The sequence below is a fragment of the Saccopteryx leptura genome, chromosome 6, assembly GCF_036850995.1.
Source record: "Saccopteryx leptura isolate mSacLep1 chromosome 6, mSacLep1_pri_phased_curated, whole genome shotgun sequence".
Taxonomy (NCBI): Eukaryota; Metazoa; Chordata; class Mammalia; order Chiroptera; family Emballonuridae; genus Saccopteryx; species Saccopteryx leptura.
The window spans coordinates 123940715-124084893 of NC_089508.1; the positions used below are offsets into that span (position 1 = coordinate 123940715).

A 144179-nucleotide genomic window follows, 5' to 3' on the forward strand; every position below is an offset into this window, starting at 1 on the left:
AAAAAAAATATTCACACACACACACACACACACAACACTGGGGAAGCAGCCCTCACAGGCCTTGGCTCTTTCTCATCTGCACATGACATTTTTGTGACCTTCCTTCTTCGCTTGGCTTCATTCATCACCGATGTTTGTCCATGCAGGCACACAGGATAGAAATGCCCTCGACTGCCTACGAGATGCCACAGGCTCAGTTATGCTAAATACAAGTACTCTCTCTGCCCTGGGAGTCATACTGGAAAGCTACCTCTGCTGCAGCCTCACCTTTTAGAAAAAATACTTCTGCATTCACGACTCTTGTCAGCCAAAGACTGCTCTCTGCGGTAAGATACAGAAGCCATGCTATGAGGCAGACTAGCATTTACCTGGACAGGCTGGTCTAGACAGCCTTGTTTCAAATAGCCAAGGCCCAAAGCATGGGAGAGCTTTTCCAACAATGAAGTGTCAGATCCCGCCAAGTTGGAGACGTCGAAACATGAGCAGAACTGCCTATTTTCCATTTTGTATTTTGTGCATGATGTATCTGGGTATGATATTATGTTATGGTGTCATTCATGTTTTTCTCTCTAAAAATTATTCACAACACTTGGCAGCTAGACGGAAGGCCTAGGTCCTTCTTCTCTGCCAGGTGTGTGCAAAGACATTCTACATGGTAATCACTTCAGTGCCAAAGGTAGTGCCGTTACTCCGATACACAGAACATGCAAGAGGAGGAAAGATCACCACGTGGCTAAAGAGTCTAGTAATGAAGACAATAAAGAGGCAATAAGAAGTCATCGTCCTCCACCGCTGTGGAGCATGAGTCAAGAGATGCTTGTCAGCACTGCTGGCTGATGATTGGCATCAGTGTAAACGGTCAGACAGGTCCTTGTTAGAGGACAGCTGGTGACACTGGGGAAACAAGTGCTTGCGTTCTAAAGCTGCAAGCCTTTATTTATTTATTTTTATTGATTGATTTTAGACAGAAGAGAAAGAAACATGATTTTTTTTTAAATTAAGTGAGGTGAGGAGGCAGAGAGACAGACTCCTGCATGCGCCCCGATCAGGATCCATCTGTCAAGCCCCCTACAACTGGTGATGCTCTGCCCAACTGGGGCCGTTACTCCACTGCTCTACCTGAGACGAGGCGTTGGAGCCATCTTCATGCCCGGGGCCAACTTGCTCGAACCAACTGAGCCATGCCTGTGGGAGGAGAAGAAGGAGGGGGAAGGGTGGAAAAGCAGATGGTCGCTTTTCCTGTGTGCCCTGACTGGGAATCAAACCTGAGACATCCACAAGCTGGGCTGATGTTCTACCACTGAGCCAACTGGCCAAGGCTAAGAAACATTGATTTCTCGTTCCACTCATTTATGTATCCCTTGGTTGACTCTTGTATGTGCCCAGACTGCGGATCGAACTTGCAACCTTGGAGTATTGGGACAACACTCTAACCCAGGGGTCTCAAACTCAACTCAGCATGTGGGCTGCAGAGCAAGATCACAGCCATTTGGCGGGCCGTACTAGGTCTACAAAAGGCAACTGTTACGCAACACTTTTCAGTGTCACAAAACGACCAGAAACTGTAGTTCGCGGGCCGCACAAAATTGTTCGGCGGGCCGCGAGTTTGAGACCTCTGCACCTGAGCTACTCAGCCAGGGCTAAAGCTGCAAGACTTTTTAAGCAGTAATAACTCCATGCATTTCAAATAACAAAACATTTTAAAGTGTATAACATTTGACTGGGATCAAGAAAAAAGGTTAAAACAAAAAAAAGCCATAAGAAATTCAGCTAATTTATTCTGGAGTTCTACAACAGCACAGGTGTAGCGAGTGATCAGTCATTGCAATGCGAAAATTTAAGATGTTCATAGGATGAATATTTGGTTTTATGCTAATAATTCTTTATAACAGTGGTCCCCAACTCCTGGGCCACGGACCGGTACCGATCCGTGGGCCATTTGGTACCGGTTCGCAGAGAAAGAAAAAATAACTTACATTATTTCCGTCTTATTTATATTTAAGTCTGAACGATGTTTTATTTTTAAAAATGACCAGATTCCCTCTATTACATCGGTCTAAGACTCACTCTTGATGCTTGTCTCGTAAGTTCAACAATTATATTTAAAAATACCACAGTTTTTATGCCAGTCGCATAATTTTATTTTGTGCATTTATCCGTCCCACCCGAAAGGCCGGTCCGTGAAAATATTTTCTGACATTAAACCAGTCCGTGGCCCAAAAAAGGTTGGGGACCACTGCTTTATAACATCGATCCTCTGTCAAAAGGAATGAGCTTTTTTGATGAATCAGTAGTGATAAGAAAATGGCTAAACAATGGAATAGGAATAAAGTTTTCAACAAAGGACTGTACTCCCACGGGTTCTGAGAGCACTCACATCTTAGACAACCAGTCTTCCTTCCTCTTGGCCAGAAGTTCCGACCTCAAGGTCTTTCTGAACCAGGACAGTGCAGAGAACAGCACCCTCATTATCTATGTTCCACTTGTTTATGGTCTAAATAGCTTTAGCCTTAGGTGTTGTAAATGTCATTTTGGGCTCTGATATCAAAAGGTAAGGGAATGAGAGGCTGGGATGAATTCAAGGCCACTTGATACTTCCTTCATTCAACATAGTAACTGAAAATGGCTATCATCATCTGCACCTTGGACCCCACAGGTCTCTGCACCAAACTCTCCAAAGAGCAAATGGACTTGCTTCCTTACAAGGATGCTCAAGACAATATTCCACAGAAAATATTTTATTGATGGTTGAAGACAAAATAAAATCGACATAAGGTTCCCGCCCAATCTTAATATGGAAAATAATGGCACTGGGTTGTGAGTGTCCAGTTAAGAACTTTCTCCGCACCAGAGCTTGGTGGGTGACCTAACACTCATAAAACAGAGCTCATGCTGTTGAACATTCCAGACGCATATCACAGAATCCACATGTTGTTGATGTAAACTGCATATATCTACCTAAAGAATTAAGTATAAATCTAATTCTGATTTTTCACTGTTGTTTCTACACTGAAGAAATACATGGCTTCTTCCTGGGTGGGAAAAGCTATGTTGATGCTCCTATGTCATTATACAAAAATGGATCAGAAGTCTGGTTCAGGGTGCTCAAGAATTACTGCTAAGGCACATTTTGCGATTAAAAAAAAAAACTTGGTGAAAATAATTCATTTGCAGTCAAATTAGTAATTTCCAATCTGAATGGTAAAGAAATAAAAATAACAAAACATAAATGTTCTTTAATGAGATGTAGTTAATAAAAATGGTTGGTTACAAGAGAGTATTCACTATAAATATGTCCAATTTTATTGTTTTTCTCACTTTCTATAGTCTTAAACTTTATTATATTATTGCACTTTTGTCTAAAATCTTTAAGATGTTTTCTAAAACCAATTCTCTCATGTTAATTTTGCAAGAAAGCTAAATTTCACATTATTAATCTCATTAGTACAATCCTCCTCTTAATAAGTACAAACCCTTGGAGGACACATGTATAATGAGTGCTTGGTTACAATAGTAGCAAATGTCAAAGTAATTGCTAAAAAAATCTAAAAATTTTGACACTGAATAATTGACCACATCATTTATACTTCTCTAAATATTGTGGCAAGAAAAGTCACCACAAGTGAAAACTAATATACTATTGTGGAGATTACAAGACAATTTTATTATAATTTCCTGATATAGTCCACACTGGCCTGTTCTTAGCCTTAATGTAATTTAGCACTGCAAACCATTATTAAAAAGGAATTTATTTTAAAAGGCATAAAAGTTACTAGTGTATGAAGAAAAAAATTTGTACTTCTAAAAGAAGTCAAAGGCACACATTAAGTTACTTCAATAGAAATGCGACTTGGCCAGCCAAGTTACCATGCATTTTGTGAGGGCGCCTTTAGTCTCATGGCTCAGACAGAAGATCTAAAAGATCTTTTGATCCACTTAAAAGTGGCGACCAACCAAATTAATGTCTCTGAGAGAAATCTTTAAGCAATTTTTTCAGCCCAACCCCTCTTCAACCCCACTCAGATGGCTCGTTTTATCGGGGACTCAGGGTTTAAAAGCATGAGGCCAGCCCAGGACAAAGAGTTCTTCTGTTTGCCTGACCATAAAATGAACACATATGGAACATAAGATTTGGACTAATATTGAAAGACTCAGTAACATATTCATCTAGCTTTTAAAAACCTACTGATGGGACCAAATACATTTTATTTCAATTATACGAGCACAGGAAGGCCCAGAAGGGCTGCACGGTCGCCACAGCCCGCTGGGGACCGGCAGGGGACAAGACACTGCGGGTGGGCAGTGCAGACGACTAGCACACGAGCCCCTGGCGCATCTGTATGATCTGGAGCAGAGCCGCCTGCACGTCTTCGTCCATGTGACCCTTGAGACAAAGAAATGGGAGACCGAACTCATGTCATCTTCATTTACACGAGAATCCTAACGAAAGGCAGAGAGGCCCTATAACAGGGTCTGGTTGGTTGTGGTTTACCAAATGCCAAATCCTCACCACGTTGGTTATAGCCTACTGGATTTACTGGAAAATGAAATAGAGCTCTATCGTGTAAATAAACAAAACTTAAAAGCAGTACACTCCAGTTGCTCTTAATGTCTATTATCAGAAAAGATGGACACACTTCTCTCTTATAACAGCTCGGAAGATTAAAGGACAGCATGAGTTATATAAATAGGCAAAGTAACTACAAGGACATGTTTATTCTTGCTCCTGCTCATTTTTTTAAATCAGAAAAGTAATTAATAAAAAAGTCCCCATATTTATCTACTTTACATAAATAGAATCAGACATATATAATTTTGCAATTTTCATTTTTACCTGGTGTCATAGAAATCTATCTCAAGTTATTTGCCTAATTATTTGAAAATATTGTATAACATCCCATTGTATGACTATATTATAATTTCTTTACCCATTCCTCAATGACGGGCATTTTAAAGTATTTCCAATCTTTCTGAGCAATTCCTAGAAAACAAATTGATAGGTCAAAAAGCAAGCTCAATTTTAAAGTTTGCTGCTAAGTACTACAAATTTTTTTTCCATGGAGGTAACCAGTTACACTGCCCCCAGCAGTGTATGAGTGCCAATATGCACAACACCTTGGCTGATGCACGGCCACTGTCCTGTTTAATATTTGCCAACCTTGTAAGTGAGAAATGGCACCTCCTTTTTTACTTGCATTTCCCCCATTATGGGTGAGGTTGAGGTCTTTCTACATAAATGCCAGCCATTTATATTTAGAAAAAAACATGTTATACTTAAAAAGATGGCAAGAGGGCTAATTAAATGCAAGTCAATATGGTGGGCTTATTACAGCTCCCCCTTCTTTGCTGGAGCACTCGAATAGGTTTCAGCACATTTCCTATTAATATAAAAAGTTTTGCCTCCAAAATCTGTTTTTATAACAGCAGGACGTTTAAATTTCAAACATTAGCCACAGTTGACTAAACTGAATTTCTTAGTTAACATTACAATGTTAACTAAGGCAGAAGGCAAGGCTGTTTCAGATGCCAATAGCTTTTGTTCTGTTTCAGCAGGAGTCAGTGGTAAATCCTTTCAGAAGCAAGCAGACAGAGCAGAAAGGCTTGTGAGTTTGCAGCAACTTTCGGGAGAGCACATGTGTCCTCCCTTGGCCAGTATCAGAACTGAGTGGGTGCCTCACCTTCCCTAATACAGACCTGTACTTCCGACCATCTCCCCTCCCAAACTTCCCATTCTGTGGTTCCTCAACAGTCTTCACCAGTAATTGAAATATTCTTTCCAACTCTACCTACCAAAAACAGATTCAGTATTTTCTCTATCATACTATTCATTCCTGTCTACTGGATTCCTACCCATCTTCTACAGAACAGGCCGGCTTTTTGATTTTAAAAATTTGACATCATAGCTTCTTCCTCTGTATTATTTTACCCAGTTCTTTTTTTAAAATTACCTTTCTTTGAAATCTTCTCTCAACCCATATGTTTTTTATTTGAGCCATGTGGCCTGACACACTTTAAATCCTAAGCAATCCTCTTTTCTCTCACCTGTCCTCTGACACAGTCTCTTTTAGTACCTGTCCCTGAAAAACCTCATCTGAGAATTTTGGAGATGCTGATCACAGGGCTTCTGCAGAGCATCACTATAGTACCCTTCTTGTGTGAACATTTTCTTGGTGACTTCTTTTTTTATAAAAGAAGCTTTTTCATTACATACCCAAAGTAGGGATTTCTTAATCTTATGCTCCGCTGAGTTTTAAGGCTTACTAAATAAATACAATTGATAATCTCCTAACAGAACCAAATTTTTCCTTCTATTACTACATTTCTGTGCATAACTTTTTGTCATTTTTGTACTTTTATAGCATTCCCTACATTTCAAAGAAATAGTCCTGTGCTACCAAGAAACAACGGAATCTCCTCCACACCCTCTTCATTGTCAGCCACGTGTGCTGTGCAGACGTCATCCCCAGCCAGCAACGCCATCACCTTTCTGTATGTCGCCATGCTGTCTGTATAGTGAGTGACAAGCAGATGAAACTAACACTAAATTTAAGATGTTGTGCTGCCATATAGCTTTGTAAATTTCTCTGGGAGATATGCAAGCCATGATGAAAAGAAACATAATTATTTTTAAATGACCATATGGAATATAACTACTTCAAACATTAGTTTCACGGAAATCTATTTGAACATGAAAAATTATTTTCTCTAAAATAGTATCCTTTCCAAAGGAAAAACAGCTCACCTGTGCGGCGCTGAGAAGGTGTGTCCGGTAAATTGCAATCACTTCCTGGTGCTGTCTGTCGGCATCCTGGAAATGGGGGAGGACAGACAGGTCAGAATATCAGCACACATGGTTTCAAATGTGCAGAAGCTTGTGACACTGCTGTCCTCAGGCTCAAGGCCACAAAACAGCAGTATTATTAAAGAGCTCCTGCTGCTTCTGGTAACAAACCACCCCGGACAGATCACCTCCAAAATTCCACAGCATAACAGTGGTATGAACCTTCTTCACAAATGTGCGCGGACATTCATAGTGAAAGTGATTCTGTTCAGCCCAGGTCACATGACATGGTTGCCTAGTTCACATCTAATGCCACGAAACCATCTGGGCACATATCAATTTATGCTTGAGATTATTGCTAAGCTACTGGCCTCATCCCCATCTCTAGACTTTAGTCCCTATCATGTCTGGAGATGGAGGCAGCTCCTCCCTCATAGCACTTTTGGCTTTAAAACGTTGGGGGATACCTCATTACATATGAGAGAAAATCCAAACTCATGAGCTTGGTTCTCAACAGCCCCCATGCTGTGGCTGAAACACAGTTCCATTACCAGCTAGGAAGCTGAGCTTCCTGCCCCAGGAAGGCCCGCTGCTCTCACTGTCGCCTTTGCTGGTAGACTGGTATGCCTTTGACCTACCAAAACATCATCTACCTTACAAGGTGCCTCTTTGAAACCAGTTCCTAACACACCAGTAACCTTTCCTTCCCAGGACTTCATTATCATTTTGAATCTGGGACCATATACACAATTCTATATTTGGGATTTTCTGTCCTGTCATTTTACTTTTGTTGCACCTGTATTTTGCCTCCATAACTGCCCAGCACTCCTTGGGGACAAGAACTGTCTTTGTCCTGATAGGGCTTACTTAGCACAGTGTCATGAACATAAGAAATAATAAATAAATACTTCCAGTTGCTGAAGAGACCACCATATCCCTTTGATAAGATCCAAATAAGCATTTCTGATAAACTGCTATAGGCCAGCAGTATTATAAAATGAATACTTTTTTTTTTATAAAATGAATACTTTTAAAAAATAACTATTTCTATTCAAAATAAATTCATAACCAATTCCTATAGAATAGGAAAATACTAGCAACGATTTACATTTAATCAGGCTACGTTTTACTTAGTGTTTCCATGTATATTATATTAGCTCTTTCAATTAAAAAGCAAACAAACATGTAATCAGTTCTTATTACCCTATTATATGTACGAGGAAACCAAGTGTTAAGGGAAGTGTTCCATATCACTAGCTTTCAAGTGGCTGGGCTTGAGATGAAGCTCCTGTCATCAGCCTCTACATCCAGATGTTTCCACTAATAGATAAAGGAGATATAGGTCCATATAGGCATTTATAAGGCTATCAGTACCTATATGGATATCTACATCCAGAAGTTTTCTTTTGATATACATATAACAATACCAGGTATAATAAAGCCATAGGAATGCCTATCTTTACTCGTAAAGATAAAAGATTATAAAAAGAACTCCCTTTAGTTTAGTGGTACAATACTTTAGAGCAGTGGTCCCCGGGCCGCGGACCAGTACCGGTCCGTGGGCCATTTGGTACCGGTCCGCAGAGAAAGAATAAATAACTTACATTATTTCCGTTTTATTTATATTTAAGTCTGATGTTTTATTTTTAAAAAATGACCAGATTCCCTCTGTTACATCCGTCTAAGACTCACTCTTGACACTTGTCTCGGTCACGTGATACATTTATGCGTCCCACCCTAAAGGATGGTCCGTGAAAATATTTTCTGACATTAAACCGGTCCATGGCCCAAAAATGGTTGGGGTTCACTGCTTTTGAGGGCACTGCAGTCAGAAAGGCACCAGGTTTGGGGTCAGTACCTACCAGGGTTCCATACTAGGTGTAGGACCTCAGGCACCAAGTATTGTCATCCTTGTTTCCTTAACACTGACTGTTACATCGGGCAGTGACACCTTGTCTGACTATGACGAAGCTCAAGTCTGAAGTGTGTATTAACTGCAAGGTAGTGCCCGGCAGATCGCAGATACTCAATAAAGTACACTGTACCACTAGTGCGGGTCACTTTTAGCAGAAATGACTCCACATCCTTGGATCTGAATACAGCCACGCATCAATCTTATTTCCACATAAACTGTCGCAGACAGCAAGCTGAGCGGCCCTGCCCCCAGTGCAGAGCCTGGCTTGGTACTCACGGCCAGCTGCTGCTGCAGGGCCCGCACTTGCTGCTGCAGAGCGTCCATCAGCTGGCTCTGCCTCTTGCTGGGACTCCCGCTCGTGTAGGTGAGTTGCGAAAGGCCGTTCAGGGCCTGTTTTAGTCTTTCTACATCGTTAAGCAGCTCGGTTATCTTGTTAAAAAAAAAGAAAAAAGGTTGTGGGAGAAACATAATATTCAGTCATTTACAATGAACATCTTCACATAGCATATACAAATATACTGCTCACAAAAATTAGGGGATATTTCAAAATGAATATGAAGCTATAAAATACCCCCTAATTTTTGTGAGCAGTATATATTTAACTCCTTGAATTATATTCCTCTTGGGAATTCCTTACAAAAGCATTAGCAAATTAAGAATGAATATGGTATATATCCTAGGATTTGAGTGTGACCCAGTCCTCTTATTTTTAGATGATAAGTACCTATGAAGTCATACAGACTATCTTCCAGGTCGTCTAGAACACGGGAGGTGGGGGAGATTCTCTCCAACAAAGTATGAAAAGTAAGAAAGCGTGGCTCACTTACATCTAGCATTAGATGCCTTGTTCCTTTCAAGAATGCATGACTTTAGACTACTCTGTCTTAAAGAGGGAAAGAATAGGAAGGCGGTTTAGAAGTGTGGAAAGAGTAGAGACTTCAAGACTTTAATTGGACAGCTCTGATTTTTACCAGCTGTGTGAGCTTGGCTGATTCCCTTTCTTTTTCTAAGCCTTAATTCATTATTGGTGAGAGTAGAAATTTCTCATAGTTAAGAAAATCAAGTGCTATCAGAAAGCTATGCCTGGTACATAGTACATGTTCAATTAATGGCAGCAGTTAGAAGTGGAATTAAGAACTTGCTGTTACAATGATATGTGATTGTCACCATGAATACCTAGCAAACAGCAGGGAGCACTCAGACTCTGGGTCTGCGGAGCAGATGTGCAGGTCAGGACTGGCACCTCTGCCAAGGAGGGCTGGGCTATGTCTGCTCTGGGGCCTTGCTGTGTCCCAGCACTGAGCACTGCCCTGGTAGGTAGCAGGAATCTAACCATTGCTTGTCCAACTGATAAAACTGCACTAAGTCTCCCTGAATGCCCATCTGCATAGTCCACACTTTATGCAACTCCCCATTCTGAAAACACTGTTGAGCACTTAGTCTGAAAGTTATACCATGAGAATGAATGATAGGAAGAAAAGGTAAGTTATCATCCTTCTCTTAAAAACTGGTTGGGAAGCTCAGCCACATAATCCTGACACTGCAATATATGTTTTGAGTGGATGGCAAAGCCAGAACAAAACATGCATTTTGGAAGAAAAACACTGTACTATATAGACGAGATTGGGTTGTGGGGGCTTCAAGAAGGAGGACAGTGTTGACATGGGCAAAGATTTTGACCCCGTACAAAGGAGTGGCGGCACAGCCTGCATGAGGGAACCAGTCTCTAGAGAGACATGAGGGTTTGGTGTGCTGTATGAGTGAGCACCGGACTTGAGTGTGTGCACTCCCCGGGATCCTCGGTTTCCTAAACCAAAAGCCAGAAACACAGCTTCCCCTTCCCTGCTCCCCGGGCACCCCAAAGCCCAATGGATTCACAGTAAGGTACATGAACCTCGCATCTCCCTGTCTTTCCTCTATTCCTGGCTCTACCAGCTGAGGAAACAAAACACAGAAGCCCTGACTTTTGTGTGACTAGACCTTTTCTTCAATTTTTTTGCACACCAGTAGTCAAACAGAAAGGTGGCATTTAACCATCACTATGCTGACACTTCTACAGACCTACCTGCAGGACGCTAACAGCATGCCTGCCCTACCCTTGCTCTGGGGTTTCCAGTGCAGAGTTGCACAAGCTCTCAGACTTACCTTGTTATCCTTGGCTTCGATTTGCTTAGCAGACTCCTGTATCCTTCTCTGTAGTTCCGTGATTGTTGACAAGGACTTGTCGCATCGCTCCTGCTGGTCCTTGATTTCCTGCTCAATGCTGAGATGCAGGAACTCTTTCTCATCTTTCGCAGACAGTCCCTTCTTGGCACGCGAAACCTCCTCACACACTTCTTCGTATTTTCTATTCAGGTTGGCCAGTTTTTCGTTTAAGTTGCATATCTGTGCCTCCAAATCACTTTTTGTTGCTCTGTATTTAGACAAATCTACCACCTCTCTAGTCTCTAACTTTTTTAATGCCTGTTTACTACTCTGCACCTCCGACTGGAGTTTGGAGACTTCTTCGGCTTTGTGTTGGTTTTCCTCTTCCGTGGCTCTCAGGCTGGCTTTTATGAGCCCTAGTTCCTTCTCCAGCACCTCCTTTACCCGCAGGTGCTCTGCCAGGGGCACGGACGAGTTCTTCTGGTTCTCCAGCAACTGATGCAGCCTGGTCGCCGCCTGTTGCTCCTTCTCAAAACACTTCTGCTTGTTCTTCAGCTCTTCCGTCAGACTCTCAATGGTGCTGTTGAGAGACTTCTTCAGCGCCTCTACCTGTTCCGATGGAACATACTGCTTTTGCAGAAGTGTCTGTGCTGTCAGGATGTTCGAAGTCTGCTTGGCATTTTCTTCAATGAGCTTCTCCTTCTCGTTCTTCACCTCTGCATATTTCTGCAACAGGTCTTTCAACTGTCTGTCCAGCTCTTCGGTCTTTCTGCTTAACGCCCTCTCTGTTCCATGAGACGTCTGGATGAGAAGAACATCCTTGTCCTTTAAATCCTTCTGAAGAGTGCTCATCTCCTGCTTTAACTTGTCATTCTCTTGTCTGCACTTCTTGATCTCTTTGTCCCTGACGTTATACTTCTGGGTCTGCTCTGCCAACTGTTCTTTTAGCTCCTTCTCCATTGCCTTAAACTTTCTCTCACACTCTTCAAGGCTGACGATGGGTACGTACTTCAGTTTAATGCACTCCTGTATCGTGTCCAGTTCCTTTCTCTGGGCTTCGATCTCGGCGTGCAGAGTCACAATCTCCTCCTGGGCCGTCTGGTAGCTGGCCAGCACTTGGGCGCTGCTGTCCTGCGCTTGACGCAGGCTCCTGCTGACGGCGCCCACCTGCTCCTCGTGCTCGCGCAGGCTGATATACTCCGCTCGCATCTGGCTCTGCGCACTCTCCAGCTTTCTTCCTAGTGCATCATTCTCCTCTTTCATTTTCACACATTCTTGACTTACATGTTCAAATTTTTTCTTCACATCTGATAATTCCCTGTTGGCTTTATCTAAGGTGCTACTCAGTGCAGCTTTTATCTCCTCGTGGGTTTTGACGGGCACGTACTGCTTACTCATTGTCTTCTTCAAGTCACTGTTTTCAGACGTGAGTGCCCGCACCATCTCTTGGTCTTTGCCGCATTTCTTATGAAGTTCAGAAAGCTGTTTTTTAAGCTCAGCAATACTGGATTTCAGCGCCATTATCTCTTTGTCATGCTTCTCAGGAGGTATGAACACAGCTTCCAGGCGACTAACGTTTTTACTTAAACTGTCATTTTCCATCAGCAATTTCTCTATTTCCAACTTCTTTTCTGTGTATTTTTGCGTTACATCTGAAAGCTTTCTATTCAAGTCATCAACAACTGCTTCGTGTGACTTTTTCATTTCTTCGCCTACTTTTAAAGGCACATAATTTTTCATTTCAGCTGTTAAATTCTGCACTTGCTGGTTGAGGAGCTTGTTGTCCAGATGCGCCTTTTCGACATCCTTCTGTAAGGCCTGGTTCCTCGACGTTAACTCACCGACCCTCCTCCCGAGCTCGGCGGACTTCTGCTCCAGCCGGACCCGGAGTTGCTCGTGCTCCTCTGGCCTGACGTGCTGAGAGAGCTTGGCTTTCACCATCTCCAGTTCCCTCCTTAACTGTCTGCTTTCACTGAGCGACTTCTCATTTTCCCTTTCCATATCAACTAATTTATTCGCCTTCTCATTGACTTCATTAGATAATAAGCTCTTCATGTTCTCAAACTTCTCCGCTGGGACGGAGCGGGCCAGCCTGGCGCGCAGCTCTTCTAGCTGGCCAGCCGCGTCGGTGAGCTCCTGCCCTACACGCTCCTGCCCCGCCTCACTTGCTCGGAGCTCGCACTGCAGCCGCTGCTGCTCCTCCGCCAGCCTGCCCGCATCCCTCCGCAGCTCCTCCGCCAGTGCCTCCTGCTGGCTGAGCTGGCTCCTCAGCGTCCCCACTTCCGCCGATGCGACCTCATACTTCGCCTTCACATCCCTCAGCTGCTCCTTCAGCTCCACAGTCAGCCGCTGGTGCCCCGTGGTGGCCTCGCTGGTGAGATGCTCCTTCAGGGCGAGAAAGTGTGTCTGCATTTGCTTCACCTTCCCCTCCGACTCATACATCCTTTTCTGCACATCCTTTAGCGCGTCCTCTAGCTGCCTGATCTGCTCATCCGAGTCCTCCTTGACCCTCTCGCACTCCAAGGCCAGCGCCTTGCACTCTGCCACCTTGTGGGCCAGCTCGTTCTGGAGCTTCAGTCGGTCTTGTTTTGCTGACTCGCAGAAAGTTCTCATGGCTTCCAACTCTTTCTTTAATATGTCATTTTCAGAATATGAAGTTTGACTGGGTAAGGACAGCTCTAATGGTCTCAGCGTAGATCTGCTTTGCAAATGAGCTGGCAGACCTGTGGAAGTACACTGAAAAGAAAGGAGAAAAAAGATATCAACCATGAAATCGTAAAGAAGACTCTTACCTGCCAAACATAAAATACCCACATGACCAGTAGTAGTCCAAGGGTTTTTGGATTAGTGTTTTGGAAGAATCTCATACTGATCTGTGTGGTAAGAAGAACAGCTGTGGGGATGAGGGCCTTATTACACACTGAAGCGGTGCAGTTTGAAAATCAGTTCACTTACATGTGTTTCCAGCAGAAAAAAGAAAACGGTGGCCTCGGAGACTACTTCTTCCCTCCCCACTCATAATAACACCTACCCCGCACATGAATATCAATTCAATCAAAACCCATTCGTGACTTCTACGTTTTATGGCACATAATGTGCTTAGAACTTCAAATTCTGAAGCCACCAGAACGCTTGGGAAAAAGTCATATGCAGCATTATTTAATTTCTGATAAAATAGTATTGGCTTCTAAGTACAGTCATTGTTAACACCAATAGAATAATCTTAAGTTATAAATATACCACCAAAAGGAACCTAGCTAAAAAGGAAGTCAAGAGAATGTTGGTCAACCCACAAAAGACAAACAAGTTTTCTTCTCAAATACAAAGATAAATTAGAACTCTGCATACAATCTTGCTATAAAATTTGATTGACATTTTGTTCCCTCTATCAAATGCTAAAAAAAGTATAATTAAACTTCTCAGTGGAACAGTTAATAAACATCAGAACATACACCCCTGAAAGACTAAATTTAACTATTTTTCCCATACAGCCAGTGACAAGAAGGGCTCCTCACAGGCACTAACGCACTAGCAAAGCTGTGTGCCGTAAGCGCGCCCTGCCATCGCAGAGTTGTGTGGACTAGGCCCACTACCTTCCCAGGGTCAAGAAGAAGATTGACAACATGGAAAAGCTTCCCAGCCTCAGTTTACTTCCCATTATCTTTCAATTTAAGAATTATAATCAGACTACGATGAATACAATCTACTACCAAGTTACTTATATACCTGCACAATCTCCATACTCATTTAATTACAATAAAATATTTTCTGATTTTCTGAAATGTTACTCAGTTGAAGGATATCCATTCTCTCAACTTAGAATATTAGACGTCTCCAGCTTAAAGTGATTTGACATTGTGTACACTAATTCCCTCTACCTACAGATGGGGGCATGTAAAACAGCCCTTAAAGCCCCAATGTGTGTCAGTTCTGCAGCCCACAGGAGGTACTAGAAATGCAAACCATGTTTCCACTGGAAACTAAAACTGACAGATAAGTAAAAAAAAAGACAACACTTCCTTTTGGAAGCTTTATTTTTGAGGTAAATTTCTAAAGCACAGTATATTTGAAAGCAAGGAAAGAACGTATTTCAAAGCCAAAAAAAAAGACTTTTTAATTATTCATTTCATCTTCCCCTTTTTATGGGAAAACATGAAGAGTTAACCATCTGCTGTAACAGAGGCTTACTGTGAAGACCACGAAATGGTAATTCCAATCTCTTATTTAAACTACTGTCATCAAAAACACGCTAGGGGGCACCAGAAACAATAAGATCTGTTTTTATTAAACTAAAGAATTCAATACCAATTCTTTTATACTAAAACCATATACAGTGTATATATTCTTCATAAATATGCAAGTTGTTATTTTTCAAAAGGTAAAAATATTTTTAATAACATTTTTCATTAAAAAACAGTATTACCTGTGAGTCTGTCAGGTACATTTGACCTTGTTTAAGAAGCACATCTTCTTTTCCTAAATAAATCCAAGTAAATGATATCAGCTTCAATATCCTCACCAAAGTAGGCTAAGTATTCATTTGGTGTTATTAATATTCCTTTATTTTTCAAAAAAAAGAGAAGCATGAGTTACTGTATAAAATGATCCCTATTCTAAAATAGCCATAGTTTTGCTTTTTTCTTTGTACAAAAGGGAAGTATCTTGTTCTGAATAGACGATATGTTCACTTTCAGAAATACACAACACTGTTAGGCTTAATAATCTACATGATTATTATAAAACATGTATCTTATAATCGGTCAAAATAAATATGGTGTTTTACAATCTATAGGATATTAATATTCACTGGGAAGCAAAAAATATTCTAAAAAAACTGTTTAAAATTGGAAAATAATAAACAAAAGTGAAGATTAATTATGTAGTATTAAAATGAAAAGCTGTTGGCGCTGGGCAGTGCCTCAGTGGATAGAGCATTGGCCCAGCACATGGATATCCTGGGTTTGATTCCTGGTCAGGGCACACAGGAGAAGCAACCATCTGCTTTTTCCCCACTCCCTCTCCCCCTCTCTCTCTCTTTCCCTCCTACAGCCAGTGGCTAGATTGTTTCAAGTGCGGTCCTGGGTGCTGAGGATACCTCCATTGGAGTGCATCAGCCTCAGGCACTAAAAATAGCTCGGTACTCAGCATTGGCCCAAGATGGGGTTGCCAAGTGGATCCCAGTCAGTGCGCATACGGGAATCTATCTTTCCTCCTCTCACCTAAAAAAAAATTGTTTATCGAACTTCTAATTTAAAAATTATTACCTACATTGAGACTAGATCCAAAGATTTCCCCAGATCAGAAAACTATGTTTATTTCCATAGTAAAAAAAACAAGTGCCAAATATCACAAGATAAATGTTTTCTAACCAATAAGGCAAAATGGGTCATTCATATTATACAGTTTTAAAGCAGGTGTTAAGAAAAGTCAGCACATCATCAAGCAGATCTCACGTCAGAGGCTGCGCCAGGACGTGAACTGAGGCTCACATGCGAGGAGTTAGATGAGGTTCAGCAGTAGGTGTGGCATATACAGTCCGACAAAATAAAGAGGCACAAACATTCTTCTTTGCTTAAACTGGGTGAATGGTACTGATAATCGACATTTTTGTACTTACGGCTACTGAAATGACTTCCTGATCCTACGTGATCACTCTGAAATCAGAAGCATAAATGAAAACATTTTCGGTGAATACCACTTCATTTTTGTTGTATTTTATATGTATTTCAGCTTTAACTGAGCCAGTCATTAAAACCACATTTTCGTCATCCCTTTTTTTTTTTCTCCTGAGAGGTATTATTCTAACTAGAACCCACAAAGACAATAACAACAATTAGAGATCAGCTGGGAATAAACTAATTCACTAAACATTTTAATAAAAGCAGCCAAGTGTTTCACAGAAAAATTTTATTGGTCAAAAGTAAAAACAAAGTGAGCTCAGAATAAATTGAAATAACTTTCAATGCATATTCTTTGCTGCTGCTTTTCCTCTAAGGAAAGAGCACATTTGCGCCACATGAGGTTCCTACTGCTGGAAGTGGGAACCCTACTTCATTGACTATGAACAATTAGTGTGAAGCTCTTCTTTCACAATTTATAGACTCCCCATTACTTTTGAAGGCAAAAGCATACAGAGAGCAGGAAATGAAATTGAGGCGAAGACCCACAATCGATAATAAACCCATCAATACATCAAGAAAAGGAGAACAGAGAAACCTCAGGTACTCTGAATCAAAATATATTTGGATTGCTCCTTTCTCCAAGTAAGCCAAATGCAAAGAAACCTAACATATAATTTAAAACATTATACCTTCAAGAGTGAAGATATGCAGGTGTAGTTCATGTTTGTATATGTGTGATGACTACTAATAGCTGTGTGTCAAACTCTGATATAGGTGACCACAGCAAAAATGGGCCATGGTTCTATAAATTAATGCCACCTCCACTAATCCTCACTGCCCCAAAGGTATGGAAATATGTATGTAAACACTAGTTAAGCTTCTTGTCCTATGTAATATTTAATACTAGAGTTGGCAATAGCTAATAAATGGACTTATAAATGTGTGGTGGATGAGAGGCTGATGAGCCTAAGGGTTTCTAAAAACTTAATTTGGGTTTATTACCTTTTCTTGATTATGCGAATAAAAATGAATACTTTCAACATAACAAAATTAGCCTCATTCTAAAATATCCCTATTTCCCTGTATTTTTTTCTATAAGCATAAGGGAAATGCCTACACATTAAGTATTACACATAACAGCACTTCTGTTGGCAGTTTCGGAAGGGTTTAAGCATGTGAGATAATACAGCAGAGAAGATCCAATGTTGTAAAGGGTGAATTCTCAGTTTGTATGGCTGCTTTCATAAATACTGAGTCACACACAAAGTGGGCTCTGTACTTTTCTTTTTGAAAATGAAAAATCACTTCTAGTATAAGAATTTATCTTAACAATTATGTACTAACTGGACAGAATGTCTCCATTATATTGAGTGAAAAAAGTTACAAAACAGGGTATACAATATTTGCAATCGTTACATGTGCATGTAACAAGGTATGCACAAAGAAGAGGTCTGAAAGTATATCAGTCAGGTGCTAGGAGTGCTGGATTACAGAAATGCTCATTTTCTGCTTTTAGTTTAACTACATTTTCTAATTTTTCTAAAACATGTATGTATTGTTTTTATAAGAAAAAATGTTATTTTTCTATAGTTTATTATAACCTCACTGAAAGTTACTGAGCTGACTCTATAATTTTGTCTAAAGCTATAGCAAAATATTTTATTCTTAACAGATGAGTCAGGAGAAAAGTAATACATAAATAGTACCCAATTACTGGTGCCAAGTTGGAAGAACACTTCGGAGGGCACATATACATATGTGTATTTTCTCATCCAAGCGATTCTGAGCATGGAATTAGTGCAGTAGTGAAGAGCACAAAGAAGCCAGATTGACTAGGTTTGAGTTCTGGCTCTGCCACTTACTACTGTAAACCCCTCATGGGCAGATCATGCTGTGCCTCACTATAAGTACAACTGATTATAGAACACTCCACCTAAACAGCCATCTGAGGACTACCTGAACAGAACACCTATAACTAAGGATTTACAGAAGCCATATTGAGACTGGCAGGAGGGGCAGAGACATGAAATGGGCTGGCCCCATAGCCATGTAAGGTGGTTGTGAATTGGGAGGGATATCTCAGCTCAAAGGTCCACCCTAAGGAGCAAGTGCCCTCAGCCCCATGCTGGACTTCCCAGCCTGGAAGAGGAGCCCACAAAACATCTGGATGTGAAAATCAGCAGGTATTCTATCTACCTGGGTGACACGGAAGGCTGATGGAAGACCAGGCATCCTCTTAAAGGGCCAGCACAGAAACTAAGTCGCAAGCACTCACCCTAAATTCCAGCAGTCATACATGGGGAGACTGAGTAATGTCAACACAAGGGTCAGAGGGAAAGCACAAAGGTCAGAGGAGAAGTCCTCCTCCCACCTAGCCCAAGGCCGCTACCTTTCCTGGGTTGGGCCTTCCCCCAAATTGGCATTACATGGTGAGCTACACTAGCTGCACCCTGATGACTCCCTGAGGCCCCACCCCACCCCACTTGTACACCACCTAAGACCCTGTCTGCTGTAACAAACTTGGGTCTGCACTGCAGTCTGTCTTACAAAACTTTCAAGAAATTCTGATTGAGCTCTGAGGGTGCTGAGATAACACAGGGAAAAACTGAGTTGTACTGCTTCAAGGCAAGGACCATTTTCCTACTGGCTGACAGGTACCTTTGTTGAGCCCTCTCTTTATAAAGCCAAATCCTAATCTGTATTAGCCTGATGAATTCTACTAGCTCCAACCTGTCAACTCCCTAAGACCCCATCACAAAAGTCTGCAGGCCCCAGGGGTGATAGCTGCCCTTGATGTACCCTGAGACTTTCATTGAGTTGCCTCAGATCCAGCAAATCACTGAGTGTGAAGCTGTATCAATCTGATGAACATCACTCATATCTCCCTGGTGACTCACTGAGAATTGCCTTACCCAAGATGCGTACCACCTCAGGCTCTTTCACTTGCTGAGCCTTGCAGACAACCAACCGGTGGTAAAAGGTCTCAGGGTGCCTTGGGTATGGGTGGCAGCTGGCCTCAGTTCACAGCTTGGCACCTCCCACGCACACCTAGGCCCAGCACAAGTGGCTACCAATCATGCACTGCTTTGTGTCTCCTAACAGGTAGCTCTGGGCGTGGTCACAGGCAGCACCTGACATTAAGCTATACCAGTGTTCTTCTCCAAAGGTCTAAGAACCAACACACCATGTGATGGCTTCAGACCATAACAGAGCACTACACAACCAGCTCCGTAAGTGGCAAACCCGAAGGGCAGTCTCAGCAGGCACCAGATTCTGCTGGGACAGATTCTGTTCTATGGGGTCAGCCCCTGCCTAGCAGCTTGTACACTGTGGTCACGGCCAATCTTCATAGCCAGACAGCCTGAGCATCGACCCCATCCATGGATGTGTCAAAAGCAACCAATGCTTAACTACACAGGAGCAAACACATAACCCACATACTTGGAGCACCTAGATCAGGTGACCAGAAAGGTTGCCACTGGGTCACACAAGACACCTACTACATAAGGCCACCCTGACAACTAGGAGGCATAACAGATCTACCTAATAAATAGAAACAAACACAGAAGCAGAAGAAATAATAAACAAAATGGAGGCAAGCAATCTACCTGATACAGAGTTCAAACAATGGTTATAAGGATGGTCAAGGAACTCAGTGAAAACTTGATAGCAAGCATAAAAAAGGACACAGAAGCCATAAAAAATAACAAGTCAGACTGGAGAAAACAATAACAGAAATGAAGAATATACTAGAAGGAATCAACAGCAGAAAGCAGAGGATCAAATCAGTAATTTGAAAGACAAGGGTGCAGAAAACAATCAGAGAAGCAAAAAGGAAAAAAATTTGTTTCAATAAGAAAAATAAGGATAGATTGAGGGGCTCCTGGGACAACACTGAGCATACACACACCCACATTATAGGGGTACCAGAATAAGAAGAAAGAGAGCAAGAGGTTGAGAACCTATGTGAAGAAATAATGACTCAAAACTTCCCAAACGTGGTGAAGGGAAAGGATACAATAGTCCAGAAAGCACAGAGTCTCAAACAAGATGAACCCAAAAAGGCCCACACCAAGACACATCATAATTAAAATGGCAAAGGATAAAGACAAAGAGAATCTCAAAAGCAACAAGAGAAAGACAGTTAATCACCTACAAGGAAGCTCCCATAAGACTGTCAGCTGATTTCTCAAGAGAAGAACATCAAGCCAGAAGGGATGGGCATGAAATATTCAAAGTGATATAAAGTGATAAAAATCAAGGACCTACCCAGTAAAGCTAATATTTAAAATTGAAGATGAGATAAAGTGCTTCCCAGACAAGAAAAACTAAAGGAGTTCATAGTCACCAAACCAATGTTACAAGAAATGTTAAAGGGACTTAAGATAAAGGGAAAAAAAGAAATATAAATATGAATAATAAAGCATCAACAACTACATACCTATCAGTGATCACTTTAAGTGTAAATGGTTAAAAAACCCCAAATAACATAGGGCAGCTGAATAGATAAGAAAACTAGACCCATACATAAGGTGTCTAAAACAAATGCACTTCAAATTGAAAGACGATGTAGACTGAATATAAAGGGATGGAAAAAAGATAGTCCATGCAAATGGCAATGAAAAAATCACTTTATTTAAAGGCTATAATAACACTCGAAGAAGGACACTACATAATGATAAAGACAACAATTTAAATAGGAGGATAAACCATTGTAAACATTTATGCATGCAACATAGGAGCACCTACATATATTAATGGATATAAAGGGAGAGACTGCCAGTAATACAACTATAGCAGGGGGTTTAACCACCCCAATGACATCAATGGATAGATCTTCCAGACAAAAAAAATCAAAAGGGAAACAGCAGCCTTAAATGATACATTAGATCAGATGGATTTAATTGATATTTTCAGAGCATTTCATCCTAAAGTAGCAGAATATATACATTCTTTTTTAGTGTACATGGAATGTTTTTCAGGATAGATGAGAAATTAGGCCACAAAACAAGTCCAAATAAATTTAAGAAGACTGAAATCATATCAAGCATATTCTTTGACCACAATAGTATGAAACTGCCCTGGTCAGTTGGTTCAGCGGTAGAGTGTTGGCCCAGCATGTGGAAGTCCTGGGTTTGATTCTTGGTCAGGGCACACAGGAGAAGTGACCATCTGCTCCTTCACCCTCTCCCTTCATTCCTTCTCTCTCTCTCTTCCCCTCCTGCAGCAATGGGTTGAATGGTTTGAGTAACTTGGCCCCAGGTGCTGAGGAAAGCTCCATGGTCTCACCTCAGGCACTAAAATAGCTCCGTTCAGAGCAATGGAGCAGTGGTCACAGATGGGCAGAGCACTGCCCCCTAGTGGACTTGCTGCATAGATCCCAGTCCAGGCGCATGCAAGAGTCTATCTTCTCTGCCTCCCTGCCTCCCCTCCTCTTACTTAATAAAAGAAATAGTATGAAACTAGAAATCAATTAAAATAAGAAAACTGAAAAACACATAAATATATGGAAACTAAATAACATGTTACTCAGCAATGAGATCAAGAAATAAATCAAAAGATACCCTGAGACAAATGAAAATGAAAAGTACAACAACCCAAAATCTGTGAGACACAGTGAGAGCAGTCCTAACAGGAGAATTCATAGAATACAGTCCTACTTCATGACACATGAAAAATTTTAAATAAACAATCTAATCTTGTACCTAAAGAAACTAGAAACAGAACAAACAAAGCCCAAAGTACATAGATGGGAAAAAATAATAAACATCAGAGTGGAAATAAACAAAATAGAATCTGAAAAACCAACACAAAAAAATCAATGAAATCAAGAGCTGATTCTTTGAAAACATAAACAAGTTTGATAAACCTTTGATCAGACTCATCAAGAAAAAAAAGAGACTCCACAAATAAATAAAATCATAATTAAGAAGTTACAACTGACACCACAGAAATATAAAAGATTATAAGAAAATACTATAAACAACTGTATGCCAACAAACTGGATAGTCTGAAAAAAAATTAATAAATTCCAAGAAACATACAATCTTCCAAGACTGAATCAAGAAGAAACAGAAAATCTGAACAGACCATTTACAACCAACAAAATCAAATCAATAATCCATAAACTCCCAACAAACAAAGTACTGGACTGGGTGGGTTCACAAATTTACCAAAGAAGAATTAAAACCTACCCTTCTCAAATTATTCCAAAAAATTCAAGAAAAGGATAGGCTCTCAAGCTCATTTTATGAGGCCAGCATTATCTTGATTCTAAGGCCAGACAAGAACATTAGCAAAAAAATTATAAACCAATATCCCTGATGAACACAGATGCAAAAATCCTCAGCAATATATTAGCAAACTGAATCCAGGAATACATAAAAAAGATCATACACCATGGTAAGTGGAATTTATTTCCGGGATGCAGGGTTGGTTCAATAACTGCAAATCAATTAACATGACAAACCACTTAAACAAAATGAAGGATAAAAAGCATATGATCATATCAATAGATGCAGAAAAAGAATTTGACAAAATCTACCATCCACTTATGATAAAAGCTCTAAGCAAAGTGAAAAGAGAGGGAACATAACTCAACATAATGAAGGCCATATATGACAAACCCACAGATAACATCATATTCAATGGGGAAAAGCTAAAAGTGTTTTCCTTAAGATCAAGAATAACATCCTGGCCAGTTGGCTCAGTGGATTGAGAGTCGGCCCAGCATATGGATATCCTGGGTTCAATTCCCAGTCACAGCACACAAGAGAAGCAGCCATTTGCTTCTTGCCCTTTCCTTCCTTTCTTCTCTCTCCTCCTCCTCTCCCTCTTCCCTTCCATAGCCAGTGGCTCCATTGGTTCAAGAGTCAACCCTAGGCTCTGAGGATGGCTCACTTGGTCCAAGCGTCAGCCTCAGGTGCTGAGGACAGCTCGGTTGATTTGAGTATTGGCCCCAGATGAGGGTTGCCGGGTAGATCCCAGTCAGGGTGCATGCATGAGTCTTTCTCACTATCTCCCCTTCTCTCATTTAAAAAAGAAAGAAAAAGATCAAAAATAAAACAGAGATGTTGACTTTCACCACTTTTATTCAACATAATATTGGAAGTCCTAGCCACAGGAATCAGAGAAGGAAAAAAAAAAAAGAAAGGCACCCAAATTGGAAAGAAAAAAGTAAAACAGTAGTTATTTGCACATTACATGATAGATATAAAAACCCCTAAAGACTCTACCAAAAATTACTAACACTGATAATTGATTCAGTAAAGTAGCAAGAAACAAAATAAATATTTAGAAATTGGCTGCATTTTTATTCACTAAAAATGAAGTACTGTATCAGAAAGAGAAATTAAGAAAACAATTGCACTTACAATTGCATCAAAAAAATAAAATACCTAGGAATAAAGTTAAACAAAAAGTCAAAGATCTACACTCAAAATGTTATAAGACACTAAAGGAAGAAATTTAAGAAAATACAAATAAGCCCTGGCTGTTTGGCTCAGTGGTAGAGCATTGGATGTCCCGAGTTCTATTCCTAGCACAGGAGAAGCGACCATCTCCTTCTCTATCCCTCCCCTTTGTGCTTCTCTCTCTCTCTCTCTCTCTCTCTCTCCCTCCCTCCCTCCTGCAGTCATGGCTCGCTTGGAGTGCGTTGGCCCTGGGCACTGAGGATGGCTCCATGGCCTCTGCCTCAGGCGCTAATTAGAGCTCAGTTGCTGAGCAATGAGCAAGCCCCAGAGGGGGAGCATATCACCCCCTACTGGGCTTGCCAGGTGGATCTCAGTCAGGGCGCATGCAGGAGTTTGTCTTTCTGCCTCCTCTCCTCTTACAAAAATAAAAAAAAAATTTTAAAAAAAGAAAGAAGCTTGACCAGGTGGTGGCACAGTGGATAGAGTGTCAGACTGGGATGCGGAGGACCGAGGTTTGAGACCCTGAGGTCATCAGCTTGACTGTGGGCTCATATGGTTTGAGCAAAGCTCACCAGCTTGGACCCAACGTCGCTGGCTTGAGCAAGGGGTCACTCAGTCTGTTGAAGGCCCACGGTCAAGGCACATATGAGAAAGCAATCAATGAAGAACTAAGGTGTCACAACAAAAAACTAATGATTGATGCTTCTCATCTCCCTTCGTTCCTGTCTGTCTGTTCCTGTCTGTCCCTCTCTCTGACTCTCTCTCTGTTTCTGTAAAAAAAAAAAAAGAAAATACAAATAGATGATAGTATATGCCATGTTCATAAATAGGAAGAATTAATATCATTAAAATATCTATACTATCCAAAGCAATCTACAGATTCAATGCAATTCCTATCAAAATGCCAATGGCATTTTTCACAGAACTAGAAAAAATAATCCAAAAATTTATACGGAACCAGAGAAGATCCTGAAGAGCCACAGCAATCTTAAGAAAAACAAAATTGGAGGTGTCATGTTACCTGATATCAAACTATAATACAAGTCTATAGTAATCAAATCAGTATGGTACTGCTATAAAAACAGATACACAGATCAATGGAACAGAACAGAGAGCCCAGAAATAAGCCCACATCTGTATAGTCAATTAGTATATGACAAAGACGGCAAGAACATACATTGGGGTAAAGACAGTCTATTCAATAAATGTCATTGAGAAAATTGGACAGATACATACAAAAAAAATTAAAAAATGAAACCAGACTACGTTCTTACACGATTTACAAGAATAAACTCAAAATGGATTAAAGACTTAAATGTAAAGACTTGAAACCATAAAACTCCTAGAAGAAAACATGGGCAATAAAATCTCTGACATATCTCTTAGTAGTATATTTTCTGACATGTTTCCTTGGGGAAGGGGAAACAAAAGAAAAAATAAATAAGACTATATTAAACTAAGAGTTTTTTCCCAGCAAAGGAAACCATCAATAACATTAAAAAGCAAACAACCCTCTGGAAGAAGATATTTGCCAATGATACATCAGACAAGGGGTTAGGAGCCAAAACTTGTAACTTATACAACTCAACACCAAAAAAAAACCAATCTAATTTAAAAAAGGGTAGGGGACCTGCATTGGTACTTCTCCAAAGAAAACATACAGATGGCCAATAGAATGAAAAGATGCTCAATGTTATTAATCATCAGAGAAATACAAATTAAAACCACAATGAGATATCACCTCTCACCTGTCAGAATGGCTATCACCAATAAATCAACAAACAAATATTGGTGAGGATGTGGATAAGGGGGAGCCCTCATTGTGCACTGCTGGTGGGAAGGCAGACTGATGCAGCCACTATGGAAAACAGTGTGTAGATTCCTCAAAAAATTAAAAAAAAATAACTACCTTATGACCAGGGATTCCACTTCAGGGAATATATCTGAAGAAACGTGAAAGACTAATTAAAAAAAAAATGCACCTCTATGTTCACTGCAGCATTGTTTATGATAGCCAAGATCTGAGAATAGCCCCAGTGCCCATGAGTAGATGAGTGGATAACAATGATGTAGTACATATATACAATAGAATATGACTCAGCCATAAAAAAGAACGAAATGTTACCAATTATGACAACATGGATGGAACTGGGTACTGGGCTAAGTGAAATAAGTCAGACAGAAAAAGACAAAATACCATATGGTTGCATGTATATGTGAAGTCTAAAGAACAAAATTAAACAACAAACAAAACAGAAACAGTCATAAATACGGAGAACAGACTGATGATTCCAAAGAGCAAGGGGGATGGGAGGTTGGGTGAAAAAGTGAAAGGATTAAGAAGTATATACAAATTGGTAGCTACAAAACAGTTAATGGGATGCAAATCCCCAGCACAGGGAACACAGTCAATAATATTGTAAATACTATATATTGTGCCAGGTGGACACTTGAATCATCAGGGGGCCCAGTTCGAAAATTACAGAATTGTCTAACCACTATGCTATATACCTAAAACTAATATAAAGTCATACTGAATGCCAATTATAATTGAAAAATAAAATCAAAGAAAAATCAAAACAAAAAAAATTACTTTTATTATGTACTTTGGAGCTATCTTCTGCAGTAAAGATAAAGATTCATGCTGAACAAGCCACCCTTTTCAGTGATCCTAGTGATGAGTGGCATTTATAAAATACGTATCATGGCCTTGTAAAATGAATCCACGCAGTTAGAAGTGAGAAAAGGGGTCACCTGGCTGCAAAGAGAGTGGGTAGTGACAGGAGCAAGTGTGAGGAGGTTTTGGAGCATGCGTACTTTTTTAATATTTCAATAAGAAAGATTTTTTTTTATAAAAACATGGCCTTGGAGAAAAAGTTAGCTGGTCCAACCAGAGATGAGTATATCATCTGAGCGTTATTCTTCACAAAACAGTACATTCTATTTAATCCACATAATGTATGAAATTCTTTCTAAGACAATCCTGAAAATACCATTATTCACTGACACGATGCTTTGTTGTTATTGCCATCACACTCATTGCAAATGTACAGGTAAAAACACAAAGTTTAAAAGTGGTAAGGATGGACAATGAGGAAGGTTGGGGAGGAGAAACTAGACCTGAATTGGCTGGTCAGTTTCAATGACGGCATTTAATCTTTACAACTCTCAAAAAGGTGCAATTACTCCAATTTTGCCAAAAGGTAACAAGCTCAGGAATTTTAAATAAAAAAACTGACAAGTCTAATTTATTTAAACTACAAAAGAAAGCATAATAACAGATTCAAGTCCAACTCCAAGCCCTTTAACACTACGTGTTATGAGTTATGTGAAATAATTTATTTAAGCCTTCTATACCTCAAAATATTTATATCTATTTTTCAGAGCCTCAATAGTTCTTAAGCTTTCTTCATGTTGCTTTTCTTTAGCTGCCAAAAGGGACTTCAGCTTTTCCTTCTGAAATGGAAAAGGACAAACACAGGACAAAATTACACAGGGCTTGAAATTGCGTTAAAAATGTGTTTCAGGAAACACAAGTTAGAATTATTCTGAGGACTACAGTTAATGAGTTCTCTAACTTTTTTAACTATTAGTATAATTAGAAATTTCTATAAATATACTAATAAAATATATAATACATACAATAATATAAAATTGTCTTAGATATTTTCTTTAAAATATTTAGAATTTTACATTTCCTCATGAAAAGCTTCGCAGAAAATTAGATATTCAGGGGTCATAACAAAATGCCAACAATAATCCAGGTCACTATTCTCAAAACACACTTTTCCAGCCATGTGTAGGTTTTGCTTTTCCCTTGGAGCAATAGCCAGAAATAGGATCTTGGTGTCCAAATCAGTTCAGGACTTAATCCTCTCTCTACTGCAATATCATCTTCACTTTGCGTAACACTTCACAGCTTTAAAGTAGAGTTTATCAGCCTACCTCACTTTCCAGATCATCAGCAACCATGACTTCCTAAATAAAAAAAAATGTATTTTCATTCTTGAAAGTTTGTTAAAAGACTTGAGCTTGCAACTGTCTTTACAAAAACTGGCACGTGTCTTTAAGAGCGGAAACAAGGAAGGCCCTGCTCCTAATGTCTAAGTACCACAGCCGCCTCTGAGCTGTCACTCACTCTTCTCACTCTCCAGGGGCAGAAGCTCTTTTGATTCTTCTGAGAACTCATCAATTATCAACTTCCACCTGTTCTTCCTCTTCACATTTTCTGTCTACTCCTTCCTCTTCAATCCACAGTCCCAGCTATAGTTCAGTCCTGTGTAACTATCACATACCAACAGTATTCTCTGTTCTTATACTGAACAGAGAAGCTTTGGGCAAGCGTCCCAGTAAGAGAACTTTCTTTGGGCAATGATTCGATTTTAGCTCCTTTAGCACCGAGCACCCTGACTTGATCTGACAGGTGACTATTAGCAATTTATTATCAACAGTGATTACTGATAGCAAAATAATTTTGGCTTTTTTTTATTATGCAGATCATTTACCTCATTTAACTGTAGTTGTAAACCATTGACTTTATCCAGTAATATTCTCTGTTCTTGCTGAATTTTTCTCAACCTCTCTTTCAAATCTCCATTTTCAATCTCCAGATCCTTAAATAGTAAAGATAACAGGTACTAGACCAACCTTAAAAGAGCGATTCTTATGGAAGAAAATTTTTTTTTTATGGAAGAAATTTTAAAAAGCCATTTGCTACCATATACAAAAGGACTATGCATATATAAAAGGACTTTAACTATAATGACACAATAATTTCAATGACATTCAAATGATTTAAGGCCATAGATTAGAAACAATATAGAAAATTACAGTCTTATTATATCCAATGAATATAAGTATATACAAGACAGCAAACCATCATGATACTAATAAAAAAGTAAAAGCATCATTTGGAAATAGAAGGCAGCAGAATATGCCGTTTTAACTTTTGTTTAACCCTCTTGGGTTTACAAAACTATTCTAATGCTGTGTTAAACTGATAATCATTTCAATGCTCTGAAAAACACATTTAAGGCTTCAACTTAACACTGTATATTTTGCGTTTTCATTTTTTAATTTATTTTTATATATTGATTTTTAGAGAAAAAGAGGAAGGGAGAAAGGGAGAAAGAGAGAGAGAGAGAGAGAGAGAGACTGAAACATCAACTTGTTATTTCACTTATTTATGCACTCATTGGGTGACTCTTGTATGTGCCCTGACTGGGGATCAAACCTGCAACCTTGGTGTATCAGGACGATGCTCTAACCAACTGAGCTACCCAGCCAGGGCCTATTTCACCTTCTTATCACTACAAAGTAAACCATAAAACCCATATAAAATAATTTTGTTCTAGCATATGAAAAACAGCTATTCAACTTTTATTTCAGTTGTAAGATAAACCATTCAATTATGGTATCTTCTGTCAACATAATCCATGTACTAATTATTTTATGAACATTTTAACAAACTTAAAGGCAAAATGCTGTATAATTAAGAAAAATTTTTAAAGGTGTTTTTCTTTTAAGATTTTATTTATTCATTTTAGAGAGCAGAGAGAGAGAGAGAGAGAGAGAGAGAAGGGGGAGGAACAGGAAGCATCAACTCCCATATGTGCCTTGACTAGGCAAGCCCAGGGTTTCGAACCTCAGTGTTCCAGGTCAATACTTTATCCACTACACCACCACAGGTCAGGCCAAAATTATTTTTCTTAATCAAAATAAAAACACTTTCAGAAGTCCAGATTTTATTCTATTTACATTAACAACCATCATTTTATCACTATAATTAGTTACCTAAAATGAACAGCAATTTATCATTTATGGCCCAAAACAGATATATTTATATTTAAATGAACAAAAAGTTATATAAAGTTGTTAAATTATTTGCTTCCTAATATATATTAAAGCAATACTTCCTGTAAGATAATACCACCCCAAACATTCACATCAAAAGTCAATTCTTTCCGGAGGTCTAGACAAGAGAATGGAATCACAGAACAGAACAAGCCCTCGGCTCCCCCACTAACTCCTTCCCATTTTGCTCCCTCTTCCTCCCCGACCTCACTACAAAAAACACTGCAATTCTTCACAAAGAAAGGTACATATTTTTTCCCTTTTACCTGAATACTCTGATGCTTCCTCTGATTTGGCTTCATATTTACTTCCTCTAGCATGTGCGGCAAAGCTCGCTTTGGTAAAAGAGAACAAAGGTTGGCAAGTATGAGAATACAGAAATGCACATTTTCCTCAACAGGCAGCAGGCCCCATGAGTGACTCAGTTTATCCAACATTAAACTTTGGTGCACGTAACACCAGGCAGCAGTGTTTCCATTTGCAACTCCGAACTGAAAGCACCTTTGGTTTTAAATAAATCAAATATAATTTATTTTAAAATACTGAAAAAAATAACACAATTTAAAATCCTTATTGGTACTAAAGTCACCAAATTCTGAAAGAGAGGATTTGTACTAGACAGAAAACTAGAGTTGTATCATAAAGCATCATTAACCATTCCCAAAGGAAGGATTTAGTCTTTAAAACAAGGAGGGGGGGCCCTGGCCGGTTGGCTCAGCGGTAGAGCGTCGGCCTAGCGTGCGGAGGACCCGGGTTCGATTCCCGGCCAGGGCACATAGGAGAAGCGCCCATTTGCTTCTCCACCCCTCCGCCGCGCTTTCCTCTCTGTCTCTCTCTTCCCCTCCCGCAGCCAAGGCTCCATTGGAGCAAAGATGGCCCGGGCGCTGGGGATGGCTCTGTGTCCTCTGCCTCAGGCGCTAGAGTGGCTCTGGTCGCAACATGGCGACCCCCAGGATGGGCAGATTATCGCCCCCTGGTGGGCAGAGCGTAGCCCTTGGTGGGCGTGCCGGGTGGATCCCGGTCGGGCGCATGCGGGAGTCTGTCTGACTGTCTCTCCCCGTTTCCAGCTTCAGAGAAAAAAAAAAATGAAAAAAAAAAAAACAAAAAACAAGGAGGGGGGGAAGATACAGAATGTTGAAAGAGAATATGGAAATTATTTCTTTCTCTGAGGACTGATGAAATAAAACACCTAGGGGTGTGGTAAGGAAGAGGCAGCCGGCCCTCTGGCCTGAGCTACACAAAAGATCTCTAAAGACTTGCTTGGGTATGTGTTTTGTACACTTACTGCTTTGAAACTGTACTCTAGCTTAGAGATCTGCTTTAATAAAAACACAATTATTAAACAAGAGAACAAACTACCTCCTTTCCTTGCCCAAACTGACCTTTAAACTCACATAATAGTTTAGAAAGCTATTTCTTTCTTCCTATTTGAAAGTTAAAAAAAAAGCTAATGCTTTAATTTCCCAAGATAATTTTTTATGTTCTATATTATTTGTTGAGTTTTGTTTAATCAAGTGTTTAAACTATCATTCTAACAAAGAGTTTGGGTTTAGAATTAGAGGGACAGCTTCCCATTAAGAAGATCACCTGTATCTACAATTTGGCCCAAACTACATTTACAGCCTCTTTCTTTTTTTTTTTTTTTTTTTTTTTTAAATAAATTTTTATTAATGGTAATGGGATGACATTAATAAATCAGGGTACATATATTCAAAGAAAACATGTCTAGGTTATTTTGTCATTAAATTATGTTGCATACCCCTCGTCCAAAGTCAGATTGTCCTTCGCCACCCTCTATCTAGTTCTCTGTGCCCCTCCCCCTCCCCCTAACTCTCCCCCTGTCCTCCCTCCCCCCACCCCTGGTAACCACCACACTCTTGTCCATGTCTCTTAGTCTCATTTTTATGTCCACCAATGTATGGAATCATGTAGTTCTTGTTTTTTTCTGATTTACTTATTTCACTCCTTATAATGTTATCAAGATCCCACCATTTTGCTGTAAATGATCTGATGTCATCGTTTCTTATGTACAGCCTCTTTCCATCTACCACAGGGCTGTTCTTCCTGTGGACCTGGCCAGTCTACCAGCCCCGTCATCCACTGCCTTACTTACCTTCAGAGGGCCCCTGATGGCCTGCGCCTGGATACCTGCTCCGTGAAGTGCACACACTCCTGTCCCTGCAGTGCTCCCCCATCAGGGGCTTGGCTCGGTCCTGATCCCTCTCCTCTCTCCACAAGGCACCACCCACAGAGCCCGGCGGCCCCCTCATCTCCTTCAGATCTGTTCAAACTTCACTGTCACCTCGTAGGAGAGGCCTTTGCTGACCACTCAGTCTAAATTAGCTTCCCTCCCCTTTCTTCCTGATCTCATCCTGCTCCACTGTTCTTCAGAGCATCTGCTATGATCTCAAATGCTCCTCTGCCATCAGTCATCTCTTTCACTGGGCTAGAGCTAATTCCGTAGGTAGAAACTTTGAATGCTCTCATCTCCCGGCACTGAGAACAGTAATAGGTGTTCTACAGATACTTGTTAGGCAAACCAAATAACTGTATTTTTTAAATTGTATTGCCCTGGAGAGCATTGTGCTAAGTGAAATAAGCCAGTCAGAGAATTACAAGTACCATATGAGTTCACTCATATGTGGAATCTAATGAACTAACAAGCAAAACAGAGGCAGACTCATATACAGAGAGCAGGCTGACAGCTGTCAGGTGGGAGTGTTGGGTGAGGCAGGTGGAGGGATAGAGCAAAAAAGGACAAACAAAAGCAAAGAAAAAAATACATGGGCACAGAACAGTGTGGTTGGGTGATTGTGGGGAGGAGAGGAGGGGGAGGGTGTGGGGGTGGGTAAGTGGTGATGGCCAAAGATTTGACTGGGGGGGGGGTGAACACAATACAGTGTACAGAGATGTGTTATAGAACTGGGCACCTGAAACCTGTATAATTATGTTAACCAGTATCACCCCAATAAATCCAATTTAAAAATAAAAATTTAAAAAGTCTACTATAGTCCTCTTGATAACAGGGATCATATGCCCCTTAATACTGGAAGATACTTAAATTTACAGAATATATTTTTAATGTATTCAATAAAAATAGAAAAAGTGAGTTTTACAGTTCCCAGCAGAATATTATTAACTCCATGTATTCTTTTAGACTTTAATGAGCAGAGTACCATCCCCATATTAATATTCAAGAGTTCTTCAAACATCTGTATGTTTCAGACATCATCGTTCTCTGCTTCTATGTGTGATGGCTTGGACAGACAACACTGTATGTTTCACTTCCCCTACCCCTACTCAGGTCATCCAAGGAACAAGAGAGAAGGTCAGCACAGCTGCTCCAGATGGAAAAGAAAAGTGACAGCAGGCAGACCCATGCATGACTGTATTACCTAGTTCTGACTCGGGGAAGCAGGCTTTCCTACAGCTCTGACTCGGGTGAGAGGGAGAGAAATGATGCAGAACGATGATAAGAACTGCATAGAGGGTGCCCAAGGGTGCCTGATGGTGCTGTGTTCAGGCCGGGCACTGCCCAGGCCTCCCCCTAGAGAAAGGCTGAGAGCGGAAGGAAAGAGCGGCAGGAGGAGCGGCCTGCGCTGAGAGGGACCAGCGCCGGAAGCCCACCCCATTCTGACTGGGTGAAATGAGGAAAGAACGATAAGGCACTTATTAAGACGAGGCTCACAAAACTGGGGCTGAAGAGTGAATTGATAAGACTAGTGCAAGGCAGGAATTAGTTCATGCACTGCATTGTTTTAAAGGAAAAGCCCTCATTAAATTAAATACAGAAAAGAAAAAGGGAACCAAAATGTTAATAGCAGTATTGAAATCACAATATATAATAGATTTTGAGTTCTGTTTTCTTCATTTCTTATCATGTTGGGAGAATTTCCCATAACAGTAAATACATGATCCGTCATTAAGGAAGAATAGAAAAAACCCAGCCACGACCTGCCAGGCTGAAACACATCATTTAAGAACCTCACACGGTGCAGAGTCTCATACTCGGAGGGTGGATATTCCAGGTCGGCAATCAAGGGGCTGCCTATTTCCCACTGGATGCTCTCATTTAATTGAATCCAATGTCTCAAACTGAGCGAGATTATTTAGGCAAAACCTCAGCTATTAACACCCAGGTTCTATATGGGCAGGATTCACTGAGCAGAGAGAGGGGCACGCTTTTAAACTCAAAACAGTTATCCAAAATCACTAACCACTTTTACTAAGCACTTTACTTAAACTGCATTTTATATATACATAAAATTTTTTGAATTAAAATTAAGATCTACCTGTTGTAACGATGGTCCTTTCTTCCAAAATTCTCTCCCTGAAGAGTTAAAAAGATGAGGAAGAGGAAAGTGAGACAGCAGGTTAACTTGGGTAGATATGAGTTCCCTAACTACCCAACTGAGTCAATATGAGAAAACTAAATTTTAAAGTTTCCTTTAAAGCTTACAGTTAATAATAGTGAAATAACATTTTTACAACTCAAATTGGCAAAGTAGTCCTTTTTTTTTTTTTTTTTGCAATGACAATATCCAGGTAGATAATATTCAATGCTATGGAGGGGAGGCAGGTAGAAACTACCATATATAAAACACTCCCAATTGAAAGGCAATTTGTCAATATACAGTAAAAGCTTAAAAAAATGTGCAGACCCTGAGAACCCATGATTCAATTTCTAGGAATTGATCTTAAGGGTATAATAAGCCCTGGCTGACTGACTCAGCGGTAGAGCGTTGGCCCGGTGTGCGAGAGTCCCGGGTTCAATTCCCGGCCAGGGCACACAGGAGAAGTGCCCATCTGCTTCTCCACCCTTCCTCTTCTCCTTTCTCTCTATCTCTCTCTTCCCCTCCCACAGCCAAGGCTCCATTGGAGCAAAGTTGGCCTGGGTGCTGAGGATGGCTCCATGGCCTCCGCCTCAGGCACTAGAATGGCTCCAATCGCAGCAAAGCAATGCCCCAGAGGGGTCAAGCATCGTCCCCTAGTGGGTTTTCCGGGTGGATCCCAGTAGGGCGCATGCAGGAGTCTGTCTGCCTCCCCACCGCTTCTCACTTATGAAAAATATAAAAAAAAAAGGTATAATAAAAATATGCTAAAATAGTTATGCATAAGGACAGTCACTAAATTGTTATTTATAATATTAGTAAAAACTATAAACAACTTAAATGATACCTACAGAAAATTGCTTAAACTTAAAAATAGATGGAATTTTATGCAACCATAAAAATCATACTGTAGAAAAAATATTTATTTATGAGGGAAAAGTCTACAAAATATATTACACAGAAAGTAATCTACAGCTCACTCTACTCGCTCACTCTACTCAATCGCATGCACAGGGAGAAGGCTGAAAGGCATTCCTCAAAATGTTAACAGAGGCTCCTCAGCAGTAGGATGAGTGGCTAATTTTATTTGTCATTCTTTTCTGTATTTTCCAATTGCTTTCTAGTAAACATAGAAAAGCACTTGGCACAAGTATTCAGTAAGTATTATTGAATATATACTGCTCACAAAAATTAGGGGATATTTAAAAATGAATATGAAGTGATAAAGGATTTGATTTTTTTAAATTAAACAAGAACATCAGAAAAGCAAACAAGTCGAAGAAAGTTGTTCAATTATGCAGATGAGAAGCAAAACCAACTTTTATTTCATTGGTGAGAATGCATGATACACAAGGCTGAAAGTACTGGAGTATCTGCATGTTCCCCTGATCCCCTAATTTTTGTGAGCAGTGTTATATACTGGTTTGAAAAATGATCCTTTAAAACTGGAAGTATAAAAATTTAGAGCTTCACCCTACCCCATCTATATATCTATAGATATGTGTGTGTATATATATATATATATATATATATATATATATATATATATATATTACTAAAACACTTGATTTGATTCTTTCTACTCAGTTCTTAATTTATTCCACAGTAGAGTAGGGTTTACTGATAAACTATATTCGCAACACGCACTGCCTCCCAGCAGGTGACGAAGCACAGAGCCAGGGGACACAGGGAGATAAGCTGTTGATCGGTAATGAAGATTTTGCTTCTTATAAATTGTAGTTCTACCATCTAAATTTTTATAAGCTGCTCCTAATTAACCTAGACTTTTCTAGTTACAAAAAAATTGTTGGTACCTTTGTTGGTACTTTCCGATGCAGTTTTCAATAAGGTTAGAATGTCCAGATTGTCACCAATTCTTGCATAGTAAGAACAGTCATGGCCAAGGGCGTCCAACAAGCTTCCGTCAGCACCATTTTTAATTAAGACCTCTACGGCATCTTTGCAGCCATACTCACAGCCCAGCATGAGAGCAGTTCTAAGAGGGAAGACAGAAGAATAAAGAACCTTAAGAAAGACCCAAGCAAATACTTCAGAAATCTTCTAGAGCCACCTTTTTTAAAGAATAAATGTTACTTTAAAAAGTTATACTACGGGTTCGATTCCCAGCCGGGGCACACAGGAGAAGCGCCCATCTGCTTCTCCACCCCTCCCCCTCTCCTTCCTCTCTGTCTCTCTCTTCCCCTCCTGCAGTGAGGCTCCATTGGAGCAAAGTTGGCCCGGGCGCTGAGAATGGCTCTGTGGCCTCTGCCCCAGGTGCTAGAGTGGCTCTGGTTGCAACAGAGCGATGCCCCGGATGGGCAGAACATCGCCCCCTGGTGGGCATGCCGGGTGGATCCCGGTCGGGCGCATGCGGGAGTCTGTCTGACTGCCTCCCCGTTTCCAACTTCAGAAAAATAAAAAAAAAAAAAAAAAAAAAAAGCCATACTTACAACTCTAGGTTTTAATCTTATATTTTAACTTTCTAGCAATTATTTTGCCCAATTCTCTCTTTTTATGCTGAGGAAAGCAGCACCTCAGGAAGTAAAATGACTTATCTAACTCTGTCTTCGGTGGTGAACACTGGATCTCAGAAGGAAGCTGATTCTCGCTGCACACCACATATGTTCTAGTTCTCTCTTATCCTCCCTACCAGTTACTGCTACACAATTTTATACAAAACAAACGTTAACACAGTTTGTGTGACTGGGGAAGAAAATGCTATATGTAGATAGGACAGGGGAATAAAAAGAAACTTGAATACAGCGTCAGAACCTAAGGTTTTAATTGATTTTTAAAACCATCTGCTACCTACACTCATTGATGTTTTTGTGAAATTCCAATGAAAACTAAAACAGAGACAAACATGCTTGGAACAATTTATGATCTAAAAAATAAGGCATTATATATGGGCCAACCAGACCATGCCTCTCTGACACTAAAATTTATTTTAAATCAAATTTTCTTAGTCAGGCTTGGAACCAGATTATAGCATCCGCAAAAACAAATACATGGCCACTTTCTCAGTAACCATGTCAATAATTTAACTGCTTAAGAATTTCTTCCTTTGAGGTTCTGAAAAAGTAAAACAGAGCTATAAAATCTGACATCTAAAGACTTTTATTATATTTCTCTACTTGCAATGGACTACAAACAATAGGTACATGTTTAGAAAAATAAAATTACGTCAAAAGAAACCGACTTCACTCATAATCATCCATAAAATTCCAGAAACTCATTATAAATTACTGTAATGCTTCAACTAATAGAGGGCCTGCCTTTCAGCTACTTGGTTGTCAGAAACTTGATGACCATAAACACCAGAATGATAATATAGCAAGCACCATGACACACCAGGCCTAGAAATTCTAAGTGCACATCAACTCAAACAGCATCAAATACAGAAGCTCAAATAAACCAAGGGAATCTTGGGACAGAGTATGAACTCAGTTTCAGAGGTGGTCCTGTGCCTGGGCCAAGGAAAGAGGCACAATTTTTCTCAAGGAAAATCTGTACGGAAACATTTCAAGCTCCTTGAGAAACCGCTACACTCCGCTGTGTATGGATGGTCTAGGTCTCTTTCACATAGTCGTTACTGGTACACAACTGAGAATCTGTCCTGAAACAGGCCAAGCTCAGGGCACTCAACAGTCAAAGACTCATTAGTGGAGAAGTGAATTGTAGATGTAGTTTTCACTCTCAAAAGACAAACAAATAGCTGTCACGTTGATGTAATTTTTTATTCTTCTCCCTTACATCTTATTTGAACCCATTTCATTAGACATCCTCCTTCTTCCACCCTTTGACTCAGGCCCGGGCTCTAATCACTGCTTGTATTCTGCATTTACTTATCACCTTCCACATGTTACCCCACCCTAGGCAGGCTCTGAGGGAAAAGAAAAAGCAGTGTTAGTTCCAAGGAAGGGGATAACCAAAAGGGATGGAAAGGCTAAGTCCCGGCAGCATTTCAGAATCACTGTGCAGGCTGCTGGTGTGTGGGAGCTGTGATAGAAAAAATTACCTGTTTTGTTTGTCTCGGGAATTAACATCCGCTCCTCTGTCTATCAGTAGTTGACAGATCGCAGGCCTACACATCTGTGTGGCCAGAACAAGGGGCGTCCGCCCATCCTAAGTAACAGGAAAAATAAAACTGCTTTAAGGCAGCAAAATCCTCACAACATAAAAGTCAGAACACATGGGTTGAAATGAGAATAAATGTAAACTGACTTACCATGTCTTTGGCATTCACCGAAGCCCCGTGGTCGCAAAGCAGCTGTATGCTAGAAGGACAGTCTGCCATGGCTTTAAGAACAAAGGGACACAAGAGATGGTGAACATCTGTTGGTGAAACATGGTGTTCTGCTAAGACCATATAAGGGATAAATTCTTCATTTTCTAAACTACCACACTTCACAACATTCACTCTCAGTTCAGTATTATAAGCATCAGTTTCCTATCTGAAAATGGATTAGATAAGATCATTTGGTAAATTTTTATATAATTTATTGAAACCAACAAATATCATCCTTGTAGAAAACAAGAATATACTGTCATTCTAAAGGTAAACACGGATAATAAAAATTAAAGATAAGCTTTCTATTGATAGTATTTTTTAAACATGGGTATATCTGGCTTGACCCATGAAGTGTGAGCTGAGTTTTTATGAAAGAATCCTGTTCACTTTTTTAGAAAAGAGCCACAGTAGACAAAGTATGACTCATACAATTCACACTCTCTTTCAACATCTGCCCTTAACGATGCAAAGCAGGGTCAGTTTACTGAAAATTACAAAATTGCACGATGTTTCTTCTCTGACCAACACTAGAGTTCATATCTGTATTAGGAAAAACATTACCGTTAAATTTATAAAATAGGATTCTTTTTAAAGCCTATGCATTAATACTAGATTATTAGCACCAAAAGTACTGACAAGGTCAGTGTTCCTTTTTTTTGTGTGTAAAATTTAATAGTGCTAAACCAAATATACATTAAGAAAATCCAATAAATATTCATTTCTGGATGTCTTTATTCAGCAAGTTTTTTACAGAAAATATATAACCAAACTTAAAAAAAAAGATAAACCAAAACTGAATACATTAATTCAGAAATTACAAAATCAAGAACCATTCAGGCCCAATTAAAAATAAGAATGAAAAAAATGTAAAGCATAATAAATTCCAGTTATGATATATTGAACAAATAAAGCCACTAAGAAAGGTGCTATGATGAAGAATGCCAATTGTTCACCCAACTCTGACCACCCTTTCTTCCATGGCAGTCCAGTTATGCTGGGCACATGGATGGCTCACCTAGAGACCACAGTTCCCAGTGTCCCTGCATGCATGCAGAACCGCATGAGTTAGAGCATGCCTCTGTAACCTAACTGGAGTGATGGTGCTACCTTCTGAGCCTAGGGCTTAAAATAATGGTTATGCATTCCTGTACAATCTTTCCCCTTTCTGCTAGCAGGAAAACAGAGGTGCCTGCCATCTGCTTCAGTCTTAAAGATGAGGACAATGCCCTAGGCCCCTGGTTGGCAAACCGCGGCTCTTTGGCCCCTTGAGTGTGGCTCTTCCAAAAAATACCATGTGCGGGCACTACCTCAATAAGGAATGTACCTATCTATATAGTTTAAGTTAAAAAATTTGGCTCTCAAAAAAAACTTCAATCGTTATACTGTTGATATTTGGCTCTGTTGACTAATGAGTTTGCTGACCACTACAGGCGACTGTAGAACTGCAAAATGGAAGAACTCTAGATCCCTGAATGACCATGTGGAGCAGAGGCACAAGCTAATCTCAATGTCAGGATTGAAACATAAAAGAAATGTATTCTGCAGTACTGTCAACACCCTTGCAGAGAAGCTGAGGTCATCATTGGATTCGAAACATTTAAAGTGGATAGAAATCTATTTCAGCAATGCTGACAATTAAATGAGCTTGGGCAATAGTGCCGTTGGTAGAACATATCTCCCGTTATCCTACACAACAACTTCCATCTGAGCAGGCGTCACCTGTTTCTGATAACTACGTAGTCACAGTTATGATTGGTGGACAGCCATATACTGTTGGGACTTTTTAATACTACAGGGCAAGAGGATTATGATTACATCATGGAGTTATACCCAAACAGATATATTTCTAGCCTGTTTTTCAGGGGTCTCTCCATCTTCATTTGAAGATGTGAAGGAAAAGTGAGTGCCTGAAATAACTCACCACTGTCCAAAGACTCCTTTCTTGCTTGTTGGGACCCAAACTGATCTCAGATGACCCCTCTCCTAGTGAAAAACTTGCTAAGAAAGGCAGAAGCCTGTTACTCCAGAGACTGCTGAAAAGCTGGCCCATGTCCTGGAGGACAGCAAGTGTGCAAAGTGCTCTGCACTCACACAGGAAGGCCAACGCACGCTCTGGACAAAGCAATATTGGCTGCCCTGCGGCCTCCAGAACCCAAGAGCTGCAGCACACGCTCCTGCAAACATCTCTCCAGTGCCCTTTCTGCATGCCTGGTGACAGTATCACATTAAAAGCAATGTTCAAATCAAGCTAAAGATTCAAAATTAAAATTTGTTTTTGCAATAATGACACGCCCTGCACTTACGCGCAGGCACTCATGTGAGACAAGACCCATAGGTATGGCCCTTTCCCCTTCTCAGTATTAGTTAACTTGAGTAATTGTATATTGTCAGAAAAGTGATCAGTACTAGCTTTTGTTTCGTTGTTTCAAAATTTTATTTTGTTTAACAACAGGGCATGCTTGTGGTGACTTTGCAACAGTCTAATTCAGTTAAAGCTGCTCTCAGGTTGCACTCTGGAGAGTGATCTGAGACATCTAGTTCTTGTTGCTCTTTTTTCTTTTGGGTGGTGAGGGGTACAGGGGAAAATTAGTTTTCAATTAGTCATTTTTTAAAAGAGCATTAATGACTGGACTGGTCTTAAGGAGGATGGAGTTTTCCTACACTGCACCCACTGTCCAGACCTAGCTTAGGAAACACGCTCCCCACTGGGTACTCTCAGCAGAGTACAGTAATGCCTCATTTAGTAACGTCTTCCTCTTTGAAGTCGCCTTTCTCTCCACCCTGAAGTGGGCCCAGTATTGGATGAGTTTCATGAGAGTAGGGAGACCTGCCTTGTCCCTCCTCTTTTTTAGCCATTTACCCATCTTTTTGAATTTCTAACTTCTTTCACTGAAAAATGAGAAGTGTTACACCTTTTGAGCAGGCGTCGCCTGTTTCTGATAACTACGTAGTCACAGTTATGATTGGTGGACAGCCATATACTGTTGGGACTTTTTAATACTACAGGGCAAGAGGATTATGATTACATCATGGAGTTATACCCAAACAGATATATTTCTAGCCTGTTTTTCAGGGGTCCATTTTGAAATACTAAATGGACTGAGTACACAATTAAGAAAAAATAATAATTTTCCCTGTCAGTCATTGTCTTGCATGCTCAGCACAGATGTGCGGCTCCGCAGCCTCCAGTTCTGTGTTCCCGAGACACTGCTGACGACCCGGAACACGTGCCGGCTGGTGCTGGAAGACGGGCCAATGACTGTAAAATGATTAACATCCTCTTCAGGCCATGAGGATGGAGATCTGCTTCACTAAGAAGCCAGGGGAGACCTGGGGGTGGGGAGGACATTAACAATATGGGGCCAGGCAGGGGACTCCTGATTTCTGTTCTGCATGAGGAACCCTGGTGCAGCCAACTGAAGCTCTCTAGCTCACTATGCGTTAACTGGGATTGTCTCAGCTGGTTTTGGTCACAGTTTCCAATTTTTAAAAATGTCTAGGTTAAAAAAAAAAAAAAAAACAAGCCTGACCTGTGGTGGTGCAGTGGATAAAGCATCAACCTGGAATGCTGAGGTCGCCGGTTCAAAACCCTGGGCTTGCCTTGTCAAGGCACATATGGGAGGTGATGCTTCCTGCTCCTCCCCCTTCTCCCCCCCCCTCTAAAATGAATCAAGTTTTAAAAAGTTTAAATAAAAATAAAATGTTCAGGTCATTTCCACCTTTTCCAAATCCTAATCCTTGTAGATTCATTAGTGTTGAACCAATGCTTTATCATGTCTTAATTCCTTGCATATGCATACTTTACAGATGTATTAAACAAAGAACCCTTCCACAACCAATCATCATCATCATCATCATCATCATCATCCTATGGGGTTTTTTGTAAAGCGAATATCACTTTACAGTGTCTCTAACAACAGCCTATTCTCATTCCTAAAACAAAGGTGGTTGACAAGAATTAGGAATGCTAGAGCAGATTCCTAAATCCCCTGACACCGCTTTAAGCTTTAAGCAGTGGGGCAGTAAGTAAACATATTTCGGGCTGGGAACCTTGTGGCTTTTCTCATGGTCTGGCAAAGCATCTGACTGAGCTACCATCTACGACCATTTGGGAGGTGAACCATGTGACTATGGAGCCTTACTAGGGGAAGCAATAAAAAGTGCCAAAATCTGAGTGCATATTTGCAGCTGCTCAGTACTTTCAGTAATGATTGTAAGAAAGAGATGAGATCAGGCAAGAATCAGCCAAACTGTGAACACAGAGGGAAGGAAGTAGAAAATGTCTGGATATCTGGGACCTCACAGATGTGGAGAGGCCATTGTTTCTTTTATCACACAAGTTATAAAACTAGTATCAGTCACAACTTTTCTCAAAGACCTCCCAATAAGGAAGAACGGGGGGAAAAGGGATAAAAAGATTCAGTGCTGGACTAAACATCAGACTAAGAAGATTATATCCCCATTCAAGACTATTTTTCAGATGGCTCTGAGGTACTAGCCGTTAAAGGTAGAGAAGCACGAGCCTAGAAATACAGACAAGAAATAAAGAAGGGTTAAGAACTTTATGTGCAGAAAATAACTTTGGAGATGGATCCTGACATATGGAAGTGGCAGGCAACAAAGAGATCAGAAATGTGCCAAAGCTTGGAGGGAAATTTACTGCCTGAGACCCCAAAAGCTCAGCTGCCTAAAACTCATGATTATCCTGGCCCTTAAGCTGCCTCCACAGACGACATACTCTCCAACATCCAATTTATTTTGGGTCTTGAAGGACAATGGACAAGTAAGAACCTCCTAGAAGGCAGGGCTAGGGTCCACAGCGGACAAAGGATAAGGGATTTCTTCCAGAAAAGAGAACTAGGGGCATCCAGAGGAGCTAACCAAGAAATGCTCTCCAAGACGCCCGTAGGAAGTCTTTGCAAGTTTTGCTTGGCAGCGTTTGATACCTGCTATTGACCAGTGACTGCTGTGTGTTTCTGGGTTCTTCCTTTTCTGAAAACGACTCTTTGTTTCACTTACCCTGTTCTTGCTCCATCACTATATACTGTGAGGAGCAGATCTCTTCTTTTGAGTCTGCAGATTGCTTAGTGATGAAGAGCCACATCAGAACCAAAAACAAAAACCAAAAAACTGCAGTGCAGGAATCCTAGAGTTTGAGCAAGCTGCACTAATGGGGTGGCCTGAGCATCCTCTCCCTTGGGGAGGGGTAAAGGGATCTATGTGTGGAAAGTAGGGGCTGCAGCAATACCTGGAAGGCCAGAGGGTTGCAGAAAATGCAATCTGTTACCAAAATCTGTTCTTCCTTGTTCTATAGGACAGCAGCTCGGCCATAACTGTCACCTACACACTACATTTCTGAGCCTCTCCTGCAGACAGATACAGTCAACTCACTTTGCTTTAATTGACAGAATATGAATAGACAGCTATCTACCACTTCTTGATCTGGGCCACAGACTTTGGGCACATGCTCTCCTTCCCCCTTCTGGTCACCAGACATGGATAAGATTGCAACCCTGCTCTGACCACGCAGTTGAGGGAGATACTGAGGGGAGTGGAGCAACAAGATGGAAAGAACTCAGTTCATGAAGGGCCTTCAGTAACCTGCCAACCTCTACCACTCGACAGTGTTTTTAATAAGGAGCTGATATTGGAGTTTTATTTTTTAGTCACATCAACTTAGTCTTCATTCTAGCTTCACCCATACACCTACTGAACAAATATTAAGATTTCAATTCATAAGTTGTACCAGTGTTAAATACCGGGACAATAAAATCTATAGCATACCAAACACTGCACATGTATACATTCTGATGAGTTTGGATATATGCATAAATGGTGATACCATCACCACACAATTAATGTACTAAACACACTCATCACATACAAAAATTTCGTCGCACATACGCACACGTGTGTGTGTATGTGTGTGTGTTTTGTTTTCGGTGTTCTCTGTGTATGATAAAAAATTTTAACATGAGAGCTAACCTCATATCTTAAAATGCACATTAATTATGTATATGTACAAATTTATATACACAATTTTACCTCAAAAAAGCATAAAATAAAAATAATGGGAAAAATTGAATACTGACTAGATAACACTGAAAACATCTTCAAATGCATTAAGTGTAACAATGTACTTAGGTTACAAAACAGAATCATTATCTTTTAGACACACAAATGGAATTGCTTATGGATAAAATTATATGATGTCTTGTATTTCATATAAAATATGCCAGGGAGTGGGAGAATAGTGTGTGGTGGTCTAGACGAGCTCACATGGGCCCTATGTCATCAGAGCGGGAGAATAGTGTGTGGTGGTCTAGACGAGCTCACATGGGCCCTATGTCATCAGAGCGGGAGAATAGTGTGTGGTGGTCTAGACGAGCTCACATGGGCCGTATGTCATTAGAGCGGGAGAATAGTGTGTGGTGGTCTAGACGAGCTCACATGGGCCCTATGTCATCAGAGCGGGAGAATAGTGTGTGGTGGTCTAGACGAGCTCACATGGGCCCTATGTCATCAGAGCGGGAGAAGTGTGGTGGTCTAGACGCGCTCACATGGGCCCTATGTCATCAGAGCGGGAGAATAGTGTGTGGTGGTCTAGACGAGCTCACATGGGCCCTATGTCATCAGAGCGGGAGAATAGTGTGTGGTGGTCTAGACGAGCTCACATGGGCCCTATGTCATCAGAGCGGGAGAATAGTGTGTGGTGGTCTAGACGAGCTCACATGGGCCCTATGTCATTACTGTCTCAGCTGAGTGAAGAGTTTAAGTGTTTTACTATATAACATTCTAACTTGATGTATGTTTGAAATTTTCCACCATAGTTAAAAATAATTTTTAAAGTAGTTATTAATAATGTTGGATTAATTTTTTAAACTAGGATAAAGTGGTAAGAAAACATATGTATCACGTGTTATACAGTCAGTCATACTTCAAGCAGCAAAATCATTTTTAAAATTCCATCAAGTACAGCAAATTAGCATTATAAATATAAACTGCCCTTTTAATGGTTATAAATTTAATTTGTCTTGGTGATTTCATAACTATACAAGTTTCATAAGGATATCACTTATGAATCTAAGCTTATGTTTTTATTTAAGTAGCATTACAAAATTATAAAAAATAAAATCTATAGTAATTTATTATGAAGGTCATTTTGAGGCTCAAATGATAAAGTATATAAAAATGCCTTGCAAATAATACCATTCTATGCAAAAAGAAAAGAAAAAAATGCACTGTGTAAAACAATTAAACTATCATAAAAGCACCATAAAATGTAAAAAGAAAACACTGAAAGAAAATTTAGGTATAAAAGTTTGAAGAAAATTTGAAGTACAATGCATATTTAATGCAAACCACTTTAATATACTGGAGATGGTCCATATATGTGAAAAGAGAGGGTAAGTATTCTTTTTCCATTTTTTGGCTTTCTAATGAACTGTAGGAATGTCAGGCTTAGAAGAGTCGGGCCACAGGTCAGATACTATATTCCAAAAATACCTAATATCCATCTTTTTTCTAAGGTTTTTGTTTTTTTTTTTTTGTATTTTTCTGAAGTTGGAAATGGGGAGGCAGTCAGACAGACTCCCGCATGCGCCCGACCAGGATCCACCCGGCATGCCCACCGGGGGCGATGCTCTGCCCCTCTGGGGCGTCATTCTGTCGCAACCAGAGCCATTCTAGCACCTGAGGCAGAGGCCACAGAGCCATCCCCAGCGCCCGGGCCAACTTTGCTCCAATGGAGCCTTGGCTGCAGGAGGGGAAGAGAGAAACAGAGAGGAAAGAGAGGGGGAGGGGTGGAGAAGCAGATGGGCGCTTCTCCTGTGTGCCTTGGCTGGGAATCGAACCTGGGACTCCCACACGCCAGGCCGACGCTCTACCACTGAGCCAACTGGCCAGGGCCTCAACCTTTTTCTAAGTATTTTAAGACACCTAAAAAACAATATAGATAAGTTTAGATACACAAGTATGAGTAATAAAATCTGTGAAATTATTACTATAAATCTTTTTCTAAAATATAGTACACACAGTAGCATGAAATTCAGGATCAACACCTTTAAGCAAACAGCCACCACCACCTTAATTAAGAAATTACTACGTCAGGTGCTATTTATGACTTAATTATAACCACTTATTGTAGTAATATTAATTAGATAAATATAGTTTTCTTTTTTTTAAATTTTATTTATTGGTTTTTAGAGAAAGAGGAGAGAGAGAGAGAGAGAGAGAGAGAGAAGGGGGAGGAGCAGGAAGCATCAACTCCCATATGTGCCTTGACCAGGCAAGACCAAGGTTTTGAACCGGCAACCTCAGTGTTCCAGGTCGACGCTTTATCCCACTGCGCCACCACAGGTCAGGCAATAAATGTAGTTTTCAAGAAAGAGAAAACTTCCCAAACTAACTCACTAATTCTTATTCTCTCCCTCTTCCCCCTTCCCCCACCCCCTTCCTCCTTGGAGGGCCTTGGGAGCCAGTCATGGTTCATTCATCTTTGGACTTTTAGGATCTAGCAAACTGGCCAGTAAATATTGGCTGAATGAATCTTTTTAAAGCTACAGAATCTAAAAGAAAATTCAAACTTGAGTAAAAAATAAATTTGTGATACTCTGTTTCTCTTACAAACGTATGCATGTTAAAACTTTGAAATTAATATAAGCACCTAGACGTTTTAACAAATACTTGTTCCTGTCCAGTACAGCCTCAGCTTACCAGCATCATGAAGGGCGGTCCTTCCCTGCAGGTCTGCATGTTCGGTGGGGCAATTGTACTGTTAAATACAGAATCTTAATCAACTGGAAGAGTTTTATTTTAAAATTAAATATCTAAACTGCTATGAGCAACTGTTACCTCATCTATTTATCAAATACTACTAGACAAGCCACTAAATATTTTGACATAAAAGAAATATAATAATGTTGTACTGTAAATTTAAAAATTATTTCACCACACAGAAAAACATACGGCACATAACAATAGCCTGGGATATAGAAACTACACTATTGTTTTAGGGTTGTTTTTTTTTTTTCCAGCAGGGTTAAAACTTGAAAAAATGAATCAGAAAAACAAACAAGTTCTGCTGTTAAACTTAGTAGCAAAAAATGTTATGGAAATTCATGACCATACCCTTTAACTGAAAACCCAGCCCACTAGCTCACAGAATGTTGTGGTTGACTGATTACATGTTTAATGACTAATATTATGTAATATAAGTTACTGATGTTTATTAGAAATATACAGATCCTATGCTGGCTCATTTTGTCTCATGTTCTATACCAGACAACAGAAATTCCAATCTCTACCTACTGTCAACAGGCAGGTCAGGTCTTTGTTATTTATTTTTAATAGACTGAGTTATGCCATTGACTTCCCTCAGAGCTTTTGCTCTTTGTTTGCATTCTTTCAAGAACGATGGAAAAAATGTTATGTAAACTAACACTCAGAGTTAGCCTACTACTTTCTTTGATCTCAAATTCCTAAAACATAGTAGATACACATGTATTATTTGCAGTCAAAATAACACAGCCAACATGTCAACTGCTTCTTCTACCTGGAGAAGTTTCTGCAGGCACAACGCGTGTCCATACTTTGCAGCCAGATGGAGAGCATTTCTTCCTATAAAATAAATAATTTAAAATGTAGATGTAAATTTTCCATAGAAATGTGATTCATTTCTTTCAGAATTAGTTGACTGGATCTTTAATTTGTAAGCAGCTTTCAGTTTCTAAGATGTTTTAATAAGATATGATTGTACACACCAAGACATAACAGCTGGGTAGAAAAATTCAACATACACATGCATAACGAGTAAGCACTTTGTCTTATTTGCCCTGGACCTCCAGTACCTGCAGCCAGGCCAGAGACAAAGTAAATAATTATGTACTAGAATAGCGGAGAAGGGAAGGAGAGAGGGGGAAAAGAGAAAGAGAAAAGGAGAATGGGGAAAGCAGGAAAAGAAAGACACCCAGCTTCCTCATAACATTTCTGTATCAGCAGCATGGGTACTAAAATGGGGGAAGTTAAGAGACAGAAGTCAATGAAAGGCTGTTCTCTAACTAATTTCTATGCTTCAACTAAAATTCAAAGTCCAGGCCCTGGCCAAGTAGCTAGTTGGTTACAGCATCATTCCGATACACCAAGGTTGAGAGTTAGATCCCCGCACAGGGCACATACCTGTACAAGAATCAACCAATGAATGCATAAATAAGTGGAACAACAAATCAATGTTTTTCTCTCTTTCTTTGCCCCCCTTCTTATCTCTCTAAAATCAATTTTTTAAAAAGTTCATTAAGAGACTATGTCTCTTAAAATCAGTCTGTTCAATTGTGTGTGTCAAAACGTGCAATTTAAAGGAAATGACAAGGAGGGCAGGGAAGTGGTTGCTAGATAATCTGAAAGGTTAACTCTGAACACTGAAAATGGTAAATCTACAGAGAATGTTCTCCCTCCAAATGCCTTTTCCTAGTGCACTCCCTTACCCACACATCTCTCTGTGGTGGTGGAAGAGGACAGGGTTTCACCAGGCTAGTCCAGCTTCCAATCTCTAATGCTCTTTATTCCCTCTAACTTCAAACTTCTGAAAAGCTTTTTTTTATTTCACAAGTAGATCTTTCTGTTAGAAAAGAATTTACACTCTGTTCATCCTGAATGAATCAATTGACTTTCAACTCTGTTTTGTGTAAGTCTGGGTAAGAGGGTAAGCTGTCCTGGGCCTGCTCACTTCCATGCAGATGCTCAATCAGGCTGACGAGCAAAAGGCCAGGACTCCAGGGCTCCATGCAGGTCCAGATACAAAATGCTCACCATGCCAAAATTTCCCTAATGACAACTAAGCCAGAGTGATGACTTCAAATTTCAATTTGCTACTATGCATGGGCACATTTTCTAGAAACATTTTACATTGTGAAAAATGATTAGAACAACTGTCATTTGCACTGAAATAACAGAGTGTGAAGTGGAATGGTGGGAGCAGGCAAGGTGGTGACAGTCCCTGCTGTTCAACAAAATGCCACAGAAACTTGGTCACATAAAAATGTCAGGTCAGGTATTTTCTTAACCAAGTTCAAATCCAGCCACTTGAGACAGAGTGGTAAAAGGATCAAGAAAACATCAAATTTAAAGCTTACCACTATAAAGGTACACACTCGGTGAGACAGAGGTCACAAATAACCTCAAAACCACACTCACTTGAAATCCAGTTATCTTCCAGATACTCTCATATTGCTTGCAAATAAAGAAATTAAGATAAAATTCTTTTAATCAAATTTTATCAAGTATCCACATCTGGATTAAAACAAATGGTACAAGTGAGAGAAGGTCCTTGTCCTCAGAAAAGGACAACTCTGTCTAAAGACAAACATGATAAGCCAAGCAAATAAAAGCATGACTGAAGAACAGCAGAAACAAGACAAAGTGAGGTGGCCTGCGCCAGGACGGAGAATGTGAAACGTGAAATGCTGTCAGCTGAGCTGGGGAAGCGTCTGAGCCCGGCCAGGCCAGGAGGAGGGAAGGCAGGAGTTACTGGGCTGTGCACCACGCGAAGTGTCCAGAGCAGAAAGAACACAGAAAAAAAAACAAAAAAAAAAAAATACTTGAATCAGCACAATAAATTTAAAGAGATGTGGTTAGTCCAAATTTCTAAAAACACATATTCCTCTCCATCAGTGGAATGCGTATATAAGTCAGAGACTGCACTTCTGTTCCTTCACAGGTGGTAGGTACAGTATATGGTGTGGCCTTCAGTTTAGAATTTGATATATATTTGATATATGTAAATAAAGATGATCCTCCTTAATTCAATTGTGATTTCTCTTTCCTGCTCCCTCCCTCCCATTTCTAAACAGCAACGGGACTGTGTGTACTGCTCAAGAAACAGCCTCCTAGAAAAAGTATTAAAGTTGTTAAGGAGATTCTCTGCTGTAGGCCGCCTCCCATTTAACTGACTAACAAAACACAAACACAGAGAAAAAAGCTGTCAGGTGTCCCAGAGAACTGAGAATGGTTACCCTGAGGAATGGAAAACCAACACACTCACTGAAGAAAGCAACAGCTGTGAGGTAATACTTAAAGGTCTACCTTGTGATGTGTAAAGACTTCACACAGACTTATGCTAAAAGATTTTAAAAGACAGACATAGGTATGGCTAAGTTTATGCAAAAAACATGGTAAGGGATAATTTTTTTAATAAATGTAGCTAACCAAACACAGAACAGTTTCCTCGTGAGACATAATAATTAAGAACACATACCCACTGCAGGACCCAGAGCCCACAGACTCACTGGGATGATGATGTGAGGATAAAAGGAGCCGGCATGTGTAATGCACTTACATGTTATGTCAGCATCAGATACTCTTGTCATGATCATTACTGGCAATGTTGTTGTAAGGCAGTGAGCTCCCCCCCCCAAGATACATCCAACCAAATGCCAAATGATCCCACAACACAGAGAATTCATAAACTGAATAGAATATGAGTAGAAACTAAATGGCCTTAACGGTTCTTTAAAGTCTGAGATTTTGGGATCCTTTAACACTCCTAAGACCAGCAGCTAACTTTAGGTCTTCAGCTGCTCACCAGTCCGTAACCCTCTCTGCTCCATTTCCTGGTGCTTGCCCTCTCCCCCACAATACCTCAGAAGTAACCTCTTCTCAACGACTTAGAAAATTAAGGACTGCTCTTTTCAAATTACGTTGAGGTCTGAATAAAAACATTAGCAGTGGACAATGGCTGTGACCCCTTCCTGCTTTATGACAGAAGACGGAGACAAACGCACCTGCAGTGTCACTGGCTGCGACATCCACTCCCTGGACAAGGATGGCATTCAGACACTCCAGGTTCCCCTTGGAGGCTACCACATGGAAGCTAGACAAAAGGAAGTATCTGTGATGACATGGAAACCACCAAAAGTCAACTGTAATGTTACACTAAGGTCACCCTTAATTCAACACACACATTTTAAAGACTGGAGTGCATATATAGTTAACACAGGAAAAGAAATCTATCCCATATACTAAAAAAACTCATTTTAACCCAAATATACATATGGGACCAATACTTTGCAGAAATACCTCCTTAGAACTAATGGAATATTTCAATACTGTACTCAATAGTCTTAATAACAGAAAATTTATGCTACACATCATTAATTCCATGGTTTATTGTTTCAATAGAAGGCACTGTTGCTTGAAACTTAATAATGTACCAAAAAATTTCTATCAGCAGTGATATAAATAAAATAAATTTAAATATCTAGTTTGCTTTGTTTTAAATATACTGAAAGTACAAAAACAAATGAGGTTACAGCCAAATGTGAATGCCATAAACTGATCAAAACACTAGCCCTTCTTTTTAGAATTATCCAGTTAAACAGAATAGAAAAGTCTTCAAAAGGACAAACTAAACTATACTTGAAAGTCATTAAAGAATTGGCATCGGCCCTGGCCACACAGGTCACTTGGTTAGAGTACTGTCTCAACAAGGTTGTGGGTGTGATCCCCAGTCAGGGCATATACAGGAATCATCCAATGATGGCATGTATGAGTGGAACAAAATTGATGTTTCTCTCTCTCCTTCTCTCCCTCTCTCTCTCCCTGCCTCTCTAAAAATCAATTAAAAAAAAAACAACTGGGATTGTCATCTTCTCCAAAAGTCACAAGACTACCACCTAATTCTTCGTTTAGCTCAGGAACCTGTATGACTGGTTGAAGTTTCATATAAACAGACATAATTGAACAATTTCCCTAATGAGGCAAGTAAAGCCTACTTAAAAATTAACTTTAGGCCCTGGCCAGCTAACTCAGTGGTAGAGCATCGGCCTGGTGTGTGGAAGTCCTGGGTTTGATTCCCAGCCAGGGCACAGAGGCAAAGCGCCCATCTGCTTCTCCACCTTTCCCTCTTCTCTTTTCTCTCTCTCTCTCTCTTCCCCTTCTGCAGCCGAGGCTCCATTGGAGCAAAGTTGGCCTGGGTGCTGCGGATGGCTCCATGGCCTCTGCCTCAGGAGCTAGAATGACTTCGGTTACAACGGAGCAATGCCCCAGATGGGTAGAGCATCGCCCCCTAATGGGCTAGCCGGGTGGATCCTGGTCAGGCATATGCGGGAGTCTGTCTCTCTGTCTTCCTGCTTTTCACTTCAGAAAAATACAAAAAAAAAAAAATTAACTTTAAGCCATGATGTATTCCAGACATAAGATAAAGTACTCCATTGTTTCTTTGATCAACTAATATTTACAGAAATATTTTGCGTGCATTAAGAATTGACACTGTGCTCCACCAAATCCAAACTGGGAAATAAATACATCAGGACTTGTTGGCAAAGGACAGAGGCCTCAGGCTGAAATAGAACTGAGGCCCTCAGCAGCACAATAACTGCCATGAAGAAGGCAGAAGATGAAGGGTATAGAGTACCCAGCAAGGTGCCCGGGACAGACACACTGTAGCACACTGTCCACAGGGGTCTTTCCTGACCACACCACTCAAATATTTTACAGTTCCCTATGCCCTGAAAACTCAGTTCCTCATCCCTATTATATATCTATACAATAGAATTACTCATTTTCTAATATAATACATAAATTGAAGATTTATTTTCTTATAGTCTATCAATCCTTTCCTACTCAACTATAAACTCCATAAAAGCAAGGATTTTTGCCTCTTTTGTTTCCTATTACATTCCCAGAACCAATCTAAGTACCAGTAAGATGCTAGGCCCTCAAATATTTGAATAACTGAATGCTTAGAGACAACATCTGGAGATAAATTACAAGTTCACTTTCAGATATTACAACATTCAGTCACGCGTCTGTATGATGGTTATAAATGCAAACCAGAGACCAAACTACTAATTAAAGTTAAACATACCTAGTACAATTTGAATTAGAGAGAAGGAGATGTTTCTTACAAAAGGAATGTACTATTCTTAAGAGCTGGATAAGCCCTCCTATAGCAGAATTAAAATGCTGGAAGGCTGAGGGTATCAATCTCTCTGCAACACTGAGATGGGAAATTATACCATGCAATGCACATCAGAACTTTTGAGGACAGTAATTTCCTTCAAGGAAACAGGGTTTCACGCACATGTTTTTATTCTCCCAACAATCTTAGAGGTATTTTTTGTTTGTTTGTTTTCATTTCTTAGCTCACAAAATTAGAAAGACTTGTTTCTTCAAAATACAGCAACATGATACACTAATGATGTACTAAAGGGCAGAAATCAGAACAATCTACAATGCATTATAAATGCTGGTGTGTTATAATTAGATGTACTCCAGAAAGGAGATGGAGCAGTCACTAAGTTGTATGCAAAGAGTTGTGCAGGAAGTTTGAAACACTGCATTACAGAAATACTCTTTTGCAATTAAAAAAAAAGTCAGTACATTTTCTTTTTTAAACAAGACATGTACTTCTACTTCCATAATGGAAATGCAGATAATGACAGATATGCAGAGAATCTGGACAATCCCGACCTCTGAGGACAACTAGAAAAGCTACATAAAATATGAGATATATGTCTGAAGGCATCAGTGAGCTAAAAGATGGTGAAAAAGTCCCAAAATGCAGGGAAGGATAGAGGCACAGAGAGGTGAGCTTGGTGTGTGAGGCATTTTGTCTACGAGCAATTGCTGATTCCAGGGAACTGAACAACACTTCTGACAGTGAGGGGCTGAGGGGCTGGGAATGGAAACCCACAGCTCTCTGAGTGGTTGTGGGGGCCCCATTTGCACTGGCAAAGGCCTGCAATGGAGGAGGGAGTGAAACAGGAAGAGAACGAATACTCATGGAACTAAGGCTGGGCTTCAAATATTTTGTTTCTGAAACTGGATAGAGCTCAAGGAGCACTTATTACTTTTTTCTTTTGTCTTTTGTGGTCATCCAAAATAAAATTATTTTTATAATTATAGAATGTGTATTTGTATATAGAATATGAATTTGTAACAGGGTTTATATTGACTAAACAGAAAATGCTTTTTCATTAAGGAATAATAGTTTGTATTTTTATCCTATAAAACCCAGAAAGAATTCTACTTCCTATAGTGAAAACCCTTTCAAAGACTAATACTACTCAAATATTTCACAAAACGAAGTTCATAGTTCCTCAAATTATACCATATTTTTTAAAATTCTGACCATTAATACAAATAATTTCACTCAAAATTGAACCTTAGGTCAAAAAAATCAGAACAAAAACTCAAGCAATCATTCATTCAAAACATTCAAAGTGTGGACAGGCAAGACTGGAAAGAGAGTTCAGTGAAGAAGTTCAACCTAGAGAAGGTCCCCTTCATCTTCTAACATATTGGTGTTGGGAAAAAAAGAAAAATGAAAAACAGTTGCTTTTAGAAATTAAATTTTCACTATTTGTACTGTGAGCCCTATAAATAGCTTAAAATTTAGCTGAAATAGGAGCAGGACTAAAAATAACCAATGTTTCTGTAGGTGTCAAATTGCCTACTTGATAGAATTAAAACATTATAGAAAAACTGGAACTTTTCAAACTTTATTGCTCTTAAACACTATTTCATTTTTAAGTCATGCTTTGTTATTTTTACTATTCTTAAATATCTAAGTATTCTAAGGTAGTGGCCCACATCAAACATTACCTATTCATTTCTTGATATTAACTTCTATATTTAGTATCTGGTTTCCAGTTATGACAGTCTAAATAAACTCATGCAGTATAAGACTGAGAGGAATTTCAGGAAATGAGACTTTTCTCGTCTAACTCTGGAAAGTTTCCCAGGCTTGCTTTTAACTGCTGTAATTATAGATGATAGTAACAGAGCCTACATCTTACCCTTTAACTCAACTGACCCCCCCCCCCACAGGAAGGGAAAGGATGAGGACTAAGGGGAGGTGGGGGAAAAGATAAACATGTCAACAATCCAGCAGTCCTCAGTAACAGAAAAACAAAGGGAAGGATCACGACCTCTGTCTCCTTAAGCCACCCAGGTTATTTTGCCTCCCTTTCTGCTATAAACATTGTCATTTAAACTAAGTTTAATTCTCACCTACCCATATACAAATGAATTGGGAGTTGAGAGGAAAAGACAGTTGGCAATTTACAGAACTCTTTCAAGACAAAAGTTGGGTTCATATCCCAGCTCTAAGACTGTTCATGAATTAGACCCAGTTATTTAACCTCTGTACACTCTTCCTGCCTCTCTTAGGGGCCAGCTCAGGCCATAAAGGAAGTGCGGCAAATAAGGCAGGCTGCACTCTACCATAGGGCCTGAAGAACACACCACTGGTCGGACTGTGACATTCTCTCTCTAGCTCAGAATTGTTCAAATTGGGAACAAGTATTAGCCCAGAATGTTTAAAAGTGATGCTTGAAAGATTTTATAATGTGGGTTTTGATAAAGACTTTTTAATTTAAAAAGTTGATAACCACAATTCACAAGCTTCAGTATCCCAAGGTCCTTCCAAACTCCCTTTAGGACATTATCATCAGCAATACTTACACAGATCTGCCCTCCACATCCAGCTTGCCTGGATTGACCCCTTTTTTGGCAAGGATTGAGGACACTTTTTCTACATCTCCTCTTTCTGCTGCTTTCATCAATCGGTCATCGTATTTGTTCCAATCTGCTGCATGCTACAAAATTAAAAAAAAAAAGTAAACATAGCATACTGTATGAACTAGACTAGTGAGACTTTCCAAAGAAGAAAGGACAAGGAGTATTGTGTAATATACCACCAGCTTTCCAACTGCATCCCAAACTTCCTCCTCCCTGCGGTGCTATTCTCACAAAAAGACCTTTCCAAAACACATGATATACAAGAAATATTTTAAATCAGACATTTGAGAAAACGCATGTTTCTCATGGTCTCCACGCTTTTTTGTGTTTTTTTTGTTTTTGTTTTTTGCCTTCAGAACAAAGAAAGGAAGTCAGTTATTGGCAGGCATGAATTATTCAAACAACCCTAGTAAACAAATTATCATCCCCAATGAACAGATGTGAAAAGTCAAGGCTCCAGGAACATGAATGAATTAAGTAGCTAATTGTGACTTCTCATGATTTCTGAAATCAGTGTGGCTCTCCTATTTTCTCACTCATGTTGGTGGATCTGGCTCTGGTTACATATATCTCAAAATCTTTTGATAGAGTTTAAAAGGTACTATTGAACAGAGGTGGATTAATGTTGGTTGAGGCCCCAGAAGAAAAAGAAAATATTGGGCCTCTTAAAAAAAAGAGAGAAATGGGGAAAGTAAAAATACATGTTAACCATATTTTTAAATAAATAAAAATGTTATGTACTATTCATGTTAAAATTGCCATATGAAACCAGACTTGGTATCATTAGAAAAAAGTATAAAGTTGGGGTTTTGCGGGGCCCTTCAGAAGTCGGGACCCAGGGTGTACACCCACTGCACGCCCCATTAAATCCACCTCTGCTGTTGGAAATATAATTATGGAGGCAAATTACATACACAAACACACACACTCAATAGACAAAGCAATTCATCATGCTTATATTAGGATAAAAAGAAATTACTACATAGAAAATACTTTAAAAAGGATTCTCAAGTATTAACTACTTAAAAATCCTAACATAATTGTATTACAGCTGACTTTCTCTTTTTTACAGTTTCTACCTTCTTTTTTACAATCAAAATACACTGTTTTTGTTAAATATTTTTTTATTTTAACAAGAGCTCAGTGCACAAGTATTTAAAAGGAAGAGCAAAGGCAATTCTTACAATATGTTTTAATTGTATCAAGGCGAACTTTAATATATTCAAGATATTCTGGAGCCAGTCAGCTTGGATCTTCTGTTAACAAGCAGAAATGTAGAACCCAGGACTAAAATATGGATTATTTTAGCATTTTAAAATATACAGTTGTCTTATTGCTAAATTCTGTGTTAAATCCAGTATTAATTACTTCTAGAGCAAAAAAAGATGCATATATTTTTTACTTAACTGATAAAAGTAAATCCTATGTCTGCAAATACTATACCAAATCTCAGGGGGTAGGGGGCATAAATCATTTATATGAAGCATATCCTCTAAATGTTTGACCAGTATGATTATTTTACATCCAAAAATACATCACCCATTTTCTAGCTAAATAAGCAATGTATTTATTGAATACTTGAAGTGAAAAATAAATATGAAGCCTGTGTAATTATGTTAACCAGTATCATCCCAATAAATCCAATTAAAAATTAATATTAAAAGTAAACATTCAAAAACTAAATACATTAAATTTTTTACCCACTCCTGAAATGTAGTACTTCAATGGAATCTGGTTCAAGCACCTACACAGATTTCAGAATTGTTGTCTCTGAGTTCATCAAATTCAGAGATGAACCCACTTCCTTCTAACTGCAAATAGTCAAACTGACCAGGACAAGTAGAGACAGCCCTACATGTTGGCTCAAAGTCGAAACTGCATTTTAGATACCCCCTTTCTTTCACTTTAAAAGAAAACAGTTTCCTGACTGAATTGGAGAGTGGTAGGTAGAACATGTAGGCTTAGGAGGCTCTGTGTTTTCAAATGCCTAAGGGATTAAGTCACACAAATACTTGATCTAAACTAATTAATTTATCCTTGCAGTTAAAACAATCTCAACTGTATTTCCAAGTAAATTTGCTGGTGGAGAAAGCAGCTATTTAAAACACTAAAAAATAATGATAAAATCCAAAAGGCTTTTTAAAAGACAAAGGTAATTAGAGTCTCACATCATCATGTGATTGTCACTTCTACTCCGCTAACCACTATTTTCCATTTTGCTCCACTGTCAATTAACAGAAATACTACTCAATTATTAAGGTTCTATTATGTGCTTTTTAAAGCCAGAAAAAGAAACAAGAACTTTTATTTTCTATTTTTAACCCCAATCTGTTAATCAGATAGATCAGAGAGACTATAATAAGACAAAGACAACAAAATTAATAAAACAGGAGTACATTTTAAATGAATACAGTTCAGAAAGCCTCACAGAGAATCTTTTGTTACACTGGACGACAGGGATACCTACTTTGTTCTTAGGAGCACAAGAAAACCAACAGTTCATCATAGACAGGATTTAGTTTCTTGTTGCTAACAGCAAACTACTTTGCATTAAGTTACAAATCTCTGTAGCTCACAAAGCAAGCCCGCAGACAAACTCCTGACCAGTGATTCGTTCCTCTCTTTACAACTCCTCCTGCTCTACAATCCTCATGCTGTGCTACACTTAGCTTGGATATCTAACAATATTTTCTTCATCTTCGGGATCCTTCTCCGCCTTCATAACGCTTGAAAACGATCTTCCTTGCCGTGCCGAATGAGTCAGAGCAGCCCTGAGTCAGGTACTGTAACTCCACCTATTTCTTTTTTGGAAGCTGTATTTCAAAACTGTCCCTTTCAGGCACTCCGGTGGAAAATTTGAAGTGCACTCTGCATCCTGCTGCCTCAACACTGCAACACGGACGCTGTAGTGCATGACAAAACTGTCCACGTCCCAGTCCTCCGTGAACAGTGTGGAGACTGTCTCCCATTGGCCAGGTTCTATTTTAGATTCCATAGGACTTCACAGCTGAGTGACAGAACGCAGCAGCTAAGAATATACTGTAAATGCTTCTCCTCTGAGAAATAAGTTGCAGGTCTATGGGGGGACCAATGACTCAACCATATTGTAAAACATCCTTATAATATCAAAACAACTTGCATGACATTATAGCAATATTGTTAAGAGTCAAACGTGGTTATTCCACAAAATAAAATCTAAAACCAGCTTCAGTCTTAGGATCAGCTTTGTGAACTTATAATAGCCTTGATAAACAGAATTAAAAATTCTATTTAAAGCAGATGTGTCACACTTTAATTTAAGGAAACATGCACACACAGTAACACTTTCAAATTCTCCCCATTTTCCTTCCTGCCCCATCAAGCGCCTTCTGCACACAATCAGGTTTCAGTTTCTGACTGCTGCCAGTCTGTCTCCTCACGCGTCAAATGAGAAGAGCCAGAGGCACTGCCAAGACATTAAATAGACTGCATTATGATGAATACTTTTCAACAAATTTTAAATTTAACTTGGTACTCTTAATTTCCAAGTTTAGCGCCCTGCCTGATATGACAAGTAAATATTTTATCAGTGGAAAATTAAATTATCAGGATTCAGGGATTAAGAAACAAACTAATTAAATACAAAGGAGGCAAATGAATATTAAACACAGAGTTTGATAGTAAATAAAATTCCATTTGGGGACAAAGCACATAATGTCTCCACAGTCTCGATAACGTTTAGCATACGTGCACCAACATTTCTTGCATTATCAAGGGCCAGAGAGTGTTTTGTACCTTCTAGTTACTGCAACAGCATGAAAATAATATCTACTTCCTCCAAAAAGACAGATTTGGAAAGTGTTTTATAAAAATGCAAAACATTCCAACGCAAGTGTTTATATGAAGGGGTAACAGCTATATACTAGAGATCATGCTGACAGTTAATACTTGTTACAAACATCATCAAGAAATCCATTTCCTACTATTTAAAAAAAAAGATTAGACCCATAGTCTAGTTATAAACTATATAAGGTCACACACCATAATGTATTATTTCTGAAACAATGATTTGTTTTTTCTCAAATCACATTAGACATCACAATGAATTCTTGGCTGAACCCAGAGACTCCACCCCGCAGTATTTCACCCCTCTTCAAAGGAAATCTGGAATAGAACTCAGGCTCTGTCCTTCGGTTAACAAAGCAAGCGCATTCTTTCTAGAAATAGGACAGCAAAGGCAAAGGAAATAAAAAGAAAATGGGAACCCTGTAACAGGAATTCAAAGCCATGTAAGGAGCTGTTCGTGCTAAGTAAGGCTCAGGAGACAGTGTTGATGTGCTGTCCTAGACTCCAGATGTCCTGAGCCTCCCCAACCCCTGTGAGTAATCTCCTGTTCCTACTCATACACCCTCCTTCCCAGCTATTTCCTAAGAACTCCAGGTAAATCCCACCTTTTATGACCCCTGTGCCTGTCAAATTCTTCCCTCAGCTTCATTCAGGTGCTCCTCAAACATCACTTCCTTAGAAGGCTTCTCAAACCTCTATATCTAAGCAGCCTCAGCCCCCCTCTACTCTTTATACTTTCTATCTTCCTGCCCTGTTTTGCTTTTCTTCATAGTGCTTATCAGTATCTGCAATTATACCAAGTGTTTATCTGTTAGTTTACTGTCCATGTCTGATAGCTGCATTAAAATAATGAATTCAAAAGCACATTAAAAGTATTATTTATACACTACAAGACCAAACTGGATTTACAACCTGAAAATCGCAACATAATACATCATATTAACAGAATTAAGGACAAAAATCACATGATCATCTCAATGGACACAGAAAAAGCATCAGACAAGATTCAACATCTCCCATGACTAAAACAACACTCCACAAACAAGAAATAAAACTATCTCAGTATAACAAAGGCTGTATATGAAAAGCACACAGATAAAATAATATTCAATAGTGAAAGACTGAACATCTTTTCTCTAAAGTCAGAAAAAAGAAAAGGATGCCCCTTCCCTCCACTTTCATTCAACACAGTACTGGAAGCTAACCTGAGCAATTAGGCAGGAAAAGGAAAGGCATCCAAACTGAAAAGAAAGTAAAACTATCTGTTTGCAGATAATCTGACCTTATATGTACATTAGGAAACCCTAAAAACTCCACAAGAAAGCAAAACTGTTAGAACTAATAAGTTCAGCAAAGTTGTTGGATACAAAATCAACATATTAAAATTGTGTTTCCATATGCTTACAATGAACAATTCAAAAACCAAATCAAGAAAGCAATTTCGCTTACAGTAGCATCCAAAAAATACAATAATCAGGATAAAACTAACCAAGAAGTGAGACTTGTACACTGAAATCACAAAATATTGTTGAAAGAAATTAGAGAAGTTACAAATAAATGGAAAGATATCTGTGTTCATGGATTGGAAGATTTAATGTTGTTAATACGTCAATATTATACAAAGTGATCCACAGATGCAACATGATATCAAAATTTCATTTTTTTTTCAATAATAGAAAAATCTATCCTAAAATTCATATTGAATCTCAAGCAAACCCAAATAGCCAAATAATCTTGGAGAAAAAAGTTGGATGTCTCACAAGTCCTAATGTTAAAACATATTACAAAGACACAGTAATTTAAACAGTGTGGCACTGGCAAAAAGACACGTAGATCAATGAAATAGAAGAGAGAGCTCACAGATTAAATCCTAATATACATGGTCAAACGATCTTCAACAGAAATGGTAAGGCCACTTAATGAGGAAGAACAGTCTCTTCAATGTATGGTGCTAGAGAAACACGCAAAAGAGTCAAGTCATCTTATACATATACAGCAATAATGCAAACTTATTAAAGACCTAAATTTAAGATCCATCTATAAAACTAAAAGAAAATACAGGGAAAAGCTTCACAACATTGGGTTTGACAATGATTCTTTAAATATGACACCAAATTACAGGCAACAAAAGCAAAAATCAACAAATGGAACATAAAACGTAAAACTTTCTGTACATCAAAAGATATAATTAACACAGTGAAAGGCGACCAATGGAATGGGAGAAAATATTTGCATATCATGTCTGAAAGGTGCTAAATATGAAGAATACACTATTTTCTGTTTGTTTGATAGTAGCTATCCTAATGAGTATGAAGTTATAACTCATCATGATTTTGATTTGCATTTTTCTAATGATTAAGAATGTTAAGCATCTTTTTATATGTATAAGTATTAACAAGGATGTGGAGAAATTAGAACCCTGTGCACTATTGATGGGAATGAAAAATGCAACCACTACGAAACACAGAATGGCAGTTCCTCAAAAAAATTAAAAATAGAATTACCATATGACCCAGCAGTCCCTCTTTGGGGTATATACCTGAGAGAACTGAAAGCAAACTCGGGTTCATAGCAACGCATTCACAATAACCAGGAACTAGAAGCAACACAAACGTCCAGTGATGGGTGAATGGATAAACAAACTGTGGTATAGGCATGCAGTGGACTATCACTGAACCATTAACAAGGAAGGAAATTCTGTCACATGCTACAACATGAATGAGTTTTGAGGACAGTAAAACAAACCAGTCCCAAAAAGAAAAATACTATATGATTCCACTCATCTGATGTATCTATTAGTCAAATTTATAGAAACGAAAAGTGGAAGGGTGGTTACCTGGGGCTAGAGAAATGTGGGAAATGTGGGGTTGTTGTTTAATAAATGTTGTATTTCAGTTTTGCAAGATGGAAAAAATCTGGTGATTAATTAATTACACAACAATGTCAACATAGTTAACACTACTCAACTGCACATTTAAAATACTTAAAATGATAAATTGTATGTTTTTACCACAAATGAAAATAAAAAATAAAAGAAATGCAATCTCTCAGTGTCAGCATAAGTGATATGAATTAACGATTTTTTAACATAATCAAGTGGGTCAGGATATAGATAACCTAAGGTTAGCCATAGGTTAATAACTGTTAAAGCTGAGTTATAGGTCCATCACGGATCATTATACTAAAGTATTCTCTCATCTGTTGTGTATTTCATGCACTTTTGACACATGGTCCAATATATCTGGTTGATGTATAAACTTTTAAACTATATTTCATGCTTCCCACCCAGGCCCTTTGCAGACCCATTAATAAGACAGGAAATGCAGCACAAGATGGCTCAGTTCTCTCTGGGTTGAAATGAAGCTACTGACATTTCAACATGTCTTGGTGAGTCCACAGTCATATACTTACAAGGTAAGTCCCATGATATCAAATGAAAGCATTCTAAAAAGAAGCAGTAAGAGTTTTAAGGAGCATTAACGTATACCATCTATTCTAATGAATACATTTCTAACGAGGGCACTGCCTTGGTTTGAAAAGGAGATATCCATCACAGTCAGAATGCAGCATGCCTAAGCACTAATGGTAGAGTTGAAATCCAGCTGTTTCTGGAGAATAAATGCAGCACTCTAACACAAAGAAGTTACTTCCCGAGGTTGACCCAAGAGGATGTTAACTTCCTTAAACTCTAAATTGACATAAAAGAAATCACTTTAAAATTTTAATAGTGATACCTCATATCAATATCAATTGCAAATTCAAAACTTTTTCAGAAATAATAAAATTTTTTAAAAATTTAAAGAAATGTATGTTCAGTGGGGAAAATCTGTAATACATTTAAGTTTATAAATGAAAATAGAGATGACCTATAATTCCATCATGCAGAGAATACCAGTATTAAAAAATTTTGCAGATTAACCTCTAATCTCTTTTCTGTTAAAAGGTCTAATCAAGACTTTTTTAACCTAAATGAATCCATCAGTTGCTTCATTTATACAATACTTATAATAGAAAGTCTCCTGAGAAGAAATGTATAGATGTAAATAAACAAGGAAACTTTAAAATACCTGCAAATCCATTTAAAATACTTATATTTAAGGGGTGGACTCAACAGAACAGCTAAAATGATTTGATGACCAGCTTTAGCCTGAAGGCAACTTCTGATATATTATCAAAAACAAAACAAAACAAACAAAAAAAAACTTCCATGAAACTGCTTAAAACCAAGGAGTCATGCTGAATAAAAGTATCTAATTCATGAATCTTAATGCTGGTGTCATGGTCTGCATCAAGAATTTGATGAGCCTGACCAGGTGATGGCACAGTGGATAGAGCGTCAGACTGGGATGCGGAGGACCCCGGTTGGAGACCCCAAGGTTACCAGCTTGAGCGCAGGCTCATCTGGTTTGAGCAAAGCTCACCATCTTGGACCCAAGGTCGCTGGCTTGAGCAAGGGGTTGCTCAGTCTGCTGAAGGCCCACAGTCAAGGCACATATGAGAAAGCAATCAATGAACAACTAAGGTGTTGCAACGCAAAACTAATGATTGATGCTTCTCATCTCTCTCCTTCCTGTCTGTCCCTCTGTCTCTGTAAAAAAAGAAAAGAAAAGAAAAAGAATTTGATGAAAGTGCCCTGGCCAGTTAGTTGGCTCAATGGTAGAATGTCAGCCTGGCATGTGGAAGACCTGGGTTCAATTCCTGGTCAGAGCACACTGGAGAAGTGACTATCTGCTTCCCCACCCCTCTCCCTCTCGTGCGCCTCTCTCTCTCTCTCCTTCTCTCTCTCTCTTTCTCTCTCCCTCTCTCTCTTTCTCTTCCCTCCTGCAGCCATGACTCGATTGGAGCAAGTTGGCCCCTGACACTGAGGATGGCTCCATGGCCTTTTCCTCAGGCACTAAAAAATGGCTACAGTTGTAATGGAGCAAGAACCCCAGATAGGCAGAACATCACCCCCTAGGGGGCTTGCCTGGTGAATCCTGGTCCGGGCACAAGCAGGAATCTGTCTCTCTGTCTCCCTTCCTCTCACTAAAAAAAAAAAAAAAAAAAAAAAAAAAAAAAGAATCTGATGAAAGCAGTGGATCTTCTTTTAAAAATGATACATGAGTACATATTCTGACAAATTTACACTAATGTTCAGGGGGTTCATTGATCTCTACAAATAAGGAGTCCATGAATGAACCCCAAGATAGAAAAACATATTAATAGATAAAGAGAAGCAACAAGAGAGTTTCGTCTTTTATATGTTCATAAAGTAACTAATAAATAACTGCCAGACATTTGGAAAATTTAATTGGTCAATAATAAGTTACTGAGCAACGATGTACAAAGCAATAGAAATACTTCACTCAACATTCAAATACGTTTCACTCAACATTCAAATACGTCTGATTGTTTGATATGTGCCAAGCCAAATACTGGGTGCTAGATATATCATAGGAAACAAAGCAGACAGGAGACCTGGCCTCAGGCAGTTCACTTTCTTCAACTGACCTCACAGTATAAAAAGACATTTAGAGCCCTGGCCGGTTGGCTCAGTGGTAGAGCGTCGGCCTGGCGTGCGGGGGACCCAGGTTCGATTCCCGGCCGGGGCACACAAGAGAAGCGCCCATTTGCTTCTCCACCCCCACCTCCTTCCTCTCTGTCTCTCTCTTCCCCTCCCGCAGCCGAGGCTCCATTGGAGCAAAGATGGCCCGGGCACTGGGGATGGCTCCTTGGCCTCTGCCCCAGGCGCTAGAGTGGCTCTGGTCGCGGCAGAGCGACGCCCCGGAGGGGCAGAGCATCGCCCCTGGTGGGCGTGCCGGGTGGATCCCGGTCGGGCGCATGCGGGAGTCTGTCTGACTGTCTCTCCCCATTTCCAGCTTCAGAAAAATACAAAAAAAAAAAAAAAAGACATAGAAACATGCACATAATCATAACATACTGCAATAATGTCATGATAATTACATGTAAGGTACAAAAGTAATTCAAAAAAGAAAAAATTTATAAATGTTTAACAGGAAAAAAAATGACTAAAGCACCCACTAAAAGATGAGTAGAAAACTCACCTGGTTTGAATAGCACCAAAAATTATGAAACTACAAACACAAGTTGAAGCCCTTTATAGTCTACAAAACACTTCATATTCATGACATGTCAGTTAAAATCCATACAGAAATGACTCACAAACTTCTGCAATCTAGTCTTCCCTATGTGCCAGGCCCAAGTATTCAATTACCTTCTTGACAATTCTCCTTTAGTGTCCTAAAACTATCTCCATGTTCCAAACCAAAAACATGTTCTTCCTCTTGAAATCTGAGCCTTTCCCAAGTTCACCAGCACAGTAAGTAATACCATGATCCATCAAGTGGTACAAGACAGACATCTAGAAATCAGTCTTCCTTCCTCTTGGTCCTCTCTATCACTAAGACCTGGTGATTTCACCTCCTCCATTATTACTCACACCCACCTGTTAAGCTCCACACCCACCAACATGACTAAGTGAAGTCAGCACCATGCCTCACTGGGACGACTGCATTCACCTACTAGAGGGTCTGACCGTCTTCATTCCAGCCCCTTCCCGTGTGCTCCATATGGCAAACAGGGTGATTTTCCCAAAATGGAAACCTAATCACATCACGATCATTATCAGTCCCTTCCATATCACCTGCTCCCCCTCACTTAAAAGCCTCCAGTAGTTTTTCTTGTAAAGACAAAATTCCCTAACAGAGTCTAGAGCCCCCAAACAGTGTTGCCCCACGACCCCCTCAGCCTCATCACATGAAGTGTCAGCACTGCTTCTTACGCCACCTGTGCAGAACCTGGGGCGCTAGGGGACTGCAGGGTCTGCCCACCCTGAGGCAACGACAGCTAACTGCAGAATGACTGGAGGATCCTATTCTATGATTTCTAGTCCAGTGCTTTCCACTAATTAAGCTATTTTTCTAATCATCTGAAGAAAATAAATCTTTGATATAAAAAGGAGAGCATCTTTTAGAAGTTTCAACGTCATAAATTTAGATGTCCTTACAGCAAAAAAAAAAAAAAAAAAGGATGATACCTTCCATGTTTGCATATGCAAACCGTTATGAAGCACTCACCACACGGGATGTATGGCACTAGGGATACAGCAATAAATAACGGCCATGGCCACTTTTTTTAACCACTTTATTGGAATATGTTTGCCATGTACAAGGCTGAACTTATTTAATGAGTTTGGGGATAAAATACACACCAGGGAAACCATAGCCATCACCAAAGCCGTAATCATACCAAGGTCTCTCTGCTAATGGAATGCGATGTTCTAATGGAAAAGAGACAGGCAAACAACCAAGGGAAACCAGAAACCACCTGGTGAGGACAGGGAAGGAGATGTGACAGGAATGCTGGGGGTAAACTGTGAGGTCAGGTGACTTGGAGAGTTCTGAGAAGGTAACACTGATGACGTCATTTGAATAAAAAGAGAGCCAGCCGGTATAACTCACACTGCAGAGGGCACAGCTAGTGAGGAAGGCTGGCGACTCTGAAAGAGACAGTGACATGTAAGGAGTAAGCAGGCCACAGGGAGGTGGGCGTGGAGGGCTGGCACTGACACGGCGGCGGGGGCAGTTTTCTCATAAAAGCTTTTCCAAGGGGACTTTTTCAGAAACACAGGCAGCTCTTTCTCATAAGGTTCTTTTGGCCACTTTAGAATCATGTCTAAAAAAATTATTCATCCCAACGTACTGTTCTTTGTTTTAACTTCTAAAAATGTGTAATGAACAATAACTGCTGAACCTTAACTTTCTTGAAATGTTTATAGTATAACTCAGTTACCTTAACATAATAGACATCACTACCTCCAGAACCCTCCTCAGACATAGAAGCCTGAACGAACACTGCAGTGAAGTATAGTACACTGAAAAATTCTCCATGAAAGAAAAACAGCACACCAAAAACCAATTTCAGGACCACATCCTCAAGATAAGGCTCTTCAAGAAAATCAACTAAATAAAGCATTTTCCCAGGGGGAAAAATCCTAAATAAAAACTAAACAACACATATGTTTAGGCAAATCCCATAGCATCTAATTGAAACAAAAGTGCAAAAGGGTTCCATAGGACCCTACAATTACCAGCGTTCCCCTGACTAAACCAAGACAAGCTGGACCACAACTGAATGCTGAGCACGGTGCAGGGAGCAAAGCTCACTGGGCAGAAACATTCCTTCAAGATTAGGCTGCACAATTAGGAAGTGTTCAATAGTTCATTGGCTTGATGATAATTAGAATAGTTAGTTTCCCCATTCTATTTAGTCCAAAGGTTACTTATTCATTCCTCTTATAAAATGGGGAGTGTGAATTTACATAATAGAAAAATAAAAATGTTCAAATAACCTAGGAAAATAGAAGCTGTACCCCAGCTTCTTGCTTGCCAACCCCAGCCCTCCCCTTTGTTTTCCCCTATTCTCACTTAAGTCCCCCCCACTCCTCTCATTCTCTTGAGCCCTCCACTGTCTGATCTCAAAGTATGGATTTGGAACTCGATGGAACAAATGGAGGAAAGGGAAAATTATATCGTATCAATCATGTTTCCCACCAAGACGATAACAGGCTTCATCTTGCTATATTGTATTTCTCTATATAAACGTCAAGGACAAAAAAATGATGATGATGGTGATTTAAGCAATAACTCTAACATCTTTAGGACTGAAGGTGGCTCTGCAATCTAAAAAGAGTCTTGAAAGAACTAGAGTAGGAAAGACTCAGAAAGCCCTGTTTCAATACAACTTTCTAACTAACCCATCTGCTTCTATTCTGGTCCATTGTATAAATAGCAGACTGCCCAGCCCTCCCTAGTGCAGGTATTTGTCCCTTTATTAGGACTGTCTAGACCAGTGGTCGGCAAACTCATTAGTCAACAGAGCCAAATATCAATAGCACGATTGAAATTTCTTTTGAGAGCCAAATTTTTTAAACTTAAACTATATAGGTAGGTACATTGTTATTAATTTAATTAGGGTACTCCTAAACTGGCCTTTGCTAAAAACATCCTCAATCTGATTGAGCCGCATGTGGCTCACCAGCCGTGGTTTGCAGACTACTGGTCTAGACACCCAAGAGAGTTAATTCAAAATATAGACAAAGAACTGTCTTTCCCATTTTAATAAGTGTCATTTGTTCTGTAATATTAATTATTTCACCCTTCCTCACTTGAAGCATTCAATTCTAAAATAAATATCTACAAGGATCTTAAATACAAGTATAGAGCTCTTAGGCTGGATAAGTAAGATTTTCTTTTATATTCCTTTTAAAATGTTAAGCAATTGGTTACTCGGGGAAAAATATAAAAATATAAGCTTTGTCCTTAGAAAATTCTATAGACAAAGGTATTTAAATTAGAGTTCTTAAAATGCCTAAATGTCATGAGTGAAACTTTTTAAATACAAAGGTAAAAGATGAAGGAGGTCTATTATGCTTCCTATCCCACCTACACGCTCACAATGGTACATTTTTGCCATTGTCTGCTATATATTTGTAGCTCTCAAAGCTGAACAGATTTAGGAAGCATTCTATGTCCCTGACAAAGCAGCAGAGACACTAATGAAAGCGCCTCTGATGGGGTCCGACCACAATAAAAAGTGAGATATTTTTGTTTCTGTGCCTTTCTATTTTTTCTTGGCTTTGCAAAGAAACATCAGTGAAACAAAAATGTTTGCTATAACTCAAAAGACTCTTCAGGAGTTAAGCTGATAATAAATCTTACACTACAAGCCAGTAGTTTTACACACACACATACACACACACACACACACACACACACACACACACATACAGAGGATTATAGGAAAATGTATGTTTCTGTAAAGACATTAGCAGTTAATTGTTTTCTTTATTTATTAAATGAAGACTGGATCTATACAAATGCATAACTCTTCCTACACAGCTATTTCACAGAGGATTTCCTTCCAGTGAGTCTCCCAAATTAAAACTACTTGGCCAAATTAATACCAAGAAAGAATTCATACTCTCATGACATTTAAGTCTATAATAAAAAACAGCAATTAAAATAAGGATTCAGGCCCTAGCAAGTTGCTCAGTGGATAGTGCGTCGGCCCAGCATATGGACGACCTGGGTTCGATTCCCAGTCAGAGCACACAGGAGAAGTGACCATTTGCTTCTCTCCTCCTCCCTCTCTCCCTTCTCTCTCTTCTCCTCTCACAGACATGCCTCAATTGGTTCGAGCATCAGCCTTGCCACTGAGGATATAGCTTGGTTGATCCATGCACTGAGGATAGCTCAGTTGATTCAAGCATCAGACCCAGATAGGGGTTGCAGGGTAGATCCCAGCCAGGGGACATAAGGGAGTCTGTGTCACTATCTTCCCTTCTTTCACTCAAATACAATACAATACAATAAAAAATAAAATAGGCCCTGGCCAGTTGGCTCAGTGGTAGAGCGTCGGCCTGGCATGCAGAGGTCCCGGGTTCGACTCCCAGCCAGGGCACACAGGAGAAGCGCCCATCTGCTTCTTCACCCCTCCCCCTCTCCTTCCTCTCTGTCTTTCTCTTCCCCTCCCGCAGCCGAGGCTCCATTGGAGCAAAGATGGCCCGGGCGCTGGGGATGGCTCCTTGGCCTCTGCCCCAGGCGCTAGAGTGGCTTTGGTCGCAACAGAGCGACGCCCCGGAGGGGCAGAGCATCGCCCCCTGGTGGGCAGAGCATCGCCCCTGGTGGGCGAGCCGGGTGGATCCCGGTCGGGCACATGCGGGAGTCTGTCTGTCTCTCCTCGTTTCCAGCTTCAGAAAAATACAAAAAAATAAATAAAATAAAATAAGGATTCAATTTCAGAATTAAGAAATACTTCTAAGTACTTTTTATACATAATTTTTTTTATTTTAGAGAGAGAGGATGGGGAGTGGGAGAGAGAGTGAGAGAGACAAACATTGATCTGTTGCTTCATCTATTTAAATTGTTAAACTTCAAGAAGAACTCTTCAAGCCATACTGTTATTTCTACTTTCCAAATGGGCCAGAAAGATATTAAGCAATTTACAGTTGCCCATTGATTCTTTTCACTCCAGTAAGTCCATCACTTTGCAAGGTGATTTTGCCATGCTTGCTACCAAGAGCTGGGATTTATTTCCTCATCCCTTAAATCTGGGTTGGCCATGTAACCTCTTTTCACATATAAAATGCAGCAGAAGTGACCTTTCAGGACTTCTGAGGATATGTCCCAGTATCCTCTTAGGCTGCCACTTGCAGTGTGAACAAGCTAGCATCCTAGAGCAGCAGAAACCTAGAGAGAAAGAGCCCAGACACCAGGCCAGGCCAGCTAGCATGAAGTGCCAGATACTACAGCATGGCCGTCTTAGACCCTCCAATCCTAGAGCATCTACCAGATGAGAGAACTCATGTGAGTAACTCAAACAAGACCAGAAGCACAGCCAACAGCAGAGCCCAGACCAAATTGCTGACCCATGAAGCTAGCAGAAAATAAAATAGCTGTTGTTTTAAGTCACTAAATTTAAACCTAGGACTGTCTGAATCCAGAGCCTAGGCTCTCCCCACTAACTAAAGCTGCAACTTACTCTTTGGTTTGAAAACAAATATATTTTATAGTCTAATTCAATTTCATAGATATTATACAAGAGTAATCAAATGGAGAAATAATAGTTTTAAATTTTTATTCATTATCTAAAAAAGAAACATACCTTTTTACTGCCTTATAAGGAAAATACATATATACGTTGAAATATATAACTGCAATAATTGGAAGCTGATAAAATTTTATAGAAAAAGCACTCCCTCTTCATTCCCAGAGATACACAAGTATTCATTTAAAAACTAATAACATTCATATATATTTCATCCACAAAAAACTGAACTAGGCCTTGGCTGGTTGGCTCAGTGGTAGAGCATAGGCGCAGCATGTGGATGTCCTGGGTTCAATTCCCAGTCAGGATACACAGGGAAAGCACCCATCTGCTTCTCCATCCCACCCCCTCTTCCTTCTCTTTCTTTCTCTCACTCTCTATCTCTCTCTTCTCCTCCCACAACCATGGCTCCATTAGAGCAAGTTTGCTCCAGGCACTGAGGATGGTTCCTTGACCTCCAAATTATCTTGGTTTCCGAGCAATAGCCCCAGATGGGCCTAGTATCACCCCACAGGGGGCTTGCCAGGTAGATCCCAGTCGGGGCGCAAGCGGGAGTCTGTCTCTGCCTCTTGCTTTTTACTTAAGAAAAATTAAAAAAAAAAAAAAAAAAAAAAAACCAAACTGAACTTACCATGTGATCTAAAAGAAAAACTGAATGGCTGTACAATTTAAAAAATTAAGAAATCATTAGTTTTTATGACTCTAATAAAATATAGGCCTTTAAACAATAACACCTTGCTACTGCATGTCTAATGAGTATTCACTCATATTTAAATGGAAACACTAAACTAGGACCATGTCAGAGCAAGAGCCACAAATGCCTTTTCTGTACATTCTTTAACCCTTTGAGTAGTATGAATGTTCATGTACGTCCTTGTGCCTTCTGACCATCCAAAGTACAATCAGTTTATTTTAGAACTGCGTAAGGCAACATTTAAAAAAGGCAAATGTATGTTCTTCTTGTTCCCATAAATTGGTTATCAAACAAACATAATTTTAAGTTAATTAAAACTGGAACTGGAACTAATTTCATTTTCTGAAAAAAAAAAAAACTCCCGAGGGTCAGCGAACATGAAAAACACTCACTACTCAAAGAGTTAAGGGTTGGCAGCATTTTCTTTCTTCTTACAGAGAGAGGGACAGATAGGGACAGACAGACAAGACGGGAGAAAGATGAGAAGCATCAATTCTTCATTGCAGCTCTTTAGTTGTTCATTGATTGCTTTCTCATATGTGCCTTAACTGGGGGCTACAGCAGAGCAAGCAACCCCTTGCTCAAGCCAGCAAGCTTGGGCTCAAGAAAGCGAGCTTGGGCTTTAAGCCAGAGACCTTTGGGATCAAGCCAGTGACCCCATGCTCAAGCTGGTGAGCCTGCACTCAAGCCGGCAACCTTGGGGTTTCGAACCTGGGTCCTTGGCTTACCAATCCGATGCTCGATCCACTGTGCCATCGCCTGGTCAGGTGGTAAGCATTTTCTCTAAGGGGTTAGATAGTAAATATTTTAGGATTCACAGGTTAAGTGGTCTCTGTTTTAAGTATTCAACTCTGTTGTAACTACTCTGTCATTGCAGACTGAAAACAGCCATAAACAATACATAAAGAATAAGTAGGCTATGTTGCAATAAAGCTCTGTTTATAAAAAGCAGGCAGTGGGCCATAGTTTGCCAACCCTTGTTTTAAGTGCTCAATTACCTTCAACCAAAAAACACCAGTTTATTAGCTGTGATCAAGCTAACTTGCCACCTTACTATGAGACCTATCAGAAAGTTCCCTCTGTATTCAGTCTATCTGCAAAATAACCCTATCTAGAGATGATGGTAAATTTTATGTCAACTTGGCTTGGCTGTGGTGCCCAGTTGTTCAGTCAAACAGGAGTTTAGATGTTGCTATGAAGGTATTTTGTAAATATGATTAACATCTAAAATCAGATGACTTTAAATAAAGGAGATAATCCTCGATCACCCTTGATAAAGCCTCATCCAATCACTTGAAGACTTTGACAGCAAAAATTGAAGTTTCCCAAAGAAACAATTCTGCCTCGTGACTATAACAACAATTTGCTTTACACATTTTAGGTTTTCCAGCCCAATACATATGGAGGAAGTGGTCCATATGGTTTCCTTAAAGAAAACCACTCTCATAGGTACAGCTATATGGATCTAATAACATTTAAAGTAGTATGCCCTTAAATTAAAAAAATATACATATTCTGATCTTTGTGCATCTTCCAAAACTATGTGAGTACTAAGTAGTGAACTGTATTATTATTTTATATTATTCATTCCCTTGCTTCCTTGCAAAATGATATCTGAGTTTAATTTCCTTATGTAAATATGAGACTTGTGTATATCTCATAAAGACTGAACACCCTATGTTACCAATGTTGGGGTCACCTTGAGATATATTTTGGTCAACAAAATGTGAGATGTGATGTACACCACATCCGAGCAAGGCTTGGCGCAGCCGTCGGAATCTGGGCTAGTCTTCTTACTTCAGGGCTTTTTCAAGAGGTTGTACACTGCACATGAGAGCTGCTCCTCTAGCCTTGGTTTGGGGGGGCACAGGTTGTGTCTACAGAGCAGACCCACAGTCAACCACTTAAAGTTAGTAGGAAATAAAACTTTGTTATTCTGAGAAGAAACTGAAATTCGGAGGCAATTACTACAACAAAGCTGCACACTGTAATAAACTGGTACATAAGTGGGGACTTCCTTAACAACTCCTGCCTCCAAAAATAAAATAATTTCTGTGATATGAGCTTTGAACCCAGGTGGCAGACAGCAAGTAAACTGTTACTAGGTTTTGGAAAAATGGTAAACCACACATCACAGTGGTAAATAAAACTGTCACGTGTAAAAAAATTAGGTAGCTTGGTGGAAAGACAGGGCTTGTGACTGGCATCTCAAGTGGGAGGGGCAACCGTGTGGGGCTGAGCAACCAGTGGGCTCTGAGCTAGCTCCTGGAAGTCAGTGTAAGACCGAGTTAAACTGTAGGACATCCCCGCTGGTGCCGACAGAGATTTGCTTGGTGTGGGAAAGCCCCCCACACCCCCACAGTTGGAGAACAAAAGTATTCAGTGACTAGTGAACAAAGGAAGCGAGTGTGTTCCTTTCACCAGAAAACCCTTTCTGGAAGAACGAAATGGAGGGACATTCCCCACAAGAAAAGACAAGGATGTGGTCCATAGAAACCCACTAACCTCAAGATAACTGCATAAGCAGTCTGGACAAAAATGCACACCCCAACGAACTGAAAATGTAAGTATTAGCAAATGGCTGACTCACATCAGAGAGATAAAGGGACAAAAAGCCACTTCCAAAGCCACCCTCCGCCAGCGCTAAGGTCTGTTACTCTCCTAGAACACTCTGGCCCAGGTTTCTACAGCTACAGAAGCAGGCTGCGAAAGCTGCTCCGCCCTCACCTGTTCCCCGAACAGGAAGAGCATACCCTCTACCACTCCAGTCCTCTATGGACAGCAGGATATAGTAAAGGAAACATCCCACAGAGGGCACCACCAAGTGCAGAAAACAACAGCCTGGGGAGCTACACAAGAAGCCAAACCACCGCCTAGTCCAGGAACATCTCCCCAGTGCAAAAGAAAGGAGCCCAGATGACATTTATGCAGCAGCATTTTCACGACTGCCAGAGACCAGTGCTCGCTGTGAGCATCCATTCTTCCCTTTTCCTACCAGGCATAGCACTGTGGATCTCCTGTTCCTGCTCCACTACTGTATGTTGTCAAGATGGAAGGTGTAAGGTCTTTGGATCAAGAAAATTTACATGCATAAAAATGTGGAAATTCTAGGCCCTGGCCGGTTGGCTCAGTGGTAGAGCGTCAGCCTGGCATGCAGAGGTCCCCGGTTCGATTCCCAGCCAGGGCACACAAGAGAAGCGCCCATTTGCTTCTCCCCCCCTCCCCCCCTCCTTCCTCTCTGTCTCTCTCTTCCCCTCCTGCAGCTGAGGCTCCATTGGAGCAAAGATGGCCTGGGCGCTGGGGATGGCTCCTTGGCCTCTGCCCCAGGCCCTAGAGTGGCTCTGGTCGCAACAGAGCGACGCCCTGGAGGGGCAGAGCTTCGCCCCTGGTGGGCGTGCCCAGTGGATCCCGGTTGGGCGCATGCGGGAGTCTGTCTGACTGTCTCTCCCCGTTTCCAGCTTCAGGAAAAAAAAAAAAGTGGAAATTCTAACAAGGTTTCTATACTCCAAGCCTGTGATTGAAATTCTTGAGGCATTTTCCTTGAGGAAAGGATAAATACATTTTATATGCAGAAGGAGAAAAGTCAATGGTTGTGATCAAGAGGGTAGATTGTGGTAGATGATAGTATTATTCATATTTACCACCCTCATCCTAGGAAAGCACTTATCCATCCTGCCCACTGAGGTACAACTTGCCTGTATCTCCAGTGGGAACAGTGTTTCTACCTGTGCTTTCATGACTAGTAATGTGACATGCTTTGGGAATCATGAAGCACCAAGAAACCCTTTAGGAGGTACCACAAGTCCCAACTAGCCCTCTGAGTCCTCACTACCTTGCAAAGGGCAAGTTCAGATACAGGTGGCTCATTAAGTCTGGGTGTTTAGGATAAAAACATATGGAATAGAGCCACTCACAAAGGCAGCCCAAAGTCTATGTTCAATGTAATGTTGTTATACACCACCAAGATCTGAGGTTATTTATTTCTGCAGCAAAGTTGATTAATACAAAAATCAAGTGAAACAAAAGGTAAAAAGGGGAGGAATTATGTGGTGCAATGCTATTATTTTGGTTGTTGAATATAGCATGAGATGCCTAAGATTGTATATAAGCACAGCTGGTGAAGGGGCTACGTTTCCAAGGCAACTATGGGTTTGGGTAAATAAGATTCTATAGAATTAATCAGTTCACGTTTGTTGTTAGGTGATGCTAAGGCAAAGATAAATCTAAGGTTGTAACCTGATAGTTTAACATTTATTGTTAATAATAAACCATTTTCACACACTTCACATAGTCCTCAACTATTACCAAAAGACTTTTATTACCATCTTTATTTTCCACATAAAATCAGTTCAGTAACTTGCCAACATGAAATAGCTACCAAGTTCCAGAGCTAAAATTCAAATTCAAGACTAATTCTTAACTTCAATTTTTTCTATATCATGCTGTCAACAAAAGTACAGATCATTTAGTAATCATTCTATAAAAATTATAACACTTTTAAACTATTTACCAAATCTACACATAGATGCAGGAAAAACCTGATACCATGAACTCAGTTCTAAGTCTGAATCCTATTAAATATATTATTCATAATGAATTTTTTACTCTAAAATGTTCTTCTTAATATACAATCTAAAATATTTTTTATTTCTAACTTTCCTTAAATTTCAACTATAGAATTGAGAATTTTAAAGAGTCATATAAGTGGTGAGCTCAATTTACCTTGTCAGTATGAAAAAGATTTCCCAAGCAAATAAAGAATGCATTAAATGGTGGGTAATGCATTTTAGACTAAAAGAACAAACATTTAAAACAGTTTATAAACCATTTAATGGTTCCATGTACACTACAAATAAGAATTACTAATATATAATATATATTAATAGTAGAAAAATTAGACAACAATAATACATGTTCAGAAAAGAAAGGAGCAAGACAACCATGATTAAGTAGTAACAGTAACTTTAATATTTTGTTATACGTCTTTCCTGATTTATTTTCAATACTTAGATACACATTGACTCTATATCAAAATATCACACTGCATAGATATTTCATTTAAATCAGGGGTAGTGAACCTTTTTTATACCTACTGCCCGCTTTTGTATCTGTTAGTAGTAAAATTTTCTAACCACCCACCGGTTCCACAGTAATGGTGATTTATAAAGTAGGGAAGTAATTTTACTTTATAAAATTTATAAAGCAGAGTTACAGCAAGTTAAAGCATATAATAATAATTACTTACCAAGTACTCTATGTCAGATTTTCACTAAGTTTGGGAGAATAAATCTTTATAAAACTTACTATAGTTAAATCTATCTTTTTATTTATACTTTGGTTGCTCCGCTACTGCCCACCATGAAAGCTGGAATGCCCACTAGTGGGCGGTAGGGATCAGGTTGACTACCACTGATTTAAATGATTATGCTTAATATGAATTCAAGAGAATGACTTATGAATGAATAGTTCCAATGTGCAGAATTCCGAAGTTTACTGAGATAATTTTTCTGGCTCCCTCTGCTGGCAACTAAGAGAGAAGCTTTTTAAAATTCAATTTGGTTGAAAAAATCAAACACAGAGAAACACTAATCTACCATTAAAAACATACTTATTGATGAAAACCTGTCTGAATGTACAAATGGGCCAGAAAGTGTAAGGTGGACAATTTTTTAGTGCATCCCTATTAGTAGTAAGGATCTGGCATCAGGAAAAAATGGACTGAGTTCCCAGCTTGATCACTTATTTGTTAAGGACCTTGGGTCAAATTACTTAATCCTCCTGAGCATTAGTTCCCTCATCTGTGAAATAAAGCTAACATCAAGTACCCCATGTGTATAATATCAGGGTTTATATATTTGTACTTGGGTATGTTTCAAGATACTATATTAACACAGAGTAGCAAAATAAACATCAGTTAAGCATTACCACTACTAAGATGCTGAGCTGTGGTTAGATAGCTGTGGTTCCTTAGCTCTGTAACTGCTAAGGAATTACTACTATATTGCTGTCAAATTCAAATAGATTCACTTTTAAAATATAAACTTACTGTATTTACACTCTTTTAATAATTTCCTAATGCTCTCAAGATCAAAATCTTTAATATGACTTCTAAAATTCTTCACAGTGCAGCGCCATTGACCTTTGAAGGGCAGTCTTGAGGTTGGATGGCCTCCCTCCCGCCCTGCAATCTCATTTTATAGAGAAGTTTTTCAGAAGTACCCTGTTGCCTCACAGGCTGTCTGGGAACAGCATCCCTTCCTCTATACTTCTTAACAACTCGGTCTTTTAGATCTTAGCTCAACACTTTCAGGGAAACTTCTCATTTCCCAGACCAAGTAGGGCCTTCCCTATGGTGTATTCTGGCACGCCTCTCCACCACACCGCTTAGGACACAAAGCTGCAGCCTCATCTCTACACGTGCAAGCATGGCCACCCTGTCGGCCTGTTTGGCTGTCCACACAGTCCTCAAGATCAGGGAGTGCGTGGTGCCTTCCCAGCCAAGCCACTTGTGCGCATGGAGGGGGTACATAAGCACCTGTTCAGTGACTGAACAAACTAAAGTTAACAAATACTGACATTAAAAAATTCTTTCTAAGCATGACTACTTCAGTGAAAGGCGGCTAAAGAAGTGTCAAATATAGCAATATTACAAGTATTGATATTTTGCTTCATATTGTTTCTCAGGCAAGCTGGTGTTCATGAAGTCCGACAGAAACTCATACACAGAAAAACCTCAAATATATGAACTCACTGAAAAAGTTCTACCCTTCAAAAAAAAAAGAAAAAAAATCTCTAAGAGGATAGAAACCAAAATATATGACATATGACAGTCCCTTTAACATTTCTGATTTAAATTTTTAAAAAGTTTTTAATGTGTGCAGTTTGTTTTTGTAACAAATATTCAACTGAAAATTTGTCTGAAACTGAGTGTTTTATACTACAGAACTGAGTTGTACTTTTCCAGGAAATCTGTGGTAAATAAATTAGTAGAGGTAATGATAACACTGGGAACAATTTTTTTTTTCATTTTCTGTTGCGTGGGGTTTTAGAACTCTTTCTATATATTTCTGCATCGCTGATTCCAAATCTGAAATCCGTTTTTTGGTGCATGCTCTAGTTTTTATGCAAATTTAATTTCTTTTTGTTACAGTTAATAGCATGCATTGGTTTTTAAATTGGAGGGCAATGAATCTTGGATTGAACATAACCACAAGGCAATTAATGTTTTACAAATATCACTTTTACATAATTGTAGTTGTTTTTAAATGTAAAAAATTATTATCTGATAAAACACCCTCTTGTTTTAAGATTGAATCATGGCTTCTTCAAGTAGGCGTAAATGTAAGAATAGTCCTGACATCTTCTGTTATATATGTGGCTACTACACACTTCAACATCAAAGGTGCAATATTTCATCATTTGTGACACGTGCATATATTGCCTATTTTCAAGTTCCCCTTGGTGATCAAGACAAGAATTGGGCTCCTCATATTGTGTGTCATAATTGTGAGAAAATGGTTCATGACTGGACAAAAGGAAAACACAAAGGAATGCCTTTTGGTATTCTCATGGTTTGGCCTGAACCTAAGGACCACAGCAGTGACTGTTATTTCTGTTTGATCCATACAAAGGGCATCAACAAGAAAAAATGGTATATGATCACATATCCTGATATTCCTTCAGCAATACAACCTATCCCACACTCTGAGACACTCTAGGTTCCAGTTATCAATGGTTTTATTTCTTCTAAGGACGAAGAAAGTGAACATGGTGATCAAGTGTACTTGGATAAGATGCATGAGGAAATGGTTGTAGAATCTGAAGGGTCTTCTTCTGATGCCAAGCAGTCATTAACCCCTCAGCAGTTTAGCCAACCCAAATTTAATGACTTAGTAAGAATGACATAAAAATTGTCCTCGACTTTCTGAAGTATGAGGAGCATAACTGGATCATTTGTGTGGATCTTAAAATGGTAAAGTTTCTGCTAGAACAACAGAGAAGTTTCACGAAGTATCCTTCCTTTCTGTGTTTGTGGGACAGCCGAGCTTAGGAGAAATACTGGACACAGAAGGAGTGGCTGAAACGTGAAGCTCTGGAAGTAGGGATGCAAAATATTGTGAATGAACCTGTAGTTAATCGAGACAGGATCATTTCTCCCCCACTTCACATCAAACTTGGCTTAATGAAGCAGTTTGTTCAGGCTTTGAATAGAGAAAGTGAATGCTTTCAACATATTATTTCTGCTTTTCCTGCCTTGTCTTTAGAGAAGATAAAAGCAGGTGTATTCGATGGACCTCAAATTCAAACCCTTATACATGACGAAGAATTTGTCAGGAAGATGAATAAGGAGGAGAAAGCAGCATGGCAGTCTTTCATGGCAGTTACAAAGAACTTCTGTGGCAACAAAAAAGCAGAAAACTATGAACTTCTGGTTCAGAGGATGCTGTTGGCTTTCTGCAACACTGGATGTAACATAAGCGTTAAGATTCACTTCCTGAACAGTCACCTTGATAAGTTTCCTGAAAATCTTGGAGCTGTTAGTGTTGAGCAGACTATTGCTGGAGCATCAAACGAGATTGTCCTCAACAAGTACACAAACACAAGAGCTACAAACGCAAATTTTTGCCTGAATAGAATTTAAATAAGTTTTGCACAAATTTTATGATTAAAGTGTTTTAATATGTTCTATTTCGAAATTGTAGACAAATTCTGATGCAATCATAACTTTTAGTGTATTAGTGTATTTACTGTGTTATATAAATTATTATATTTTCACAAAGATGATGCCCAAGAAGACATTCTACTTCATTATGTTAAACTAAATGTTGAAAATTTTACAATACGATGAAAACCTATAATCTTGAATTGCAAAACAACTGTAGCTTACAGAGAAAAACTAATGTCAGATTTGAGATCAGCACACTTGAATTAGGTAAGAACTAGTGTTTTTGTGGATGCAACAAAAATTTTGTTCCCCAGTGTAACCCCCTAAAAGGGGTGTTTCCTGGCTGCTTTGGGATGTAGTAAGCATACTGCATGGTTGTAAACCACAGCACACCTACGGCTGCCTTGAAGAGTGTGAGCTCAAACCATATAAACTCATTCTTTACATAGTAAGCATTCCCAAGTATATAGTAAATTTTGGCCCCAATGGTTTTTCCTCTATTCTTTTATATCAAAAAAAAAAAAATACAACTCTTAGAGTCAGATCTTTATTTGATCGAATAAGTAATAGATTAAAAAAAATTTTTTTTTCAAGATTGAGAGACAAAGTGTGTGTCTGTGTGTGTGTGTGTGTGCCTATGAAAAAGAGAGAGGAGAGAGAGAGAGAGAGAGAGAGAGAGAGAGAAAGAAGGGGGGCAGAGGAGCAGGAAGCATCAATTCTCACATGTGCCTTGACCAGGCAAGCCCAGGGTTTTGAACTAGCAACCTCAGCTAAAGGTAATTGAATTTTAAACTATATCTCATATAGACCAGAAACAAGCCCTTCGGGGTCATCCAGTCAGGGAATGGTAAATACTCAGCATTATATGTGGCCCTTCCCATGGATAAATCAATGTTAGTACCCTTTCCTTTGGACCAAGACGCGTGTCCAGAGGCCGCCTGGTCCTTGAGGATAAGGCAGAAGCAAATAATGTAAGAAAAGCAGGGCCATTTCAGTTGCCACAGGCAACTTTTGCTGGTAATGGTTGTGTAAGGAGATAGCCAACAACTGGAAAAAGTCCCTCCTCCCTGTTTGAAAATAAAATCTTTCAACTTTCACAAAGTCCTTCCAACCCGAAGGGGGATCTCTGGTGATGGACAGATCTCCTAATTTCAGCCACAGTTCACAGAGCTGGATAGACTGTGATCTGACTCAACAAGACATTTCCCACATTACCACTTAGGAATCAAGAGTGGGGACACAACTGAAGTATCTATGAATGTACGTGAATGAGAGCAGAGGTGCATTTCGGGAATTCTGACACTGACCATGCAATCCAAGTATTGCGATGGGAAACAGATTTCCCATAAAGGTATACAATGGGCTACTAGGGAAATCTCACAGAAATCAAGTAATGGGACCAAGTTGAGCTGAACCCCACAAGTCTGGAGCTGGAGGGCAGCCCTGGAGTCAGGTCTGTTCCAGGACCTTCATGAAGAGTGGAGGGGAGGGCGTGCCCACCGAGGCTGCACCTGGGGCACCACCCCCCGAGCCCAGCCACACCATTCCTCTCCTGTCTCAGCTGTGAATGCTCTTTTCCTGCTTCTGTCTCAAACTCCAAGTTTCTTCCATTTCAAGTATAAGACTATGGTTCAGGTACAAGAAGGTTAAAGAAACAGGGAGCTTTTGCTTAACGACTGAATTTTACCTTTTTGGATTATGAATCAAATACATATACATGGTTTTCAGAAAGATCCAACAGTGCAGAGAATGGTTTCTAAAAAAAAAGTCTCCCTCCTTTCTCCTGATATTTTTCGGGCATGGAGGGGTGGTAGTAATCTGTAAAAGAAAAATATTTTATTTATGTTTCTAAAATCATGCATATATAACTTAACAAGACACAATAACTATAAAGTTTTTCCTCATTTTATTACTGTATAAAACTAGAAATGTACATAATCAAAATAGATACTTTAAAATTATTTGGTATCACATCGCATAGAAACAATATGAAGCACTCTAACTGATGGGGTTTATTTTAAATTTTTCTGAAACTTACTGTGACAGAACAAATTAATTTAGACTGGCAATCCACTTATAAATTAAATTTTATAAATTATAAAATGTTTCTGTCACAGCAGAAATACTTTAATTTCTATTATACTTTTTGTTTGTCCCACTCAGAATAAATTGCCTAAAATAAAAATAATTGAGAAAATGTTCTAAAAAACTAAAACCACCAAATACACATAAAGTTTTTTGTTGTTTTTTTTTTTTTTAATTGAGAGGTGAGGAGGGAGAGAGACAGACTCCCACATGCACATAGACTGGGATCCACCTGGCAAGCCCCCTACAGGGTGATGTTCTGCCCACCTGGGGCCAGTGCTCCGTTGCTCAGCAATCAAACTATTTCAGTATCTGAGGTACCAACCTGGGGCCAACTTGCTCAAACCATTCAAGCCATGGCTATAGGAGATGGAGGGAGGAAGAGAGAGAAAGAGAGAAAAGAGGGAGAGGGGGAGTGGAGAAGTCGATGGTCGCTTCTCCTGTGTGCCCTGACTGGAAATTGAACCCAGGACTTCCACACATTGGGCTGATGCTCTACTGCTGAACAAACCAGTCAGGGCCACATAAAGTATTGATGTTTAAAATTTTAATTATTGAACACCCTCAAACCTTCCCAGAACTTTCACTTGATATAAACAAGTTATCGCAGATGGTAGTTTCCAGATCTTTCTAATTTCAAAATTTTTCTTCAAAGAAGTAATCTTTCTTCTTTGAAATGAACAAAGAAAGAGCAGTTGCTCTGATAGAAGGCAGGGTCCCCTCAGACAGAATGTAGATGGCACTATTTGCATCAAAGTGACCTGGTGCATGTTTTTATTCAGAATGCAGACCAACATCACTCTTGATCTTCCAAATCCATCTCTTAGAGTATGGTCTAAGAATATGTTTGAGAACCTCCTATTTCTGTATCCATAAAACACAGTAAACTGTTTTTAAGAGTTTGGTGAAGAATTTGGTGTATATTTTCTCAATTAAAAAAATTCTCGCCTGACCAGGTGGTGGCACAGTGGATAGAGCATCGGACTGGGATGCGGAGGACCCAGGTTCAAGACCCCGAGGTCGCCAGCTTGAGTGCGGGCTCATTTGGTTTGAGCAAAGCTCACCAGCTTGGACCCAAGGTCGCTGGCTCTCGCGAGCAATGGGTTACTTGGTCTGCTGAAGGCCCACGGTCAAGGCACATATGAGAAAGCAATCAATGAACAACTAAGGTGTCACAACAAAAAACTGATGATCGATGCTTCTCACCTCTCTCCATTCCTATCTGTCCCTATCAATCCCTCTCTCTGACTCTCTCTCTCTGTCTCTCTAAAAAAACAAGAAATCTCACCTGATCAGGAGGTGGCACAGTGGATCAAGTGTCAGACTGGGATGCGGAGGACCCAGGTTCAAAACCCCAAGGTCGCAAGCTTGAGCGTGGACTCATCCAGCTGGAGCACAGGATCACTGGCTTGAACATAGAGTTGCTGGCTTGAGCATGGGATCATAGACATGACCCCCATGGTCACTGGCTTGAGCCTAAATGTCGTCTCTGGGTTGAAGCTCAAGGTCACTGGCTTGAGCAAGGGGTCACTCACTCTGCTGTAGTAGCCCACCCCTTCCAACCCCGTCAAGGCACATATAAGAAAGCAATCAATGAACAACTGAGGAGACTCAGGAGTTGCAATGAAGAATTGATGCTTCTCATCTCTCTTCCTTCCTGCCTGTGTCCTTGTCTGTCCCTCTCTCTGTCTGTCTCTGTCACACACACACACAAAAATTTTCTACTGCCTGGCTAGGTGGTGACACAGTGGATAGAACATCAGCCTGGGATGCTAAGGATCCAGGTTTAAAAACCCAAGGTCGCTGGCTTGGGCATGGGCTCATCTGGCTTAAGCGCAGCCTCACCAGTTTGAGCATGGGATTATAGACGTGACCCCATGGTCGCTGGCTTGAGCCCAAAGGTCACTGACTTGAAGCCCAAGGTGCTGGCTTGAGCAAGGGGTTACTCGGTCTGCTGTAGCCCCCTGGTCATGGCACATATGAGAAAGCAATCAATGAACAACTAAGGTGCCACAAGTACGAGTTGATGATTCTCATCTCTCACCCTTCCTCCCTGTCTTTCTGTCTCTCTCTCTTGCTAAAAAAAAAAAAAAAAAAAATCTTCACTAATGAACTGGAATTATACTAATAAACTATCTTCCAATTTGCTTTGTCAGATCACAAATATTTCCTGGATATCTTGACATGTCACATATATATGGAAATATGGAAAATTTTCATATTCTCAATAATTTCTAATGACTTACAATTTTATATCATCAGAGGAAATAGATTTTTTTAAAGGGATGAATAACATTTTAGTTCTGCTACATTTGTTATTTTGAGTATTTTACATTGAGTTTAGAATTTAATGTTGGGGACGAAATGAATATTGTACTCTCAGACACATTTATAAGAAATATCCTTGGTTTGAGATTTGGAAGTTAATTGCTAGATTTCTATATTGGTTAATTAAATTAGCTTTCATGTTTTATAAATATTTAATAATTCTTAAAAGCAATTTTTGAATGTTTTACATTATATTTGATATCAGTCAAGTCGCTGTATAAGAGAATAAATTGACTTGGCATGGACTAATAAGTAGTTTCCATATTATGTAGTATGCCTTAAGTATTGTGTTTGCATAGTCAAATTCCTATTTATAGCAAATTTTTCTAAAAATCATATTTTACTATACAGTTGAAATTAAAATATTTTGTATTGATTTTAATAAAATGCTGATATATTCAACATGCTTTCAAATAATACTTTCTATATGTTAAAAATTATGGAGCTTAAAGTTCAGTATCTTTACTATCACCTTACTAGAGGACATAGCTTTCTGCATTGAGGTAATTATTCTAATCATAGCTAATAAATGCTTATGCTTGCAACCTCTTGGCTACAGTGACAAAGCTCAATGCTTTGCTGATGGCAATGTCAGGCTCTGTGTGTCTAAACTCACTGGTTCTCAAATGTTGACTAGAAGTATGCATAGGTATTGTGAGAGCTATGGAGGTGTCTCTTATTCATCATATTTTTCTGAATTTCAAGGATGTGAAAAATGTTTAATAGTGAGTAGATGTGAAACCCAGGACAGCTGAGAAGCTTTAAAACCATTACTGCTCTGAGCTGGGAGACCACTTGAATAAGGTGGGCACCGGGACTCGGAGTGTAGGGCAGAATGTCTTGGAAGGTTTTCTGTCCCTTTGCGTCTAACAGTACCCTATTTGAGAACCAGTCCTATACTGTGAACAAATTAAAGAAAGTGAAATATTTCATCCAGAATGAACATATACATTAAAGGAAAAAAATCTGAAATTTTTCTTGAGGTCAAAATCTTAAATTTTATGTTAGATTCTTTTGGTTTTAAATTTGCAGTTTTTTCCCCTATATATAAAAATACATGTTAAACTATTTGTTTACAGGTATGTATACAATATAATTATTTTGTTATATACATTACAATTTTTAAGGACTTTTATCTCAACCACAGCCTTATACTTAAAATGAAATTTTTTTAAAGAATACCATTAACCACATTACTTAAACAGAAATCAAGCCACATTTAGAGGGCCACTGACTCCCCCAAATAAACAACTTACGTAGACTTTTCCAATAATGTGATATAACACCAGTCTGACACATTTGTGATTTCTTGTTACCTCCTCATATGTCTCCTGGACTTATTAATGTTTTGGGGGAGAGATGCGTTTTACATAAATCCATGTGCATATTATCTTAAAAGGCCATTTTTTAAAAATTCCATTAGTTTTCAAATGAGAGTACACTTTATGAAAAATGCAAAAGCAAGTTTTAAAATGTAGCCTACAATAAAATTAACCTATAATCAACGGTAAAAAGATCTATTTAGCTTATTTCTTTTTCCTGTTTCTGCATCCTGGACTATTTATTATGATAATCTACTAATTGGTCTCCTCAGCTCTACCCTTTTCTCCCACTGCAGCTTATTCTCCACACAGTGGTAAGAATATTTTTAAAGCATATCAGATCATGTACCTTATTTGCTTAAAACTCTCTAGTAGTTAGTATTCTTGACACAAATAGAATAATTAGGAAGCAATCAAACAAATTCAAATTGTGGGATGTTCTAAACAAAAACAAACAAAAAACTAGCTTACTGAACTCTCTAGAGGAAAAAGCAGCATGTCCATTCCTCCAAAAGGCATTACTATATCACAATGCATCCATTTTCTATTGTGCAAAACCATAATACAGTGACTTAAAACATTGTTATTGTTCATGAGCCTACAGGTCAACTGGGCAGTTCTGTAGCTATGGTTAATCTCAGTTAAGCCCATATATGCATTTACAATGAAATGGCCATGCTGGTTGGGGCAGGTTGGTCTTGGATAGCCTCTTTCCCATGTCTGGTGATTGGCTAATAGTAAGTTGGGGCAACAGGGGAAACTGGTATCCAGCAGCTTAGCTAGGCTAGTGTGGGCTTGTTCATAATTTAGACCTCTTAAGACTTAGGATCAAAATGATTTCCAATGTATTCTATTGTCCAACACAAGTCACAAGGACAACCTAGATTCAAGAAACCAGAAAAGAGATAGAAAAAGTCACATTACAAAGACTATGGACAAGATTAGGGAAGGGTAGAGAATGAGGCCATTTTTGTAATCAATTTACCAATAACATGACAAGAGCACTTAGAACACCGATTCATCTAAAATGAGAAAAAAATACAAAAGATGACATAAAGTATACTTTGTTATGAATCCTATAGGGCAGGGTGTCTCAACCTTGGCACTATTGGCATTTTGGGACAGATAATCCTTTGCTGGGGGGAGGGAAGTCTGACCTGTGTATTGTAGAATGTTTAACAGCATCCCTGGCTAGATGCCAGGAGTACCCCCCAAGTTGTGACATTGCCAAATGTCCTCTAGGGATCAAGATCACCAAGAGTTGAGAACTATTGCTTTATATGAATGAATTATGTAAGTGATTAAGGTAAAGATACCCTCGTCTTATTCCTGTCAATATAAACTAACTGTACTTTAAAAGGCTGTTCAAGTGATTCTAAAATGAAAACTTTATAGACAGGTAAGATAAATACCAAATTCTTAGCAGTTTACACATTAAAAATTCAAAATTTCATTGACCATACTTAGATTCCTGCTAATCCATATAATTTTTTGTTAATGAATCAACAACATATTAAATAAAATGTTTTTATTTTTTTCTTCTCACCCATCCGACACCCGCCCACCCCTCTGGCAACCATCAGCTTATTCTCTGTATTGATGGATTTGTTTCTTTTTATTTGGTTTACTCAACTGTTTCGGTCTTTTTTAGATTCTACATATAAGTGAAAGCATATGGTATTTGTCTTTCTCTGTCTGACTTATTTCACTTAGCACAATACTCCCTAGGGTCATTCATGTTGTTGCAAATGGCAAGATTTCATTCTTTTTTATGGCTGAGTCATATTATATTGTGTATACACATACATATATATTATATATATATACATACCACAGCTTCTTTTTCCATTCATCTAGCAATGGACACCTAGGCTGCTTCCAAAATATATAATTATATAAATTAGCCAAAAATATTACCATATTTTGAATTCAATATAAAAGAAGATAATTGTGTCAAAGGTTTTCTTGGCTCTAGAATTTGGTAGGTCATGCATCTATAAGCCCAAATTGGTCAGTTTTAAATAAATAAATATCATTAGTGCTGTTTTTCTTGCAACCTCCAAATATAAAACTGTCTCAAAACTACCGTTCCTGTCCAGTCTTCCTCCCTTCCCATTTCATGACAACAGAAATTACCTTCCAACTCCACCTCTCACTCTATCACCAATTATAAATGTGAAACATACCTCAGAAAGTCTCTGTAATAAATTACAGGAGTAAAAAGCAATAAGCAATAATTTTTTTTAGAAAAGAGTAAAACAACAAATCAGAAAATTCCTTGGGCAATTAAGAAAACTATTTAGTAAACATCAGAAAACCTAGCAGTCACAGTCATGTATGTTGATTGATCTGAATTGTTTTCACAATACTTATGTTCTTGAAATGCTAAGTATCAATCAAACAACTTCAAATGCATAAAAAATCTTGAGAATATTTGTCAGCTAAGTATTTCTAGGTTAAAGTAGTGTACAAATCTGGTATAGCTTCAGCCAAGTGAATTTATACATACAAGAACCCACTTAAAGACTCTCATGACGAATTCTCTGGATGAAAAATAAGAATTTCTCCTTCAAAGAAAAGAAAAGAAAATGGGGCAATTTGCTAACACAGTGATGTACCAGTGAGCAGAGCTGGAATGAGGGTAAGAGGAGTGAAGTGTTTAGATCACCACATTTAAGGAAGGACTCATTCTGAGGGCCAAGTACAGAGCCAAACTATGAGGCTAAAGCCAGCTGCTGTAATCCCACTCCACCCCACTCCAGTCCAGCAGGAACTGCACTTCACAGCAGAAAACAGCAGCCGAGTTTCCGCAGTCCCAAGGTCTGGCCTGTATCAAGCCTTGGCACTCACGCTTGACTCATCATCATCCCTATGTAACCTCACAGGGCCTGCCTAGCCTGCTAGACTGATGGTCCCAAACAGGGATGAGGAGCCCAGCAGACAGGAAGGGTCAGTACATGTATACAACTGGACCATGTGAAAGTTTTTTAAATTGTGACAAAGGAAAAGATGAGAATTCAGGGAACTCCAAAACTCTGCCTTTTATAAAACTGGCCTTGTTTTTAAAAATGATTTGTAATTTTTAAGAGTGTGTATTCACACTTTCAATGGAAATGTTGTTTTAGTCAATTTTTCCAATTATTGCTATTTAACTGAATTAATGTTATCACCCAAGAACACTGAAGAGCAACCGTATTCTATGTGGTTAGATGTTAGTTTTAATAATTCATTTTCATACAAAAAGGGTTTTATCTTCACAACACATTATTCCTTCACTACTTATGGTACTCTTTTAGAAATATCCTCAATGCTAAGCAGTCAGGAGCAGACACAGGAATTGTTTGTCCTATAAGTTAATACCAACAACAACATAAAACCCTACATGACAGCCTCACTGTATTAAATCAGACACTTCATTTGTCTTCAGAATAACCCAAAGACACCACCACACCCAAAAGTGTTCAGAATGGGGCTTCAGTACAGTTCCTTCCTTTTCTGTGACTCACCCATTCCCAAGCTCTGAAAACAGTTCAACAGCAGGGATGCAGTTAGGAACCCTGCTGTTCTATTTCCTCAGTGTGTGATTAATAAAGCTTAACTTACAGGACCCCCTGCAATAATAGCTTTAAAAAGGCTAAATTTCTTAAAGTAGCTTGAAGACAAGTAATAATAGGCACAAGTCCTTTGACATCTCTGTTTTGAAGGTCATACATTAGCAACTTTAAACCTATCTTTCCAGCAGCCACTGTAAGACTTCAAGACAATCTTCAAAGATCATGCAGGTCTGCTCATTCTCAACACAAGACAGCAGGAGCTACCTCCTCAGCAAGTCAGGGGGTCAGTAAGTGTAAGGAATACAGGGTTTTAGTTTATTAGCTTCAGGTTCTTGATACCAATGATCTTAATAATATATTTAGTAATTACGCAATTCTAGGGAAAACATTCTTAAGTTTTTCATGTATAACACTTACAAGCAAGAGTCTTTTCAGGACTATAAACATGCACATTGCCAGTAATAAATTCCCAAATAAAAGTAAGTTCTTAGTTTAAATTAAATCCTATCACTATAATTTATATTAATATAAATCTATTTTAATTATAAAAATAACAACATAAAGAAATAAAAGACAAAAATTTCAGAATTCATAACTGTAAGGCCAGGGGCATCCACAGCCATCGTGGCCATTCACGTGCAGGTTCTCACTGAATTCAGGTAGACCCGGTAATGAAACAGCAGGGACAAAAACTGGTGGGCCATTTCTTTATTCTAGCTTGCTCGGGAGGGTGAGTAAATACACACACAGGAAAACACTTCTCTTTCCATTCAGGGCTCCCAAAGCCACTGACTTCCTCCTGGTTTTCCTAGAATCAAAGGCCCACCAGCCTTAGCCACCTCCTTTTCCCCATCTGCACACCTCCATTTTGGCTACCTGTCTCCTCTGCAACAACAGTGGTCTCTTTCAACCTGGCCTCATAGCTCCTCCCCCTCCTTCTTCTTAAAACCTTTCAGAGCGAACAGTCCCTCCTCCAGCACACATTAGCATAACCAAGCCCCTTCCCAAGCATGAAGGTAATTAACAGTATCACCTGGGCAACACAATCACGTGGTCAGTGGCCATTTTTAACAATAAAAGTGAGCAAACCAAATAACACAAATTTTACAAACTTATTTGCCCAACAATAACTATGATCATCTTTGTATATCCCTGGTCTTTTCCCATGTGAATGTTTTTTATGTCTATATAAATATAGATTATACCTGTATTTTTCATTCTGAGTTTTTTCACTTATGAGATGTCCATTTTCTTCTACAGAATTTCTTCGTATGGTTGCAAAATAGTCTTGCATATTAGTGTTCTACTACTGTGTAAAACATTACTGCAAACTTAGAAGCTTAAAATGACACTTAGGGCACAGTCCTATTGGTCACTAGACTGGGGGGGGATGGGACTCTGTGTGGAGGGTCTCTTAAGCTAAAATCAAGGAGTCAGACAGGCTGAGCTCTTATCTGGGAAGATTTCGATTCCAGGCTCATTCGGTGGTTAGTAGAATTCGGTGCCCTGCAGCTGTAGGACTGAGGTCTTGTCCATGTTTCCTTGGTGGCAGTTAGTGCAAAGCCTTCCTTTCAGTTCCATAAGGCTACTTGCATTTCTTCCCACATGGCCCCATCCATCCTCACACCAGCAACAACATCCCAAGTCCTTCTTGTCCTTCAAATCTCTCTGGCTTTTCCCATTCCACTGCAGCCAGAGAAAACTCTGTTTTTAAAAGGTTCATGCAATTAGAATAGGTCCACCTGGACAGGCTCCCTTTTTTGGCTAACTCAAGTGATTTGTAACCTGAATTACATCCACAAAAATCTCACTTACCACCTAACATAAGCATGGGTATATTTTGCCATCATATTCAAAGTCCTACAGGTTCGAGTGGGAAATCCTGGGGTGGTGTGCATTTTATCACTCCTCTGTGTTACAGAAAATGTACTTCTAGAGGTGTGTGGTGGTCTCAAGGTTTAAAGGTCATCTAGCCACTGGACGAGAAAATTTTAAGGTTCTTTCCAATCCTAAAAAAACTAATATTTAAACATAATCAAGAAATAAAATGTAAGATTATTTTAAAACTTGGAAAGAATATAGAGCTGTATGAATTAAAAAATTAGTTCAGCTCAAATAGGGAGCTGAATTTTCTCTAGTTAAAAAACGAGACATGTTTTTGCAAAATTGTCACCTTTTGGGAGGCCAGGTTTCTAGTCACAACCTTTCATAAATGAAAAAAAAGTCCCATAGTAGGAAATATCTGTTGAGTTGAAGTAAAATGCAATAGACCATAAATGTGTGTTAGCTTTCAGGAACTTCAACCCTGACAAAGAACAGGGCTCTTTCTAGATCTCAGCGACTAACAGGCTAAAACTACCAACAACAACCTGCCCCTAAAGCCACAGTGGGCAGTCTACAAGGGGCTGGAGAAAAGTTCCCAGGAGTCCGAGGAGAAAATGAAGGCAGACAATAGATGTGTTAAGCCAAATAAATAGATAGATAGATGCTGTATCAGTGGAACTGAAATTTTGTCTTGAAGTAATTATAACATACAATAGCAAATACAAAAGTAGGTACAGTATCTCTCAATAGAACTCCAAAGACTTGTTCCCAGCAAAATAAGCCGGGACTCTGCTGACTGGCATTTCCCAGGGAGTGGAAAGGGCACACAGACGGCTATGATGATACCACAGAATGGGAAGCTCATAAAAGCCATAGTGTAAAACACTAACTGCAGCTTCAATGGCTTTATCAAATACTCAAGCGTCATGTTTTCCATGGCTTGCAAACACTCTTCCTCATTCATTGCTGTCTTCTGTGATGAAAATTCAGTGGGGGGGAAATATGTATTTTGTCATTTTACAAAGAATTTTTCTATCTCAACTGTGCTATATTTAGCTAATCCATTCAAAACCCCTTTGTACAAAAGACAAAGTTGTACCCTCCCCAGTCCTGCAAATCAATATAAAAAACAACTCAAATTATGGGTCAGAATAGCTTTTCATTCTACATATAAACAATAAACTTCATGTTTCACCTCATAAAGATGAAACCAACATTTTATTTTCAGAACTGAATCAGTACAATTTTAGGCACACCTAATAAAAACTGATTTAATGGATAATCATCACTGCTTAAACTTCTATTTATATTGTTCTACGAAGTCTAAAATGTCTTCATTCTTTTTAGTGCCTAAAATCTCTACCAGAGCTGTAAGGCAAGTGGTACTAAGGCCATCTTCAAGGGGAAGACTGGAAACTCACTGAGCTGAAGCTTTCTGCACAAGGCTACAGAGCTCTCCCCTACAAAGTGCTCAGATTCAGGCCAGATGTTCTGACATCTCGTCATCCCAGACCTGCCTAGTTTGCCTTCTGAAGTGGTACTGACACAAACTGAAAGGAGATATTTTTAAAATCGTACCACATTTTCCCTTCTATTTATACAGGAAAAAGTAAAGTGATAGTTTATGTTAAAGAAAATCACTGATTTTATAAGAAGCCTAATGAAATAAACCAATAAAGGAAAATGAAAATGGCCACATAGCTAATATTCTAAACTAGAATATTTATTTAGTGGTCAAATAAAAATATTAGACATAACAATCTCCACATTAATATAAACTATTCTGAATGTTTAGCAACTTAGGTGCTATTCAAAAATGGTATTATTGTTATAGTTTTAAATATAATTTCAGGTGATTTTGGAGAAAAGGAATTGAAGAAAAATAAACTTCAACTCTTGACTATACACTGAAATTTTTGTTTACATTCACAACACAGTACCCAGCATGAAAAATATGTGCTGACTTCAAAAAATGTACTTAGTAGCAGAATACTGAAACTGAGCATTTCTGAATGTGAGACGTAAAAGCCTCCCAGGCCCAATGACAAATGTGGGTGTCACAGTCCACTGGCAGCCCCTTCTAAGGTTCCAGATGATTAATATCAGCCTGCAGCAGGAATAAGGACAGCAGTGGGGCCTGGGGCGTGAAGTGAGAAATGGAAGAAAAATGCCCAAAAGGAGCCAGCACCAAAGTCCTGGTCCCGGGCTCAGCCTAGTGACAGAGCCAGAGAACACAAGTACTCCTGTGCAGCCCACAGCTACATGTCTGCACGCCAGTGTCGCCCTCCCGCCTGTCCTGCCCTCCACTATGCCCTTGCCTGGGGACGCTCATCACAGCAGAGATCATTTCCACAGCTCAGAGGACCACTAGGACCCCCTTTTCTTCCTGTTCTTCACAGAGTTTCCTTTCTAAATAAATATTGATATTTAAGTATTTTTAAGTCATTTTAAAAAGAATGTTAACAATTAGCACAGTGTTTCATGAAGGTGGCAAAAATCATCAAGATAATACACTAACATTACTGAAGTTTGAGAGGTAGATCCCAGTTCACTGCGCTATTATTTCCCACTTGATGTATATAAAAAGTTGAAGGAAATAAATTAGGTATCTGCTTAAAATCTGTGATTAGAATGATTATTAGCATAGTAAATTAAACTTTCAGAAGCATTTTCAACACCATCATCAGGACAATGAGCTATTCAACCACGCTGATTACAGGTGCCCTTGACAACGCTGAGCTGCCACCTACAGGAAGAGGACGCTGTGCTCTCTCTCTCTGGCTCAGTATTAATCGCCTGCAGTCAGGGACTAGACTTTCACACACCACATAAGCCCAGGGGGCTTGGTGGGAATCACTCAGGGCTGGCAGGCAAGGAAGGACCCTGACAGCTTGTCTGTGGACTGTGTTTGTCTTTGGCAAGTCACAACTTCTGTGGGTCTCAGGTGACTCATGCTTCTCTAACATGTGTCCTCTCCACCAGCCCAGCACTGTAATGAGTCAGGCCCTCAATCATTTTTGCCTCTACTATTACAGCAGTATCATAAATGATCTACCTGCCCCCAGGACTGCCCTCCTCAAATCCATCTGGAACAGAGCTAACACAGTGACCCACCTAATAAAACACCTCTGATCATGCCATTCCCCACTTCTGATACATAGGACAAAGTCCAACAAACACTCTTAAAAGAGGAAAACTTTAAGCTATCCCAAGATTGGGCCCTACCTCCCCTCACCTATCTCCCATCTAATCCCCTTGCCTATTATTCTAGAATCCACCAGAGCTGAGGGAAAAATCCACCTGCCACAACCCCCAACTCAGTAGCATTCCGCAGAGGCATGCCTTTGCTCTCAGTGTCCCCTCTGAAAGGAACTTCATCCTTTCCCACATCAGCCCACTTCTTCTTAGCCTCAGATTAAGAAAGGCAGCCTGCAGACTGGAGGTTGCCAGGGGCTTGAGGAAGGGGCGCTGGAAAGCAACTGCTTACTAGGCACAGAGTCTCCTGGGCTGATGAGAACGTTTTGGAACAAGATAAGAGATGGTGGTTATACAACATTGTGAATATACTGTACTAACTGTCACTGAGTTACTCCCTGTAAAATGATGAACTTTATGTTGTATGAATCTCACCTCAGTTTCTCCCAAAGCAGCAGCAGCCCCTGCACAGATACCTTCCCTGGCTCCGGGCAGCAGACAGCATCAGCCCTTGGCACACTGCTCCTTCATGGCAGTTAGTGCCGCACACCATATTCACAAAGCTCCCCCCACAACACTCTGAGCCTTAGCTTCCTCATCCTTTCATTACCCAGTGCTTAGCCCAGGCCTTCAAGAAATATCTTTTTTAAATTAATGAAAAATAGAAATACCACTTATCTCTCCTGGGGCAGGAGGCTAGAGCAGATGATGTTTTGCAGATAGAGGTCACATAAATGCCTATGGGGTCATGCGTTAATTGGAAAGGAAAGGATTAGAAAAGTCTGCAGTTCCTCTGGTTATAAAGGACAGAAGTGAAGTGAGGTTTTTCAGTTAGTAATAACAAAAACATTTATTGAGTTCTTATACTTCCCCATTTTCCAAATGGGGAAATAAATATTAAGTGACCTGCGTAAGGTCACAAAGCTGGTTACTGGGAGCAGTGAGATTCAAACGTAAGCCACCTGGATGACAGAGCTTGACCCTGTAACGCTAAGACATCACCCTGCCCCTTCATACTGCTCAAAAGCTGTGAATGGACATTCTTTGGCCCACAATCTGCCTTTTCTAAGACCAGGAAAACACTCCTTTTCCCGCATTTGTCTACTTATCCATTGTCATGAATGCTGTTTATATATTATAAAGTACTTTCTCCAAGTACAAAATGTTCATTTTTAAAAGGAGATGAGGCCCTGGCCAACAGTGGTAGAGTGTCGGCCTGGCATGCGGGAGTCCCGGGTTCAATTCCCGGCCAGGGCACACAGGAGAAGTGCCCATCTGCTTCTCCACCCCTCCCCCTCTCCTTCCTCTCTGTCTCTCTCTTCCCCTCCCACAGCCGAGGCTCTATTGGAGCAAAGTTGGCCCAGGCGCTGAGGATGGCTCCATGGCCTCTGCCTCAGGTGCTAGAATGGCTCTGGCTGCAACAGAGCAACGCTCCAGATGGGCAGAGCATCGGCCCCTGGTGGGCATGCCGGGTGGATCCCGGTCAGGCTCATGCGGGAGTCTGACTGCCTCCCCGTTTCCAACTTCAGAAAAATACAAAAAAATAAAAATAAAAAAAAATAAAAGGAGATGAATCATAAAAAAGATCTCCCATTTAAAAACACTAAATCAGCAAGTGTTTGCAACCTACTCTTCATGTATGCTGCTGAGATCAGAACGTGCCAGCCTCACTGGCACCACACCCACGTGGCCTCCCCCCTGCGGCTCATGCTCTTAGTGCCCCAGCCTCTGCACAGTAGGGACCTGCACATGGGAAAAACATGGCGCACAAAAACAAGCTGGGGGAAATATCACACACTCGCATTTTTAGTTTAGTGAGCATGATGTACTCCTCCCCCATTTCCTCTCTAATAACATCACAATCTGGTAAGAAAAAAAGTAACGAAGAGTCTCTGAGATTAAAAATTAGTATATTTGTACACCTGGAAGGAAAACCTTACTACAGAGATAATGTCAAACTTTGAAAACATAACAATATGTTCAATTGGAAAACATATTCCTCCCCACTCCCAAAAAAGTGTGCATACCCTTTAGACAGACACACACATTTCCAGGTATTAAGCCAATACACACACACACACACCTATCTCCAGATAGTAAGCCAATACACACACACACACACACACACACACACACACACCTATCTCCAGATAGTAAGCCAATAATTTTTAGTTCAGACCCTCATACTTACTTCACCTAAATGTCCTCCTAAATATCTAAAACCAAAGATGAAGGCTAATACACTGGGTAAACAGTCATACACACAAAAGCCAAAAGGCAGAAGGAATCATAAGACAGATTCTATGACAAACAATGCAGAATTCAAGAAAAAGTTATAATGGGACAAACTGAGACTTTTATATCATTATAACTACAGTGAGTATAAAATAGCCACCTACTTGAATGTATCAATTATCACAAAATTAAAAACATCAAAAACCTGAAATATAAGAGGTGACAGAAACACAACTATAATGAGAGAGACCTACTTACTCTCATCTCCAATCAGCCAAGTAGCAAAAATAAACATGTAAAACTCTTAAAGATCACTATGAACAAGGAGGACCAACAGAAATAAAAGTCAAAGACTATGAACAGGTAATTCCTAAAACAAGAAGTGAACGAGGCAGTAAGCATAAAAATATATCCCAACTCCCTAGAAATCAAAAACAGGGACTAAAGCAATAGTTTTTTTAATCAGGTTCACAAATATGTTTTATATAATAGTATCCATTATATTAAGGGTGTAGGGAACGCAATGAGTTTCTACACAGCTGGAAAGACAACAAATTGGTTTTCAAACCTACAATAAAAAGCCTTCCTCCCCCACCAAACACCCCACCCTCCAACTTTTTTGGTATATGGCTCAAGGTACAAATCCCATAGCTTTAAATGTTAAATTATATCACTTAACAAGGATTAGGGGCATAGGTTCCATAGTCCATCTACCTGTCTCTCCACTCATTAACTATGGAATCTTGGGCAAGTCAATTATTAACTTCATCTGTAAAGTGATGACAGTGGTACCCACTTCTGAGGGTTGCTATGAGGACTGAGAGCATGTGAAGCACTTAGAACAATGGCTGTGACATATATCCTCAATAAATGTTGGCTACTGGCCCTTAGGTTTCTCATAAGTAATTTCTTTTTAAATCATTCCCTAGCACTTACTGAGTATTCCTAATGGGACAGTTGTATTTGCTCAAATAATTTCAAATGACTTACCGTATTTCCCCATGTATAAGATGCACCTTTTTTACAAAAAATTTGGGGTCTAAAAACTGGGTACATCTTATACAGTGGTTGTAGATTTCTTCACTTGCATTTCCCGCTTTTTTGCTTGTTTTTGTACTCCTTCTTGAAGACAGTGATTCGTCATCAGACACAGATGAGGACAAGCTAATGGATGGGAGTTTTTACAGTGATGAGGAGTTGTATGAATTTTATGATGAATACAACTTAAGTTCAATAACTTTATGTAATTTTTTTTTTCAAATTTCGGGCCCCCAAACTAAGGGGTATCTTATACTTGGGAGCATCTTATACATGGGGAAATACAGTATCATTTTAAGCACAGTTTATTAGAATCGAATATGACTAAAAAATTATACACATATCATTTACTGTGGAGTCAAGGGAGTTAAAATGCTAATAGCATAACAAAAGGGCAGTAGGGAATCTTTTTTAAAAAGCATAACCAAAAAAAAAAAAAAGCATAACCAGTGGTTATGGCATGAGAAACAGCAGTAAAGGTGACTTGTTTTATTCTTTACCTTCGCCATATTTTGTTTTCTACAGTGAACATGTATGGGGGAAGAAAGATTTTGAAAACAATAGACAGCCATTTCTCCTGGCTGGTGTGGCCACGCCCCTACTCTCTCCCCAGGGCACTTGCCAGGCCAGCCCATCCCAGCCTTTGCCACCACACCAGTCATGCAATAGTATCAGTGTGCATCTTCTACACACCACTTCGGAGACTATACCACTTGGAAATAAATCAGTCACAGTCAATAATATTCAGGATTCCTAATAATAAGAAAGTCCAGAAGACAAAAAACTGTTTTGTGACTACAAACACATGAATTTAATCTTGTGTTTTTGTGCTATATTTTTAAGCCTAGAAAAGCAAATAAAGCTTTCAATTGTCTTATGATTTAGAAAAATAAGGCAATATGCATATACAATTCTATCGTTCTATTTATAATTTCAGGAAGTACATTTTTAAAAATTTTATTTATTGATTTTTTTAGAGAAAGGAGAGAGAAAGAAAAAGGGGTGGGAGAGGAGCTGGAAGCATCAACTTATATACAGTAGTTGCTTCTCGTATGTGCCTTGAGCAGGCAAGCCTATGGTTTCCAACCAGACACCCAGCATTCCAGGTTGACATTCCATACATTGCGCCACCACAGGTCATGCTCAGGAAATCCATTTCAACCATCCAATTTTAGGCAAGCTCCCTATAGAAATCAGTCTGACTTCCCTTGACTGAATAAATTCATGCAGGTGGAATTTTCAACAATTTCCTCTTCTATACCTTAAGTGTCTGGACAGACGAATGTTCCCACAATCTCTAACACAGGGGTCCCCAAACTACGGCCTGCGGGCCACATGTGGCCCCGAGGCCATTTATCCGGCCCTGCCGCACTTCCGGAAGGGGCACCTCTTTCATTGGTGGTCAGTGAGAGGAGCATAGTTCCCATTGAAATACTGGTTAGTTTGTTGATTTAAATTTACTTGTTCTTTATTTTAAATATTATATTTGTTCCCGGTTTGTTTGTCTTTTTTACTTTAAAATAAGATATGTGCAGTGTGCATAGGGATTTGTTCATAGTTTTTGTTTGTTTTTTTTACAGAGATAGAGAGTCAGAGAGAGGGATGGATAGGGACAGACAGAAAGGAACGGAGAGAGATGAGAAGCATCAATAATCAGTTTTTCATTGTGACACTTTAGTTGTTCATTGCTTTCTCATATGTGCCTTGACCGCGGGCCTTCAGCAGACTGAGTAACCCCTTGCTGGAGCCAGCGACCTTGGGTCCAAGATGGTGAGCTCTGCTCAAACCAGATGAGCCTGTGCTCAAGCTGGTGACCTTGGGGTCTCGAACCTGGGTCCTCCACATCCCAGTCCAACACTCTATTCACTGTGCCACTGCCTGGTTAGGCATGTTCATAGTTTTTTTTATAGTCCGGCCCTCCAATGGTCTGAGGGACAGTGAACTGGCCCCCTGTGTAAAAAGTCTGGGGCCCCCTGCTCTAACAGGATGGTAAAAGCTTCCACATGGTAAGGCGATGAAGCAGAAAATATGCATTACAATGTTTAAATCTGATATCATTGGAACTAGATTTCTTCACCAAGGATACAACTAAGTTAAGCAGGGCTGAGGAGAACAAAATTTTGCTGGCTATTAGCTAATTCTGGCAGAAAAGGAAAAAAGGATGAACTTGTTAACTTACTCACAGGATAATTTCTGAAGATAAAACCTGACAGCTCCTGTCAGTGATCTCTCTAAATAATGGCTTAAACTTGCAAAAGAATTAAAATTTTTAATTGAGGTTTAAAAAACAAAAAGGAAAGAAAAACCTTCCAGCCTTACTTGCACTTCTCCAAATCTCACTTGTCCCATCCCTACAGTAACACTTAACCTCCTTTCCCAATCTGATTCGCCCTCCTGAGCAATGCTTTTGCAGCTGCACAAGGCCTGCAAAGTGTCTCTGTGGCCCAGGCACAAGCTTTACCTTCCTCCACCCTCACTGACCCACCCTGCCCATCATGCTCCCACAGCAATGCAGACACACCTCTAGTATGGCTCTTAGCATATTATATTATGATTTTATGTCTAGCTTTCTTAAAGTTCTTTTTTTCTTTTCAGTTAAAAACTGAGTGAGGTGATGGATGTTAAGTAATCTTAATTCTTGATGGCTATGACTTGATCTTTCTTATTATAGGGAGTTTAGAACAAATACAAAATACAATAGTATCATAAAAGTAAAATACGGTAGTTACAATTATTAACTCAACCAATCCTATTTCAACTTTACTCCACACTTGCTTTTCCTGCCCACAGATTATTCTGAAGTAAATCCCAGACATCTCACCATTTCACCTGTAAATAGCTTACTTCTAAATGTGTCTCTGAAAGACAAAACCTTTTATAAACATATCCACATCACTACCATTGTCACATTGAAATTTTTAAAAATAATTCTGTAATATCACAAATATCCAGTTAGTGATAACATTTCTCAATTGTCTTATAAACTTTTATTTTTTACAATTATTTAATCAGGGTCTCAATAAAGCCTACCATTGCAACCCGTTAATGACTCCTAAAATCTCGTTTAATATCTAGATTTCTCCTTTTCTTCTCATTGTCATAATTTAGTTTTGAAGAAACCAGGCTATTTATTCTATAGAGTTTCCCAAGATCAGAATTTTATTGATTGCATGCCACATTCCTCTATCCCCTGAATTTTCTGTAAATTGGTGGTTAGATCTAGAGGCTTGTCATATTCAGGTTTGGTTCTTTTGTCAAGACTGGTAATAGTAAAGAAATTTCCATCAGGAGATAAATTATGTCTGGTTGTCTTTCTTTCTAAGACATTAGTATCCACTGATAATCCCTGTCTAGACTCCAGATCCATTTATTCATTAGGAGCTACAAAAACTGTGATAGACTAATTCTATCATCCCATCTTCATCTATTAGCTAGGATACAATAACTTTTACAAAAGAGAAAGTTCCCCTTATTGAATATTTGGTTACCCTGAGTAAAAGCGTGGTGTTTTTTCTCTTGACTTTATGGATCTGAAAATCACACATCAGTTCCTTAACATTCTCCAAAAATGACAACTTCCTTTCTTTCGTTTCTTTTTTTTTTTGTAATCATTATTATGAACTTAGAGATTTAAAGATTTGTCTACTGCTGTATTATCCTTGGTAATTAAACTCCCCCACCATTGGTCAAATAAGAGGCACTTCAAGTGATTCCCAAGTCTTAACCTTTGATAACCTCCTTGCTTTCCAGCATGACAAAGGACTCCAGATTTATAGTGAGATTTTTTGTTCCCAGTCTACAATTATCCACTTCTTCAAAGATTATCAATTCATTCTTGAACCTAACTTATGTGTTCTTTAAATGTTTTCCAAACTAAATAAGACTACTGATGAGCAAGATCCAAATATTGAATAATTTTAAATTTGAAAAATGTGTATGTGCACAATAAATAAAGACACATAATCACTCCACTCTTAGTAAAAGAAGCAATCAAAATCCTTAACTATACATCATTTAAGTCCTAGGGCTCATTACGTACCAAAAGACATACCAAAGCAGCTCAACCCTTCTGCTTTGGTATTCTAATAAAATTCAGCAATTCATATCAGCACAAGGACCGAAGAGAACTGCAGCTAGGCTGAAATCCTTAAGCATAAAAAGAGGCCCTCTTCATTGTGAACTTTCTTTCAGAACCACGAGAAATACAACGCAGGGATAAACCTAAGAAACCATCTGAATAAAGTTTTAATTAAGGCAAGCATTTAATAGATTGACAAGTAAACCATGATCATTACCATGAGGTTAGACAGAACAATTTGTGATCTTAATTATTCACATTACCCCCAAATCATTATAATAATAATGTTAGCATCTTTTAAACACACCTAAATCCCTAAGTGGAAAATACAAAGCCCTCATTCACAAACTCACAACAAAAACAAAATCATATTTAATCTTGTAAGCCTTATAAATATCTCTAACTTCTGTTCCTAGTGAGAACCAAGAGAAATATTTTTGAATATTTTTTTCACTTGCAATATCTGTAAATCTAAATACTTTTAGAACTACCAATATTTTTTTTCAGGGTACTGAAACATTAATGAGGACCTTGAGAACATATTTGGTTTTTGATTTATAAAATTCACTATACCATTTTAAGAGTAGCGTAAGGGCAGTGAAATAATCACCGCAGAGCATCCCAGGTCAGAGACCCCTTTAAAGCAAGAATTCATGCCATTGCAATTTAAAGGGGAAACCCTTCCAAAATGTCTGCTTACAATATTCGTTTGCAGTGTTACTGCTATGGAATTATAGTCTCTTAATTTTAATTAGTCAAATTTAGTAAGATCTAAACTCATTGGCATTATTTATAACCACGGCATATTCAGAATATTTTAAATAACTTTATTTCTGTACATAATCTGCATATAATTATAATTTAGCTTGTGAAGCTAAAAATCTATATTTCACACACTATACTATCAAAAAATTCTTACATACCTCAATCTATATCTAATGTGTCTCCAGATAAAAGGATTAATAAATAAAAATATTTATTTTTAAAATTTTTCTCAAATCAAAGTTGTACAGAACAAAGAGTGATCATTTCTGTGCCAATTAAATGAGTGTTTTAAGATTCAAATTAGGTGGCGGGGGGGGGGCAGAAAAAAGAAAGCAAGATGTTTATCTCTAATCATACACCATAATAATTCTAGACGAAGCAAAGATTTAAATGTAAAAATAAATAAATAAATAAAATAAAATAAAATAAAATACTAAATGAAACTAGGGACATTTTTGTTTCTTTTTGCTTAATATTACATAATGGAAAAATATCACCAAGATATAACGTAAACCTCAAAGTTTTAAAAAACAAAAGTTGGTAAGTTCAATTGTATAAAAATTACCACTTTCGGCCCTGGCCGGTTGGCTCAGTGGTAGAGCGTCGGCCTGGCGTGCGGGAGTCCCGGGTTCGATTCCCGGCCAGGGCACACAGGAGAGGCGCCCATCTGCTTCTCCACCCCTCCCCCTCTCCTTCCTCTCTGTCTCTCTCTTCCCCTCCTGCAGCCAAGGCTCCACTGGAGCAAAGTTTGCCCAGGCGCTGAGGATGGCTCTGTGGCCTCTGCCTCAGGCACTAGAATGGCTCTGATGAATGGTTCTGATGAATGGCTCTGATTGAGGCAGAGGTACGCCCCAGATGGGCAGAGCATCCCCCCCTGGTGGGCATGCCGGTGGATCCCAGTCGGGAGCATGCGGGAGTCTGTCTGACTGCCTCCCCGCTTCCAACTTAAATACAAAAAAAAAAATACAAAAAAATACAAAAAAAAATTTACCACTTTCTGCACAGCAAAACCCACTATAAACAAAGTCATTAGACAAACATTTAAAAATATTATTTATATTAACAAGGCTAATTTCCCTGCTATAACATATATATAATGAATAGAAAAAAATCAACAACCCAAATAGAAAAATGGAAAGGATAAATTGTTCCTAAAAACGAACATATAAGGGGCTCTTAAAACTATCCAAAGATGCTCAAGTTCACTTACAATAAGAGAAATATAAATTTAAACTATCCTGAGATACCACATTTACCTACCTATCTGGCTCGCAAAGATAAAAAAAATCTATGCAGACTTTAAACAAAACCATGAAAAACAATTCTCCCCCATTGGGTACATGACACATGGAAAAAAATTTAACATTCCAAATGTATATATCCTTTAACCTGGCAATTCCACTCTTCGGAACTGATCCTACAAGTGCACACACGCTTGAAACATACAGGCGTTGTACAGTATGGCAAAAGATTCGAATGGGGTACTCTGAGTGGGCCTAGATAGTTTTAAAAAGATATGGAAAGCGAGTGTGGTGTGCTACCATTTCTATAAAGAATATACAGAATATTTATATTTGCTTGTAATTGCTAAATTTTCTCCGGAGCGACATGCAAACTACTGAACACAGTAGCCTCTGAGGACAGGGTACAGGTAGCTGAAAGACAATGGTGGAGAAAGCACTATTTGCTGTGAATATTTTTGTTCCTTTCAGATATGTCATATGCTATATTATCTATCCAAGGCAAATAAATAAAAGAAAGATGGTCAGTAATAACACGAGGTACCTATGTGACCAGAACTGACATTAGGGATTACGGTTTATAGACTGAAGGGCAGAAGGGACCTATTTCTCCTATACCTTCATTTTTTTCTAGCAATGCTTGGTTTGGTTTTATTAGTCATCACACTCATTTATTTTCATTTAATACTTTACAAAACTTACCCCAACATTTAACTTAAACTGAGAGATGCTGACTTTTTCTAATCAGATAGGTTCTATTTTTTATACCACATATTACTCTTTATTTTTATGCCATTATTTTAAGAAAAATAATAAAATGCTCAGTTTAGCAAGTGCTAAAGATGTAAACTCAAAGGGATGCACTTCATAATCTCAATGTACAGAATACAAATCGGCATGCTGATACCAATAACTACTCTGCATTTCTAGAAGAAAAAAGAGATAAAATTAAGGTGAATCCTTAGTGCAAACCAAATGGTAAAATACAGTGAATAAACCTAGAAAAGTATATATATCATTAAAGCTGAAAACACAACCTATACTACAAAGAAGTTGAATCTTTAACTCAACCATAGTGACCTGTGACATCACTAATGACATTTCTTGCAATTATTTTTTTAAAATGATGTGAGACAGTAGCTCACTTGGTTAGTGTATCCTCCCAATATGTCAAAGCATGAAAGTTGTGGGTTCATTCCCCGGTTAGGGCACACACAAGAAAGACTTAACCAACGACTGCATAAGTGAAACAACAAATACATGTTTCTCTCTCTCTCTCTCTCTCTCTCTTCTTCTCTAAAATCAGTAAATTTAAAAAAAAATGTGAAACAAAGTAATCTTTCCATTAGCTCATAAAATAAATCCACGCTTTAGTAACAACATTAAATATACCACCTGAAACTATCCCTTTTTTATTTTTTTCAGTGGTCTTCCTATCTTTATTTTTTACTGAATTTATGGGAGTGACACTGGTTAACATAATTATACAGGCTTCAGGTGCCCTGTTCTACAACACACCTTTGTACTCTTCATTATCCCTTGATTTTCTTAAATTGAGAATTAAAGAGGCCAGTTTCACCACAATTTCCTTTAAGTCCAAGAAAAACCATGCTAGAAACAGGTGGAGAGAAAGAGCAGATGAATTAGTAGTCTCATAAAAAAAAGATATAATCATTTGGTAAAATATAAAGGTCGGTTTTAATTACTCCAAATGGGCAACTGGACAGTTCCAGCCCGTCTCCTTTACGTCTGACTCTTCGAGACTTTTAAATAACGTTTGTTTCAGTAATATGAAATTTTTGATATGGCCATTTTTTTTCTAACTTGCCAAATTATCTAAATCCCAACATCTGTTGTCAGGCTGTTTCTCAAGACTTCTGTTCTCCTGCCAGCTACAGCGAGGCCTTGCGTACCGCTTAGAGAGCACACTGGAGGTCTACCCCGCTGGTGAGACCCGCTCCTGTGACACGGGTCTGTCCCACAGGTGAGACTCACACAGCCCGACGGGATAACCACCTTCCCGATTTCACCACCACTGCCCGAGTTTCCGCCCAAGTGGGGCTCTGTCTTTCCAACGACTCCCCAGAAGTTGCATCTGTCCCTCTCGGAAATCAAACTTTCCCGGTGACAGGCGACAGCGGCTGGAACCAAAGCACACAACCAGCCGAGCAGCGCTCAAGGCTCCGAGTCTCTGACTCACAGGAGGTCCGGGGTCCGGGCGAGAAGTGCCGGGTCCACTGCCCGAGCCGCCGGGATGCGGGGCGCGAACCCCCGCCCGCGCACAGCCTACGGGACCGCAGAGCCCGGCCGGGGAAGAGCGAGTGCGCGGAGGGGGCACGCCCCGGGGACTGAGGAGGAGGGGCGGTGTGACCCCGAAGCGCCAGCAGCTCGGGGACGAAGGACGAGGAAGGGGCCCGACGCGGCCTGCAGGCGGCGGATGGGGAAGGTCCCTAGGGTCTCTGGGCCAACGCAGAGCCCGGCCCGCGGGAGGAGGTGGCGCCGGGGCAGCGGGGCGCGCGGAGGAAGAGCCGAGAGGAGCGCGCGCCCGGGAGCTGGGGAGGACTCCCCGGGAGGGGAGCGCCGGGAGCGCGGGACGCGCAGGGCGGCGAGACTCACCGCGCTGGTGGCCGCGCCGGGCGACAGGGGGCCGGGCGCGTCCTGCCTCCTCAGGCGGGACTTGAGGCTCTTCATGGCCAGGTCTGGGCAGTCCCGCTCCGAGCGTGCGTGGCGCGCCTGTTCCGTGAGCGAGCCTTAAAGTTTGCGGGACAGGAGCGCGCACGGAAGAGCAGGCGGTCCGGGCCACACCGGCCACCTGGGGGCCCTGGTGGCCTTGGGCTCCCGGCCTGCGGCGAAGCCCCGCAACCCCACAGCCAATCCGCCCGCGGCCCTGCCGGGGGTAGGGTCGGCCTCGACCAGTCAGAATCCGGGAAGGGGGAGGGACTTCCCTTACTAACTTAATAACACCCTTCCTCTCCCTGTTGGAGGAAAAGTTTGGAACTTCAGTTGCGGGGGCGGTGTTGAGAGGCAGCTAGCGGCGTGGAGAGAAGCCAGAGCTGGGTTTCAGACCACCGGTGCCTCCTACCTGGTGGTAGAACCTCAGGTCTGCACACCAACTCTCCTCTTCCAGGACCCCGCTCCACTTCCCTTCCACATGCTCCTTCCCAAGTAAAGTTCCCTTCCTGCCGTCTGGTCCCAGAAAGGACCAGGATACCTACACACATACTGGCTTTCCAAAGCAACTTCCCTTCCATCTGCTGATGTACCTGGAAACAACCAAACGCATCAAACTCCACAAACGTCAACATCCTCTAGGAATAGGGTGCCAGTTGTATGGAAGGACAAATAGTTAAGAACAGGCTTTGTAAATGTAAATGTAAATTTACAATAACATGGATGGACCTTGATAACATTATACTGAGTGAAATAAGTAAAACAGAAAAAACAGAACTATATGATTCCATACATTGGTGGGACATAAAAATGAGACTCAGCGACATGGACAAGAGTGTGGTGGTTACCAGGGGTGGGAGGGAAGGGAGGGGGTGGTGGGAGAGGAGGGGCACAAAGAAAACCAGATAGAAGGTGACAGAAGACAATTTGACTTTGGGTGATGGGAATGCAGCATAATCAAATGTCAAAATAACCTGGAGGTGTTTTCTCTGAACATATGTACCCTGATTTATCAATGTCACCCCATTAATTTTAAAAAATATTTTAATTCTCCATTTGTATATTTCTTCAATTAAAATATGTTTTTGATAAAAAAATTTTTTAAAAGAACAGGCTTTGAACAACTGTACAATAAATCAAAGCACAGGTTAGGTGCTCAATGATTGTTGAGTCAAAAACCCATTGCTTTGGTCCCTCCAAAGAGATGGAATGCAGGTACTGAGGTTGCCTTTAATACAAAAAAAAAAAAAAAAAGGACCAAGAACCCATGTGGCCAAAGTGATATAAGAAGCTGTCAAAGAAAAAAATATTATGGCCTTTACTTCCAAAAAGTGTTTGCTTCTTGTAGAAACACAAAGTATAAAATGAAATTAATTCATCCTATCTAGACATCTGGATTATGAGAATAACTTAAATAATGAATAAACAGGTGAACAGGTGAGCAACATTCAATAATTTGTTGTTAAGTTTACATATTCAAAAGTCTTCCTTGGAGTCCATTTTCCACACCAAAATATTTATTCTAGCATGCACCCATATGAAAGGACAAACAATCCCTATTTCTAAGTACAAAGAACTCTTTTTGTCTGAAAGGTCAGTTGCCACCTTTGTAGTTTCCTTAGAGTAACTCATGGTTTTATTTAAATACTGTGAGAAAGTTTTTAGAATTCTCTCATTCATAGACTGGTTTAACCCTTGACAATATAGTAAACAACAATTTTCTCCTGATGTCTCTTGATTAATTCTACAGAAGAAAATTTTCATGGACTTCTCCTTCCTCAAGATCCACAGCCATTCAGCTTTTGTTGGCTCATTATAGTGTCTGTGAATGGTAACTCTCCTTACCTGCAACTGCAATGCCAAAATTATCTCATATCTGAGTATTATAGAAGCTTCCCAACCAGTCACCCAACCTGCAGTCTCACTTTTCACATTACCAATAGATTACCAACCATCATCCAAAAAATCTTATGAAATATTCCTTTCTTGCTCAAAGACCTTCAGTGGCTAATGAATAAAATCTAGCTTTTCCAGTTGGTATTGAAAGCTACAGTTCTGATCCAACCCCGTCCACCAGCTGACACACCACGCAAAGGACTCTTGAGCCCATTCCTCAAACACGGGTCTTGCTTTTAAATTTTAAAATCTTTATGCATGCTAATCCCTCCTCCAGTAATTTTCTCTCAGTCTACATTCATTAATAAAGTGCTACTCCCCTCCCCTCCAAGAATGACTGGAAGAGGACACGAGGGGTCTTTTGGAATATTATACTGTTCTATCTGGTTACATAACTAATGTGTTCAGTTTGTGAAAATTCAGTTACCTTGTAGTCTTTATAATACATACACTTTTATGTGTGTATAATACTTTAATAAAAAGGTGTTTTTTTCTAACTGTACATTCATCCCAAGTGCCTTCTCTAATAGAGCCTTCTCTGATCACTCAACTGAAAGTGATCTCTCTGTTTGCTGAGTGGTTACTGTAAATTGTACCTCTCATATGATACTAACACATCTCTTATGAACAAGCTTTATTTTACTACTAGACTTTGATTCCTTAAAACCAGCGAAAACTGAGACCATTTGAATTCTCTAGAATGCTTAGCATGTAGTAGGTGGTCAGTAAATGCTTCCAAATAGATTGATGTGTTCTTTTTGGTTACTGGAGTGAATTCTGGTTCTTTATTCTGTGCACTCATGTAACACCATGGGGTACTCCCCATATGGTTGAAACTGGGTGTCTCCTGTCACATCCAAGTTCTCACAGCCCTGGTAACTGGACCTTTTCAGTTGTTACATGATAAAGCAAAAGCAACAGACAGAGCCACAAATACAGCTTGCATCAATTTCCAAAAATGTTAGACAAGTTATTTTTATGAACTGTCTGCATGATGTCCCCATGGTGTCTGTGTCCAGTGGCCTTGATGGATTCTTCCAGGCTAGAAACTTGATAGCTAATGTCTACTTATTCCCATTTGAGAGCAGCTAAGTAAATAGCACTGGTCTGAATGTGCATTGAGGCTCTTTTCCATGTTGATCTGGAAGCCCCCCACATGAAGTAAGGTCACTATTATTAGCACTCAGCCAGACAGGTTTTGTTTTGTTAACTATAATCAGTATTATTTATTTTTGTCTTTTTCAGAGCAAAAAGCACTTACCAAACCTAGATGGTTTTTTACCTGTTACCATTCTGAAACTATATAAATTTTTTTGTTTAACTATACTGTTTTTCAATATATGAAACCAGGAAGAAAAGTGCGTTTTTAAAAAGTTGTTTTAATAATTGATACATGTACAATGTAAAGAAATATCAGATACTACAAAAGGGTAAGAGGTAGTCTCCTTACCTGCTCTATACTTTGGCCCCTGCTGTCAAGAAACTTGTGTTCTAGACTGGGTAGCAAAGCTAACATATATCTCAACTGGAGAACAATTGCTTACTGATCTGTATAGTAGGATAGTAGATGTGGGTAGTAGTCAAGAAAGGAAAAGATTAAGAAATCAGTTTACATGAAGGGAGGGTACTCAAGGTTGGGTGGAGCTTCAGGGAGTACACATAGGTGAGAAGGCACACCAGGGAAGCAGAGGCTATCCAGGGGCCAGCAGGTCAGAGAAGAAAGCAAGCTTGGGCAATGTTCCTTGATAACAATGTGATGATAATGGCGACAAGATGACAAATGTTTTCCTTAGAGGGAGGAGAATGAAGAATTAACACACAAAAATTGAAAATTTACACATAAAACGATCCGTTTTCAAACAGGAAGTTCTTCTTTTAAACCCGTTTCATTTATGAATTTTACATCCAGAGACTTCCCTCTTCATTTTTAGAGCTTCCCACTGCTCCTGGTAGCTCCAGTAAACCTGGCCAACAAAGACAGTCAGTAATCCCATGGAGGAGCCCAGGACATCAGTCATTCTCTCCCAGCTCAGATGCCAAGGTAGATAGCTGGCAGAGTCACATGTGACCATGGGGTCATGGGTAAGTGCACCCCAGGAACGCAAGACCTGAGACAGTTTCCATAGCCCAGGGATCGGGAACCTTTTTGGCTGAGCCATGAATGCCACATATTTTAAAATGTAATTCCGTGAAAGCCATACAACGACCCGTGTACATTATGCATTATCCAATAAAAATTTGGTGTTGTCCCGGAGGACAGCTGTGATTGGCTCCAGTCACCCGCAACCATGAACATGAGCAGTAGGAAATGAATGGATTGTAATACATGAGAATGTTTTATATTTTTAACATTATTTTTTATTAAAGACTTGTCTGCAAGCCAGATGCAGCCATCAAAAGAGCCACATCTGACTCACGAGCCACAGGTTCCCAACCCCTGCCATAGCCTCTTTTCTTGTCACAATCAAAACTAAAACACATTGCATAAGAGAGCTTCCAAAAAAATAAGTAGGTCATTTTTGGCACTAATTGTGAAACCATCTGCATTTCTAGTAAGCCTTCTAATGACTCCAGCCTGGAAAACTAGAGTAGGAAGAAGAAAAGTGGGAAGAGGAAATAGCTGCTGCTCCATATAACCACAGATGCTTGTGTGAGTTTTCTCAGCTCGAAACTTCTTGAGATGCCAATTCCCTCTTACAGAAGCTTCTTTAATCTCCCCACTGAGGGCTATTATAGTCTCTGCTATTTTGATCTTGAACGTACCAGTTATTTCCCAAAGAGGGCTCCTTTCTACCTGTTCCTGTCTTTGGCCATATACAGACTGCCATCCACATCAAGTCTGCCATGAGTTTCAATACTGCAAGAGCAAAAGAGCAGGGAGTGTGGTCAGCAACAAAATTAGACTTCACTGGCAAAATTGAGCTTACACATGAAAGCCCTTGAGATGCCCACCATTATTTCTTTGAATTCAGGTTTAAAAACCCAACCCACTTCATTTGGTGGAAAATTGACCTTTGTTATATACCGTCGGCTTCTCTTTAATGAGAAGATGAATAGTCCTGAGTGCATGTGGTTCAAAGGCAGACGCTCCTGACTGCGGCTTTTACAACAGGCTGCTCTTCCAGGAGCCCAGATAAATGCAAAGAAGTTGGTTCAGGGTTCAGTAACTGTCTGACACCATAACAAACTTTTCTGAACCTTAACCTTGGAGTTTTCTTATCTTAACCAGGATACAGGATATGCATAAATGATGAGCAAAAAGATTTTCAAGACTTTTGCACTATCAGAAAATTTCTTGTTTTTGAATTGAAACTATGGCAAAGGCTATATATATTTTAGATGACAGTTTTGCTTGTACTTATCTTTTTTTTTGACAGAGACAGAAAGAGAGTCAGAGAGAGGAACAGACAAACAGGAAGGGTAAGAGATGAGAAGTATCAATTCTTTGTTGCAGCTCCTTAATTGTTCGGTGATTGCTTTATCATATGTGCCTTGACCAGGGGGGGCTACAGCAGAGCCAGTGACTCCTTGCTAAAGCCAGCAACCTTGGGCTCAATCCAGCGACCTTGAGCTTCAAGCCAGAGACTTTTGGGATCAAGCGAGCGACCATAGGATCATGTCTATGATCCCACGCTCAAGCCAGCAACCCCGCACTCAAGCTGGTGAGCCCGTGCTCAAGCCAGATGAGCCCGCGCTCAAGCCAGCAACCTCAGGGTTTTGAACCAGGGTCTTCCACATCCTAGTTCGACACTCTATTCACTGTGCCACTGCCTGGTCAGGCTCCTTATCATTTTTTTTCCCCTTTCAGATTTCCAGGGGCCTTTTAAAATTTTGGCAAAGTATGTATTAGTAAATACTCCTGATTGAATATTGAATTACTAGTAAATTATGTGACTATTATACTACCCGTTACTCCATCCCAATCTTTGCTATTTATCCTAATAAAAAATCATTGCAGACAAAATAAGTCACAGTAAATCTCACATTCAAATGCACTAGGTAGATAACCCAAACATTATGATGCACATTTAACAGTGACCTTACAGTCACTTAAGGCAAAATCACTATCAACTCTGTGGCTTAAGTTATACTGAAAGGAAAATCATAGACAAAATATTGGATATGTAGGTGTTCTGATAAGGTTATATGTAAACACAATTTATTATATATATTATATTATCTTGTATATAAGATTATATATTATATGTTTTAATGTAGTATTTGGAATTCTTTTTTTTATTATTCATTGAGAGAAGGGCGGTTAGAGAGACAGATTCCTGCATGCTCCCCAACTGGGATCCACCCAGCAAGCCCACTAGGAGGTGATGCTCTGCCCATCTGGGGCATCTTCCATTGCTCAGCAATTGAGCTCTTCTTAGTGCCTGAGCCAGAGACCATGGAGTCATCCTCAGTGCCAGAGGCCAACTTGCTCCAATTGAGCCATAGCTACAGGAGGAGAAGAGAGAGAGTGAAGTGAGAGGGGGAGGGGTAGAGAAGCAGATGGGCACTTCTGTATGCCTTGACCAGGAATCGAACCCAGGACTTCCACACACTGAGCCACACTCTACCACTGAGCCAATTGGCCAGGGCAAAATTCTATCATAAAATATCTTCAAAAATCTTTATGCAAGTTCTGATTTTTATATTAAAAGTTTGAACCCATATAAGTATAGGGGAAATATGTATTCTTAAAGGTTAATCTTAAAAACTAGTCCCTTGCATGGCATCATACAGGATACATATATGGCACATGCATGACTGGGTGTGGTTACCAAAAGACTCGGACTTTTGCTTTCTGGGAGAGAATAGCTTATGAAAAAATTTCTGCATTCCCCTTCTTCAGAACTACTTTTATTATTAAACAGCAATGTTTAAATTATCACTAAAAATTAAAATATGATTTTGTATTAAATTGCTAAGTAATTCTTCATTACAATGCTTATTTGAGAGAAAGTTTAATTAAGGTACAATTCCTGTATACAGTGCCATTATTCCACATTGCATATAAACCATCCAGGCTATTTTATTTTATTTTATTTTTTAATTTACTTGTTGATATTTAGGGGGATAAAGAAAAGGGGGAGAAGTGGGAAGCATCAACTCATAATAATTGCTCCCTGTATGTGCCTTGACCAGGCAAGCCCAGGGTTTCAAACCAGTGACCTCAGTGTTCCAGGTCGATGCTTTATCCACTCCGCCACCACAAGTCAAGCATCATCAGGGCTATTTTAAAAGTATACTTTAACTATTCAAAGAGATTTATGCACTATTATGCCCTTGCAGCTTAACCACATGTATAACTTTACATCATCTGTATCAAAAGATGTTCAATAATAATGGGTTGATATGTGTTTTTCCTATTGCTATTTTATGAATGCTGTTGCCATATGTGAAATACATAAAATAATTATTAAATTAAAATACCAACATATTCTGGACTTTAAAAGAGTTACATTTTAATTTTGCCATGCCAGGGAAAAGCATTATGTATCATGCTTCATAAACTTCAAAAAATATCTCTAAACCTAAATTGCAATTAAATTAAGAACAGTTCCTTTCTGCCTGACCAGGTGGTGGCACAGTAGATAGAACATCAATCTGGGACGCTGAGATCCCACATTTGAATCCTGAGGTTGCCGACTTGAGCAAGGGATCACTGGCTCTGCTGGAGCCCCCAGGTCAAGGCACACATGAGAAAGCAATCAATGAACTCAAGTAATGCAACTACCAGTGGATGCTTCTCATCTCTCTCCCGTCCTCCCTCTCTCTCTCTTTCTCTCTCTCTCTCTCTCTCTCTCTCTCTCTCTCTCTCTCTCTCGTGCATGCTAACAAAAAAGAGCAGTTCCTTTGAACCTAAGAAGGATGTAGTCCATGAGTTTGCCTAAGATCAAGGCATAGCATTTTAAGACTAAACTGCAAGGCCTATTTCTTCCATAACTGAGACATGGAGCTCTTAGAGAACAATAAACTCTTCTGAGCCATCAATTCTTCAGCTCATAACTCTGAAGTGACTCTCATCAAGTCAACAGAACAAACCTGGAAACCCTAACACCCAGAATGCTGGGTTCTTAATAGGCAAGTAAACCCTAATTAAGGTAACTTGGGAAATCCCCTAATAAGCATCACAACAAATCACCTATGACAATGAAGGTTGCTCACACCACCACATAAACACTTACAGCCAGAAAGTTCCCATCCAATATCACATCCTTCCAAGTCAGCACTATCTAGCCTATGCCAGAATGTGAACACTGGAAACCCTTTTGTTGAAATCACGCTTCTCTCCAAAAAAGAAACTGAGGTGCCTCATACCAAATTTCATTACCGTAACTCTGATGATGAAAGTAGGGCATAAAGCTGAGAAAGGGAGAATTTTTATTTATTTGTAAAACAACTGTTGTTGCTGTCCTTGAGTTTGAAATTTGGCATTTAGCTTCTAAAAAGCCAGGATGAAACAAAAATGGAAACTGTCAGTGATAATTTAAATACTGGAAAAAGAAAGGCACAGCAAGTTCTCAATAGAGGTGAAGTTTTCTTGATGCTGCATCCTAAAATAAATGTCTTCTATGGGTGCAGCTTCATGGATAAAACAGGGAGCAGTGTAGTGGGTGGTCTCCTCAACTACACTTACGGTCATAGTGTCTAGAAATATTTTTGTAGGTATCATAAATGTTTATTCATTCCTACAGTAATTGTTGGTTAATCACAAGTGATTGTGAGATGTATGTCATATATGTTCTATGTAAATAATTTGTATGCAAATTTATATGTAAGTACATTTGTACGTAATTTTATGTGTAAATGCTGGGAAAAGAGCAGGGAACAAGATAGACAAAGGGTCTGCTCTGCAGGAATTTAATTCCAGCAGAGAAGTGGGAGGGAAGAGACCAAGAAAACAAGTAAATGGCCAGGACAAATTCAGCTAGTGAATGTGAGGAAAAGAAAAAAGAGTAACATGCTAGAAAACAAGGGGCAAAGAGGGACTGTAGATTAGGTGGTCAGGGAAGGTCATTCTGGAGCAGAGACTTTAAACTAAGTTCAGAGTGACGGAAAGGAGCCTGCCAGCCAAGTATAGACAGGGTGGCAGAACGCTCCAGGCAAAGAAAACAACCAATGCGAAGGCCCCAAGGGTAGGCTTGACTTATCAAGGAACATGTTGAAGGCCAGCGTGGCCGGAGCACAGCAGAAGACTGAGCTGGATGAGTTTGGAGAGGCAGGTTGGAGCCAGCACAAGTAGGGTCTGTGGGCCAAAGTAAGGATGTTGGATTATTTTCTAATGGGAAAATAATTAAGCTTTTCTATTGGACTAATTAAGCAGGTCAGGATGCAATCTTATTTATATACTAAGTAGATCCTTCTGCTTCCGGGGGGAGAGAATTGATCATAAATGGCAAAGAGGGAAAGAGAGAGGGCATGAACAAGTTTGGAATATTATGTAAAAATAGAGCTAACTTGCTGGTAGATTGGCTACAGAGTGAGAGAATAAACAACTAAGTGGATGGTGGTGCCCTTTATTGAGCGAGTGTGACGATGGGAGCTATGTTGTGAAGGGAAGGACAAGAGTGTTAACTTTGGTCATGCTGGTTTGAACTTCCCATTGAGCATCCCAGTAGGGATATATTAAGAATATGGCCTAAAAAGCAAGAATGAAACCCACTTGAGAGGTGGGGCTGGAGATCCAGATTCAGGCAGCAAGGACAAATACATAGAATTCAAGGCCATGAGACCAGACATGATCTATTACAGAAGAGAGCCATGGCCTGGATGTGGGTACCACCATGTGTAGAGCACAAGCAGAGGAGCCAACACAGGCAAAAGAGACTGAGAGGATATGACTAGAGGGCAAGCAGAAACTTGAGTGTGGTGACACAGCAGCCAAGGAAGGGTGGCTTTTCTAAGGTCAGCCCCACCAAACACTGCTGGAAGGAAAAGAAGCCCAAGACAGACGAGTGACTGTTGGGTTTGGCATCGTGGATGCTACTAATAGCCTTAGCAAAACAGTTTCTGTCAGTTGGGGGAAGAGAAGTCTGGCTAACGCAGGTTCAAGAGAGAAGAAAGGGCAATGGGATGGAGACTGACCAATGTGGTGAGAAGGAGAGCAGAGAAACGGGGTCTTAGCTGGAGGGCAATAAGAGGTCAGAAATCTTCTTATTTTACAGTGTGAGCTACTAACATTTGTTGTGAGGAGGAGAATGAGCAGTGGTGGGATTAAAATAATTTTACAACCGTTTCTCTGCCTTAATGACCATTTTAAGTATAAAAAAAGATATACCGAAAAGTAGTTTATTATTTCATACATTTAACACTTAAATAAGAACAAGAAAAGAGGTGTACAAATCTAGCTTATGTTATAAGAAAAAGTTTAAAAATATTAATGAAAAACATTAAATGATACCTGAAAAAAAACAATAAAACTGTTATTTAAGATATTTCCATATTGCTTCTTGATTGGCGTCCTCACTTGTAATTTTTTTTTTCACCTACGGACAGAATGAACATTACTACAGGCGCTTAGACTATGCTATTGCACAGATGAAAGGTGAAAAAGAGTAAGGAATGTAAATTTGTGATTTCCATATTGGGCAACTGCTCAGGCACCCACCTTAGAGAGATTATAAGTTCCATTTTAACAACCAGTTAGCCAATCAACATAAAATTATGTATCAGTTCTGCTGAACCAGTGCGAACCAACTGAATCCCAGCACTGAGAATGACCTAGGAGAGGGGCAAGGCCTGATAATGCAGAGAAAAGGAACATCTAAGGGAGTTAAGTTTTAAGCAAGTGGAAGAGATGTGATCCCTGAGATAGGAGCTTGGACCATCATCTGTAGTAACAGGAAGGAAGGCAAAAATCTAGGTACGGATACAATTGGTTGGTAAATTTAGTGGAGAGAAATAAAAAAGGTCTCAACCAGATTGCTTCTATATATTTTCTCAGGAATCATGATTATCAGTTTAAAGTAAGATGCACAGTGAGGGAACAGGGCTCTTGGAAGTTAGAGGAGAAATGAGAAGGTGATAAACAGCCAATATTTTTTAGTCTTTCCAGTCTAAAGTATCAACGTGGAATACCTGACCTAGGAAATTCCCAGTGTTATTTTGAGCACATTGCCTGACCTATGGTAGCATGAAGAAAATTTCTTTATTTCTATCTTTCTACCAGCAAAGGGATCAGCTCCAACAGGGACCTCCAATATCTAAACCACTAAATAACAAGTGCTGGTTAATTTGTGTACCTGCACTCTATCTACCAGGATTGGTCAAAATAGTTGTGCACCAAAATACCACCTCTTAACTTTGTGTGTGCTTATGTGTATGTGTACCCCATAGCACAAAGTACAGCTGCTAATATTACTATATAATAACTAAAATTGATTGAGATATTACCACATGTAAGCACTGTTCTAAGTTCTTCACACGTCTTGTTTCTTTTAATACTCTCAGCAACTGAATGAACTAATTTAACACTCTCAGCAACTGAATGAACACGTACTATTATTATCCCAGTTTTATAACTGATAAAGCTGAAGCTTGCAAAGGCTACATTATAGCAATATTAGAGACCGTGAAGTTGTCCATGAGCTGGGCAGGACAGAGTCAGCAATTATTAATCACACCATGTAGTTTTGAATGGAGTTGTGTAAATAAATGTAAAGCCAAAACTTAATAAGGTATTCATGCTTGTAGATAATTTGCCCATAGGAGAAAAAACTATAAAGCCAAAACTTAAATAAAATGATATATACCTAGAAATCATTCACTGTAGAAAGTTAAAGTACTTTAAATAAGTAGAAAGTTTAAAACTGAGAAATAGGGATTTAGAAACCCTTGTTGACATAACAAAGTCTGTTGAAAAAAGAGATGGTATATGATAAGTGTTTAACAGCTGGATTTTGTAATTGCTGACTTCTGTAGTGTAAATACCTCCATCATGAAGTTCACGCTAACAATTTGACATCAACCAGCTCACAAAAATTCTTTTAAAAGTACCAGTTTGCTCTTGTGTGTGAGCTCCAGCACACCGCTGGAAGAAGCTGGTGTGACTCTTTCTGGTACCACCAGACCTCTTTTTTCCTTAGGTGTCTAGCAAGGACAACTTTGAGATCTCAGAACTTCAGTCCGAGATTGTAGCCCCCTTCCTATGGGCCAAGAGAATAAAACAAAAAGGGAACTCCAGCCATAGATTGCACTGATTCTAATGTATTTTTAATTTTAAGATTAAGAATAGGTGTTTGTATTTTGAAATTTTAAAAAGGTTAAATGAACAAGATATAATCACATAAAGAGACTTAGAGCGGTCACTTCCATGTTTCAACATGTCTGTGTAATTCCAGGTCTATGTTCTTAAGCAGTAGTTACCCAGCTTACTCAAGTAAGGGCCTGAGAAGTTGGTGTTGATTTATTGGATAATGTAAATGACTGTGTTTTCTGTATGAAAACAATGTGCACACAAAAGATTTAGCTTAATACCATCTTAAACAAAGGATTCATTGACCTTGTAGCTTCAGGTTTAACATTATGAATACTCACCAAAGTGGTGCATTTACAAACTCATGGTTGATTGTCATGTGAACTTCCAGAATTATGTCTTTTTAGTTCCCTTTCTGATTCATGTCAGAGCAAGTATGGTTTAGAGTCCAGGGTTGAAACAGGACTCTAGGGTGGAATCCAAGTTTTCTTTCAGACATGATCCCTAGATTTCTTTTCCTAATGTCAATGTTCCTGGTATTATAGGAACACTAGATTCTTTTGTCATTTTAAATGAAAATCTATTTTATGCTGTCCAAACTTGAGATTCTACAGTGTGTCCGTAAAATGATGGTGCACTTTTTTTTTTTAATTTAATTTTATTTTATTTATTTTTAATGGGGTGACATGGTGCACTTTTGACCGGTCACAGGAAAGCAACAAAAGACGATAGAAATGTGAAATCTGCACCAAATAAAAGGAAAACTCTCCCAGTTTCATACCTATTCAGTGCAGTTCAATGTGGGCTCACGCTCAGATTTTTTAGGGCTCCTTAGGTAGCTATCCTGTATAGCCTCTACAGACTCTTCACTGACTGATGGCCTACCAGAACGGGGTTTCTCCACCAACTGCTGTTTCCTTCAACTGCTTATCCCACCGAGTAATGTTATTCCTATGTGGTGGCGCTTTGTTATAAACGCGTCGATATTCACGTTGCACTTTGGTCACGGATTCGAATTTAGCGAGCCACAGAACACACTGAACTTTCCTCTGTACCGTCCACATCTTGACTGACATGGCCATGGGCTGCTCCGCTGTATACACGGTGTTACGTTATCATCTGTGCATGCGCACATGCTGCCACATCATCCTACAAAAACTGGAAGGGGTTTCCTTTTATTTGGTGCAGATTTCACATTTCTATCATCTTTTGTTGCTTTCTTGTGACCAGTCAAAAGTGCACCATGACTTTACCGACACACTGTAGATTAATGTCTCAAAAAGCAAGTGAAGTAGCAAACAACATTTAAAAAGCGACAATTAAATTTTTATTGAGCACCTATTAAGTAGTAGGCATTGTTCAGACTTGTTGAGATTAGGCCCTGGCCGGTTGGCTCAGTGGTAGAGTGTCGGCCTGGCGTGCAGGAGTCCCAGGTTCGATTCCCGGCCAGGGCACACAGGAGAAGCACTATCTGCTTCTGCACCCCTCCCCCTCTCCTTCCTCTCTGTCTCTCTCTTCCCCTCCAGCAGCCAGGGCTCCATTGGAGCAAAGTTGGCCCGGACGCTGGTGGTGGCTCTATGTCCTCTGCCTCAGGTGCTAGAATGGCTCTGGTTGCAACGGAGCAACGCCCCAGATGGGCAGAGCATTGCCCCCTGGTGGGCGTGCCGGGTGGATCCCGGTCGGGTGCATGCGGGAGTCTGTCTGACTGCCTTCCCGTTTCCAACTTCAGAAAAATACAAAAACAAACAAACAAACAAAAAAAAACCCTAAAAACAGACTTGTTGAGATTAATCACTGTTCTTAAAGGACAAAGATGAGAAACTTGTAAGTGCCAGTGGGGCTGGAACAGAATGAGAAAGGGCAAGAGATGGATGAGATGGCCCGAGGGATGAAAGGGAAGCAGGATGTAGAGCACGCAATGCCTCATAGGATATTTTTAGGGTTTAAGACTGTTCTCTGAGGGACATGGGAAAATCAACAAGGTTTCTTAGTAACCCAGGCAAGAGGCAATGGTGACCAGACCCGGGTAGTAGCAATAGAAAAGTGGTCAGATTCTGGGTATATTTCGAAGGTTCAGCCAATAAAAATTCCTAATGAATTGAAGGGCAGTGTCAGAGAGTCAGTTATGAATCAAGAACCTGGAAAGATAGAGTTGTCATCTGCTGAAGTGGGAACGTGGTGGCGGAGCAGGCTGTGGGGAGGGGTTAGGGAAGGTTGGGAGCTCGGTATGGGACACCTATAGTACCAGACGTCTCTATTCCAGTGGAGACAGCAAGTAGGAGGCTGGGTGTATGTAGCTAGAGTCCAGAAGAGACGTTTGGGATGGAGAGATCCACCTGAGGTCAGCAGCACATAGTCAGTTCAAGTCTATATGAAGTCACCAAGAGAGGAAACATACAGAAAAGAGGACCAAAGCCTGAGCTCTGAGGCACTCCAATATTAAGTTTGAGAGACCTGGCATCCAGTGAAGGAGGCAAGTCCCAGGAACCGAACAAAGGCAGTGTATTAAGGAGGAGGACATGGTCAGCTGTGTCAAGGCTGCTAATGAGATGTACCTGTGAGGACCAAAAATCACCATTGGGCATATATGGAGGTCATTGGTGACTTGAACCACAGGCAACTTTGGGGGTAATGGATACAAAGACCTAACTGCAGTGGCTTTAAGAGGAAGTGGGAGGGGAAGCATTGGAAACTACCATAAATGGTAATTCCATCCAGGAGTTTTGGTCAAAGGGGAGTGAGTAAACAGGGCATTAGCCAGTGGAAAAAATAAAATCAAGAGAAGTTTTTCTTAGACAGTAGAAATTGTAAGGCTGTCTTCAAATTAATTTTATATACATAGCTATATGCACACACTCTGATCTTTACACTTTTGTTGTACTATTCCCATGTCAATCTCCTCCAATAGTTTTGAATTTCTCGAGGACAGGGATCTTGTTGTATTCCAACTTCATGTGCACATAGCCTAACCCAGGATATTGGTTTTCTTTTTTTTTTTTTTTTTAATAGAGTCAGAGAGAGAGTCAGAGAGAGGGATAGACAGACAGGGACGGAGAGATGAGAAGCATCAATCATTAGTTTTTCATTGCGCGTTGCAACACTTTAATTGTTCATTGATTGCTTTCTCATATGTGCCTTGACCGTGGGCCTTCAGCAGATCGTGTCGGGCCGTGCTGGGGGCCCACCCCTTGCTCGAGCCAGCGACCTTGGGTCCAAGCTGGTGAGCCTTGCTCAAACCAGATGAGCCCGCGCTCAAGCTGGCGACCTCAGGGTCTCGATACTGGGTCTTCCGCATCCCAGTCCGACGCTCTATCCACTGCGCCACCGCCCAGTCAGGCAATATATTGGTTTTCTATCGCTACTGTAACAAATTACCACAAACTTAGTGGCTTAAAACAACACAGCTCCATCAATTATAAGTCTGACGCAGGTCACCAGGCTAAAATCAAGGTATAAGCAGAGGGTCTGGTTTTTGTTTTTTGAGGGGTTTTTTTTTGTTGGTTTGTTTGTTTTTGCTTTTTCCAGTTTTTAAAGCTGCCTACACTTCTTGGCCTTAGCCCCTTACTCTACCTTCAAAGCCAGCACCACTGCATCTCTCTGACCCTGCTCCCATAGTCACATCTCCCTCTGCTCAGAAATCAACTGGGAAAGGTTCTCTGGTTGTAAGGAGGCATGTCATTAGCTCAGGCCCACCCAGATGACCCAGAACAACATCTCATGTCAGGGTCCTTAGTTTAATCACATCTGCAAAGATCCTTTGCCATGTAAGGTAACATACTTTCAGGTTCGAAGGACTAAGATGTGGGCATCTGTCCAGGTCATCATTCTGACTATCACATCCAACGATTGATGCATAGATAAATAAGCATCAAGAATAGAAAACTTAAGCATTTCTTCCTTTTGATATTTATCATACTGCATTATAAAGGCCTAACCCCCCTAAAAGACTCTAGTCTTTCTGAGCTCAGAAGCTGTTCCACTTTTGTTCTTCACTCTGTCCTGAGCACTTAGCCCAGGACATGAAGTCCAAGCTTGATTATATTTGAGTGAATGAATACATGAGTACTCCTGTAAGCTGCTGTAGGAGAAGTCTCTTGGGCACAACAGATGATGTGTGGTCCCTTCAAGGGAAGTAGGACTCACTCCCTGGGAGCAGGGTCAGTTTCTCTTCCTTGCCCTTCCTTACGTCCATTCTAACAGTATTACACATACCCTAACTCTATGCATACACAACTCTTTTATATAAAAAAAGAAGCATCCTAAGACATCCTTTGTAAGGAGGCATGTCATTAGCTCAGGCCCACCCAGACGACCTACTCCTTGTTGTTGTTTTTTATTTGACAATGTCAATCTTTCCAACAGCTGCTTGGTGTGTTATTAAGTAGAGCTTCAACAACTTTTTAAACCTTTTTATATAGGACCCTAAAGCGGTGACTCGAGTGGGATAGAATTTCAGGCATTCAAGGCAGAGTGAATGGGACTGGTCCTGTGTGTGGGAAAGGAAACATCGGGAACTATGGTGTGGATTAGGCACCTGGAAGCCCAGACATGTGTCACAGCAAACCTTAAGAAAAGTGATGTAGAGAGGGTTGCAACAGCCAGAAGGCAGCCAAAGGAAGTCAGATGTTGGAAGAAGGGAGCCCAGAGAGCAGAAGGGATGGGCATTCAGGGCTCTTTGTACCTGTCCGTGCCCATCTGTCCCGGTGCATCTTCCTGCACTTCCCTAAGTGGCCCCCTGCAGAGCAGGTGCATTTCCTCTTCCAGGTCCCATTCCTACTAGCCACATTCCTGTCTCTCTGCTCATATCCGCCACCTTCCTCGATATGTTCAAAACCATTGCCACACCCTCCTTTCCGACCTCTCACATGCCCAGGTTCCAGGCCACCTTGCCCTGTTGGTACTCCTGCTACCTCTCTGAACTTCCTTTGATTTTCTCAGGATCCCTATTTGTATTAGCTTCCTAGGACTGCTGTAACAAGTACCACACACGGTGTGGCTGGAAACCACAAAAATGTATTGTCTCACAGTTCTGGAGGCTGGAAGTTCAAATCAAGGGGACAGGGCTCAACCTGCCCCACTCTTCTAGAAAGCAGTGATCTGCAAAATGGGGGAGACCCCCATAGACTACACAAGAGAATCCTTTGAAGAAAGGGAAGAAAATATTAAAATTTTTATTTCTACTTAATTTTTCTGAAAAAATAAAAAAAAATGAAGTTTTATTAGTATTTACTATGTAGGTGACATGCCTCATATTCTGTGTGTCAGAGGCCAGTGTCGGGTGCTGTGAGTGGTGGGTCCTGAGGGAGTAGCAGACGACCCTCCTTAGGGGGCAGAAGGGATGCCTGCTTCTTATCTGACTTCATAATCCTCTACACATTTAACTTGTGAGCCTTAAGATATCAGTGTGGCTGCTTTTACAAAACAGGACCTTAACTAGTAGAATCCTCACAACTTTGTACTAAGGCAAAGCACGATTGTGGAGGAATCTAAAATCCAACCAAAGGACGAGATTGCACCTTATTCTACATTACCAATTTTCCAGTTTTGCTGGCCTTTTCTATGATGACAAATGACAGTAAGAACAATAGAATGCTATCTACCAAATATACTGGGGAAAAACAAGAAGCTGGGAGCTAGAACCATCACAGAGCTGGGAATCCATGAGAGGGTGCCTGGAAGACCTCCATGCGCTGGCAAAGGGGTGTGTGGGAATGTGTCAGAGCTATAGGCTGCTGTCCAAGTCGGGAGACAGAAGTCTCTGCTGAAGATTTTTGAGCCCATTTCTGGTCTCACATCATCTGAGGTGGTTGAAACCATCTATACTAACTGCACCTTGAAGCCAAGAAATCTGCATGAAAGTTCTTCTTAAGCCACTGACACCCCTGGCAGAAGCAAACCAAACCCAACTCAGAGGACACTCCCCCAGCCTAGGTCTGACAGGATTCTTTTATATATATTTTAACAAATAAAACATTTGCATGATTAGAAACCATGTCAGAGGCTGTGCTAGTCCAGGTTAGAGACTATTTCTGGCACATGAAATAGAGTGGGGAGGAGAGTAGATGGATTTAAGAGATTTCAGAGAGTTGATCAGTAGGCTCTGACGGCTGGTTTGAAGGTGGTAGGTGAAGGCGTGGGAAGTTAAGGATGACTTCCGGGTCTTTAACTTGCACACCTGAGTGCAATAATGTTCCCTTTTATTCGAAGGGCACACAGGAGCAGCAACAGGTTTGTCAGATAAGACAGTTTGCTCAGAGTTGAACTAAAGTCACATCCAGCAGCAAGGAGGATACTCAGTCTGAAGCAGAAGATCAAAACTTCGACGTGTCAGCATATGTGCATGGACATTTAGCGTGTGAATGGCCAAAAAAGCCTAGGAGGTGTGTAGAGTGACGAAAGCCTAGGACAGAGCCAGAAGCATTTAGAGGATGGGTGGAGAAACATAGGCCAGCCAGCTACCTCTAGGGTCACAGATGCTAAATATCAGTAAATATCAAGGGCAAGTGATATTGGCAGAGGTCAACAGCTAATCTCCTTCCAACTGTCATCCTCACAGCATGGCTTGTCCAAACACTCAGAACACTTCTGAACCATGCCTCTCTGCTCAATCTTCACTCATGAGAGAGCAAATAAACTTAAGGCACCCAACCCAGCAATGCTGTATTTGCATAGTTGATCACACATACTTGGAACATGTATTGATATTTGTTCTTTCCTGGTATTTCAGTATTTCAGTCAAACAATGTGCAGAGCAGAAGTTGGTTATGATTAAGGTGACCAATCGTCCTCCTTTTGGGAGGACAGTCCTTCTTTTGTAAGTTCCATCCTCCCTCAAAAAGTGTCCTCCTACATGTCCTCCTTTTTGATATTGGAAGACTAATCTGTAAATGTCCGTATTAAATTGATGCAGAGTCAATCCATTGTGTCTGATGTGATGTATTTATATCTAAATGAGCATTTTATTCTTACAATTATTATTAAAAACTAATAAGCATAATTACAATATAAAATATTACAAATGTTTTTATTATGCATTTATCATATTATAGTGTATTATTGTTGCAATGAATAAAATGTTTTTTCTATTTACGACATTGTTTTCTTCAATTTATTTTTGTCCTCCTTTACATTGTAAAAAAGTTTGTCACCTTATTATGATAGCAGTAAATCCCCCATAGTAGGAAATACTCAATCCACCAACATGAGAACCATGGGTTTAAGTACCATATCTCCGCATGTATAAGATGCACCTTTTTCCGAAAAATTTGGGGTCTAAAACTGGGTGCATCTTATACAGTGGCTGTAGATTTTTTTACTTGCATTTCCCACTTTTTTGTGCTTGTTTTTGCGCTCAGTGTTGTAGATGAATAAAACTTGGTTCAATAACATTTTGTAATACATTTTTTTTTCAAATCTTGGGCCCCAAAATTAAGGTGCATCTTATACATGAGGATATACAGGTACATGATAAACTCTAGAATGGTATTTTCTCAAATGAGGCCATGTGGGATCCAGTGACTCTCGGAGGCTCTGTGTACTGGTCCCACTGGCATCTGTCCAAGCTGCCTTACATGTCCATTGGCCACTGACTGGCTCAGTTCCAACCTTAGGCTAGCAAATTTTGGGTCAAGGGGCCAGTTAGTCCATTTCTCATTCTGTAGCCACATCTTGGCTTTGTCCCTTTGTACTTGACATACAACTTCTGCCTGTTAGTCAACATCTTTCTCTGATCTGGCTGCCACCACAAATCTCTCCCGGACCGTTTCAGCCTGTGGATCTTCTTACTTCCTGCTAACATCTATCACATTTTTTGTCACTCACCTGGTTCTAGACGATACCTGGTTTGAGAGTAGCTGCACTCCAGATCTTCTTTTTCCTCTGTGTTATTTGCTGTTATTAGGAAGGATATTGAAAGACTTAACATCTTTCATTCATTCCCCTGGAAGCTCAGATCCCCCCCTGTCCTTGGGATAGGTATTACTAATAACTAATGACTAATTAAATAATTATATATAAAATCTGGATATATTTATAATCATATACCATGTTGAGATATGATTATAAATATATCCATATGATGGTATGTTTTATTCTGAGATAATTCATTAATTATTGAGGAATAGAGGTGAGGAAGGTATAGAAGAATAGGCTGAAATCATGTCTAGGCTAGGTATAGTACAAGTGATTTACTTATTTCATACTCACTTATTTTAATGTTAAAATGGAATGAATCAAAGAACCATATATTACAGAATGATAATGTGCCAGTTACAGATCTATTGCTTCTCATGCCCAAGTCTGCCCTTCACTGCCCTGTGTGCAGTACTAGAGCTGGATCTGGTAAACGTTTCATTTTACATAGCAGAGGATGTTAGGCTTTGTTGGCAGACGGTTCTGGGGGGACACTGCAGGGCAGCAGATAAAAGGGACATCCCTTCCTGGTACTGGTGTGCTTCGTTAGCTTCCTACTCCTGTGGCTTTCTTGTAGTGGAGGACAAGGTGGGCGACTCACTCCCCTCAAGTAAGTTTCAGCAGCACCCACACAGGCAGCCTCTCAACCAGTATTCCTGGCGCCCCTAGTGGATGATTTCTTGCCCTGTGGCCCCAGTCCGCAACACCTCCATGAATTTTTATGCCATTCATTGGGTTATGGGTGTAAAGTCTTTAATTCAGTCTTCAGCATGGGGACTCTCCAAATTTATCACTTCCTTTGGTACTCTGTCTTAGCCCTAAGCAAGGCCCTAGACTGCTCTATCTGCTATTTCAATATTCTTTTTAAAATTATTATTATTGATTTTTGAGAGAGAGAGGAAGGGAGAGGAAGAGGGAGAGAGAGAGAAACATTGATGCATTGTTCCACTTATCCATGCACATAACCATTGGTTCGTTCTTGTATGTGCCATGACCAGGGATCAAACCCGCAACTTTGATGTATCGAAATAGCACTCCAAATGACTGAGCCACCCAGCCAGGGCTGCTATTCCAATATTCTTCAAAGTTCACTTTACCCCTGAATAGCTAGCTCTCTGGTATTAGTTAATAGTTTTTTTTATATTAAACTTCCCCTGTACTGTGTGGTTTCCCCTAACTGGAACCTGAATAATACAGACAGAATGAAACTATTAATAGATCATTTTATACAATTCTCTCACTTCACAGATGAGGTGGTTGGACCAGAGAGACCAGGAGAGGGACCAGAAAAGGAAATGTCCTGCCCAAGTCACAACTAGTGAGCAGTGGACTCAGAAATGGAAGTCACATCATCTAATGGTCAATGTATGTATGTAGTGACTACACTATAGTAACTCTGCATGATAGACAGGTGTTGAATGAATGGATTGATGAATGAAGGCTCTGAGAGAGCAAGGCTTTGTTGGGGAAGGCCCAGGAGTCTTTGATAGTGATGAAGAAAGTTATCATGGAGATAAGAAAAGTACACAGTCAAGAGAGGAAAAGATCTCTTCACAAAGAATTTGCCAGATACGGTCACAATGGAACAGGCTAAACCAATAGCTTTACTTTCACCCACAGATGACAGGGGATTTGGAATAATTTCTTATGGGCATTTGCTATCCAGGTCCCTGAGCCTTGAGCATCTTTGGCCAGAAGACGTGTCTGTGTATCCCTGTGCCTACCTACCAACCCTTCGGATCACCCAGGCTGTTTCAGATCACCAGATGGTGGCAGCTTATCTGGAAGGGTCCCAACCTAATTGTAGTCCAGAGAAGGCAGCTGTTTGTTGTAGGTGAAAACCAATGGCAGCAGAAAAGACCCCTCCAAAGCCACCCCCATCACCCACCCACATTCATGAAAGCCCCACAACATGCAAAGCAATGGTTTGGAGTCCAAACTTTGGACTTGTAATTAACAGTTTTTCTTTTACTAAGATGGTTTTGGCACTATGGGTGCCAATACAGTCTCTTTGAAGCACTGGCCTGGGCCCAGCAGTTGCTTCTAATTTTTAATTAAGGTATGTTTACATAGCAAGGAAAGAAAGGCCAGGCTAGCATTGCAATCAGAATAAAAAGGCAGTGGGAAAGGTTAGCCTCAGGCAAACTCAGTTTAGACAAGTTCCATAAAAGAGAGATGATTTCAAGAGTATAGAGTTGAAAGAATACTAGGCTTCAAGGCCAATACCCAAAGGTCAAGTCCCAGCTCTGCTACTAATAGTTGTTATGATCCTGGACCCCCAGTGAGAACATGCTAAGAGATTATGGGACTCAGAGCTCTCCTTGCAAAGCTTTGCTGCTCACCAGCACTCTCTACATCGTTTTCATTGCAGTTAACATGTGCCAACACTTTCAAAACTAAATAAAGGCAACTGTGTAAAGATGCAAGTGTACAAGGAATCATGTATAAGAGGACTGTGCCTTCAAAAAAAGTGCAGTGGTTTATACTCATCATCAAATGTGCAGGGAGATGTGGATATTAGTCCAAGGTTGGCCACAAGCTCACTCTGAATAACTTTTTGAGCAAATCACTTCACTTTTTTCTAAGCTTTGATCAGATAAAATAAGGGGTTGGAACAAAAATAATCTGTAAGGTCTTTTTGAATGGTGACTATGGTGGAACAAGCCCTTTGTCCCCAGGGAATCTGGCTGGTGCCACTACTCAGTCCTCCGACCCAGGAGAAACAGACAGGGAGTTGCCCAGGAGGTGAGCAGAGGGAAAGCAACTGGCTTTCCCATTTGATCTGGAAAAAGTCCCAATAGGCTCTCATTCCTATAACCCTTTCGCGAAAGTTGTTCTCTCTGCAAGAGGTAACACTTCCCTCTTTCCAGTTCTGACCTTTCCCTTTAGGCTAAAATTTGCCAGTAAATCCAATGTCTGTTTTTCTTTGAACTTGGTTTTATTCACATTAAAAATGCTGCCTGTTCATCCCCCTGTGCCACTGGGGGAGAGCATGGAAGGTGACCCAGCTCCTTTGGGAAACATTTTGGCATGAAGGGTCACAATGCTTAAAAATACCCATAGCCTTTTTATCTTATACACCTTCCACAAATCTACTTTAAGGTAGTAATTCTAAATGTCATTGAAAATTTAAGCATCAAGATGTTCACCATCAAATTGTATAATATATAATTGCAAAAAATGGAAGCATCTTAAATGCCCAGAATAAGGGGATGGTTAAGTCATGGTTTATTAAAACAGTGAAATATTGTGTTAAGAAGTGGTGTTAAAGAGTTTAGAATAACAATGTGGAGACTGCTTATTGTGCAAAATAAGTAGAGAAAGTGAGATAGAAAATTGGTTGTATGGTTGTTGTTGTATGTTGGGGGTACAGAGAGAGAGATCAGCAGATGAAATCATCATGGACTAGCAAAGGACCACCGCTCACTCAGGCAAATGGCCCCGAGTTCACGCTGTGTCCTATTTTTATTCACAAGATTTCAAAGAGCTTGTTTACTGAGAAATTGGCATAGCATTAAACATAACTTTTACTTAAAGATACATGGAGTACACCTGCATGATAGCTTAATAACAATATAATATCAAAAGGCATTAATTGCTATTGTTTCTATGGTTCCCACAACATTCCCCTCTTTATCTCAAGGGATAACCTTGAAAGGAACAGAAATCTTATGAGAATGTTTTACTGAGAAAAAAGCCCAGCAACTGCCTTCAGTCCCATAGACCTGTTTCAGTGACCTGCCTTCAAGTCACAAAACAATTCTCTTGACAAAACATTCTTTTCTTGTTGGCTGTGTTCCCATGCAATGGGTTATTCCACTACATATGGTAAACAAAATATGAATAGAAAAATATTGAAAAGAAATACAGCAAAATGTAAACAGTGATATTTCTGAATGTGAGGCTTCTTTATTGCATATATTCATCTATTTTTTGATAAGCTTTAATTATTATCAGAATAACAATGTGGGCCCTGGCCTGTTAGCTCAGTTGGTTAAGAGCGTCATCCTGAAATGACTAGTTTGCAGGTTGGATCCCTAGTCAGGACACTCACGGGAAGCAACCAGTGAGTATGAGACTGAGTGGAACAACGAATGGATGCTTTCCTTCCCCCTTCCCCCCTCCCCTCTCTCTCCCTTCCCTTTTCTGCCTCATTAAAAATTAAGCCCTGCCTGGACAGCTCAGTTGGTTGAAGTATCTTCCTGGAGTGCAGAGGTTGCTGGTTCAATTCCCCAGGCAGAGTACAAGCCTCCTGTCTCTCTCTCTAAAAAAACAAAACAAAACAAAACAAAAAAACAAATGTTATTTTCTTCTTCATATTTTTCTTCATTTTCCAAATTATATACTATATGTATAACCAAAAAAAAAAAAAATTAAGAAAGCCCACAGTTCCAGAGACCACACTAGAACAACCATCATGGGGCTCCCCACCCCATGGTGGCCCTGATCCTGATAAGACGATGCAGCTCAGTAGCCTGCCTATGTGACCCAGGTAGCAGGTGCTCTACTGAACTTGGCACTAAATTTAGATGACAGGTGGCAGGAGGATGGAGAGTGACTTAAGGGAGCAGCTGCCTAGGAAGTCTCAGGAAGCCAAGTCTAGGCTGTGCTGCTGAACGCTGACACCACTTCCATACATCCTAGACAGCTGCACTGTTCGTCCTGAGAACAAGAGGTGCACTCACTGGTCCTCACAAAAACCCAGCCAGTGCACTGCCAGCAGGAGTAGTTAGTCAAGACAGGGAGCCAGCCAGACAGGTGACCCCACTAGAGACTTTGGGGTGCACTCTGCTGCTTCCCTCTGCTGCTCTGAACTGGCGGACTCCAGCCGCTCGGGGGCCACAGCCCAGCAGAGGGCAGGCTGGAAAAAACCAGGATACCACAGCAGTTCTTCCCTTCAACGCAAATATTTGACATTGAGATGAAGAGCGAGCGGCACATTGGTCTTCCAAATCTTCCTCTCCCTGGCTGGGGAACCTTGGCCAAGCTGTTTGACCCCTGCCTCAGCTTCTCCATTTCGCATTGCTCATAGAACGTGGGTGTGGGATTAATGGTGTTGAATGAAGGGCAAAGAGTAACATAGGTATGGCCAGGGGAAGGCTCACAGGGACTTCTTCCCTTTAGAAAGACACAAGTAGCATGATGCTCCCTCCCCTAACACTCCCACAACCTACTTATCTCAGATAAAGTCCCTTATGCCCAGTGCAAGTTCTTCCTGGTTTTCTTCTCGACTGGCAGCACAAATCTATAATCCAGTCCACAATTAGGTGTTACTCGATCTTATCTCCAGGGTCACCCAGCACAAGTTCATTCAATGTCTATTTAACCACATGTTAAAGAAATAGGTAATAAATGGAGCTAGAAACAGACCCAGAAGACCATGTTCTGGCCCTCATCAAGCTCACTGTTCAGCCAGAGGAGAGAGAACTAGTTATGATTCAGAGTGCTAGGTGTAAAGTAGAAGCCTGTATCAAGTGCTCTCTGAGACCTCAGATTGGGGGGCCCAGGAGGAGGATGGGGAGGGTGAGGCAAGCCTTCACCTTTGAACTGATGCTGAGGAGGAACAGTTTGCCTGATGCATTGCAGGTGTCCACAGTTGAATGGGAGCTGCTTGAGAGGAGCAGGTGCCCAGGTTTCAGAGGAGGGGCTGAGTCTGCTGCATATAGAGAACAGAGAGTTAAGACATGTGGGGGCAGGAAGAGGAAGCGAGGGTCTTCAATGTCAGCCAGAGAGTGTGTGGTGGGTGGGAAAGGGGCTCAAGCATGTTCCCAGGGCTCAAGTTCCTGGGCCAGACCCCGGAGCTACCAGCTCACATTACAGAAACGATGCTGTTCAGAAACAAGTAGAGGGCTGAGAGGTTAGCCTCTGAGTTGCCGTTGATTAAACAGAGTCACGAGGCAAGAAAGCCTGTAGGTGCAGGGAGCAGGGGGATCTGTGGAAAATAAGCCCCAGGACTCAAGAAATTACAGGGAGAGCTTCCTTGTCACAGGCAGAGGGATGGTTAAGAGGTAAGCCAAAAGAGCATGCCTAGTGACAGGACTGGGGACAGCAAAGTTCATCATAGGCTGGAGGGGTAGTAGGAGCCACCTTTCTCCATCTATCTCACAATCGAACTTCCTCTAATAGAGTATTTCCATATTAGTGTTAACCATGATCGTATTAGATTATCTTTAAAAACATGGAAACCCCCCCAGGCCCATTTTCCACCACCCCTACCCTGCTACACTGCTCTGGTCACACCAGTAGGGTCCAGGCTGGAGCTCCGTGTAACCAGCCCACAAGGGTCAGGGCACCTCAGGGGACCTTAAACATTAAAGAAAAAATAATACCAAATTAATGAGTTCCCAAGCGGCCAGCCAACCAAATGTCGAAGCCCACAGAAACTATTCCTAGTTTCCTCATGTCAAGAGGGAGGAAGATGCCTGACCAGGCGGTGGCACAGTGGATAGAGGGTCAGACTGGGATGTGGAGGACCCAGGTTCGAGACCCCAAGGTCGCCAGTTTGAGTGCGGATTCATCTGGCTTGAGCAAAAAGCTTGCCAGCTTGGACCCAAGGTTGCTGGCTTGAGCAAGGGGTTACTCAGTCTGCTGAAGGCCTGTGGTCAAGGCACATATAAGAAAGCAATCAATGAACAACTAAGGTGTCAAAACGAAAAACTGATGATTGATGCTTCTCATCCCTCTCCGTTCCTGTCTGTCTGTCCCTGTCTCTCTCTCTCTCTCTCTCTCTCTCTCTCTCTGTCCCTGCAAAAAAAAAATTAATAGGCCCTGGCTGGTTGGCTCAGCGGCAGAGCGTCGGCCTGGTGTGCAGGAGTCCTGGGTTCGATTCCTGGCCAGGCACACAGGAGAGGCGCCCATCTGCTTCTCCACCCTTCCCCCTCTCCTTCCTCTCTGTCTCTCTCTTCCCTTCCCGCAGCCAAGGCTCCATTGGAGCAAAGATGGCTCGGGCGCTGGGGATGGCTCTGTGGCCTCTGCCTCAGGCGCTAGAATGGCTCTGGACGCAGCAGAGCGACGCCCCAGAGGGGCAAAGCATCGCCCCCTGGTGGGCGTGCTGGGTGGATCCCGATGGGGCGCATGTAGGAGTCTGTCTGACTGGCTCCCCGTTTCCAGCTTCGGGAAAATGAAAATAAATAAATAAATAAATAAATAAATATAAATAAATAAAGAGAGAGAGGGAGAAAGAGCTTCCCGTGGGTGGGTCCGAGGGGAAAGGTGGGTCCAGGGGAAAGATAAACAAAGGAAACTTCTCCTTCAGAGGAGAGAGGGAGAGTAGAGACCCCCCAAATGCAGCGAGTGGGAGTGGGAGTGTATTGCATGGGTGTGCGTGTGTTAACGAATGTGAGTGTATGCGTTTTGTCTGCCTGCCATCTGGGGCATCTTCTGAGAGGCGGGGGGGGGGGGGGGGGGGTGGCTAATTTAACTCATCTGCCTGCTGGAAGTTGGTTGAAATGGAGTTTTAGTAGGATTCTTCCTGTGAGTCCTGTGGTTAAACTGAAATTCCTTTTAAATGATGTCTGAAGAGTGAGTCAAAACGAGGCTAGAACGCTGGATGAGTAAGTCCCTGCAGAGCGCACTCACCGCATTCACCTAGCGGGGAGCGGGGAGCGCCGGGCAGGCGGAGAGTAGCAGCTTCCTGGTCCCCTCACCCCCACCCACAGCGGGCATGGCCCCAGTGGCCCTGCCTCACCCCCTCTTCCCTCGCTCTGTGGGGCATGTTTTTTCTTTACAGAATTCTTCAACGTGATTGAACTTCAATCATCAGAGTCAACCACATTTCTCTTTCAAAATAAAGTTCCTTTTGTTGCTTTTTCTTTTTAAAAAGCACCGCTGTTCATTATAGAAAACTAGAACATATTGCTACGTAAAAAGAACAAATATATAGTAAAATATTCATTGTGTCACCCACTTTATGGAATCACTAGTAACACCATGTTAGATAATTAGACTACCCTTCAAGTAAATATATATATAGTATGTATGTATATAATATATAAATATATATTATATGTATATATACACATATATACACACATATATTTGTGATATACATAATATAGTTTACATAATACACATAATGCATATATATTATATATACACAAATACACTTTTTCTTCAAACAAAATTGGATTAATTCTGTGTTTATGTTGTTTTTCCCCCCTTCTTTTACCTGACATTTTCTGTGGCTTTAGATACATTGCTTAACATCATTTTTAAAAAGAGCTCATTTGCCTGACCTGTGGTGGCGCAGTGGATAAAGCGTCGACCTGGAAATGCTGAGGTCGCCGGTTCAAAACCCTGGGCTTGCCTGGTCAAGGCACATATGGGAGTTGATGCTTCCAGCTCCTCCCCCCTTCTCTCTCTCTGTCTCTCTCTCCTCTCTCTTCCTCTCTGTCTCTCTCTCTCTCCTCTCTAAAAAATGAATTTAAAAAAATAAAAAATAAATAAAAAGAGCTCATTTACTGATATTTAGAGAGAGGAGAGAAAGGGGGTGGGGTGGGGAGTGGAAAGCATCAACTAGTAGTTGTGTCTCCTATGTACCTTCACCAGGCAAAGCCTGGGGTTTGAACCAGCAACCTTAGCATTTCAGGTTGCTGCTTTATCTATTCTGTCACCACAGGTCAGGCTCAACATCATTTTGAGGTCTGCATACTATCCTATTACCTGAAATACTAAGCTTATTTAACCAGTTAATGTGTTAGGAAAATGAACCCTAGAGACTGGTCTAAAGTACTTGGCAAACAGTGAAAGCTGGTGGGGCATGGCAATGGGCACCTGGAACCAGAGCCCAGGCCCGTTGGCTCAGTTGCTGTGCTGTTTGCACTGTACAAGATGAGCAAGGAACTCACCAGATTCCTCTGAGACTGGAATGACAATACATCTTCTTATAAAAGCAAGGGCTCTTAATTCTAAGTCGTCTGTGGGAGCTCCTCAGCTCCTGGACGCCAGGGTCTGTGATCTGACAGGAATGTGAGCTGCGTGAATCAGCCTTACTGGTATGCACCTGCCTTTAGCATGCTCGGACATTGTATGTCTATACCTTCTATCTCCCACACACCAAGCCCCCCCCCCCCCATACCTTGTAGTACCATTTAAATTGAGCCACCAGTGGCTGAATCTGTATACTAATAATCTTTGCCCAAGGAGGAAGGTGGCTGTGGGGGTGCTGAGGCAGGCGACACATTTATAGAGGAATACAATGTAGAAGTAAGGATAAGGTGTGCAGTGAAGTTAAAAGAGTGTTGGCCTGGGTTTGAGGAGACTGGTTGCCAGTGTGCTGTGTGGCTCTGAGGAAGTTCTTTTCTGGTCCTGTTTCTTCATCAGTTCACCGGGGGCACCAAACCAGATGAGCTCCACTCTCCCTTTCTTCTTTAGCTTCTCTGCTGTTTTCCTTACTCACTTGATAAACTTGTTTCATAACATGATTCAGAAAATTCTTTTTGTGATTTTGATACTCCTTTGTGTTTTTTGAATCCTACAGACAAATTTCTGATGACAGTGTCAAAGGCTCTCAGTCACCTCTCCTGCAGCAAGCTCTTGTTTATATCATAGTTGACTATGCCACTGTTTTTTTAAATCCTCTGTTATTTTTAAAGATTTTTATTTTTAAATTACCGTTGATGTATAATGTTATATTAGTTTCAGATGTACAACCCTCTGACTAAACATTTACATAAGTTACAAAGTGATCACTCAATAATGTAGCACCCATCTGGCACCGTACATAGTTACTGCAATATCAACTGTCTTCCCTATGCTGTACTTTACATTCCCACAACTGTTTGTAACTACCAATCTGTGCTTGTTAATCTGTTCACCTCTTCACCCAGTCTCCTACCCCACCTTTCTGGTGCCTGTCAAAATGTTCTCTATCAGTCCATTTCTGTTCTGTTTATTTTATTCTTAAGATTTCACATATAAGTGAAATCACATGGTATTTGTCTTTCTCTGTCTGACTTATTTCACTTAGTACTAACCTCTAGGTCCATCCATGTTGTTGCAGATGGCAAGATTTCATTCTTATGGCTGAATCATAGCCCACTGTATGCATGTACCACTTATTCTTTATCCATTTGTCTACTGATGGGAATGTAGGTCACTTCAGTATCTGAGCTATTGTAAATCATGCTGAAATGAACAAATGGATGCATAGGTCTTTTTAAATTAGTATTTTGTGTTTCCTCATCTAAATACCCAGAAGTGGAATGTGTGGGTCTTTCTTTGTCTCTTGTTATAGCCTTTGTTTAAAGTCTATTTTGTCTGGAGTAAGTTTGCTGCCCTAGGTTTTTTGGGGTTTTTTTTTCATTTCTATTTTTATGACATACCGTTTTCCATCCCTGTACTTTTAGTTTTTCTCTGTCTTCCGATCAGAAGTGTGCCTCTTGTAGGCTGCATGTGTATGGATTTCTTTTTATCCATTCAGCCACCCTGTGCCTTTTGATTGGAACATTTAATTCATTTACATTTAGAGTAATTGTTGATGGATATGTAGTTATTACCACTTTATTATTCATATTTTAAATCTTTTTTTTCCTCCTTCTTTTTAAAAATTACCTTTTAACATTTTTTGTAATACTGGTTTGGTGGTGATGAACTCTTAGCTTTTTCTTGTCTGGAAGCTCTTTATCTGTCCTTCGATTCTAAATGATAACTTTGCTGGGTAGAGTAATCTTGGTTGTAGCTCCTTGCTTTTTTTTTTTTTTTTTTTTTTTTTTTATCACTTTGAATATTTCTTACCATTCTCTTCTGGCCTGCAAAATTTCTGTTGGGAAATCAATTGACAGTCTTATGGGAGCTCCCTTGTAGGTAACTAATTGCATTTCTCTTACTCTTTTAAGATCTTTCTTTGTCTTTAACCTTTAGCATTTTAATTATAATTTGTATTGGTGTGATCCATTTTGTATTCATCTTGTTTGGGACTCTGTGTTTCTTGGACTGGTATGTCTATTTCATTCACTAAGTTAGAAGTTTCCTCTCATTATTTTTTTCAAATTGGTTTTCAATTCTTTGCTCCTTTTCTTTTTTTTTTTTTTTTTTTTAAATAATTTTATTTTTTTAATGGGGTGATATCAATAAATCAGGATACATGTATTCAAAGATAATATGTCCAGGTTATCTTGTCATTCAATTATGTTGCATACCCATCACCCAAAGTCAGATTGTCCTCTGTCACCTTCTATCTAGTTTTCTTTGTGCCCCTCCCCCTCCCCCTTTCCCTCTCCCTCTCCCGCCTCCCCCAATAACCACCACACTCTTATCAATGTCTCTTAGTCTCACTTTTATGTCCCACCTACGTATGGAATAATGCAGTTCCTGTTTTTTTCTAATTTACTTATTTCACTTTGTATGTTAACAAGATCCCACCATTTTGCTGTAAATGATCCGATGTCATCATTTCTTATGGCTGAGTAGTATTCCATAGTGTATATGTGCCACATCTTCTCTATTCAGTCATCTATTGACGGGCTTTTTGGTTGTTTCCATGTCCTGGCCATTGTGAACAATGCTGCAATGAACATGGGGCTGCATGTGTCTTTACATATCAATGTTTCTGAGTTTTGGGAGTATATACCCAGTAGAGGGATTGCTGGGTCATAAGGTAGTTCTATTTTCAGTTTTTTGAGGAACCACCATACTTTCTTCCATAATGGTTGTACTACTTTACATTCCCACCAACAGTGTATGAGGGTTCCTTTTTCTCCACTGCCTCTCCAACATTTGCTATTACCTGTCTTGTTAATAATAGCTAATCTAACAGGTGTAAGGTGGTATCTCATTGCAGTTTTGATTTGCATTTCTCTAATAACTAAAGAAGATGAGCATCTTTTCATATATCTGTTGGCCGTTTGTATTTCTTCCTGGGAGAAGTGTCTGTTCATGTCCTCTTCCCATTTTTTTATTGGATTGTTTGTTTGTTTGTTGTTGAGTTTTATGAGTTCTTTATATATTTTGGATATTAGGCCCTTATCTGAGCTGTTGTTTGAAAATATCATTTCCCATTTAGTTGGCTGTCTGTCTATTTTGTTGTCAGTTTTCTTGCTGAGCAAAAACTTCTTAGTCTGATGTAGTCCCATTCATTAATTTTTGCCTTCACTTCTCTTGCCTTTGGAGTCAAATTCATAAAATGTTCTTTAAAACCCAGGTCCATGAGTTTAGTACCTATATCTTCTTCTATGTACTTAATTGTTTCAGGTCTTATGTTTAGATCTTTGATCCATTTTGAGTTAATTTTAGTACAGGGGGACAAACTGTAGTCCAGTTTCATTCTTTTGCATGTGGCTTTCCAGTTTTCCCAGCACCGTTTATTGAAGAGACTTTCTTTTCTCCATTGTGTGTTGTTGGCCCCTTTATCAAAAATTATTTGACTATATATATGTGGTTTTATTTCTGGGTTTTCTATTCTGTTCCATTGGTCTGAGTGTCTATTTTTCTGCCAATACCATGCTGTTTTGATTGTCATGGCCCTATAATATAGTTTGAGGTCAGGTATTGTAATGCCCCTAGCTTCATTCTTTTTCTTTAGGATTGCTTTGGCTATTCGGGGTTTTTTATAGTTCCATAAAAATCTGATGATTTTTTGCTCCATTTCTTTAAAAAATGTCATTGGAATTTTGATGGGAATTGCATTAAATTTGTATATTGCTTTGGGTAATATGGCCATCTTGATTATATTTATTCTTCCTAAGCAAGAACAAGGAATATTCTTCCATCTCATCATATCTTTTTCGATTTCCCTTAATTATGGTTTATAGTTTTCATTATATAAGTCCTTTACATTCTTTGTTATGTTTATTCCTAGGTATTTTTTGTTGTTCTTGTTGCAATCGTGAAGGGGATTATTCTTTTGAGTTCGTTCTCAAATGTTTCATTGTTGGCATATAGAAAGGCTATGGACTTCTGTATGTTAATTTTGTATCCTGAGACCTTACTATATTGGCTTATTATTTCTAGTAATCTTTTTGTGGATTCTTTGGGGTTTTCGATGTATAGGATCATATCATCTGCAAAAAGTGATACCTTTACTTCTTCTTTTCCGATATGGATGCCTTTTATTTCTTGGTCTTGTCTGATTGCTGTAGCTAGAACCTCTAACGCCACATTAAATAAGAGTAGAGAGAGTGGACAACCCTGTCTTGTTCCTGATTTAAGGGGGAAAGCCTTCAGTTTTGTGCCATTTAATATGATGTTAGCTGATGGTTTATCATATATGGCCTTTATCATGTTGAGATATTTTCCTTCTATACCCATTTTGTTGAGAGTCTTAAACATAAAATTGTGTTGTATTTTATCGAAAGCCTTTTCTGCGTCTATTGATAAGATCATGTGGTTTTTGTTCTTTGTTTTGTTGATATGGTGTATTACGTTAACCCTTTTACGTATGTTGAACCATCCTTGAGATTCTGGGATGAATCCCACTTGATCATGATGTATTATTTTTTTAATAAGTTGTTGTATTCGATTTGCTAGTATTTTGTTTAGTATTTTAGCATCTGTATTCATTAGATATATTGGTCTGTAGTTTTCTTTTTTTGTGCCATTTTTGCCTGGTTTCGGTATGAGGGTTATGTTGGCCTCATAAAATGTGTTTGAAAGTATTGCTTCTTCTTCAATTTTTTGGAAGACTTTGAGTAGAATAGGAACCAAGTCTTCTTTGAATGTTTGATAAAATTCGCTGGTATAGCCGTCTGGGCCTGGACTTTTATTTTTGCAGAGGTTTTTAATGTTTTTTTCTATTTCTTCTCTACTAATAGGTCTGTTTAGGCTTTCTGCTTCTTCTTGACTCAGTCTAGGAAGGTTGTATTGTTCTAGGAATTTATCCATTTCTTCTAGGTTGTTGAATTTAGTGGCATAAAGTTTTTCATAGTACTCTACAATAATTCTTTGTATATATCTACGGTGTCCGTGGTGATTTCTCCTCTTTCATTTTGGATTTTGTTTATATGAGTTCTTTCTCTTTTTTCCTTGGTAAGTCTTGCCAAGGATTTGTCAATTTTGTTGATCTTTTCAAAGAACCAGCTCCTTGTTCTATTAATTTTTTCTATAGTTTTTCTGTTCTCTATTTCATTTATTTCTGCTCTGATTTTTATTATCTCCTTTCTTTGGCTGGTTTTGGGTTGTCTTTGTTCTTCTTTTTCTAGTTCCTGAAGGTGTGAAGTTAAGTGGTTCACTTGGGCTTTCTCTTGTTTGTTCATATATGCCTGAAGTGATAGGAACTTCCCTCTTATCACTGCTTTTGTTGCATCCCATAGATTCTGATATGTCGTATTGTCATTTTCATTAGTCTGTATATATCTTTTGATCTCTGCACTTATTTCTTCTTTGACCCATTCATCTTTTAAAAGTGTGTTGTTTAGTTTCACATTTTTGTGGGATTTTTTCCCTCTTTTTTGCAGTTGAATTCTAGTTTCAAGGCTTTATGATCAGAAAATATGCTTGGTACAACTTCAATTTTTCTGAATTTGCTGATGTTGTTTTTGTGGCCCAACATATGGTCAATTCTTGAGAATGATCCATGTACACTGGAGAAAAATGTATACTCAGTCACTTTGGGATGAAATGTCCTATAGATGTCTATCATATCCAGGTGCTCTAGTGTTTTGTTTAAGGCCACTATATCTTTGTTGATTCTCTGTTTGGATGACCGATCTAGAGCCGTCAGCGGTGTATTGAGGTCTCCAAGTATGGTTGTATTTTTGTCAGTTTTTGTTTTAAGGTCAATAAGTAGCTGTTTTATATATTTTGGTGCTCCTTGGTTTGGTGCATATATATTAAGAATTGTTATGTCTTCTTGATTCAGTGTCCCCTTAGCCATTATGAAATGGCCATTTTTGTCTCTGACTACTTTTGCTGTCTTGTAATCAGCATTATCAGATATGAGTATTGCTACGCCTGCTTTTTTTTGGATGTTATTTACTTGTAGTATTGTTTTCCAGCCTTTCACTTTGAATTTGTTTTTATCCTTGTTACTTAGATGAGTTTCTTGTAGGCAGCATACAGTTGGATTTTCTTTTTTAATCCATTCTGCTACTCTGTGCCTTTTTATTGGTGAGTTTAATCCATTTACATTTAGTGTAATTATTGACACTTGTGAGTTCCCTATTGCCATTTCATAGATTGCTTTCTGTTAGTTTTGTGTCTTGTTTGATCCTTCTCTTTTGTTTTTCTATCTTTTGTTTTTATTTGGTTGTATTCCATACATCTTTCCTCTGTTGCTATTTTTTTTAAATCATGTGCTTCTGTGGTGGTTTTTTCAATGGTGGTTACCTTTAAGTAATGAAAAGGGTTCCTACCCTGTTCATTGTAGTGCACTATTTTGTGAGTATTTTTGCACTCCATCGTCCTTTGCTACTGTTAATCTCCATCCTCTCCCCCCCCCCTTTCTTTTTGTTGTTGTCACAGTTTAAAGTTGGTTTTATTGTGTCCTTCTTGGAGCTTTTACTTGTGGCTTTGTTTTGTTTTGTTTTGTTTTGTTTGTTCTTTGTATCTGATTGGAGAACCCCCTTTAGTAATTCCTGGAGTGGGGGTTTTCTGATGATAAATTCTCTCATCTTTTCTGTGTCTGAATGTTTTTTATTTCTCCTTCATATTTGAAGGATAGCTTTGATGGGTATAGTATTCGTGGCTGAAAGTTCCTCTCTTTCAGGACTTTAGATATTGGGGTCCACTCTCTTCTAGCTTGTAGAGTTTCTGTTGAGAAATCTGATGATAATCTAATGGGCCTGCCTTTATATGTTGTATTCTTCTTTTCCCTAGCTGCCTTGAGAATTTTTCTTTGCCGTTGGTTTGTGCCAATTTCATTATGATATGCCTTGGAGTAGGTTTGTTGGGGTTAAGAAAACTCAGAGTTCTGTTTGCTTCTTGAATTTGAGGCTTTAATTCTTTCCACAGGCTTGGGAAGTTCTCATCTATTATTTGTTTGAATATATTCTCCATTCCATTTTCTCTCTCTTCTCCCTCTGATATACCTATTATTCTTATGTTATTCTTTTTGATGGAGTCAGATAATTCCTGTAGGGCTTTCTCATTTTTTTTAAATTTTTGAGTCTCTTTCTGCTTCTATCTGTTGTGCCTCAAGTTGCTTGTCTTCTATTTCACTAATCCTACCTTCTTTCTGGCCTGTTCTATTAGCTAAGCTTGTTACCTCGTTTTTCAGCTCGTGAATTGAGTTTTTCATCTCTGTTTGATTTGTTTTTATAGTTTCAATTTCCTTGGAAATATATTCTTTGTGTTCTTTGAGTTGTTTTCTGAGCTCCCTAAATTGCCTTTCTGTGTTTTCTTGTATATCTCTGAGTATTTTTAGGATTTCTATTTTAAATTCTCTGTCATTTAACTCCAAGGTTTCCAATATATTAAGTTTTTTCTCCATAGATCTGTGTTACCTCTCTTTCTTTTGTATCCATGATATTCGATTTTCTATTTCTTAATGGCATCTGAGGGTGGTTTTGTTGATAGTATTAATGAGATTTAATAAAGAATAAAAAGTTTAAAAAAAATCAAAAAGAGGTTTTTTTAAATAAAATTAATAATTAAATAAAGAAAAATAAAATAAAATTTAAATTTAAAAAAAGGAAATTATTCCCCCCCTCCTTTTTTCCTCTCCTCTCCTCTCCCCTCTTTCTTGAGAAAGTCTTGTAGTGAACTGTGAATTATATTGTACTAAATAGAACAAACAATGCCTGTAATGGAGGGCTTGAATTGGGGGAAAGTAATAAAGGGGCAAAAAAAAAACCCAAAAAAGGGGGTGGGGACCCACAAAAAGCAAATAAGGAAAAAATTGGGTCAAGAATAAAGTGATTTGCGTTTAGGTGTTGGTTGACTAAGAGTTATGATGAGAGGAATAAGAGGGAAACAGGAAAATGGGGGGACACATTAAAAAATTACTATTGTATTTAGTGGAACAAGAACTAGATAAAATGGAGAGCCAGGGATGGGAGCACTGCTAGTGAGTTAAAAGGTGAAGTAAAAACCCCCCAAAATGCCACAAACATAAGTTTGAGTCCCAGATAAGATAATTTGTTCGTTATCAAGGTTTGAATGAGAGGAGACGTAAAGGAGAAAGGAAGAAACTAATATAGAGGGAGAAAGAAAGAGAGAGAGAGAGAAAAAAAGAAGGAACCACTACAAGAAGAAAAAAAGAAAAAAGAGGAGAGAGAGAGAGAGAGAGAGAGAGAGAGAGTTAAGGGTTTTGGAGTGC

General features: G+C 39.8%; 1 protein-coding gene and 1 pseudogene across 4 annotated transcripts; one reads left to right on the forward strand and one right to left on the reverse strand.

Annotated features, from left to right (window-relative positions):
* Positions 1-1029: 1029 nt before the first annotated feature.
* UACA (uveal autoantigen with coiled-coil domains and ankyrin repeats) lies at positions 1030-107172 on the reverse strand. 4 transcript variants are annotated; one of them, XM_066387927.1, is made up of 19 exons: positions 106939-107172; positions 55810-55943; positions 51126-51232; positions 47903-47967; positions 47065-47122; positions 38287-38357; positions 38077-38183; positions 35873-36054; positions 34020-34057; positions 29994-30062; positions 28380-28487; positions 27820-27852; positions 27232-27330; positions 16459-16495; positions 15265-15317; positions 10842-13577; positions 8973-9125; positions 6743-6808; positions 1030-1185 (listed from the first exon to the last, which is right to left on the reverse strand). In XM_066387927.1, exons 1-19 carry the CDS (start codon positions 107011-107013, stop codon positions 1069-1071), a joined length of 4308 nt encoding a protein of 1435 aa, XP_066244024.1. In that variant the 5' UTR covers positions 107014-107172; the 3' UTR covers positions 1030-1068. The 4 variants fall into 4 exon arrangements, with proteins under 4 accessions (XP_066244024.1, XP_066244027.1, XP_066244025.1 ...); XM_066387930.1 differs by lacking the exon at positions 1030-1185 and adding an exon at positions 2706-4384 and having other exon boundaries at positions 51126-51214; XM_066387928.1 differs by lacking the exon at positions 1030-1185 and adding an exon at positions 2706-4384.
* LOC136375959 (cell division control protein 42 homolog pseudogene) lies at positions 39989-40578 on the forward strand (annotated as a pseudogene).
* Positions 107173-144179: the final 37007 nt, after the last annotated feature.

Bases quoted from the DNA above. Each gene is read 5' to 3' on its own strand.
- UACA (XM_066387927.1), bottom strand. From the start codon at position 107,013: ATGAAGAGCCTCAAGTCCCGCCTGAGGAGGCAGGACGCGCCCGGCCCC. The intron at 38,184-38,286 runs GTAAGTCAGTTT...CCTGTTACTTAG, and splicing joins CGGTGAATGCCAAAGACATG to GATGGGCGGACGCCCCTTGT. The intron at 15,318-16,458 runs GTAAGTACAAAA...GGATTTATTTAG, and splicing joins AGGAAGTCATTTCAGTAGCC to GAAAAGAAGATGTGCTTCTT.